The 140,673-nt window shown below is 35.7% G+C and overlaps 14 protein-coding genes and 1 long non-coding RNA gene across 17 annotated transcripts; 7 read left to right on the top strand and 8 right to left on the bottom strand.

Moving 5' to 3' along the window:
- Nucleotides 1-1,253: 1,253 nt before the first annotated feature.
- On the bottom strand, nucleotides 1,254-4,845 carry LOC145599138 (uncharacterized). Its single transcript, XM_081655548.1, has 2 exons — nucleotides 4,310-4,845; nucleotides 1,254-1,758 (listed from the first exon to the last, which is right to left on the bottom strand). The coding sequence occupies exon 1, from the start codon at nucleotides 4,836-4,838 to the stop codon at nucleotides 4,323-4,325; it is 516 nt and encodes a 171-aa protein (XP_081511674.1). The 5' UTR covers nucleotides 4,839-4,845; the 3' UTR covers nucleotides 1,254-1,758; nucleotides 4,310-4,322.
- Nucleotides 4,846-5,433: 588 nt separating this feature from the next.
- On the bottom strand, nucleotides 5,434-10,464 carry LOC145598529 (uncharacterized). The gene is made up of 6 exons (XM_081654902.1): nucleotides 10,035-10,464; nucleotides 9,407-9,549; nucleotides 8,522-8,665; nucleotides 7,704-7,889; nucleotides 6,447-6,571; nucleotides 5,434-6,057 (listed from the first exon to the last, which is right to left on the bottom strand). Exons 1-6 carry the CDS (start codon nucleotides 10,243-10,245, stop codon nucleotides 5,832-5,834), a joined length of 1,035 nt encoding a protein of 344 aa, XP_081511028.1. The 5' UTR covers nucleotides 10,246-10,464; the 3' UTR covers nucleotides 5,434-5,831.
- A 942-nt stretch (nucleotides 10,465-11,406) lies between these two features.
- Nucleotides 11,407-17,589, bottom strand: LOC145597930 (agmatine deiminase-like). 3 transcript variants are annotated; one of them, XM_081654203.1, is made up of 11 exons: nucleotides 17,482-17,589; nucleotides 16,557-16,654; nucleotides 15,927-16,040; nucleotides 15,735-15,824; nucleotides 15,528-15,612; nucleotides 15,026-15,081; nucleotides 14,849-14,927; nucleotides 14,191-14,325; nucleotides 13,312-13,544; nucleotides 12,488-12,646; nucleotides 11,407-11,708 (listed from the first exon to the last, which is right to left on the bottom strand). In XM_081654203.1, exons 2-11 carry the CDS (start codon nucleotides 16,641-16,643, stop codon nucleotides 11,622-11,624), a joined length of 1,125 nt encoding a protein of 374 aa, XP_081510329.1. In that variant the 5' UTR covers nucleotides 16,644-16,654; nucleotides 17,482-17,589; the 3' UTR covers nucleotides 11,407-11,621. The 3 variants fall into 3 exon arrangements, with proteins under 3 accessions (XP_081510329.1, XP_081510330.1, XP_081510331.1); XM_081654204.1 differs by having other exon boundaries at nucleotides 15,948-16,040; XM_081654205.1 differs by lacking the exon at nucleotides 15,927-16,040 and having other exon boundaries at nucleotides 11,410-11,708.
- Nucleotides 17,590-18,349: 760 nt separating this feature from the next.
- Nucleotides 18,350-20,984, bottom strand: LOC145598811 (H/ACA ribonucleoprotein complex subunit 2-like protein). Its single transcript, XM_081655199.1, has 4 exons — nucleotides 20,801-20,984; nucleotides 20,631-20,700; nucleotides 19,623-19,728; nucleotides 18,350-18,620 (listed from the first exon to the last, which is right to left on the bottom strand). The coding sequence occupies exons 1-4, from the start codon at nucleotides 20,928-20,930 to the stop codon at nucleotides 18,459-18,461; spliced, it is 468 nt and encodes a 155-aa protein (XP_081511325.1). The 5' UTR covers nucleotides 20,931-20,984; the 3' UTR covers nucleotides 18,350-18,458.
- Nucleotides 20,985-29,614: 8,630 nt separating this feature from the next.
- Nucleotides 29,615-32,380, top strand: LOC145598822 (uncharacterized). Its single transcript, XR_014103626.1, has 4 exons — nucleotides 29,615-29,784; nucleotides 30,329-30,445; nucleotides 31,675-31,761; nucleotides 32,045-32,380. It is a non-coding gene; the product is annotated as an uncharacterized LOC145598822 (long non-coding RNA).
- Nucleotides 32,381-33,554: 1,174 nt separating this feature from the next.
- On the bottom strand, nucleotides 33,555-34,510 carry LOC145599427 (homeobox-DDT domain protein RLT2-like). The gene is made up of 2 exons (XM_081655812.1): nucleotides 34,192-34,510; nucleotides 33,555-34,083 (listed from the first exon to the last, which is right to left on the bottom strand). The coding sequence occupies exons 1-2, from the start codon at nucleotides 34,235-34,237 to the stop codon at nucleotides 33,815-33,817; spliced, it is 315 nt and encodes a 104-aa protein (XP_081511938.1). The 5' UTR covers nucleotides 34,238-34,510; the 3' UTR covers nucleotides 33,555-33,814.
- A 3,681-nt stretch (nucleotides 34,511-38,191) lies between these two features.
- LOC145599309 (enolase 1, chloroplastic-like) lies at nucleotides 38,192-43,435 on the top strand. Its single transcript, XM_081655708.1, has 7 exons — nucleotides 38,192-38,733; nucleotides 39,810-40,117; nucleotides 40,468-40,622; nucleotides 40,718-41,035; nucleotides 42,158-42,304; nucleotides 42,388-42,438; nucleotides 43,024-43,435. The coding sequence occupies exons 1-7, from the start codon at nucleotides 38,324-38,326 to the stop codon at nucleotides 43,087-43,089; spliced, it is 1,455 nt and encodes a 484-aa protein (XP_081511834.1). The 5' UTR covers nucleotides 38,192-38,323; the 3' UTR covers nucleotides 43,090-43,435.
- A 918-nt stretch (nucleotides 43,436-44,353) lies between these two features.
- LOC145599130 (protein MIS12 homolog) lies at nucleotides 44,354-52,442 on the top strand. Its single transcript, XM_081655541.1, has 7 exons — nucleotides 44,354-44,496; nucleotides 44,587-44,644; nucleotides 45,384-45,503; nucleotides 50,278-50,373; nucleotides 50,497-50,635; nucleotides 51,876-52,013; nucleotides 52,098-52,442. The coding sequence occupies exons 1-7, from the start codon at nucleotides 44,375-44,377 to the stop codon at nucleotides 52,160-52,162; spliced, it is 738 nt and encodes a 245-aa protein (XP_081511667.1). The 5' UTR covers nucleotides 44,354-44,374; the 3' UTR covers nucleotides 52,163-52,442.
- A 2,348-nt stretch (nucleotides 52,443-54,790) lies between these two features.
- LOC145598690 (uncharacterized) lies at nucleotides 54,791-62,076 on the top strand. Its single transcript, XM_081655069.1, has 10 exons — nucleotides 54,791-54,911; nucleotides 55,020-55,076; nucleotides 55,172-55,234; nucleotides 55,314-55,382; nucleotides 55,529-55,621; nucleotides 55,709-55,813; nucleotides 55,888-55,965; nucleotides 56,747-56,875; nucleotides 61,293-61,376; nucleotides 61,483-62,076. Exons 1-10 carry the CDS (start codon nucleotides 54,804-54,806, stop codon nucleotides 61,690-61,692), a joined length of 996 nt encoding a protein of 331 aa, XP_081511195.1. The 5' UTR covers nucleotides 54,791-54,803; the 3' UTR covers nucleotides 61,693-62,076.
- Nucleotides 62,077-62,915: 839 nt separating this feature from the next.
- Nucleotides 62,916-67,209, bottom strand: LOC145597837 (protein CHAPERONE-LIKE PROTEIN OF POR1, chloroplastic-like). The gene is made up of 5 exons (XM_081654086.1): nucleotides 67,006-67,209; nucleotides 66,840-66,925; nucleotides 65,847-66,229; nucleotides 63,291-63,367; nucleotides 62,916-63,186 (listed from the first exon to the last, which is right to left on the bottom strand). Exons 1-5 carry the CDS (start codon nucleotides 67,062-67,064, stop codon nucleotides 63,036-63,038), a joined length of 756 nt encoding a protein of 251 aa, XP_081510212.1. The 5' UTR covers nucleotides 67,065-67,209; the 3' UTR covers nucleotides 62,916-63,035.
- Nucleotides 67,210-68,558: 1,349 nt separating this feature from the next.
- Nucleotides 68,559-76,078, top strand: LOC145597305 (phosphatase IMPL1, chloroplastic-like). Its single transcript, XM_081653441.1, has 10 exons — nucleotides 68,559-68,939; nucleotides 69,712-69,779; nucleotides 70,519-70,652; nucleotides 72,563-72,651; nucleotides 73,050-73,107; nucleotides 73,186-73,238; nucleotides 73,587-73,685; nucleotides 73,768-73,881; nucleotides 75,531-75,632; nucleotides 75,756-76,078. Exons 1-10 carry the CDS (start codon nucleotides 68,604-68,606, stop codon nucleotides 75,852-75,854), a joined length of 1,152 nt encoding a protein of 383 aa, XP_081509567.1. The 5' UTR covers nucleotides 68,559-68,603; the 3' UTR covers nucleotides 75,855-76,078.
- Nucleotides 76,079-76,185: 107 nt separating this feature from the next.
- On the bottom strand, nucleotides 76,186-84,974 carry LOC145597304 (putative acyl-activating enzyme 17, peroxisomal). Its single transcript, XM_081653439.1, has 14 exons — nucleotides 84,572-84,974; nucleotides 83,237-83,366; nucleotides 82,899-83,149; nucleotides 81,673-81,877; nucleotides 80,680-80,720; nucleotides 80,478-80,597; nucleotides 80,183-80,256; nucleotides 79,326-79,546; nucleotides 78,561-78,655; nucleotides 78,113-78,329; nucleotides 77,532-77,657; nucleotides 77,175-77,273; nucleotides 76,510-76,722; nucleotides 76,186-76,424 (listed from the first exon to the last, which is right to left on the bottom strand). Exons 1-14 carry the CDS (start codon nucleotides 84,823-84,825, stop codon nucleotides 76,314-76,316), a joined length of 2,157 nt encoding a protein of 718 aa, XP_081509565.1. The 5' UTR covers nucleotides 84,826-84,974; the 3' UTR covers nucleotides 76,186-76,313.
- Nucleotides 84,975-91,349: 6,375 nt separating this feature from the next.
- On the top strand, nucleotides 91,350-95,175 carry LOC145597055 (uncharacterized). The gene is made up of 3 exons (XM_081653233.1): nucleotides 91,350-91,758; nucleotides 91,847-92,687; nucleotides 92,871-95,175. The coding sequence occupies exons 1-3, from the start codon at nucleotides 91,350-91,352 to the stop codon at nucleotides 95,173-95,175; spliced, it is 3,555 nt and encodes a 1,184-aa protein (XP_081509359.1).
- Nucleotides 95,176-98,282: 3,107 nt separating this feature from the next.
- Nucleotides 98,283-100,630, top strand: LOC145597054 (replication protein A 70 kDa DNA-binding subunit B-like). The gene is made up of 10 exons (XM_081653232.1): nucleotides 98,283-98,426; nucleotides 98,511-98,772; nucleotides 98,865-98,964; nucleotides 99,050-99,180; nucleotides 99,253-99,331; nucleotides 99,462-99,573; nucleotides 99,645-99,823; nucleotides 99,905-99,968; nucleotides 100,115-100,218; nucleotides 100,588-100,630. Exons 1-10 carry the CDS (start codon nucleotides 98,283-98,285, stop codon nucleotides 100,628-100,630), a joined length of 1,218 nt encoding a protein of 405 aa, XP_081509358.1.
- Nucleotides 100,631-132,961: 32,331 nt separating this feature from the next.
- On the bottom strand, nucleotides 132,962-135,995 carry LOC145598349 (calcium sensing receptor, chloroplastic-like). Its single transcript, XM_081654693.1, has 6 exons — nucleotides 135,659-135,995; nucleotides 135,074-135,319; nucleotides 134,549-134,741; nucleotides 133,922-134,063; nucleotides 133,435-133,566; nucleotides 132,962-133,340 (listed from the first exon to the last, which is right to left on the bottom strand). Exons 1-6 carry the CDS (start codon nucleotides 135,890-135,892, stop codon nucleotides 133,097-133,099), a joined length of 1,191 nt encoding a protein of 396 aa, XP_081510819.1. The 5' UTR covers nucleotides 135,893-135,995; the 3' UTR covers nucleotides 132,962-133,096.
- Between the last annotated feature and the right edge of the window lie 4,678 nt (nucleotides 135,996-140,673).

Below are 140,673 nucleotides of genomic sequence, written 5' to 3'. Positions count from 1 at the left end.
TAGGAGTAGAGATCAATGACTTGTTAAAAATGACATGTAATTTTCTTCATAAAAACCATTATGCTAATGCATTAGAAAGGACTCTGGAAATCTTTTTAATAAGTTAAACCTACATTATTCGAGGCAAAAGCTTCAATAATTATAATCTCAAAATTGTAAACAATTGAACATGTATATGTATTAGGATTCGATAGCACTTAATTTCTCTCCATCTACTGATGAATATTATTGGATAGGAAGTTAGGAACTCCTTTACATTTTTGTTGAGCTGATGCATTACATCAACAAGAGTTTCCCTTCTCTGATTCTCATCATGGGTGAAGCTGCTATCAGTATATGATCGCCCTTAACTTCCACATCAAACACGTTAATGAAGAAAGATCATCCTTTTTAAACACTCTTTAAGGTTGAAGCTTCAGTAATGTCAGAAACTCAGAATCATAAAATGCTCGAAGTTTTCTTGAAGATACCAACAAATACAACAATCCAGTATCTCACATCATCATCCCTCTCTTCTATTTAATCCACTTCGAGCCTGACACCATATACATTCACTTCGAGCATTGGCTTAATCCATTTAGTTTGTCAAGAAGCAACGGCGAGAACATCGGCATTAAAGAGGCTGCCCCAGGCAATCAGCCTGATTGACGAAATAATGTCAATCAGTCGCTTTAGTGGGCCCCACTTGTCAAACAAATCAATTTTATATTCTTCTTTACGTTTGATGATCTGGCAAAGGTTGACGGTCGGTTTATGGACGTTAGGACAGGCGTTACTAACGTCATATACAAATTTCTTAAGAAAATAAAAAATGGAAAAATTTATTCTAGATCTTCATCTGCATATTTGTGTATTCGTTGTGCCCATTGGAGGTGATGACAGAGCGCGCACCGGAGAAGATGCGGAGTCGAAGTTTGTGGTGGTGGCGAGGATTTTCTGTTGATCGAAGGTGGTGGTTGTGGTGGTGGAAGAGGCCATTTTAGATCTGTTTTTTTTTTTTTTTGGTTTTTTTTAAAAATTTATTTAAAAGGCAAAAATAGATCGCACACCACCACAAACTTCGTCTTTTCAATATTTGTGTATTCGTTGTACCCGTTTTAGCGAGAGTATCTAGATCGCGTTAGTTAAACTCTTGACGCCATTGCTTTGCTATGTGCCCAGGTAAACATTGCAGGAAATAGATATTTGCTTTCTTGAACCATTTGGTCTGACATAATAATTCTTCAATATCAAAACACTACAACACAATATTAATCCTATCAATAATTTCCAATCCTAAACAAGTAGCAGGTACCAATAAGCAAATTGGAAGAAAACACCTTCACTCTTATTATTTTTGCCGTGCTTTTCTATTCCTCTCAATCCACCGCTTCCACTGTCCCAAAACTCAATCGAATCGCATTCCATTGCAATTGAAAAAGGTTTATGTAGTATAAATTGCTAAAGCCCTCTAAAACAACTCCAATTCTTTGCGGTTTCAATTAAGGGTTTCGAATTGGGGGAATCCCCTTCAATTCGTCGTACGAATTTATTGTTCGACTGTGACGCGGCAGACGACATTGACTGTTAGTTTGACTAAACCAGACGTTTACCAAGTCATTGCTCCGTCTTTCTTAAATTTGGTTGTGCTGACAAAATTGCCCCCAATAATAACACTGAAAGGCCGAAATTGCCCGCTGATTTGCTGAAGTTGTAAATCAGGCTGATCAACTTGAATTTCCTCGGCATTAAATCATAAGGGAATCCAATAGCTTCTTCCTGTAAAAAGGATTTATTGCCTATGAATGAGAGCTCTTTTTAGAAACAAAACTTAAAACACCATGCATACAAACAAGAGCTTAAAGCAAATAAAGTTTCAAAATGCCACCTCCGATTCTTTTAAATCTACTTAATTTGAATTTTTATGTTTTGACAGTGCGAACTTTAACAACTAATATCTTTAACAATCAATAAGTAAAAATCATAAAAAGTTGACATTTAGAAACTATAAACTGAGACATTTCTAACAACATCCTAGATGATTTTGATTTTCTCAAAAGAATCACGAACATTAGTCATAGTGAGCATGTGAATAGCACAAAAGGCCAAAATGGGTAAATGAAAAGAAAAAAGGGAGGGATTAACACTTGTGAAAAAGGTCCTCCTTCCCACCAACGAACAAGTAATACAAACATACTTCCAACACCTCATCTTATTATGTTTTAGAATGACATCATAGTGAGCTCTCAACAAAATGACAAAAATATGAGAGCGAGAGGGGGTGGTGGGACAAGTCACAACTCACAAGTGTCAGCATGATTAACGAGAGGAAATAAAATAAAGCTATTTATTTGTGTTAGATAACAAACAGCTAGGTAAACAGCCATCTCGGTTCTTATATATAATGAATGGGGTTGACTTCCACTCAGTGTTCCACTCTACATATTATCTATTAAGTCACTAGTATGTAACACTTAAAAGTTAAAACCCATAACAGAGTGCTAAACACTTCTGATAACAGCTGCAGCACGCCAGCACTAAGCATCTTCAGGCAAAATTCAAGCCACCAAAAATATTCAAGTGGTATTCTCATGAACTTCAACTATCCCTAAATCTCTTACACAGGAATTATTTGTGTCTTCCAAAGTAGTCTCCACCACTAACTCCTTCCTCTCTTTTCCTCTTCCCCAAGGACTTAAATGATCCAAAACAGATCTAGCTTATCAATTCTCACCAAGAAAAAAAGAAATACAGAATTACTCCCAAAGAACCAAATTTCTAGCGCCCACAGTGCTTGCTCATACCTATAAAATTCCCATTCCACCCATTTTCAAGTTGAATTAAAAGATTAAATTAAAGGATTGAAAATTAAAAAATGAAGAAAAATAGAAGAGGAAAAAAATTGGCACCCAAAAATGTGTTTTTTAGGTGGATGAGTTTGGAATGAGGATTTAGTGATCTGGGAGATGTTATTAATATTATTATGAGAAGAAATAAGTCCAAAGTTTGCAGCTTACTTATGATTTCCCTTTATGCAGTTGGTTGTTTATTATATATGCAGGGAAGCTATGTTGTAAATGGCCATGATATATTGATATGGTTCCTTCTTCACTACCCTGCCTTTGACGTAAAATTGATAATCTATGTATTCGATAGATGTGATCAGTAACAATATATAATAGCCTACAACGGAGATTTGGATGCTATTCTGCTAAGCTATACAAAAATCTATGATGCGCACGCTAAAAATCCATTTTACAGCAGCCCTAATTCCATTGTATCATTATACCACCAAAACTCTCCACACAAATTTAATAAATGCCTCCAACCCATAACATTCAACAAAAGCATGTTAGATGACATACCAGAAGCCCTGTTTCCTAGAAAAGTATACAACAAAGAGGTCTATAAAACAGCAACTTGCAACGGTGTTTAACATATGGCAGACTGGCTGCATTGTGATGAAATAAAAAAGAGTATTTACACTAAACACTTGACATGGATTTACAGCATTCTTAAATCGTGGAGAAGGGGATGTAGAAGTAGCCCAAGGTAGCTAAATCACCTAGACTTTGAAAGACCATTATCAAGAAAGGGGGCGAATTGGAATGAGCAAATGATGAAAAAAGATGGATCATTTCCCTCATCAATCCCAGCAATTCTAATATGGAATCAATAGCTTCACTCAAGCATAAACCTCATCATCAAAACTGATCTCATTTTCCAATCACTTCACTGATCACACTCTAGGAAACCAGAAATAAAACCACTAAGGACCCAAGTCACCCAACATCACTACTTTATTTCAGTTTTCTGTTTTATGATATGAAAGTTTGTATGACATAGGTTGTACATAAGGAGCTTGAAATTAGTCATACTTACAGTAATCATGTTTCCTTTTTCCAAATTAATACAAATGATTATCTTGTTATGTCCCTTTCTTTTTATCGTATGGTTCCTTACAATTATTCATGCTAGCCGACCCCAAATCATTTTGGGACTAAGGCTTTGTAGTGGTTGTTGCTGTACACTAATCATGTTTATTTATGGATAACGTACTAGCCCTAAATATTCATAACCACCACAGTTTTTGAACATAAATTCCTCATACCCACTTACCCAGAAATCTAAATGCACAAAACAATCAACCAAATCAACACCATCAAACTTCCCACAAAAATCCCACAATTTCAAACATTCTAAATCCACAAAATCATCATCAATTTCAACAAACTATACCAAAATTCAAATCAAAAATCAAACTTTCAACACAATATCAAACAATTGAAACTCCAACTACCAATTACAAAAAAGAGGAAAAACAAATTACCTCACCATGAAATTCATGTTTCCGAAATCTTATCCAACAAAGCCTGAGCAAGATTAGCAAACCCATCAACCTGAGAATACTTCCCAATCAAATCAACCACATTTTCCTTCTCTTTCAAATCAACCAAATCAACTAAATAATACAACCCCGCAATCGCATACTTCACCGTATTCCTCACCGGGCTCGAAAGACACTCAATCAACGCCCCAACACCGCCGCAATCACAAACAATCTTAGCATTTTGTGGGTCAGCGACGGCATTGCAGATCCCACCGACGGCAAACTCAATGAGACGTTCATTAGGCTCAGTTAAGCAGTCGATGAAAAGCTCTAAAACGTTGAGGTCTCGAAGAATGGCGTAGTTGTAAGGATCGTAGGAGAAGTTAGCGAGATTAGCGACGATTTTTTCTTTGGATTCGTTGGAAATGGTGGGGTTTTGGAATTGGGTGATGAGTTGTTGAAGGTGTTGTTGTCTTGGTGTGCCGTATTTGCCTGTTCTCTCTGCTTGCCGTTTATCGTTAGTGAACATTTTTTTGTGATTGTTTGTTTGATATGTTTCGTTCACTTGAGGTTGGTTTTAGTCTTTTAGAGGGGAGGTTTTAGATTTGGGTAAGGGTTGGGATTCGGCCGTTCGGGTTCAATTTTAAGGTTCGTGATTTATATTTAGGGTTTGTTCTGTTCACCAATCAAGAGTCAAGAGCTCACTAATACAGTAAAATTATTAGTAGTTGTACTTGAGTTTTGTAATTTATGTAAGGATACTTAATGATCCTACTGTTTAAGTTTTTCTTAGTGTTTGCGTGTAATCTGTAAAACTTGTTTAATCTTGTGCAAATTGAACCTATGTCATAATTAAATGACATTTATATCAATTGAATTTCAGGTTGCACGGGTCTTTAGTGGGGCAAGTATAGGGCGGACACATCATAAAATCCACACTTGCTCCAACACCCATGACGAGTACAATTTTTATCCCCATCCACGCCAGTCACCCCCCGCTATATCTTCAACCATCCACCTAATTGGGCAACAATTGAGGAGTTTAGTTTCTTCTCTTCTGCTCTAAATTCTGCAAAGTAACACAGGAAATTGTCCACTAGAATATATAAACAGATACTGGTACATTGTATAAAGAAGAAAACATCAATTTATCATGAGCTGAGGCAAAATTCACAGCTCTAAAATATACTAGTTTGAGTGATGTCCATTGTCCAAGCAATACCATTTATATAAACTTCAGTATACTGTAACAAACTAGTACTAATAAAACAGTACATAACGTTTACGAATGACACTGAATCTACTACACAAAAACATCTATCGCCAAAAAAATTATCTATATAAATACTAACTTATAAGTATTAGACAAAGTAACATGAGCACGATTGATAACCCTTTGTCAAACACAGAATTTACTAAACTGTAATGTGTCTAATGACCAGAATAATTGGTATAAAAAAACCTTCAAGATACACCTGTGCATACAAGTTTGAGTTTGACGGCCGCCAATAGATGTTTGGAGCTAATCAGAGTACTTGGATATCAATTTGTCAACATGAATGATGATATCATCAATGCGAGGTCGAACAGCAGCTTGAGGCTGAAGCATCCATGTCACAAACTGGTGAAGTGTATCGGGATATGGCGGCTTTGGTCCGGCTGGCCATTTAATCTGAACATTTACAATGGCCAATTGTAGGCTTCCACCAGATTCTCCCAATGCATACTCAAAGGGCGAGACACCATACCTGCAAATAGCAACATAGGTGAGGTGACAAAAAATGTTACTTTTCGTTGACCATATCATCATACAAAATCTGTATACTTGGTTCCTCAAAAATATTCAATCAGTCGGATTTCTCTCTCATTTTCCCACTTTTTATCGGGTTATTCCTAAATTGTAATTGTACAGGTACTACGTCTACTCTCTCTGAAAGAATCATAAGCGCAAAGAAATCTAGCAGAAACTTGATTCAACAGGATCAAGAAGCAAACTTTACTCCATAAAATTAACAGAAACCAGACAGAGCAAGTTGCGATATGGTAATCAAAGTGAAGATATTGATGAATGACAGAATGAGTCACATTATGATCTTCACAGAGAAGGCCAAAACTGTATGTTAAAGATGGTACTTACATTATTGCGTACAACGTGCATCCTAGTGACCATATATCAGTTCTTTCATCGATATTGCACTGACTTGGACAATCCCAAAACTCAGGAGCACGAAATGGGGCAGAACAGTGCTCAGCTGCCCATTCCTGCAAAATGTATCCCAATTTTTTTAGTACAATCAAGAACAGAATTATAAGCACAGAAAACCTAGTCCTAGATCCAAGCTGTCCAACCACATCTCAGCCCATATCATAACCATTATGAATGCAGACAACTATGCTACACAAGAATACAAGATGATGTTTATAAAACTAACTACAATGATTTCATAAATGAAATTTTTTTTTATCACCAGATCCAATCTCGAAAGGGCATTCCACCATTACTAGACATCAAAATAGTAGCAACCCTGCCTCTCATGCAACCATAATAGATTATACAACTGAGAAAACAAGTGCCCCTGATACTTTAATAAGTACAGGAAACTATGAGGTTTCATACTCACAAGGACAGTACAAGGTATACAACATTTATATAACAACTTTGTTGGGGCCCTAATAGAAGATGCAAAAGAACTAGAGGGATTAATTTCCTGAAAATTTGTTGCCACAAGGAGGTAAATCTAGTAGATAACTCCACTCTTTAAAAAGCTCTTCTCTTATGTTTCAAATGTTTGAAAACTCAATAGCTTATGCTGTTACACAACACAAAATGTCTACTCTTAATAGCCTAATTCCAGATAGCTGTATAGGTTAGCTTGGCTTCTTGCTTTAGCTTGATGCCATGATCAACTACTTTCCATTTGTAACATATCATACAAGCACCTTTAGATTGGGCTACTATGGAAACTAATATTCCCAAAAAACACTAATGCATATTTACCAGACAGCTCCAAAGGTTAATTGATTAAACGGAAACATTGACATTAGAAAGCCATTCCGCTTCAGCATAAAGCCAGGACCCAGGAGGTGCTCGAAAAATTTAATGTATAAAGTTACAACGGTCAACTTCAAAGAAATACAGACAATTGCCTCAACAAGAAGACGTAAGAGGATTTAGTGATGTAATTTAGACTTCAGTTGTACTATAAATTCAACTTTGGAAACTTAATGAAGGTTAGGTCATTAGAGCAATGATTTCCTACAGGTGATTAAAAAGCTTAAAAGTGTCACAAGAAGTCATATCAATGTTAGAACTTCAAGGGAGAAAACTAACAAGAGGTCTCATCCTACATCAGCTACTTATGAGAAATATGAACTAAATAAAAAAAGGAAGCACCTGAAGCTGCAAAGCTTCTGCACGTGACTGAATTTGCTTTCGAGCAGGACGGGCACTTCCAAAGTCCATCAATATAGCCCGAGGTGCCTGACCCTTTCTGTGTGTGATTAAAATATTCCCAGGTTTGACATCATTATGTGCATATGGAGGATCAAAATGATGCATGTGCTTCAGTCCTGCACAAAGCTGAGAAACATGTATTTCAATGGAAAATTACAAACCTATGCGCAGCGCAGCACAATATGAGTCATAAAATCTATAGTTTTTGCAAGTTAGGTAATTAGAAAATGAGGAAAAGGTAATTAGGGTTTATTAGTACAGTTCATAACTAATACTTCATTATTTCTTCCATTCTATTTTAGTTTACATGCTTCTTTTATCCCGTTTGCCAATGCAAAAGTTCAATCACAAAATCTTTAATTATCATATAAGAAAAAAAATTTAAAAATAAATAAATATTAAGACAAAAAATAATTAAGACGAATCTAACAAGACCCACATGACTGTATTTTCTTAACTATAAACCATAAAAGTAGTCAAAGTAGAGTTTGTGGATAGTGTCAAAAGCAACAACATATCAACTAAAAAAACTGTTGTATGAAGTAAGAAATCCAAAATTTCCAGCATCGATGCTCATGCTGAATTTCAAAAAAAGGGCTTTGTAATATTTAATCTGACACTTGCATCATAGTAAGAAATTTAAAAAGAACGAGAAACACGAGAACATAAAAGCCACCAGATCTCTATAGAACAGAGGTTCTTCAGGCAACTGCTATATTATGCTCAGAAAGTTGTTAGTCAATGCAATTCTACTTCACCTGACGAAATATTTGGAGGACATCCACAGTTGAAAAGAACTCCTTATTAGCTTTCATAGCAGTTGAGTTGTCCAGCAAAGTTCCATCCAAATGAACTGGGAACAACAGGTACGCTTCATGTTTCCAAGATTGTTCTTGAGTAGCCTAATCAATGCAAATAAATAATTTAAAAGACACTTTTAGATATGAATATACAGATGCACAATCCGCAAAATTGAGAGAACATTACACTGCTACAAGGTTGAAATCATGATCAGCAACTTTACTATACAGCAACCAAGGGCAAGAACAGAAAGCTGATGAAAATGCAATTGTTTGCACATTCTGAGAGGTGCTATCTTACGACCCCCTCCTATCAGTAATACTAAAGAGCACAACAACACTAGGATGACTAGCATTGAGAACTTTTGCAGTCTTTCAGGTTTGAGAAGAATCACTAATGAAAAATTTCTGGAACAGCTACCATGCATAATTGCATAGAGGAAAGATAAGACTAAAATAAACGTCCTAGAGTAATGAAAGTGGCATCCCTGAGGTATCTATATTCCAATTAGCAAAGAATTAATTTACTCACACAAAATCCATTTCTTAAACAATATAAACAAATATATTTTCTACCTATACAACAGTCCTACTAGCTCAATAGATATGATGAATTCCCCAACTCTATTCCAATTTCCAAACAAGATTAAAACAACTTCTAGGAAGTATTGAAAAATCCGTAAACTAAATTTGTAATTGATTGTGGTTTCAAAATTCTTTATTAGTTTACATACATGCATACATGCTTTCAAATTTCAACAACTTGTAATCCGGATGAACAACATATACTAGTATAAAGCTCAAGGGAGGGTAAAAGAGAAGGACCTAAAAGCAGTCGATTACCTTGACTTTGATGATAGCATGATCAAGTAGGGGAAGCAGATTGGGATGTGTAAACAAGGACGAAACACGGATCTCCTCCCTCACCAAGTCAAGCTGCTCATTGTTTTGAATCAATACTTTCTTCATAGCATAAGTCCCATCCTCTAAAACAATTCCAATTTACATCACATATCAAGGAATCAAAATCAAACAGACAAAAAAAATAATCACACTTTCAACGCAACTCATACATTGTTAACCATATTAAGATCAAAATTCCTCATAAGTCATAAACCCACAAATCAAAATTCAAAGCAATCAAAAAATCAGCAAATTACCCCCAAAATCACATAATTCATACAATATCAACCTCACACAATCCCTTAATTAAAGTCTCGGGGGTGGTATTCAAGAGATGGGTTCGAATCGAATCCCGTCTACATCATTGCCCTTATTAACTCTATTTGCAATCACACAATTGACAGTTTGACACAAACAAAATCAATCTCACCCACAATCTCCAAAACCCCATTTCAGAATAAGATCACAATACAAAATCAGTCACACCCACAATCTCCAAAACCCCATTTCAGAATAAGATCATAATTAAACATGCAAACAATTGAAAATTGAGTAGATTGAAAGAAACCTGAGAGAAAAGAAGGATCTTTAAGCTTATTAGAAAGACCCCCAGAAGCAGCAGAAGCGTCGGTAACAACTTCTTTGACCAAAAAGACATAAGCAAAGCCACCTTCACCAAGCTGCCTTACGATCTTGAATCTGTTTTCATTGATCCAAACATCTCCACCTCCATTAACAGCATCATATAGTGCATTTAACCCAGAAAATGAACATCCCATTTTTATTAATTTTTGACTCTTTGCAGTTTCAGTTGAGATCACAATTTCTCTCTCCTCTCCTAAACCTCACTCTGACAAATATATGACAATGTACAGATTGGGTTTGGAGTTAATTTCTGCAATTTTTGATCTAATTCATGGCGTATAATACGGAGTACTGATTGTTTAAATTAGTAGGAATAATTGAATATTATTATTGGAAAATGATGGTAGATGTAAAATTAAGTTCCAAGATCTACGCATAGACCATGTGTGTGAAATGGGTTAAACGATGCACGATTACTACACCCATTCTTCCTGGCTAATGAGTCCCACTAACCCGGCAAGTTAGGGGGTCAACGAATCCAGTTTCAAGTGTTGACTGAACTATCCATTTTATATTCGGGTATACTTTTCTTTTTTTTTTTGACAGGGCATTCGGGTACACTTAATTTAACACTTTGCAATTTTGAAATGAAGTTGGACATATATTGAAAGGATGGATCATTTTATTACACATCTTTCATTTTAGAATTGGTATGGAATGTCATACCGACTATAACGACATAATGGTGAACCAAGCCCTTAAATCAAATTTGGAGCAAACGTGAGGCTAGGCACCACCTAGCCTTAAACCATGATTAAAAAGAAATTTACTATATCGATGTATGTTCTTAACGACTTAGTATTAAATGCATGTAGACAACCACCTTTATCCATGCAGACATTTATCACCCATTAGTTAAGCATTGTGTGGCACCTTGACATGACACATCCTTATAGGTATCATATACCAAATGTATGATTTTGTTACACTTACAAACACCTTAATTATAATTTGAATTTTATGCCATTGAAGCGAGTTCTCTCAAAAAAATCGGAGTAGTTAACTTATACTTGTATTGACTTTGTAAGTATTAGGTCTAACCAAAGACACTTATCCGCTCTAAACACAAGTTTTATAATTTATACCAGAACATAAGCCGTAAGCAATGCTCGAAGTTTTAGCCTAGTAGTATGGGTGAACAACACAAGTTTCTCTAAATCATAACTAAAATATGAAACTATCACAACAGGTTGAAATTGAGAGCAAAGATTGAAATTGTTGGGTATTGGTTTTGGTTAAGGCTCCTTGTCATCTTAAATGTAGTGATTACAACAAAGATGCATCCTAAGGAGGTAATATCGCATGCATATTCGAGTAGTAATAGGACTAGTAAAAAAAGGTTAGTCCTAGTATTATAAATCAGCCAGATCCATCCTAAGATTATCGTCTTATACAATGGATATTGTTTGCTCGCTGTTATTAGAACGGAAACAATCTGAAGCCAAGCTGAAGAGTTAAACAAAATAACAGGTAATGGAAGGCTCTCAGCTCGTATTACTCCTGCTCAACTTTACTTCGTAGCTGGCTGCTGTTGGGTAATGCAATGTATATTACCACCTGCCAAGACAATTTCTCTTGCGCCTTCGATTTTTACTACCTGTAGAAACCCGTTGCCATAGTTAGTTTTCTTCGAAAGACAATTGCTTTAGAAGGATACATATTAGAAAGTTTATAAAAATGTTGAACACAATCCTCATGCAAAATCAGCCACTTTAGTATGTGATCATCTTTAGCAAACTCAAATGATAAATCGAAGCAGTCCTCATGCAAGGGTACACTTTTATTGGCCATTGGATCTCAGAAAGGAGAAATGAGGCAGGTAAAAGGCAAATACAGAGTACTAGAGTAGTCTATAGTCTATCGAGGAGAGAGGGAGGAAGCTATAAGTCTAGCATTTGATTGTCCCTTTGCATCTCATATAAGCTTTTGCTTCAATAACAAAGGCCTTCCGAAGATGTTAATACTTAATAGACAGGATTCTTACTGACAGAAACAGACAGTATAGGTGGAGACCATTTATAAACAGAAGCAGACAGTAAAAGATGAAGGATGCAAACACAAATTCCAATGAACTTTTAATCTATTCTTCTTCCAGAGGGTAGTGGTATCTCTAACATCCCAAGAGGATTAAAAATGTCCCATAATTTCACATAAATCTGGCTTTGTTACGGTCATATAACATACCTTGATCACAATGCATCGGACACATCAACTTAAACTCAATTAACACAATTTGAGTGGTGGCATAAGAAAATCTGAACGAACATAAAGACAGAACGGAGGAGGGAGTATGTGTGAGAAGGAAAATAAAGATGAAAAACATACAAATATTGGATAATGAAGCAAAAAAAAACATGTATTTCCGTGCATATTTACCTCGTAATCAGGAAAGGCTTTTGATAAAACACGAACAGCCTCATTGTCCCACTTCTTATCTCCAAATTGAGGAGTTATAATCCCTCCATTGGCAATGTAGAAATTTACGTAAGATGCAGCAAGTCTAGTACCAGGCTCTCTTGGTTTTGCCTCACCATCCTAACACATTAGACAAGCAAACTCAATGTAAGTACAAGAGAAGTACAATCATCAAAACTTCATATGCAGAAGTCTGCACATGTACATGAGTATACATGCTGATCCCTTTGGCTTAGCTCTCTAGTCTCTATCCACTAGGATGAAATTACGATCATGCATTCGGGCCTTGGTTGATAGTTACGAATCTTATGATCAAGAAAAACAGAAAGCAATATAATTCAACCAGCTCAACCACAGTTTATGCACAAGAACCAAGCGCACATATAAGGGGATATCATCATTTGCAGCCACTTTCCAAAGAATAAACTCATATTTATGTAGGTAGGTTCACTATAAGCAAGGGACGGTGTAATGGGATTCAAATGCCTACAAAAAAGCATTATGGAAAATCATACTACACGGTGGAACAATTAGGGAAAAAAAATCAAGTCATCCAAAACAGGAAATCATAAACGTCTTTATTGTTAAATAAAGACCAATTACATTTAACATCTGACAGAAATCCAGAGTCGCATGTTATTTTCAAGCAAACTCAGAAAAGGTGTAACTTCATAATTTTCAGCACTACACACCAAGTGTTTTCTAATCAGAATAATGAAGAGCTTAAAAGGGTGACCAAGAAACAGAGTTATGAGCTTGTCTACATACGAACCCAATCTACTCACCTGGATGATACCTGCTGATTCCTCGTCTGTCATATACAATGGACCGGGGATATGAAGCTTCAGTACTTCTAGTTTTCTACCGTTGGCATCTGTGGTATTGGAGAGAACTGACAAGGCTTCATGGGCTCGTTCATAATGTGGATCTGATTCATCATCTGTCCAGGATAATAGCACCACCCCAGGCTTCACAAAGCAGCACATATTATCTATATGACCATTAGTATCATCATCGCCTGCACCAAAAAAATGCAAGTAGTAAGATTCAGCAATTAAATACCTTCATAAGACATGAAGAAAGCCATGCAAACAGCCCTCAAGTTGAGTGTTTATCATATCAGCATACACCACCCTCACATAGTCACATGGAAGATAATAGAAAGATATCAAAAAATTAAATCTGAAGTAGCTAAATAAGTGGGTTATTGAATGATTATGGTCATGGGATATGCAAAATAAATCCATTCCTCCATTTGATAATAAAAAAGAAAATTCACCACAAGAAGCCAAGACTACTTTTTGTGACCCCTTCCCCCAACACATGAACACACACAACAAACAAGAGTATAAAAGAGAACAGCACTGAATGGTATTTCAACATGCCCAAAGATCTAGACAAGAATAGAAGAGTAAATGTGATGATAACTGAGTATAATTCTATAATGTGCACGTAAATATTCCAACTCAACTGAGATTGGAATTTTCTCATCAATAGTTAAATCACCTGCCACAACCTTTCAAAAAGTCTAGAATCTATATAACCTCAAATGACAAACGAGAACCTTACTAAATTCTGAAGACCGTGGTGGCATGAAATCCAAAAATACAGAAATAAAAATTTGTAATACTGCATCATGTAATACATCTAAGAAAATACATTACCATGTAATCCTCGTGGAAGCCAGATAATCTTCCGGACCCCGAGGTATTCCTTAAGATTATCCTCTATCTGTTCTTTGCTCATGTGAGGGTTTCTGTTTTTATTTAGGAGGCATTCCTCAGTGGTGAGGCAAGTTCCTGATAGGAAAAAGATTTAAAGAATGAAAAATATAGCACTGTGAACACATTACAAATGAAATTCCAGTTAGAAAAAAGGAATTAGGATCCCCTTGCCCCCTTCCTTTCAGCACAGATTAAATATATAAAGAAAGAAAAATATGAATTGGTGATACGTGACTCACAAGTTAAATTCTAGTTGGCAGTATCGAATAAATCTAAAACAATTGGTGATACGTGACTCACAAGTTAAATTCTAGTTGGCAGTATCGAATGAATCTAAAACAATGGTAAATGAACAAATAAAATGTAATAATACTAGAAGCAGTGACTCACAAACATTGATACATAACACACTCAATAGTCAATTGATCAATTTCCTTACCAACCACCATCCAAATACCCTAAAAGAAACACGAGGACAATACTAGAAGAGTGCCGCTAAAAGGCTTCTCCCCCCTCTAACAACTAATTTATTATTTTTTTGGTGGGTAGGTGGGGTTGGGGGGGGGGGGGGGGGGGGGGGGAGGGGGAGTGTGTTTACCTTCCCCATCAACATGGATGCTGCCGCCTTCTAGAATCATGGAATGAGGAAATCTTGGCAATTTCTCAATCTCTAAAATCTGCAAGAAATAGCAAAGATAAGGGAAGCATTTAGATGAATAATGGTGAAAATCATCAGAGATCCTGACAAAGTGACATAACTGAAATACAAACTAACCTTCCTTGAAACAAGGATGTCATGACTCCAATCCGTATAACAGCCATCATCAACTCCTATAAGATATTACAGAAAAAAACCAAACTCAGGATAACACAATGTCTAAAGTTAAAAAAAAAAATTAAAAAATTAAAAAAATAAATAAAAAAAAATTAAAAAAATCAATGATTTTACTTTTAAAATGAGCAGAATTGACTGCAAACAAACTTCAATGTATTATGTACACGGAATATATGTTAACCAGGCCGAGGGGGGGAAGGCCAACTACTTTGAAATAGCAATCCCTTCTATGCCAATTCAGACCCTAAGGATACAAACTACAAGGCCACAACTTCCAGCGCTATTAAGACAGAAAAGAACAATAGCTGAACATTACACTATCACATAAGCTGGCAAATGTAAACTTATCGCGAATTTGCATTGTGACACTAAGCTAAACTTGTATTAGAAAAAATAGAATTTAGAAGCTTATAGTGTCTGCTTAAAATTCAATAGTACTTACCTCCCCAACTGTTAAAATTCCAATCAATTCCAGCTAAACTTTTCAAGGGACCGCCTGAACTTGATACATTCTTCCTTACTACAAACTGAATCAAAATAGATGTAAACTAAATTCAATGCTTAAATATAAAAGGAATTGTAAATGAAAGAAAAGTTAAAGGCTAGATTGAAGAAGGAAAACCGTTGAAAGCAAGATGATGAAACTCACAGTAGGTCCTGAATCACGAAACCAGGAATCATTCATACTCATTTCTACAACCCTGACATTGGGAGGTAATTGACTCCTTGCATTTGTCCACTGTACAGTTCATACAGAACAGCTCTCAATGGCAATGCAAAAAAGCATCAACTATTAATTATTCGTAGTAAAGGCATAATTTGAATCAAAAGACCAGCTGACCTGAGCAGGGCTAGCACATACAGTGACTGGCTCAAATTTTGATATTGCAGTTGCTACTTTCGCAAATACGTTCTGAGCAGGGACTGCATTATCTCGCCAATTATCTGGTCGTTCCTAATAAAGCCAATATCCATAACAATTTTATCATCAATGAGCACATAAATGAACAACATGCTGGTAGTTAATTCAAAATTGAAAGATCTTCTTTTTACTAGCACAATATCAACACCACTCACCCGTAGCATTACAATAAAAACAAAGGTTTCCAATTGAAACTAAACCCGATAGTAACATCCATTTCCGACTTCACACAAAAACTGAATACATGAGCTATTCAGTAAGATTATAAATTATTCAATTCAGTACACTATAATTTATCTTCCTTTTTTTAAAATTTTTAATTTGATAACTTGAGTCTGCACCAATATACTAACTAGATGAGCTTAAACATCAAGAAGCAACAGAATATCTAACATATTATTTTCAAATAAAAACATAGCTAGTGATATAAAATGCATAGGTACGCAAATGAGATCATATACTCGGGAGCATGATGCTAACAAAAGAAAATAAAAAATTGGAAATGAAAAGTACTATAGGAATAGTAAAGAAAGCAAAGAGTTTCTTTACCGGCCATCCTAACCAACAATGGGAATGGGGCTCCCATTCAGCAGGCATCCAGTACCCATTTTCTGCCGGAGTACCTATTTCCTCCATCTTTATCTTTACTGGAAAAAAATAATAATAAAAAAATAAAATAACTTTCTTACTTTCTTATAGCAAAAGCACTTCCTTCAAAGTTGTAACACTTGCAGAAAAAGCTAGAAAAGCATGAATGGATTATTAAGAGAATAATACTACCTCCGTTAACATTTAGTTGCAACTTTGGAATATTTTATGCCTCTCAATAATACCCAAAATTGCAACTAAAAAATAACGGAGGTAGTATATACAGTTAAGCTACTAGCCCACTACTGGACATATTAAAAAAAATACGGGTACGGAGTAACAATTACAAAACACTAGTTTTGAAATAATTTTGGGTCGACTAACATAAATCGTCAAGAAAGATAAACTAAACAGGGCTTTCTCTCTTTTTCGGCAAAAAAAATTTCGCCGGGCATTAGGCAATTACATTTTTTTTTCCCTAAAATCATACTAATTCATCGGTTTTTCTCATTGATAGCTATAAAGAATTTCATATTGTCATTAGTAGCAAAATTTTTGATAAATTTTTTGAAATAACATTACTTTTATAATTATTCACTAATATAGCATTGTTTAATGCATTCTACTTTTTAAAAGAACATCTTTTCCTCACCAACCTAAGTACGGACTTCCCAAGTTACGAGCATAACTACCACCCAATTTGCTGTAATTTTAAGTGATTTCTAATTTTGGGTTTTTTCAATTAATTACTGGGTTTTTGCTGAATTTGGAACTTCGCATTATCAAAAAAAAAAAAAAAAAAAAAAACTGATTGAGAATTGGATACAACAAGAACAAATAAACAATTGATAAAGTTGACTTTGGAATTAATGAGTAAGTAACTTACAGAGTGGAGTATCTTTCTTTGAAAATTGAGAGGCGGACGCACGGAGGAGGAAGACTGCCGGATAATAGGCAGAGGATGAACAGAGTTAAAGTTAAAGCAAAATACTTGTACTAGGAAAGGATGGAATCTCTTTTAACAGAGGCACATAGCTAACCTCTGTTTTCTAAAAAAAAAAAATTGATTTAATTAAAAATCGACCTTCATCACATTTATTTTTTGAAGAATGCTTTTGAGTAATTCATGACCAACCGAATAAATCCAGCCAAATTGTATAGTTATATATACATAAAAACAAATTCAAAATTAATTGACACTACAATATGTATTTTTTAAAATTCGATTAAAAAAATAATAATAAGAGTCAAAAGTAAGCATATAAATAGTGCAAAAATTAGTGTTGTGAATTGTGGTTATTACAAACGGAAAGAGTAAACGATGTAAACAACTACCACCAATACATTAGCAACCAAATTTGACGCAATTATCACATTAAGCTACAAAAATCAGAATAAAATTTTCTCAATTAAGAAAAAACACGTGAATTGAAGATAACAAAATTACAGAAACATAAACGTTCGTTGTAAAAAGTTAGAAGCTCCTTAAATCTGAAAGTGTAGGCTGGGGTGGCCGTAGGTGGAGTCAACAATTAAAAGAATCTATCCCACGCCTCTGTAGTTAGGTGTTTTTATTTTATTTTTTTTTTTTTATTTTTTTTTTTTTTTTTTTTTGGGGTGAGCTGAATCCAATAATTAATCAGAAATGGGTTCCGTCATGTTTCATGTGTAAATAATTATATATCTCTGCCTGCTAGCTCAGGAGGAACGCACTTAAAGACGGTAACTAGCATAATCTTACCACATAAAAATGATACAGAGAGAAGTTTTGGGTCATTGATTATATTACTACATCAGAAAAGAGTACAAAAAACAATCCTAAGCATTTCTCAGATCAGCTTTCTATTCAAGCAAATGGATTTTTCAAAACATAGATGATGTCAATTCACGAATCTCTGATGAAACTTGTTCAGATTCTGACTTCAATTTTTCTTGATCTTCCTGGCATAGTTCCCCCTTTGCTGGCTTATTTAGCACCAAAACACAGCAGGTCGGTCGCTTAGTAGCCCCGGCGCTTGCAAGATCCTGGAAATAGATTACATACATTAGAAAGAACATACTTTTCCCAAACTACAATTATATGACAGAGTAGCTGCTCATTGGGGAAATCAACCAACTGATATCGCCATCCTAAGAAGATTAATTTTGAGCTTTGAACCCCAAGGAAAATCCTTATAGAGCTATATTTAGATTGGATAAACAAAAGTTTTTTTTATTTTCACTCACAAGTGTATTTTGAGAGGGGGGAGGCTTTTCTTACGCATAAAACAGAGAAATAAGACAGCTATAAGTGATATAACATAAAATAAAATCGAAAAATAGAAACATCATGTCACAAAAGAAAGCCTTGGAATATCACAATTAGGGGCATGCATACACAGCAGGGCAGCAGAGTTGGCATTTCAGGAAGCTTGAAACTGGTATGATTTTACAGAAAATACAATAGCAAAGAATGCAAAGGAATTGTTACGTGCCAAATGAGTGGAAGGGCATCAAATATCAATAATTAAGATTCACTCAGCCTCAAATCAAAACTATGCAAGATGGAAATTGACTCGTCTCACTACCACTCCTACCCAACAATTACTTAGCCCTCTGCTCTTTTGCCCCTTTCTCACTCTCTCCCCATGTTTTTCCACGGTCTTAGAAACAGTTGAAGACCCTGTTTTACAAACTCAATTTTCCAACAGAAGCCACTCAAAGCATGTACATATTGGGTGATATGAAGAAAGCAACTAGCCATGCAGCATATAATGGTGTTATTTCCTAAATGCATGGTATTTTTTTTATTAAGTACATACAGTGCAATGATGATAAATAACAAGGATTGTACTAAAGCAAACAGGAAAACCAAAAACTGGTCCAGAGGGGCAAGCCAGGCAACATACAAGTAAACAACAAAACAAAAGCAAGTGAAATAAGGGAAAGTTACTAAGTTAGACAAAGAGCATACTTATGCAACATTAAGAAAGATAACAAATAGTAAATAAAAAAAGGAGTAATAAAGAATGGTCTACTACAACTTACTTCTTTAGAAGGAACATATACGTAAGGAATTTCTGATTCTTCGCATAAGATTGGAACATGAGTGATGACATCAATTGGCGATATGTTTCCAGCAATCACACATATTCTGCATCCACCAATTAAAAAAGTTAAAACCACCATACTGAGGACTGTTCAACCCAGGGAAAGCTGAGACATTATCATTAAAATGGTGTCTATAACCAGTAAAAAACCACAAACTGCCGGCAGTAACAAGACAAGCAAGCATTCTTGAACTAGAAATCTGATAGCTTAAGTATATAATAGCTAACAAGAATTACTGTCATTTTATCATTTACACCTGTTTGGTTGGGATCACCGCATTACAAAAAGTTTATCCATCCATGAAAAGTGAGAAGACACACAATCAAATTTTTGCTTACAATTGTACAAAAACTACAGCCAGAATAAAAATTGAAAAACAAAATGGGGAAGTTTTACAATGTATTCTGACATTTAAATTCCAGAAATTTAATCAAGAGAACCGAGGGCAAATATAAACATAATAATAACCAATCCTAGCAACATTACCCAAGCAAAACCCAAATCACACTGTTTTAACCAACTTCAAATACAAAATAATTGTCACTGTAACAAAAAACAAAATTTTCAATTGATATTGTCAACACCCACCCACATGACCGCATCAAATGCGTAACCGGCTCATTTCCGATCCTTATAACATGCACAATCCACACAATGTCATCTTTCCTTTAATAAACAAATAACAGCACACAGTTGATGATTGCTAAATCCATGACAATAACAACGCAGTAACTTTATAACTTCAAACTCGATTCGAAAGCCAACATGTTGAGCTTCCACCACAGCAGTACAGCACATGAATAACAACTCAATCTATGTAAATTTATCCAAAACCTAAACCACCATATTCAAGCAAGAGCATACTAATTCCCACATAATCAATTCATTAACATCAAAATTATAAGAAATAAACTAATTAGTCATACAATTAAAGCAAAAATATACCCTTTATGACCGCGTCTGATACTCTTAACAACTTCCTTGACTCCTCTCTTCAAACATTTGTTCTCAGCAGCTGAAACCATTCAACACCAACAACAACAAAATCAAAATCAAATCTTCAAATAGTAAAAAATAAAAAATAAAAAAAAATTGGGATAAACAATGAAAAATACCTCTGCGAATAAGTTTGTAGGTGCGTTTGCAGAGCTTTTTGCCGGCAAGAGGTTTAGCAATGGGGGCGAGAGCAATGGCCTTCTTCTTCTCCTTGTGAGCCGACTTCTCAGTTTCACTGTCGCTTCCCATTTTCTCTCTCCTATCGCTCGATTGATGGTGCTGTTGCAGAGATGGCGGAAGAAAATTAGGGTTTAGGGTTTATGTGATTTAGGGGTATGAGAAGAAGGGGGTTATAGAAGGTGGAAGACAAAGGTTTTAGGAAAGGCTGGCTTTTGTTGAATTGGGCTGAGGGTCTATTCATAGGCCTAGAATTAGCCTGCTATTGTGTTATGTTTCTTAGGCCCGATCGGTAATTAGCGGGTAGCTGGTTATTAAGAGTCGGTTGCATTGATTGATTTGACTAGTACAGTAGCAGAAAAAAGTATCTGCTATTAAAATTACATGATAGTATGTTCGAGTATTTGTTTTACTGAGTGTCTAACTGTGTGTCTGTGTCCATGGGCACGTGTTAAATTACAAAATTAAGGGATTTTCTAACATGTGCCCACTTTGTTTCATTACTTGAACATGTAGAAAAAACAAATAAAGACATTGTAATTTGGGTGGAAAGGGGTGTAAGCTGTGTAACCATGGTGACTTCAAGATATGATTGTCATTTGGTGAATGATGTGAAAGTCCCATTGATTAAGGAGAGAATGTCATGTGACATGTAAATGTATTTTATAACGCTTTTAATATGTGGTATAGACATATACTCTGTAGATAATTCGTGATCTGTACACCCGGGTGTACCATGTGCATAGTACACCCGGGCAAAAACGACATCCTCTTCTTCATAAAACGCAAGCACCAAATAAGCTTAAAAAATAGCGGAAAGAACATCATGTTAGTAAATAATGAACATGCATATTCTAAAGAACATCAAGGCAAAATAAAAAAAACGCGAGATTTTCTCAGCATAAATCTTTAGTTACGGAAAAAGATGTAGTCATGATTCACATTAACTAATTAAATCTTTGCAAAATTTATCCTTTTCTAAAATTAGTTTTGCTCTCTCCAAAAGTGCAGTTTCTCATATTTTTATGCTACATAGTTCTCTAACATTTCACCCAAAAATAATTTAAGATTTCGTTTTTAAATTTCAAAATTTTAATTCATTTTCAAAATTTCAGCTTTCAAATGTTTTATTTCGTTCATATTTTTCACCAATTATATATATAGTTATAATATTCATTGTAGGTTCAATGTATATGTTTCTTGTCATGTTCTATATGTGATTTAATAATGTTCTTTATTAGAAAACATGATTTACTTTATAGTTGTTTGTAATGTACAATTAATTTTTAAAGGAAATTTTGCATATAACCACCTTTTAAATCTTGTTTTTTGCAAAAAACCACCTTTTAAAAAAAATGTTGCTAAAAACCACCAATTTTAGAAAAATTGTTGCAATTTACCACCAACTACCGGAAAAGTGAATGTTTGACCAACTGTTCCAACGTTGACCTAGTCATGTGCGTGGCACATGACCCCCCCCCCCCCCCCCCCCCCCCCCCCTTTTTCCTTCCTTTTCTCTCTTCTGATTTCTCCTTTCTCCTCCTGTACGTGGTTCTTCTTTCTTTCTCTTCTATATTCATCCTCCATGGTAGATTATTGCTGCTACTTCTTAACAATTCCAGTAAGTTTTTTTTTCCTCTTTCTCTTTCTCTTTCTCTTTCTCTTTCTCTTTCTTCTCTGTTCATCTTCTTCTTCTCTTCTCTAGTAATTGAATTCATTTAATTGAAAACGAATTCAATTTTCCCCTTAATTCTCCCCCCAAAGAATGACAATTTATCTTTCAATTTCCCTCTTTTCCTCCTTAGTTCCGATTCCCTTCCTTCCCTTGTCGAGTCACAGTCCATTTTCTCCCTCATCAAATCGCGCTCTTTGATCTGGGGTTTCTGAAGGGAAGTGTGTTATGATGGTGGGTTGTTCTTGGATGGTTCTTGCGGTTGGGTTGGTTTTATGGTTGGGTGGGTTTTGCTATGAAGGCGGGGTAAATGGGTCGTGGGCTACATGTGAGAGGGGATTGTAGGTGGTGGGTGTCTCGTGGTTGGTAGACAAATTGAAGCGGCAACAATTAACAATAATTAGGGTTTTCAGTAATAAGAATTGAAGCAGCAGCAACAACAACAATCAACAATGGAGGGAACAAAAAGAATGATAGATTAAGGAGAAGAGGGAAATCGAAAGAACAGGGAAAAAGGGGAACCATTGGAGGAGAAAGGGGAAATCGAAAGAGAAAAGGAAAGAAAAGGGGGGAGGGGGGTCAACGCCGGAAAAAGTGGTCAACATTCACTTTCCGACAGTTGGTGGTAAATTGCAACAATTTTTCTAAAATTGGTGGTTTTTAGCAACATTTTTTTTTAAAAGGTGGTTTTTTGCAAAAAACAAGATTTTAAAAGGTGGTTATATGCAAAATTTCCATTTTTAAAACTATATTCTTTCCTTATGTCCATAATTATATCATCTAATGGTTTTTGGGATTAGGTTGCCTTGATTCACAATCTACTGTAAGTTGATTATGACTTAATTCATCAACCTTCAATTAGTATTATGTGCACCATGGTGCACCTAGAAATAGGTGCACCATGACTATACTTTTGAACATTTAGTAAAAAAAATTGAACATTTTACAAAAAATGAACATTTAGTAAAAAGATTATGAACACGTCACAAAAATTGAACATAAACATGCAATTTTTATGTTCATATTTTATCAAGAAATGTTCATTTTGTATACATTAAATGTTCAATTTATATTACAAAACTATTGAATTATTACGAGTCAGTTTAAAATTTGTCTAACTCCTAATAATTTAAAATTTGCGATTGTTCAGATTTTTTCACTAATTGTTCAAAAAAAAATTTTGTTCATATTTTTTTACTAAAAGTTCAAAATTATAGGCGTGGTGCATTGCGATTGTTCATATTTTTTTAATAAATGTTCAAAATTGTGATGTTCAGATTTTAACTAAATGTTCAAAATTCTTGATTGTTCAAATTTCTTTTACTAAATGTTCAAAAGTATAGGCATGATGCATTGCAATTGTTCAGATTTTTTAACTAAATGTTCAAAATTTGCGATGTTCAGATGTTTTTACTACATGTTCAAAATTTACAATTGTTCAGATTTTTTTACTGATTGTTCAAAAGTATAGGCGTGGTGCACCTAGAAATAGGTGCACCATGGTGCATCTTAAAATTTGCCTCTAATCTAACTCCATTAGCCCAATCTTGTTCATGATTAGTTAATTGCTCATAAGGCCCATTAATGGGCCTCTTACTTAGCTTGCTTAACCTAATACTCTTGTGTGTGACCTCATAGGATCCATTATAGCGGGCTTTAGACTATTTGACTAGTCCAAAGATCGTCGCTCATAGTCTAGCAACAGATGATAACGACGGCCCAAAAGAACGAACTTATTATCTCCATAATAGTGATCCTTGATATATCTAGTAATTGCACTTATCAAAGACACAATTCCTTCAATTTTTTAGATCTCTACTTTCCATCCTTTTGCATCCCATCTCCCCTATCATACTCTCATTTCCATTTTTATTCCCACCAACCTAATACAAGTATTACACACGTCTCCATCTAAAAACTCAAAAACTACCTAACCACTCCGACCAACCAAACCAATTATCTTGTTCATCAACCAACTTCTCTCTGGTGAAAGTCGGAATAGGCATGCAAGCAAATACAAAAAATTGTGACCAATTACCCATGTTGTGAAAGATTGTAGCTTAGATAGTGGATTCCAATTTGGGCATAGCTATGATTATTAATGCATTTATAACTTGGTTGTAGAACTGTTAATGAAATTAACTGGAACGAGCATGTATGATGACTTTATATATAAAGTATAAAAATATTAGACAATGTGGTAAGAAAGAGCGGAATTTTTCTTGTGATTGCATATGTTGATTGATCCTTTCTTGCATCTTTTGATGTTGATTTCTCTCCCTTTTCTTCGATTATATTTATTTTTGATATTGTCTCTTTATTTGATTGCAGCTCTATATACCAGTATAAAAATATTTAGAACACAATTGTGCTTTGCTTATCAATTGAAAACATGGCTTCTAGGCTATTTAGTTTACAAGTGTCTCCTCTATTCTGAAGGTGTTTCAAATTATTTGTTTACCAGGTACACTAGATGCTATTGTACAATTGATTTGGTACAGGGCCGTTTCTGAGATTTTGGAGGCCCTTGGGCGACCTAATATATTGGGGCCCTAAATTTAATTTTTAGATTTTGTAATATAGAAAATCATTCTTTTTATTTTATGGCATGGACAAAAAATTTGATTATAGCTTGTGTGAAAAAATTTAACAAAAAATCAAACTACATACAATGTAAAATTAATAAATATATTATACGATCATTAGTAAAAAATACTACTCCGTTCTTAATATAGAACTTTTTAAAATTATTAATAAGGGACGATAACAATAACGCTATGTAGTCAATGTAGATTTAAATGTCTCATCTACCAAAACTAAAACAATACTATGATCAATTCACTCCAACAAATGAAATTGATCACTAATTTACTCATAATCTATTACATCATTTTTACTATTATAAAAAAAATTTGGGATGCAACTATATTACATAAAAAATGAAAAATGGAAAATGATTATGGTTGATTAAAATTAAGTTTCATTTTATAATATGAATATAATTACAAATTGATCGAATGATAGATTAAGATTTCTTTCAATTGGATAAAAGTTCAAATAGCTAGATAGTATGCTACTATGCTGTACCTTTTTTAAAATTTCAATAGGCTGTTTTGTAGATTGGGATTTTAATTAAATAATGGAGGGAAATCATGAACTTCATATCATTTTTTAAGATATTGGAAAAACAAAAATTTGTTAACAAAAATCCTATTATAAGATACTCCGTATTAAGATATTGATCAAGAACCTGACAAATATATGTTGAAGAAAAATAATTTGAAAAAGACAATTTATGGGGCTCGAACCTCGATACCCTCCAATTAAGGAGGTAAATATCAAATGTAACAAACCACTAAGCCACACTCGTTAACATGAGTAATTGCTTCCACATTTTCTATAACCACTCCATAAAGAGGCCTAATGTACTAACAGAATCGATCAGGGCCTTCTGTCCGTGGGCCCTGGGCGGCCGCCCCAGCTGCCCTGTACAAAATTTTCCCTAGACTCTAGTGTACAAATTTTTCCCTAGACTCTAGTGTATGTAGCTTTCCCTACACCCCTTTTTATACTACATCGTTTTATGAACTAGCACCTTTTGCATGTTTTTGTTTTTTCCCTTTTTTTTTATTTCCTTTCCTTCTTTACTGTGCATTCAAACAAGTATAGTATTACAAACTTCATTTGCTTCATTTTCTCTCTCCTCTTTTTCACCAATTTTATTTTCTCTCTCCTCTTTCACTGATATCATTTTCTCTCTCTTTTTTTTTTAAAATTAATTTTCAATTTTCTCTCTTTCATGGAGATCAATGTAAGTAATTCATACTTTTAATGATAGTTAGTCAGTCAATTTTGATAATGCTTTGTCTTGCGATTATAATTGTATCATTATAATGTTTTGATTTCACAATTTTTGTTGTTTTGATTTTAATTTTGATAATGCTCTGCTTTTGGTGTTGTTATCGTTGTTATTAGTTGATTAATAATCTATGTTGCATTGTTCTTCTGATTCAATTGTTATTTATTTTTGTTTGTATTTTTTTATTGTAATGTTAGTATCTGATAGTTGTTTTTTTCCAGTTTTGTGAGTTTCATATGAGTATCTATTGTTTTTTTAATCTTGCTAATCGATTATTTTTACCGATTTTGTGCGTCGTATAAAAATAATATTAGTTTAAATAATGATCACTTCTATAATAATAAATGTTCACTTCTGTAACAATAAATGTTCATTTATGTTTAATGTATCTTTTTATAAAGTAAACTACTTGTATATGTTTATTGTAGTTGTATTAGAATATATATGTTTTTTTAATTTTGCTAATCGATTATTTTTACCAATTTGTGCGTCGTATAAAAATAATCTTAGTTAAATAATGATCACTTCTGTAATAGTAAATGTTCATTTATGTTTAAATTATTTTTCTATAACGTAAACTACTTGTATATGTTTATTGTAGTTGTATTAGAATATATATGTTGTACGTGTGAATTTCAATTATTTTCATTGTTTTGTAAACACTCATATACATTTTAAGTGAATATATTTTAATATTTGCTCTGTCATAATAATGTTCAATTATGTAATATAAATGTTACTCATATATTTATTCGTGATTATGGAATTATATGTTGTACATGTGACTTTTAATGATTATCACTATTCTGTAGTTTCAAAAATAATGTTCACTTATGTAACGATTGATGATCATTTTTATTTTTACATATGGTAATCTAACTATAATTGACCAAATGCATCATTATAATTGAACATTCTTGCTAATGTATTTGTCTATTTATTATATGTTACATTATTGCAGTGGGAAAAAGAGGATATTATTATTTTTGAAGAAGCAAGTAAGTCTGAATTGGTGGGGAAACAATTTAAATCTGCTGAAGATGTTTTTGAAATGTGTTCAAATTCCAATTATGTGATCAAGCCAATCAATGATAAAGTTGCTTCTAGTTCTCAAAAGATTAAGTGCTCAAATTCCTCTCATTAGCTTCCAAAAATATACAAATTCCTATAAGTGCTCAAAGTGACTCCTAATATTTTATAAGAATACCTTTAACCTTTTGTTATGAAGTACTATTCTTCTTTATCTCAAAAAAAAAAAAAAAAAAAAAAAAAAAAAAAAAGGGAGAGAGAGAGAGAGAGGTACTATTTTCCTTATTGAAATATTAATTTTTTTTATTCATCTATAAGTGAATATTTTAGTATTTGAAACTGATTATTTAGTTTCTGTAAGTGATCATTAAGTTTTTGTAAAAACTCATGATTTATCTTCAATAGCATTAGTTGAGCAGTGTATTGCATCCTCAACCTTCCGATTTAGCCAACCTGTTAATGAAAACAATTGTTATTAAACTAAATATTAAGTGCTATATAATTGAACATTATGTGCTACAAAATTGAACACTAAATAATATAACTTGTTTATTAGATTTTGCTCAAAACGTTAGCTTTAAAGGCACAAATCTAGATTTCTAACTTATTGTTCTCTTGTTGCCCAGTTTTTGAAGAAATTTTAAAGTTGATTGATGGTTTATATATACTTCTTTTATGTTATGATAAGAATGTATAAGTATAACTAAGCGTTATATTCATCAACATTTAGTTATCTATATTTGAACATACTTTTTTATTATGTATGAATATGTGTCTTGACTCTTGAGTTTGTTCCAAAAAAAAAGTGTGCCTTGAGTTGTAGGTATATCATCTCCTTTTCACTTAAAATGGTATAAAAATTACAATCCGGCTTTGTTTGTTATGAACTTTTATAAATGTTCATATATGTATGTTGAAATGCTCATTATATTTAAAAATAATGAACATATTAATAAATGTAAAAGCATAAATATAAACTAATAAATACACATTTAAATGTATGTGTTGGACTACAATAAGACATTTTTGTTCATGGACTTTTTATTGCATTTTTGTTTTTTTTTTGGCATTTTTTTGCATTTTTTTTTATTTTTTCTAATATACTGTAGAGGTGGTTTATCATATCATTGTTTTTACATTATATATTATTAATTAATAATTTTTTAAAAGAAATATTTGTAAATTTAAAAAGTTTGAGTAAATATATACTTACATTTGTGAAGAATAGTTGTTTTTCTTCTATGAAATAGATTTCTCTGAACTGAAATTAAAGCACAATCACAAGCAAATTCTCAAAAAAATTAGGATTTGTATTTATAAATTTATTTTTTTGCTATAAACATGAACATCAATATTTACTCTTTTGATTTCCGCTTTTTTTTGGTGAACTTTGCTTCAGTTGTTTGATTTCTTTAGTTTCTAATGTCTGCCATTAATTGTTGAAGTTTTAGAGCTTAAGATGAGAGAGAAAATGGAGAGGGGAAATGAAGAGAGATTGAGAGGAAATGTCAGTTTTTGTTTTTTTTTTTTTTTTTTTTTTTGTGGGGTAGGAGAGATTATTGACAGCTTTTTAAATTACATAGTGGGGTGTATTATGGGGAGTAGTGATACGCTGGGTTTTGTAGGGGGTGTAGGGATAACTCCCTACCATAGGGTCTAGCCATAAATAATTAGCTGCCCTGGGTCAATTACGGGCCTAATCTGGTATTAAGTATTATTGGGATCCTATAAATGAATGAGCACAAAAATAGTGCAAGAAGATCTTGTCAAGGCTTTTAAGGCTCTATCATATAGGAGCTACAAAATCAGACTCAATGCATTAAGATGGTTCGACCGGCAAATTGATAGTGCGTGCACTAGTAGAAAAATACAAAAAGGCACCGCTCAATGGCCACCGGTTTTCGAAAACCGGTGGCTTAAAAAATGGGCGGGATTATATATATTTAAATTGCCACCGGTTCAAACCGAACCGGTGGCATAAATGGTAAAGGCCACCGGTTTTGAACCGGTGGTTTTGCTAAAAAAAAAAACGCGCCTCATCGGCTCATCTCTATTAGCTCAGCTATTCTTCTCTCTTCTCGTACTCTCTCCTTTCTATTCTCTCTCTTCTCGATTTCTCCGTCTCTTCTCTCTGCTCAAACCCTCCTTTCCCTCTCTTCACTTGCCTCCTCTTGCTCCATCTACCGCCGCCCCATCTACCGCCGCTCCACTCTTTCTTTCTTTCACTCCTCTCTTTGCAACACTACTAGGTAATTGAGTATTTGAGGGTGACGGCGGTGGTGAATGTTGTCGCAACCATTGTAATTGACGGTCTATTTATTCACTAGTGCCGGATCTTTGCAGATGTGGTGGAATTCTTCACGAAGGTATGTTGTTATTCGATTTGTAATCTAGGGTTTCCGATTTTTATCAATTTAAGGGTATATTGTTGCCTTTAAATACAATAACTGAATCCTACAATATGTTAATTGAGCGAGATATTCGAAATTATATACATGCATGTGTTGGTGAGTTTATTTTTTCCTTTTATTTTAGTTGTTTAGTCGTTTATTGCAGAAAGTTGAGGATGATAATTGGATTACTAAAGCCGTGGGATGAAACTTTTAATTTTTTTTTACTGCAGATTTTATCATGTCTTGTATGTTTATAAATGGAATTTATTTGCAAGTTCCTGAGTCAATTTTTCTTGTTTAACTTGTCCTTCGTGCATTGTGAACTCTAGCTTTAGAACATACTTCGTATAATATTAAGTAGTTCATTTCATTGTGATTAAGGCAAAAGTTCCTGAAATTGTACATACAATGGCTTTGTTTCTGTTTAGCAGTTCTTGTTCTTTTTTATTATGCATCAAGTCATTAACTATGGATTATAAATGTATACCTTTTCATGAAAAATACTTTATTTTGATAGTTATGCAATTACAAAGGAAATCATAAACTACGCCAAACTGGTGGAAAGGTTCAACATATAACCGAAGAAGAGAGTTGGGAAGAAAAAATAGCAGAGGCAAGGCGAAATGATAAAATTGTAAGTTAATTACTTTTCGTCCTTCTTTTAATTTTTAAATCATCCTTGGAAAGCAATAAAAAAGTTTGCTCACTAGACTTGCTGCTATCTATCTTCTACAAATTTGGCGCTGTTGGATAACCTTTTCCAATTCGCACTCAAACATTTTGTAGCAGTCTCTTCCTTGAGCTCTTCACATTACTCTTAACTACACTACTCTTGGCTTTACTTAATGTGGTCTTACTGCTTTATTTACCTTTGTGGAACCTGTCACTTTCTATTTCAGTTATGTCACTAGCCGATTGAGTGAAAGAAGCGGGATGACATATAGTTATGTAACTTATGTTCACCTTATGATATGAGTACGAGCATCTTACAAAGAGAAAACTCTTCTGAACTTTTCTTTGTATTGAGTTCCTAAGAAGTGTGGTATATATATGTGTGTTACTCACTATTATTGCCATCAATGTGAGAAGTTGAATAACATAAGATGAATGCGACTCTTGCCTAGCCTTCAGTAGTTTAAATTTGTTGATAAGTTGTTTCTCTTCCTCACTTATCTAGTAAATATACATAACTTAATACACCCTTAATTTCCTTTTTCTACAGGTTGTGGTTAAATTTTCTGCAACTTGGTGCAAGAACTGTAAAAAGATAGCATCAACCTATCGCGATCTAGCTGACAAGTATCCTTCTTTAGTTTATCTCTCTGTAGATGTTGATGAGATGACTGTAAGTGTGCCTTTTATCTTATTTTCTTGAATTTTAAAGATTTACTATAAAAATTAACCCTCTTACTGCTGCCCTGCCAAGGCTACTGCTGCAGCTGGCCTCGCAAGCTAGGTTGCAGCTACTGTTACCTTGCCGAGCCTGCTGCTGCAGCTGGCCTGGCAAGGTTGCAGCTACTGCAGCCCTGCTGAGGCTGTTGCAGCTGCTGGCCTCGAAAGGTTGCAGCTGCTGCTGCCCTGCCAAGGCTGCTGTTGCAGCATCCCTAGAAAGGCGGCAACTGCTACTACTCTGCCGAGGCTGCTTGTTTTGCTTGATTGTTAATCTATAACCTTTGAGGAAGGCGAAGTAATGATAGGAGGAGGGGAGGTGGGTTTTAGGAGAGGAGAGAATTAGCTTTAGGCTTTTATAGCCTCTTGTATGACCATTATTTTCCTCCTATATTCTTTTTCTTCTATACTAATCATTTAATTTTTTATAATCATATGGCTTCATGTTTGATTGGAACTTTTGGTATGCTGCAGGTTCTCTTGTTGGATGAGGTTACTGTCGATCTTGATGTAGTTGCCAGGATGGATTTGCTTGAATTTTTAAAGGAAGAGTGTGATCAGGTATGAGATACTGTCTTTTGCTACCCATGATATTCTACTAGTGCTGGGCAAGTTGCATTTTTTATTTTTTTTTTAAATTCGATCATTCTCTGGCAACTTGTAGAGGGGAGCTACAATCGTTTTTATAATTTTCTTTTAAGTGACAATGCTACATTGATGTATTGTTCATGTGATCTATGGTTTGTTTCGTTTGTATAATATTGTATAATATTAAGTTGGAAGTCCGCCGCCCCCCCTGACGTGACTCTGTAATAAGGCATAATTTACTTGAATTATTTCACAGGATTTTGAATTCACATCTAGGGGAACTTTCAAGGAGAGTGTGGCTTGATACAGAGAGCTTTCCATCAGTGCCTCACAAGGCGGCAGAAGCTGCAGCTGCTGCTGCTACATGCTTCTATGCTGCTGCTGCTGCTGCTGCATGCTTCTATGCTCCTAATGCTGCTGCTATGCTCTACGCCACTGCTGTTCTACTCTCGCTGCTGCTAATCTGCTTCTGTGTTGCTGTGCTGCTACTGTGCAGCCACTTTGTTTGTAACCTTGTATTTTATTTTATTTTTTTGGACAAAAATTGTAATATTACATCATTTTTTTATAAAAATATGTAAGTTTATGTATATGTTAGTGTTTATATATCAATTTAAGTGAAAAAAATGCAAAAAAAAAAAAAAAAATTTTATTTTTTTTGGCCATTATTGGCACCGGTTTTGCACAGGAACCGGTGCCAATAAACCTGACCAAAAATAGCGCCAAGGGTTATTGCCACCGGTTAACCGGTGGCAATACTAGTTTTTGCCACCGGTTTTGAACCGGTGGCCTTTGCTTCAGTTTATTGCCACCCCCCAAATGACCACCGGTTCAAAACCGCTGGCATAGGGGGTTTTGAACCGGTGGCCAAATAATATTTTCGCCTAGTGGTGTGAAATATGAAAGACTATGAAACTTTTTCTTTTCCATTCCAAATATCACAATAATTAGATATTTAAAAAGCAGGGGAAAGAAAATTACAAATATTGATGTACATAGCTTATTTTATTTGAATAAGAGAGAAAGTGCTACTTCGTATATGTCAAGTTTTTGTAGTCATTCACACATTATAGGAGGAATGCATCTTGTCGCATAGTTCAAATATGCATTTGTTGCATATAGGAGGGCAAAAATAGAAAAGTGCATTCAGAATGGTTCTTTTTATATTCAGTGGTACATTTTTGTTCTATTATACTGTACATGTATATTGTACGAGTACCATTTATGTTTTAGTAGTACTATTACATCTCACAGTAATATAGTTTTTTGATGTTCATTTACATATTTGTACTATTAGCATAATATTTACACCACTACAACATTTAATGATACTATTTATCTATAAAAAGGTACTTTATACTCCCACTACAACTTTATTACTACGTTGTCATCCTATATGCAATGTTTGTATATAAGATCTATGCACTAGACCTTAACCTTTATAGGAGGAAGTTAACACTTAGGGCCTGTTCACATTTACAAAATTGAGCTGAACTGAACTGAACTGAACTAAACTGATTGGAGCTGAACTGAACTGATTGGAACTGAATTGAGCTGAAATGAATATTTTATGTGAGAGGGAAATTAAGAGCTGAACTGAACTGAACTGATTGGAACTGAACTAAACTAATTAGAGCTGAACTAAACTGAACTGATTAAAGCTGAACTAAACTGAACTGAAATTAAGTAAATGTAAACAGGCCCTTAGCACTAGCCATTTGCTGATAGATGATAACAAAGCAAATAAAGTTTGAACCTAAAAAAAAAAAATGAAAATTTGAGATACTTCCATAGCATACGGTACAACTTAAAATAACTTCCTATTGACCCGCTCATAATATACTTAATTTTTATTCTTATCAAAGATCAATAGCTTTCTATTGAATAAACACTGTCACAATGCAAAACAATAACACTCTTATAAATAAATTCACCTTTTATTACTAATTACGTTAATAACAAAAAAATTAACATAAATTAGATTCACTCGGTCGGTTAAGGGTTACTCAACAAGAAGTAACTCAAGTCATAACCTTGACCAAGTAACTTGAGACCCAGACCCATGTTCATTACCCAGCTCAGAACCCAACATCTCATCTTTGGGACCCACAGGAGCAGGTAGGATTGCCTGAGGAACAACAGCAGGAGGGTTAACCGTGGCAGTAGCAGCAGCAGCGGATTGCGGTTTCCTGTCCTTTAACCTCCTATGACAGAACCACATCTGCAATTTCCGATCAGTTAAACCTAATTGAACAGAAAGCTCTGCCCTCAATGCTTCTGATGGGTATGTCGCAACTGCAGCAACAAAAATAAATAAATAAATAAATAAAACAATCAATCAAACAATGAATATTATCAGAAACACTTCAACATTAACAAAATTGCAAGCAACAAAGAACAAACCCTGATAGGTTTTCTCAAGAACTTCAATTTGAGAAAGCGCATTCATCTTCCTCAACACAAAAACCCTAGAAATCGACGAAAACCGAACTAAAATTAACAAATCACAAAATCAACAACAACCCAGATGAGCAATTACCCCTAATCGAATTGGGTATATGAGAATCAACGCAAAGAACAAAACTTGAATGAAAATCGGAAGTTAGGTATTTTGACAACGAATAAAAAAAGAGGTAGAAAGATAGAAAGAAAGAAAGAGAGATAAAATTGCATTAATAATTTTCCAAAAAAAAAAAAACAGAAATCAGAACAATAATGATAGCAACCAAGTAGAAATATTAGAAGAATTAAAGCAACAAAGTATTAGTAGTAGTATTCTTCAATGTACTCCGTAGTTATTTGTTTCTCTTATTCCTCCAAAAAAAAAAAAAAAAAAAAAAAAAAAATTTGTTTCTCTTAGAAAATAATTAATAATAAGAATAATAATAAAAAAAAATGTAAATGGGGTTGGTTAGAGAGAAGTAATAAAATAGTTGTGGACTCTTACCTAAAAAAGTAGTGTTGCAATTATTATGAAACAATTTATAGTAAGGGTTACCTAAGTTATTTTGTTAGGGGTTACCCGAGTTATTTAGTCAGGGGTTACCCAAATTATTTAGTTAGGGGTTACTTGAGTTACTCGGTCAGAGATTACTTGAGGGATTGAGACAAGGGTTACTCGAAGGATTCACTTGTCAAGTGTTACTTGAGGGGTTTTGAGGGGTTTTGACAGGGTTACTCGTGGGGTTTACTTGGTCAAGGGTTACTTGAGGGTTTACTTAGTCAGGATTACTTGAGGGTTACTCAATCAGGGGATACTTGAGGGGGAGGGGTTACTCGAGGGGTTCAGTCATGGATTACTCGATTAGGGGTTACTCGAGTTACTCAATCAAGTGTTACTTGGGTCGTAGGGGTTACTCAAGGTTTACTCGGTCATGGGTTACTCGAGCAACTAGATTAGGGGTTACTCGAGTTACTCGGTAAGGGGTTATTTAAGAAGTTCAGTTAGGGGTTACTCGAGTAATTCGGTCGGGGTTACTTAAGGAGTTTAGTCAGGGGTTACTCAGTGAGTGGTTACTTAAGGATTCAGTCAGATGTTACTTGAGGCCTTGAGGGGTTACTAATTTCGGGGTTACTCGAGAGGTTATCAAATCCCTTTTAATTACCTATCCATAAAACTCAAAAGCTAACCAATTATAATGTTGACCCATCTTCTTTTGGGCTTTCCTATCCTAACATTTCAAATTAGGATCAATCTTATTCTTGTGCTCTTACGTACTCCAAAAAATGTCATCATGGTCTACATATCCACAACAAGATATTTAACACAAACAAGAAATAAGTCAAACATCTCTTCCAATCCAAGCAATGCTATTAGCTTTACTAATTTTCTATACTCCATGTGTAATTACTTATTAATTTCAAGTATGACATGCAAACCAAATACATGATAAGCACTAGCAATTGCTAATTAAGTCAGTTTATCTTAGTCAAAAACTTAATTCATAATAATAACATTCCACACATATTTACTTATGACTTAATTAATATCTAATATTTAAAGTTACTTAAACTATATATATAAATATATATTTTTTTTTGTTTGAGGCAAAGGAAAGGGAACCTTTCATTAAGTAGTGGACAAATTGTCCATTAGTACATACGATGTTACATCACTAGAATAATGATTAATCCAAACTTGCTCATCACCGAAAGGCACCAAGTTTGCTAAATGGTGCGCTACAAAGTTCCCACTTCGCTTTACATGAGACCAAAGAACGGAAGAGAAAAAAAGAACAAACTTCTAAAACATCTTCTAAAATAGAATTTAAATCAGAAAGAAAAATGGTGGGCTTAGAGAGGTGAGAGATGATGTTCATGCAATCAGACTCAAGGATGATATCCTTATACCCATACTTACGTGCAAGGCGAGCTGTGAAGAGGATGGCTTTACCTTCAGCTCTCAGGGGGCCATCTACACTTTGTCCTCCTAGTGCCAGCAAAGAGAACCTCGCCCTTGTGGTTTCGAGCAACCGTCCCATTACCAACCCATCCTTCAACACATAGGGATGCATCACAATTAATCTTGATGGTACCTTCAGGGGGGGCACACCAGGTAGTAGGGCTCTTCTTTTTTGCAACAACCTTCGATCCATAAACGCGTGCGGTATACTGATCATAATCTGAAGCCAGTTGCTGCATTCTTGTTATCACTATGTTATGAGGAGTCTTCTTGCCATTGAAGACTTTCTCATTCCTTCTTGCCCATAAGCCAGAGAAGAGCAACCTCTCTTTGTTGTATCTTCACATCCTTTGCACACCACAACTCGAATTGATCTTTGAAGTCCGATAAAGTGCCAAGCCCGACCAGTTTCTCACACTTTGCCTCCACCCACAAGTCTTTGACAGCTTCGCAATTGAAGAGAGCATGCTGCATTGTTTCGGCTTCCTTTCTACACCAGGAACACATATCATCTTCAGTCATATATGTCTGTATTTTAGCAGAGCATGCACTGGGAGGGAGTTGGTACATAATCTCCACAGCAGGTGACGAACCTTAGGTGTGGTTTCCAGCTTCCACAAATTAACCCAGGATTTATGAAACAGGTCCAGGTTGCACTTCTTCCCAATCATGTATGCTGTCTTTACTGAGTAATGCCCATCGTTTGTGAAGGCCCAAGTCAGTTGATCTTGTGGCAGACGAGAGCTTTTGAACAAGTATCACTATGGAAGATTATTTTATCAAGAATATAAAAAGATTACTTACATAATCCTTCTCTATATTCAATGACACTAATCATGATAGGTAAATCAAGTCAAAACATATATAATGATTTTCATGCAACACATAATATTTGTAACAATATTCTTCTTATAAGAGACTAAATCATACAATTAAGTCAATAATTCTTAATCAAAATTATACATTCAAATTAAAATAATAAAAATAATGAAAGCCTACATACCACAAGAAAAATATTAAATAAAAGACAAGTCACAAATCAAACATCTATTCCAATCCAAGTAATGCTATTAACTTTACTACTTTTCTATACTTTATATCAACATAAGTGTCAATACTTATCAATTGTGTGTAATATAAATAATTAATAACGTTTATATATTTCAATATGAAATAATTATATTTTACACATTTATTCCAATAACTTATATTTCATACAAGAATGAATTCATGCACAAACTTACAAAAACTAAACCAAATAGCAAAATAATAATGGCTAATCCAAATATATTTATTTAGCTCTTCACTAATGGCATTCTAATTTGGTTAACGAGACGGTGCGCGCACGTGCAAAAAGAACTAGTTTATCAAAAAGATCAATGGGGCTCCCTCATTCAAAAAGATTAAGGGTGTGTTCTATTAACCTGATTTTCACCTATTTGAACATATATTATCTTATATGAGCTTACTTGAACTTATCAAAACTTATAAGACCTTGTTAAAACTTATTTTAGTTGTAATTTGTACTTGGTAACCCTTATTAGAACTTAATTTTCTTAAACTAAATTTATCTAAACTTGTTACACTCGAAATAAGTGTAAATAAGGTGAACAGAACAAACCCTAACTCATTGAACCAAACTATTTTCATTTTTTTAAAAAGCTTGACCACTTTGTATTTTAGGCCCTAGCTTCGTGGCGTGTCCAAAATCCATTACTAAAACAGTTAGACCGAGTCAATTTTTGCTACCTCTAAGGGCCGGTTCTATTCAGCTTAATTCAAGTCCAGTTCGGTTAAGCTCCAATTAGTTCGGTTCCTAATTTCCTTCTATCATAAACAATTCATATAAGTTCAACTCCAATCAGTTCAATTGTGTTGTTTTCATTAAATCGGAACAAGCCTTAAGGCTCTACGAGTACCATCCATGCATCCATCCCTTTTCATTTCCCATTTCCACCAACCCAATATTACAAACGTCCCCCCTCAAAAAAAAAACTACCTAACCACTCTTTTACACTCTTACCAACTCACCAAACCAAGCATCTTCTTCATCATTCATCAACCACCTTCTCTCCTCTCCGACGAACATCCCAAAGCCAACAACCCACTCTCTCTCTCTTTCTCTCTCTAAAAATGTCAATCTCTCTCCTCCCAAAACCCTTCCTCTCCACCCCTCTCCCTTCCTCCACCACCACCACAACCACCATCTCCCGCCCTTCACTCTCCTTCTCCGTCAAAGCCTCCGCCGCATCAACCACCGCCACTCCGTCGCCGGCGAAGCTCACCAAAGCTCACTCCATTGACTCCGTTAAAGCGCGTCAGATCATCGACAGTCGCGGTAATCCCACCGTCGAAGTCGACCTCTTCACCGGCGATGGCCGTCTCTACCGCTCTGCTGTTCCGAGTGGTGCCTCTACTGGGATCTATGAAGCTCTTGAGCTTCGTGATGGTGATAAATCTGTGTATGGTGGTAAAGGTGTTCTTCATGCTGTCAATAATATTAATCAGATTTTGGCGTCGAAGCTTGTTGGTGTTGATGTTAGGTGAAATCTTCTTTCTCTATCTTTTCATTTTTTGATCCAATACTCGAAGATGATAATCGTATAATTTGTTGAATAGCAAAAGTATGTTGTTATTTGTATGATTGATGGTGATTTATGGTATGGTTGACTGAGTTGATGTTGACTGTTGAAATGTCACTGTTTATGATCGTATTTGATTGTGTTCATGAAAAATTGTATTGTGTTAGACTTGGACCGCTTGATATTGAAATTGATAGCCCGTTAGCACTTTTACGGCTGGTTTGGTAGACAGTAATAACTAATATATGGCTGTGATGGACTGATGGTAATAAAATCAAAACGGAAAAATTGAATAGGAGAGCATAATATACAGTATTGCTAAGTATACGGTAATAACTGAGGTCATGTTGAGTTGAAAGGTCACTGTTGATGAAAAATTGCATGGTGTTAGAGCGATTGATAATGAAACTGATACGGAGTAGCTTGTAATCAGTTCTTTAACGGCCCGTTTGGTAAGAGGTAATGGTAATAAAATAAAAAATGGTAACAAAAAAATGGATAGGAGAGAGTAATAAGAACAAATATATATTGTTAAGTACTTTTGTGGCCTGTTTGGTAGGCGGTAATGAATCTAGTGATGATGGATTTATAGGGTAATTAGTGTTTTATGCCAATGTCCATGTTATTACTGAACACAAGTAGTTTTTATTGAAATTATTAACAACAAGTAGATTTTATTGAAATTATTAATAACATTGGCACATTGCATTAGTATATTGCGAATTAGTTTATCAAATGTGATGGTGGTAGTGGTACCTAGAATATGTTAATGAATATGATTTGTCATACTGGATTCAAGTTTATGTTATGCGGAAATAATTACAAGGGAAAGGGGAGGGAATTGTAGAAGTGCTAGTAGTTTATCCGGCTCTTTGTATGAGATTTGAGTGAATGCTCCTAATATTAAGAAGATTTGAGAAGTGTAATTGTCTCTACGAAAGATGTTTCCATCTCATTTTTTTGGCGAGGTTCAACAATGTTACTTTGTATTTGTATTGATAGAAACTATAATTCATTACTGCCCTTCACTCTGCTAGGGATCAGGCTAATGTTGACGCCCTCATGTTGGAGATTGATGGAACTCAAAACAAGTCAAAATTAGGAGCTAATGCCATACTGGGTGTATCCCTGAGTGTTTGTAGAGCTGGTGCTGGGGCAAAGAATATGCCCTTGTACAAGCATATACAGGAAATATCAGGAACCAAGGAGCTTGTTATGCCTGTTCCGGCATTCAATGTGATAAATGGAGGAAGCCATGCCGGCAATAATTTGGCCATGCAAGAATTTATGATATTACCACTTGGCGCATCATCATTTACAGAAGCACTTCGTATGGGAAGTGAAGGTCAGCAATTTTGCCCTTGTTCAACATTGAACTTCAAATTTTAAATTTAAGTACTATTTTAGTGGATAATCATTTTACAGAGTAACTCCCACAATCAAACATTGGGTTTGGTGCCTGATAATTGATAATGATATACTACTTGATTGTTTAGGCACTATGTTTTACGCCTCTATTGGCTGCTTGATGTCATCATCACCCTTTTATAGATCTATTGTGTCCGGCTGATTTCACTTGGCTTATTCATGTCAGCCTGATGCCTGTTTTGTTTCTGAGGTTTCTATTGTGAAAATAATAATTACTTTAAGACACTGGTTGGCAACAGTTTAACTTAAAAAACATTTCTATTGCAGTGTATCATATACTGAAGGGGATTATCAAAGCGAAGTATGGACAAGATGCTTGTAATGTAGGAGATGAAGGTGGTTTTGCACCAAATGTTCAAGATAACCGTGAGGGACTGATCTTACTTATGGAAGCAATTGAAAAGGCTGGTTACACTGGCAAAGTAAGAGGGCATTTTCTAGTGCTAGTCTTTAAGCTCTTTTTTATACACTACTTCTTTTTGGGAGGTTTACTTATGAGTGAACTGTGATTATGCAGATCAAAATCGGGATGGATGTTGCAGCTTCTGAGTTTTACACCAAGGATGGGAAATATGATTTGGATTTCAAGAAACAGCCAAATGATGGATCTCATGTGCATACAGCTCAAGGTCTTTGTGACCTCTACAAAGAATTTGTCAGAGATTTTCCTATTGTTTCTATTGAAGATCCATTTGACCAAGATGACTGGAATTCATGGGCTTCTCTACAATCTTCAGTAGACATCCAACTGGTTGGAGATGATTTGCTGGTGACTAATCCAACGAGAATAGCTGAAGGGATTAAGAAAAAGGCTTGCAATGCTCTGCTGTTAAAGGTAACCTTCTATTTTCCTTATATACTATCTTTCTAGTCTGCCGGGAAAGGGTGTCATGAAAAAGTTCATGACACGTCAATCAATCAAATTTCATTATGAACATCTAGGAATGTAAAAGGATCCTTTTGAATGGTAAATGGTTGACTATAAAGTAGCTGGTGGTTGTGATCAACCCATTGTATTTTGACAACAATGCTCATTTCCTTGGCAATAAGTTGAGTGAGCTAGTTATATGGAAAGTTTAACAAATAATAGTCATGGGAATGTTATACTCCCTTCAACCCAATTAAGTTTGCCTACTTGTAGTTTGAGGAAATGTTGTTGCTTATCAGACATTATCTTAATAAAAAGGTAGATGTGATGGGAGATAGAGGGATAGTATCTTATTCAAAGTAGAGGAGATGAGAGGTAAGTGTTGGGTCTAGGCCAAGGGTAGAGGAGAGAAGTAATAAAATAATAGTGGATCTTTGCGAAAAAAAAAGGACAGATGAAAAAAGGAAAATAGGCAAACTAGAATGTAACGGAGGGAGTAAAATTAAACTCTTGCCAAATTATGTTCAAACATGAAGAATTTGAATGATCCACCCCCCTCTTCCCCCCTCCCCCAATTTTGGTTGCATCCATAAGTATGGAGATGAGAGCAGAACAATGGCAAAAATTATTTTGCATCTTGTGCGAACTTGTGAGTATGGTTAAGGGTAGATTATGGAGGGATATTAAATATTATCAGTAGTTATGTGAAAAACAGTTAGCTACAAAAGGCCTTTATTCAAACAGTAAAACAAACATTATATCTTTCAGTATTTCCATCAACCGTGACATGCAAAGGATGATAATTATGCGATTATTATGTTGATAAGCATTGTCCTTGACCCATCCGTGCGTTTGTTTAGTACATGCTCCCAAACTCATTAGATATTAAGGTTTCTTTTAATAAATTTTTATAAATTAATTAATTAATTTATTTTAAAACTTTCTATTTAACAACAATTGGAGGATATCAAGATAAAAAAAAAACTTGTCAAAAAAAAAAAAAAAAAAGATAAAAAAAAAAACATGGACACTTTCAGGCTACCTTTTACAAGTAAATGCTCCTAATGATCATATTTATGTGAATTTCAGGTTAATCAAATTGGTACTGTAACTGAATCCATTCAAGCTGCCTTGGACTCAAAAGCTGCTGGATGGGGTGTCATGGTCAGCCACCGCAGTGGTGAGACTGAGGACAATTTTATTGCAGATCTTTCTGTTGGCTTGGCTAGTGGACAGGTAATAGCTCTTTCACCTGCAGCACTTTAACGATTTCCCCTGTTATAAAGTTAGATATTAATTCTTTGCATTATGCTTTTCAGATCAAGACAGGTGCTCCTTGCCGCAGTGAGAGGTTAGCCAAATACAACCAGGTACTACCTCATTCTGTTGGGACCCCTGCTTTTCTTCTTCTGTTTTTCTGTATGGTTGACATAATAACCAATTAACCACCCGGTTTTATGAAATGACTATTGTTATTTGTTACCAAGGTTTTCCCATGTGTCTTTCACTCATTCTGGGTTATGTTTGGCTTAAAGGAAACCATTTTATTAAGGGTACAATTTCCCTTTTGTCTGTTTGGTTTGTAAAAGTAGTAACATTAAATTCTTTGGTTGAATTTATTTTTCACGAGGGTGGAAAAGTTTTTCTTTATTAATGTAAGATTGTAAGAAATGCCACAGTTTCTTTTCTATCCCTCACTACACCTCCCCTTTTCTCGGCTCCATTTTCCTTTTCCCTTTTTCTTTTTCTCGATATTTTGGTGAGCTAGTGAACAAAGGAAACTGTAGTTTGAAATCTGAAATCTTCAAAATGTTTTCCCTTTGCCCCAAATTTACGTTAGCTCAGCGATTTAGTACAACACCTTGTACCTTCAAAATGTTATTAGTATGCTAGCTTAATGTGTGAGAGTTTTAAATTTCACTATTGTTTGTTGATTGTAATGCATTTGTATGCAGCTTCTGCGCATTGAAGAGGAGCTTGGAAATGTACGTTATGCTGGTGAAGCTTTTAGGTCACCATAGAAATGGAGATTTTCCCCCAAGAATTCTTTATTGAATAACCAGGTGTTCAACATGCTTTAGCAAGAAGCTGCAGATTGAAGAACCCAATTGTATACTCCGTATTAAGGATGTAAACTGCAAAGTTGAGAGCGGGCAAGTCAAGTATCATAAGATAGAGCTTACGATCTACAGTGTTTTTATCGGTTACCGTGCTTCATGGTTACTCTCTACCACTGTAATATTTCCACTTTGGTAGAGTTTGATTTCAGTTGTGGAGACATTTATCCTATTGCATACAATTTTGTCTCACAAGAGAGCATTGTTGCTGAGTATTGCATGCACTGTTATTGGCAAGATGGAATTTATAATGCATCCTGGTTGATAAATTTCTAGATCTCTGAGTCAGACGATTTCATTTTATGGTTGCTAATTTAATCCCTCACCCGAATTAAGGAGAAGCTATCGAAAAACTTAAAACCTTGCATGAGTTGCATCCTAGAAAATACTACGTACTTCGTATGATTTTGATAAAAGACCTATAAACTAATTCGATTTGATGTAGAGTTGAGATTAATAAAAGATTAAAATGATGAGCTACAATTTTCTTTGATCTGGCTCTCAATACTTAGATGAATGTCATGAATCTACCTAGTGACACCAATCATGAAAGGAGTACATACATTCATAAGATGTTAATTTATAATTTGGTTCTAATCTACTACTCCATATCTAGTTTCTTTAAAAAAATTACATCTAATTTGAAATGAAAGAGGCAAATAGGTGTCAATTACATTTGACCCAATCCGATTCGAAACCATCTTAGCGCCATGTAAGATTATAAATAAGAGATTATCAATTTCTTTAAGAATTAATTAATTCAAATGCCACGCAAGCAAAATTAGCGAATGATATTTTTAAATTTAAATTAATTAAATATAATATATTATCTTTTGATATTACAAATTTTAGCGTATGAATACAAATAAAAAATATTTTTTAAATGTTTCAAAAAAAAAATATTTTGTAAAAAATTCAATCAAACCGTGCATTGCACGGGCATTCTCTAGTATATGATATTATGATTCATGTTTTGACTCGTATGGACACAATAATTTAGTACTTTATATGATCCAACTTAAAAAAAATTGATTCGACCCGATCTCACCGAGATTCAACATAAAAAATTGACTCCACCCAATCTCACCGAAGCCAATCCAACGCTCAAATTGTCACCTCTAGTAGTGACATTGGCGGGAAAAACATGAATATGCAAAGTAGAACACTGACTCAAATACAGGTAGTATCAATGGAAGGTAGCGAAAGCGAGGCGATTTTCGAGTCATTCAATCTTAAACCTCAGCTCTTCATCAACGAATCCCTAAATGTTGTCGATGAATTAGTTGATGGCGCTTTTCACCACTTTCATTCGTACCTCTTTCTCTCTCCTCCTAACCCTAATTTCGACGCAGTTTTTCTAAATTTTCTCGCTTTTTAACTCGTTTTTTTTTTTTTTTTCAGGGAAGCATCGAAATTATTGAAGACTGATGGCACTGACAGAGCTGAAGATCTTCAAAAGGTACTCCCAATTTGCAATGTTTTCCCACTATTTTTGTCGTATTTTTCTGAAATTTTATACATATTTGCATAAATTTATGCCAATTTTTACTATAATTCAGTATTCTGGAAAATATAGTTTGTTTGGGAGTTAGTTGTGCAAGTAATTTGTAATTGTATATGGGGAATTTTATTTTTATTTTTGTGGTGGGAGAATTTAGGTTTGGGTTAGGGGTAAACAATTCGAGTTTCGATGATGTGGATGGATTGATTGGGTGAAGATTGAGCAATTAGATGTGAATTGGGTTGTAATGAACAATGGCTGAATCGGGTTCGATTATCTGAACTGATTACCTTCTTGTTGTGTCGTTTTAAATACGGTGGGACGTTTTGGGTACTGAGGTATGATGGTATAAATATGGAATGGAACTTATCTCATCATTTGGAAATAATTCTGAATGCATTTCCGGGATGTTCACTAGAATGCTGAAATTAAACTTCTCTTGGTTAACTTTGTGGACTACAAAATAATTTCTAGGGTAATTTAGGAAATGAGATGAGTTACCATCCATTCTTAATGTCGTATTTGCTCAATTTTGCCTCTCATACTGATTGCTGAGACCATGGTAGATGGACACAAAAGTTGTCTTGAAGGGTTTCTTTGCTGACTCTTTGCTTCTCGTGTATTTCATGTGTATTTTTCATACATTCTTTAGTCGTGGGTTGCAATTTTGTTTATTTTTATTTCTTTGAAATCACAGGGTATTGATTATATTCAAAATACAATTCAAGCATCTTTGGACAAGAGGCTTGTTATGTGGGAGCAATACTGCCTTCGCCATTGTTTTACTGTTCCTACTGGGTTTTCATTACCTTCTGGGGTAGGTTTCTTACTCAGAATTCTTTTTATTGATGTTTTTAGTTTTACTATACGGTTTTATGGATTCTTACCTCTTTTTCGTGTTTGATGCTAAAAGTATGTATTTGTTGTGGGTTAATTTATATTTAATATTGCCAATTACTATCTTTCTTGTGTGACATGAATAATTATCAAACCATCGTTCTTTGGAGAACCAATGCATTTGAAAATCGTGTTATCTACTCGCCTTCACTTGCCAATAACCTTTAAATTGTGAAATGAAATGGTTTTTAAGTAAGCCCATACTACATAGAGTGAAGAAGAGATACAAGAATATTTGCCCATGTGATGAGGAAAGAGATAAAAAAGACACCACTTACACAGACACACACACACCCCCCCCCCCCCCAAAAAAAAAAAAAAAAAAAAAACGTATTTCAAAAATCAAAACAGAACAAACAAGAAGTGTTAATGAAATTGCAAACTGAGCAAGTTTTGATTATAACGGTACCACTTACACCCTTTGTACCACTAATAATGTCACCTTTTCTTATTTCTTGTAATATATCTTCCTCTCATAAAATAAATCATTTGCATAATTGTCTAGGATAAGGGCATAAGAGACTGTGTTTCTAATATTGTTACCAATGTAAAGTCATTGTAGGCTCTTATCTAGTCTGAAGTATGCACATAATGTGACGATAGTGTTTTTTCTCACATTGCCTTAGCGTTTGAATATAAGGGTCTGTATCATCTTAGATGATTTTTAGAGTATAGAGACACATCTAGACCAACGGATGAACTTTGTGTTGTGACTGAAATTCTTTAGGTGCATCTTGGCACGTGGTGCTAATTTAGTAGTGTGAGATCTTTAGTCTCAAAAAGTCAAAACTCCAAAGCATCACCCTAGAAGCAATTGCCTTATCCTCCTGTTAGCATTCTGAGAGGCACAAACCATTATCCCAAACACTAAGGTCTCTATGTTTTTGCTCTATTAGGTTAGCCTTTTGTCACATCCTATATGCCCCCTTGCACAATTTTTGTAAATATACTAAGTATAGAGTTGTGCAGATCTAAATGCATTTACTTTTTTCCTTGGCGTTCTAAAAGTGCACAAATTGGACAGAAGTTGAAGTAAAGATTTAGGAATAACAAGGGCTTACTCATGTGAATAAATTTGGTTTTAAGAGCCATTGCGTATTGGTTGCTGCTTATTGTCTAGGAAGTTTAGATCATATTAGGAAGTTGAATCATACTTTTTCTCTAAAAGCGCCGAGGTTGAGAAATGTAGGCTCTCTTTAATTGTTTTGGTAGTAGTGAAGACTATAGAGAAGTTTATTTTGATTGCAGGATGTAATAAATCCTGTCTACCAGCGGGACACAATTGTGCTTATACACTTCTTATTTATTATTAACTTTATCAAAGGCAGTATAGTTGGAGGTAGTGTATAAAAAGGCTTGTCTGAGGTGCAAGGCAACCTGGGGTATGTGCCTTTTTTTGGTTCAAGCGAGGCTTTTTTTGATGAGGCACACCAAATCGTACATTAGTTTCCAGATTTTGCACCTCTCTTCAATAAGACGGCAAGGCGCACATAAAACACAAGGAAATCCTATACATTTGTTGGAGGGTGCTCGATAGTCAGTAGCAGGGTAAGGTCAAAAGCTGTTAAAAGGAAATAATTATGTCGTACAGCAGCAATATTGCTAGTGATGTGGGTAGTTGCTTCTGTCATACAGCAGTAATAGTCAGTACAATGAAACATGATGGAATTCAGATAATAATGCAAATATGAAGAAATAAAATTCAAGCAAAATAAGGGTAGTTGCTTTTTGATAAACTAGGAGGAATCCTTATAACACTAATGAATTTTATTAGAATTTGGGTAGATAATGGGACTACTCTTTGTATTATGGTCATTCTCATACAGGGTCCATCTGGTTGATTTGTCTAAAATTGAAGTCATGGTAGATGTGCCGGTAGTCTGACCAACATATCCTTTGTTTTATTAGGAATCTTTTCTACTAATGCCTTATTGTTTTACCCTACTTTATGTATATGACAGAGTTAAACAGAGAGGAGCGTGTGTATTCTGTCCAACCCCCTTGAGTTTTGAGTAAGCACTATAGCAAAATTTTGCTGTTTGATTGTACTTTGTTAAAAGTGCTCCAGTGCTACCCTTTAGTTTCTGTTATGTAGTTTAGCTGTTTGGATGACTTTTTATTTCATGTCATGAACAAGTAAACAACATAATTTATTCAAATTTGAAGGATATTTGAGGGATGAGGCATGGCCGCATGGCTGGATATTTTGGGGGTGTGGTTACTTGTCTTAATTTCTCTCCTTTTGATCATTCACCTAGTTTTCTTAGCTCACGTATTAGTCTTAAGCAACTTCCTATGACTCTTATCTTATGCATCGGGATTTTTTAATATAGGCTCTTCTAGGTTTAGGGTACGGAAGTGTGAATTATCCAATGACAGGCCATATTTGATTGAAGTTCATATCCAAGAAATTGGGTGATATTATGATTATTCTTCTTTATTCCACAAATCTTTCCGTTTACGTTATCAATTTTAATATTAGCAGGGTGTTTGGATAGAAAATAAAGAAAGGAAAGGGAGTGAAGAGGAAGAAATTTAATTCCATTGTTTGAATAATGGAGAAGAGGAGAGATGAGGAGGGGAATCTTATAACAATACTCGAACTTGGTGCAACCAATTACAAAGAATAGATAAAAAAGAAGCGAAGAAAATGAGGGTAGGAGAGAGAAAGTAAAGAGTGGTGGACAAAGAAGTAGGGGGAAGGAGGTGCGAGAGATTAATGAGAGTGGGACAGAGAAGCAAGGGAAAGAGGGGAGGGGGAAGTCGGAGAACATATTACATATGTTCTGGATTGTTACCATTTTCTGAATCTTCTCAATTTTTGAGATACTAATTTCTTAAATACTTAAGGAAACAATATCCTTCTATTCCCCTCCCCTACTTTTCCCTCACCCTCATAAAGAACCAACCAAACAACCAGAAATCCCTCCCTCCTGTTCCCTTATCTTCTCTCCAAATCTTTCAATCCAAACACATTGTAAGCGTGATATAGACAAGCTTTAAGATTTTCAAACTATATTAAGGACTATTTGGTTCGGACAATCCACAATCCAACATAAGATGTGGTTTATTATTAAGAATCGAGGAAGTACTACTTAAAATAAGATTCATCATTTGGCTTAAAAGAGAAATTGGATGAGATTTTGGACTTGTTATAGCTAGTATTTTATCCAAAGCTTTGTTATGAACTAACCTTCACAGATGGCTTTAGATTGACCTCGATAGGAATCAGTTGTGACATACTAGGAAAGGTTACCGATGGGAACAACAATCTATCCTTGACAATGTAGGGTTCAAGGCTTCAAGCACATTAGTACTGTATACAGGCTCAAGCTTTTAGTAGAAAACAATAGTGAATTGTGATTATACTAACAAAATACCAAAGGTTAAGAAAAATGTATTGGTAAATGGTCTTGATGTTCTATTATTTTCTTCTTCTTGATGGTTAGCAGCAGGATTTAGGGCATGTTAATGGTTTTTGGTTGAAATAAGGAGAATTCACAGTTCTTGCATAATGCCATAATGCTTACAATAATTGTCAGTGGCCTCAACAAGATGATTTTCTTTGGGATCAGGTGATTTTCCTAGCTCTACTTTTGGGCTTGACTGCTTGAGCTTCACATTTTTCTTGGGGATTTTGTGGATGCTTCTGTTTTTGAGAAATATGATGACACTTGGGAACTTTGTTATGAATAAATGTTAAAAGATTTCTGGTGGTTGCTTACCCATTTTAAGCTGCACTTCATTGTAAGTTGCTGGTGTATTTTATACCATAGAAAAAGAGGGTTTCCATTTTCCGAAGGACTGGGACCTCAGTGAACTACTGTCTTAGCTTTGTTGACAGCTGTCTCTTATACTGAATGATGGTTACCCTTTCCAGTATTGTGGGTGTTTTACTAATTGTGTATTGGGCATCTGATGTCATCTGATGGCTTATATTGAGAACCCAAGACCTGAGCGCATCCAGGCCCTTAACGTCTGAAGTTGCTAACTTCTTTTCATCTTTCACTATGGATATAGGCAGTAAGTCCGCATTAGTCATAAAATGACTAAAGCTATCGACTTGACTACTATGAGTATGAACCAGAGGCTACCTATTAAGCTCAGGGTGAGTTTGCAGTTGGAGCATTAAAACGTTAAATGGTCAAAATTGGACACAATTCTTTTTTTTTTTTTTTTTACTGTTGTAGTGTTGTCCACTAGGAGTGACATTACAGTGGAGTTCAATTTATGACTTCTTGTTGGAATGGGTGTTTAGGCACTATGCTATTATTTTGTGATCATCTCTACAATGAAAATAATTGCATAATGCCATTAATTCACGTATTTTGATGCCTAGATGCAATATTGCCAATCAATTGGAGATGTAGTTAAAGCACTGCTTCAGCCAATAGCTTACCATTTTTGCAATAAAGCTTTGTAGGATGATGCCTATACCATTCAGTGAAGAGTGTGTTTTATATAATATGACGTGTGCTACTAAATTTTTTGTATCTTTGCACACTACTTTCTCAGAATCATAGTTGAACAATGATATTGATCAATTATTTATGGATGCTATCAAATAGTGTGGTTGATTCTAGCAAGTTAGCTACCGTGTTGAGGCAGATCTTGGAAGTGTTTAGTCCAATTTATTTCTACTGCTTTTGATGTGATTGTCTTCTTCTAGAATGTTTACTGATATTACTCTTCAGGATGAAGCTTCTGGTGATGATCTAATGGACCAAGATGATCCTAATGATGAGCAGGTAGAAGCACAACTTGATAATTTAAGGAATAAGCTTGCAGAGGTAAGTAAATGTTCTACAAATTGTTATACAGGAAAGCCTTTCATGGCCTGATATTTGTATATCTACTCTGTATGCATTGATGTCCTAGTCTTATGTTTCTTTTATTTCAATATGTGATCCAAGGCTGGAAAAGAGTGCTCTGAGTTGAAACAAGAATTGCGAGAATTAGAAAGAAAATCTACCATGAGCAACCAGTATATCTCATCTGTGAATGAAGCACTACAGTTGTATGAGAAAAGTTCTGCACATGATATGTTCCAAGGTAATGACCAAGCGTCTAGCTTTCAGGTCATTATGCATGTATTGATAATCTTAAATTGAAGATGGACTCCTTTTCTTCTGTTTGACTGGAAATGTAGAGGTTGTTGTTCTGCTGTGTTCAGATGGTGGATGATGTGCAAAAAAATTGTTAGGCGGCTACAAATTGCCGAATTGGTCATACTTTGTTAGGCTGGACTTAAATGTTGATTTCTTGATAGTTGAGAAGGGGCAAGGGTGGCATTTGCTCTACAAAGCAATAGAATAGTTTCATCAACAGAGAAAAAAAAGGGCGGGGTGTGGGGGGGGGGGGTGTTGACAGGTGAAACAAGATAGAGCATTTTTTTAAGCTAGAATTAAAAAGATATTGAAACTAATTACTAGTTGTATCAGAGAAAAAGGTATTTTTTCTATGAAAGTACAAGAAATAAAGCCATTCATGTTGGACAACTGAAATTAGATATAGGAAAAGAATTTAAACAAACCATTCGATCCCATGGCACCGATCCATTAGTCTTATTACGAAAGATACGGTCATTATGCTTGAAGCAAAGCACTTTTGATGGTTTGTCCTATCAAAATCAGTATGGAATACATTTTATTTGTATATTACGACCCCACAAAGAACTAGAACATGTCCACTTTTCCAGACGAGCTAAAACATGGTCTGTCTTGATCATATTTTCCAGTGTTTATTGTGACCTATTGACGCTTTAATACTCTAATTGACTACAATTGTTGTGCTTTTGTTATGGGAGTGGTCTTCTAGTGGTGACTTGCGACTTTGCGAGCCTTCTGACTCCGAACTGCTGTATTATATTGCTGAATATTGAGACTGGTATTTTAAAGATTGTTTTAGTTGGCCAGAAATAATAGTCATGTCGGTTTTCAGATTCTACGTGAGGTCATTAATGAACTTGGGAGTCATCATGTTGAGACTGATAAATTTTCCATGTTCTTTAGTAACGCTCCAATTTCTTTTAGGGAGAGGTTTTGCTTTTGTGGGTAACTATCCTCCTGTATATTCTTGTTTAGGGACCTCCTTGATGACGCCTTTATTAACCTAGCTCAGATAACATTTTATGTTATATTAGAAGTCCAAACTCTGTATCTGGTCTGTCTAAAGTCTATAAATACTATACAATAAAAGGCTCAGACAATGAAACTGAACACTGCTCTTTCTCCATGTCTCTTTTCTCTTGCCAAGTAGAATGAAATATAAGAGAATAATTACTTTTCTGCAGATCTGATGAACGTTGCATCTGAACTCCGCCACAAAATGGAGCAGCTAAAGAGCAAAGAGATGAAAGAGATTGAGCGCAGTAGGAAAGAGAGGGCAAATGATGCAAATGGAGATATTCCCGAACTCAGATACAGCAAGGGTACATTTACTTTACTTTTATAAATGAGAAATTGCAATTTTTCAGTTCTATATTGCCAAAGTGGATAATTCATCTCTATTGCAGGTCTTTCCAAGTTGGGGTTGGATGATCTTCAGGAGTTCATGACCAAGATGAACTCGATGACGTAGGCTATTCTTTGTTGTTCTCCATGCCCCCTTTCCCCCCTCTTACTCTGAAATTACCAGGTGAAGTGATGTTTTAAATTTGTAATATCTGTACATATGTGAAGATTAAGTTGTAGTAGCAGTTGTTTACACTTGTTAAAATTAATACATCACAAACTTTATGGTGTATATTACTAGATAAGGGATGAGATCCAAAATTCTAATAGAGATTATAGCTTAGTTATTGTATTTGTATAACCTAATCTGCAGTGTGAGAACTTAGATGGCGACAAATTTCGTGCAACTGATGTGCTTTCTTGGTTCTGATAGTCTGTTTCTGGAATCTTAGAAACATCTTTAGCTGATCATGGGAAGTTTTTGCAGTAGTTAAATTGCACAGCTTGCATTGCACAATGCACGTATATATTGCCTATGATAGTATGTGTGTGACTGTTATTTGATAAGCCATGTCCTCTGGTCTTATAAGTTGGAATAGGCCTTAAAACACAGGGTCTAATGCTAGTTCCTTACGTAGTAATTCCCAACATCATGTGGGTTTACCCCTAAGAATGCAACCTACTGGGAGGCTCCGAAGACAGGGCCGGCCTCATCGGATTCTGACTGCAATGCATGGAGCAACGACAAGGACAAGTTGTGCTACGATTGCAAGTCTTGCAAGGCAGGTGTACTAGCCAATCTTAGGGAGGAGTGGCGCCATTTCTTGATCTTCAATATCACAATCTTTATCATTCTCTTTGTCATTTATATGGTTGGTTGCTGCGCAATCCGTAATAGTTATAATCGTTCTTCCAACAAGCACACTTAGTTTGGTTTAGCATCACGTTTGTTCATGTTGTGTTTTTAGCATAGTTTTTTTAGCTTAATTAAGTTCTTAGACTAGTATTTTCTTTTCTTATATTTTATAGGTTGGAATGTTGGATTATTGCGTTAATTAATCAGTTTGTGTCTTAGATTGTTAATTAAGTTAGTTTTATCTATGATTTGGAATATGATTTATTTGGTGGATTTATTTAATTTAGGTCATAGTTTGTGCTATTACTGCTATTCTAGTCTATTGTTAAATTTCTACTAGTAGCAATATTCTTTTACCTTCCAAGATATGGTTTTGTCCAAACACATTCGAGCATGCTCGGTAAGGAACTAGTAGCAATATTAATTTGCTCATTCCCATATAAATTTTAAGAGTAAACAAACTAAGCAACCGTTAATTCATATATGGAAAGTTAGTATTTCCTCTATTTTATTTAAGTAATCCAATTTGATTTTTTCACTAACATTAATTTGACTAATGTTAAAATTTTATGCGAAGTACTCCATATAAGATCAAACGTAGTCATATTAGTACTTGTTATTAGAATTATTAAAAATATTACATAGTATTGGTCTAAACTTCACTTTGAAAATGTGTCAATTTAAAATAGAACACTTAAAAAAAATTGATTGTTCTTTGGGACCTTCCCCTCGGCCTCGTTTGGTACAAAAAAAAAAGAGGCTGTTATTTACACCCGGATGCATGATGCACCCTGAATACCGGATGTATATAAAATTTTCTAATTACAAACTATATTTTTATTTTTTGACTCAAGTGTTTAACACCACCGAATCTCCGATAAATTCAAAAAAAACAACCCCACGCTAATCACCGCCGCCGTCTCCTGTCTTCCGACTGCGCACCTCATGTCAGCACTGCACCATTGTTTTCTTTGTCACACTTCTCTCTTCAATTGATTACTGTTCAATCCGGAGTCATTAAACTGAAATTAACAACCAAATTCAAACCCATTGCTAATTAGAGTGTAAATTTTGAGGTTAGCTCATTTCGAAATTTGCCTTGCTCTTCACTTGTAATTTTGAATGTTATTTTCTATTGAATTTGTTTCAGTTCAATTGCTAATTAAAGGCATGTTTATACTTCTCTCATTACAATTGCTGCTGTCTTTAGTTACTTAATTTAGGTGTTGTGGACTGATTTTGCCAACTAATTTAGGTGTTGTTATCTATGATTAATCTTTAGGGGTTTTGCATGAAATGATTCAAATCATGTTTGAGAATGAAATTAACTCTTTTTTGTCAACTATGAAAATTAGAATATACTCGTATGGTTTAGTGGGTTTAATTTTAATTTTCATTACCCAAATTCGAAGTGTAAATGAACATTTTGCAATTATGATTGATTCGGTGTTATAACAGAAATTGTGATTGAAACAGCATGCAGGACAAATGGCTAACAAGATGAAAGTATTTGCAATATGGTATTTCAATGTCTTTTTTTTTTTTATAAAAAAAAAAACTGGTTTGAATGCAAAGGCGTACGAAGCCTCAATTTTATCTACTACTTTTCAAAGTTGATGACAAAATCACGTGTTGATCGTTGTTACTTTAAGCTTTATAGTATGGCTTAGGTTACCATTATAATTGTTCTGTCGTAACTCGTAACTATGAGGAGGCTTTCTATACTTAGCTTAAGAGCCGTTGTTTTTAGTTTAGTCTTTACAGTTCAGGAATCCTTTCCCACTTAAATTCTTTGGTGCATAGTATTCGTGACCTTCTTTGTGATTGTGAAGTATGACATTACGTGTTTCCGTGTTTATGTTGATATTAGCAACTTGTTATATCACAAGTGATACGTATTTTCAGGTAACCAATGGATGAGAATAAAAGGGAGGAGCTTAGTGGTTTACTCACTATACTCCCTCCAGTGGAGTTTTGTTGTGTTTATGGCTCAACTCTTCATCCAAATAATCATGATCAGGTTCGCTTAGATGCTATCTGAATTATAATGATATCTGCAAGTAAAGATATGTTTCATTGCTATTGTATGATGACTAACTTTTATTTATCCTCTTGTCTTAATGCCTAGTCTCGGATGATTGATTACATTCTTGGTGTCCGAGATCCTGTTGAATGGCACTTGCAGGTAGGCTTAATGCATGCTTTTCTCGGTAGATTATCTGGTAAATGATTGTGCTTGAGTGCCAAATTCTGAAATCATTACCATCTTTTGGGATGAAGAACTTGAAGATGAATAGGAATCATTATGCCTCATGGATGGCGAACCTTGGTGGTGCGAAACTGGTGCTTCCTTTAACTTTATCCATCTATCACAAAATTCGCTTTCTACGGTGGACTAAAATTGCTAAATATGCTTGATCAGGTTACTGGGGTGGCAGACAAAATTGGTGTAGGGGTGCATTTCAACCCTTTTGTTTCTTGGAATAACAAGGTATTGGACTTACTGGTCAGCTGTTGTAAATGGCTAAGTTAATTTTGGAGTGTTAGCTTTATAACAAGTGAACATGAGAAATGGTGTTTCCATATAGCACGGGTTTCTTAGTGACTCATACATATGTCTTCTTTTAACAATGGCAGACATTTAAGTATGGTGTAGTCAGAATGCATGACTTGGTTGAAGACATACTGAACTGGGAAACATTTTACTTGAGTGGTCGTCTGCAGAAGCCTGTATGTTTATAAATGTGCAGTTTTCATATGTTGTGTGTACTTTCCTCCATTATAAAATTGAAATGGAAGAGTGTTCTTCATTTACAGGTCCATGTTCTTGTAGATAGCTTGGATGTTGAGAATCTAAACTCTTTTAATTTAAGAGCTGCAACCTCAGCTGCTTTACTTCTTCTACCTTCAAAGTTCACTCAGGTATGATATTGTGGAATCTGGTTCTGCTTCCCAGTACTTGTGTATGAATGTATTCTTATTTTGAATTGATGCAGGAGGACCTTTACGCAAAAATCTGCAGTCTTTCTTACAACGGTGATTTGCGCATGCTTTTTGCAGAGGACAGGCATAAGGTTTGCCCAATGCTTTGCTCTTTTCATGAACATAACTCTATGCATCAATTTTATTCCACGGTTTCAGTTAATTGGGTGATACAAATCTCCAGTATATTTGTTCTTGATGCGTGTGTTAAAGCTGGTAGCAAATTGGATATTATCTAAACGTAATTCTTTCTGATCTTGTTTTGGCGGTTTATCTTTGTTACATATTTTCATAGAGTAAATTACTTCTTTATGTTCAATCTTGTTTTGTTACTTTGGTAGCAATTCTGGTTCTATATTTATCCCTTATATTCTGTATTGAAAATATTAATTAATAAACTCTTTACGTATTTATTGGAAGACTAAATTATTTGAGCTTTCTTGAAGATTTGTTAAAATGAAAATTTTCTTGTGAACGTCTGAAATTTGTAAAATATCTTTTTTCTTACATTTTAATGGAATTTTGTATACCATTAAATGACATTGTTGGTATAGTTTCAATGTGATTAATTTGAACAGTTGTTGGCTGAAAACAGTTTATCTACGGGGTACCTGGTTTCTGTGTAATTAGTTGGCAAAAGCTCATGGGCAAACAACATGGATTTATTGTTGTACTCTTTTCTTTTAAAATCATACATATCTACCTCTAAGTATTTTTGTTAATACTTACCTTGTCATTAGCCTTAACTTCTTGATAGTGTGTGCCTCCTAGTACCATGTTATAAATTTATAATTAGTTCCTCTTTTATTAGTTCAGAACAATTATTCTTATTTCCTCATCCACATTTTGTTTTCATCTCTCCATTTGCTGCAGGTGAGAAAGATTGTGCAAGGACAGTTTGATTTGTTCAGTGGAATTTATAAGCCAGTTTTGGAAGAATTTGCTACCAAAGACTTGTTAAAGTTTTCATCATCTGGTGCTCAACAGAATAATGTCACTCAGGTACAGTAAACCTGCCAAAATTTTCAACTAAAACAATCTTCCTTTTATCTGTAATACGGAAAACATGTGAATGTTGTTATTACAATATTAGTGCGCTGCTACCTTAATGAACATGTATAGATTTCTGGTCAGCATATGGAAAATTCTTTTGGTCACGTCTATGGTAACAGAATGCTGAACTTGACAAACTGATTAATGATACAGAGAGAGGGGAGAGGGGAGGCAATGTCAAGAGATTGGTGTGGCCTCTAACCTTGTGGAAACAATTTTTAGTTCTTGGTGTAGTAGTGTCCTAGTGAAGAGCAGTGAGGATGCTATTGGGAATGTAGATATATAGATCCCCAAATTACCCAAAACTATACTAAAAGTAGGAAAGTTGGATATATGTATATAGAGGATAAGATAAAAGGAAACTCATCTATGTTGGTTTGGGCATGTAAGGCATTGACCCCAGAGGATGCACCAATAAAAAAGGTGGAAGATATCAAAAGCCCAAGGGAGGTGACAGGCGAAAGTCGTATCACCTTATCAAAAATCATTCCCAAGTCCACTAATTATGCAGATAGGGAAGAAGGGTCGAACCAGAGGGAAACAAGTCAATTTATTCCTAATTAATTAAGAGTAATCTAAATTATTAAGTAACTAAAATTGTTGTTATTTAAAGGAATTATACTATGAAGAATAAAAGTAGGGAAAAATAAAAGTAGGAGGAAATCAATGAATAAAAGACCTAGGGCATAGGTTCACCAATAAATAATACTCCGGGGTAAAACATAACAATCAATCATCAATACATCAATTAATCAGATCATAAAGGGCTTTTGCTACGTATTACAATCACAGAGTTAATTTACCGGTATTAAATCTCATCTCTCGAATCTCGACTTAACCATTTATAAATTAGTTCGCCTATTGAAACTAAGCCTAAACATCAATTCTCATCTTTCGAATCTCGAATCAATATTGCTAAACTCATACAATTAAACCAGGCATAATCTAATTGCAGAGCATTAAATCAATCAATAAGAAATTAATCAATCATTGACCATCAACAATAATAAATTAACTCTTCATATTATTTATGGATCCCCACAAACCCTAGAAAGAAAACTACTCACACATATTAAATCTATACTAAACAAAGCAAATAAACAAGTCATGATGGAATAAAGAAATTAAATTACTGAAAATAATAGAGAAGAAATCGTTACCAAAGTTAACGAAAATAATGAGTTGAATCAAGAACAAAGTGTAAAGTTGTATAGGGAGAAAATAAGAGAGAAAACTAAGTAGAGAGAGAAAGTCTAAGAGAAGAGATAAATTGTACCAAAAACACTAAAACGTACTTATACAAAGCTCCTAACAAATCCTAATTAGAAACTAAGTAAATCGTCGAAAACGTCCTCTCCGAAACACGCGCCCGATCGGGCTCGCCTTTTTCCTCGCCTCCTGCTTCTGGGAAGCCGCCCGATCGGGCCAACCCGATCGAGCCAATGGTTGCCCGATCGGGCCCAACTTTGCTTGGACTTCGATTTGGGCTTCACTTCTTAGCCCACTCCGGATTTCCTCTTTGGGGCTTGAATACTCGGTGTCCAATGCCTCGGTATTTCATATGTCGAGCCCTTAATCACCGGTTTGATGACTCTAACCGGCCTTGGGCTACGAAAAGTGGTCGTGCTCCTCCAATGCTCGTAGTTGCTCCATAAAATCCCTGGAAAATGCTCCCAATGTGCAATTCCCTACAAAACTCAACCAAAACTACAAAAACACTAGAAAACACAAATTAGTAATAAAAGTGGCTCTAAAAAGCCAAGAACACTACCAATTATGACGGGACTGGGGTAAAATACTATATAAAATAGACATATCAGGAGGCCAAACCGCCAAACATGACTTGGATAGAGGGATTTGAGAACAACTTAAAGAAAGTGGGTTTGCAATAGCATGTAGCACTAGGTAGAAGTGAACGAAAGAAGAGGATCTTCGTGGATGACCACCAGAAATAGATTTTGGCTCATGCAGCTGACCCCATCCTTTTGGGAATAGGCTTTAATTTTATTGTTGGTGTAGAACTTGTCTATGACACCTAAAGTATTATTGACGAGCTACTGAGCAAGCATAGTGGAGGTTCTCCAATTGCTATTTTCCAAATAAATTACTATTTTGTTCTCACATTTCACTGAGGGGGTCTAGTGTTTCAATGTGATTGCAGCAATTAAGTTAACCTGAAGATCAACATTCTGCGGTTATTTTCTTCTTTTAGTACTCCAGAAAATGAATTTTCTGATGGACTGATGATTGAAACCCTTTATGAAGACTGTATTAGCCTTCTGGTTGCTTCATTGTACAATTAGAGTGAATAAATTGTGAGTCAATTTATTTTTAATCTGTAACTGACAAGGAGGAGAAGCACCTTTCTGATAATTTTTTACAAAACTTTAATAACATTACTGAGTGCACTAAATTTTAGGGTTTCTGGATAACGCTAATTCTTCTCCTTCAATTTGCCTGCCATTTCTAATCTGCCTATGGGAAATTTTAGTCTTTTTCTATCAAGGCTATTGACGTATTGGTAATAAAAAAATTAGGTCTAGCAAGCATTAACTATAGTTACTGATATACAAATCGGTATGTGTAGGATTAGATTTCTGTTATTTTAGTATATTAGTTACAATTGTTTTTGAATTCAACGCACTTATAACTTAACCTGCTCATCTAAAGGGAATATTACTGCAGTTTTTTGCTCATGGTTCAAGATTTTGCACCTTTCTGAGAATTTTAGTTGTCATGCAAGGATGTACTCTCTTCATTCCACAATGTTTTAGCACAAGTCAGATCAAGATTACAAGTAGGGAAACATTGCAGGATGGAGGGAGGTTACGGACAAATTAATGTGGTCACTGCATGGGAATCTCATTATGCATGTTAAAATAGGATACTACATTGGCCACTAGGTGAAAGTGATGTTGAGTATTGAAGGGTTTCCTTTTACAATCCCAGGTTTAGACCTAACAAAAATTGACTTGACCCTAAAAACTGATAAAAAGCCGTTTGGAAATGTAGGGTCTTGAAACCTGAACTTACCCAACTCAAAACAGACCTGACTGTTGACAGTTCTACCCAGGTTAGTCTCCAAGGTTTTGCATGTAATAATCTTGGTAGCATTGTTGATATATTTTGGGAGAAAATATTAATAGGGCATATGTTTGAATTTGTTCCAAATTTATTTTTTAGTTTAAAAACCTGCTTAAAAACAAGCCTTCATATTGAGAAATGGCAATTCCTGAGAAAATATTTATAGGGCATATGTTCAAATTTGTACCAAATTTTATTTTGTTTTGGAGCAAGCCTTCAAGTCTAGGTGTCAGTTGTTCTTCTAAATTATGAAATGGGTTGCTTTTATGCAGTCATACTTTCTGAAAGAGATAAACTTGCAGTACCCTTTGGAGGCTAATGATAACTGATGCTACTCTGATAAAAGATTTCGAGCTTTATGCCAGTGGTCAGTAGCATTCTTATTCTACTTATCAGTGATTTCTTATTGCTTGAGAAAGTAGCCGGGTTCATGTAGCCGACCCCACTTATGGGATTAAGGCTTTGATTGATTGATTGATTGATTTGAGAAAGTAGCCAAATGTTGGCATGATCAAATGATTCAAATCACAGATGATTAGTGTAAGTGACGGATAGTAGATAAGCAGAAAAACAGTTATAGTCCTATAGATAACAATTGTTTTCAGCTAATAGTATTAATCCTGTATCAGTGAAAAGACAACAATTGCTTTCAGCTAAAAGTATTAATCCTGTATCAGTGATTAATTGTACGCAAGTAATATCAAGCCTCATCATATTCATCAAGCTTCTTAGTCCATGAGATGGCCCTGTCTTTGTTTTCTCTCGGAGCTTCTAATTTGGGTTGACATTGTTGAAATTATGGTTGCTTCTTTTAAATAAGTCTGTGATTTTTTGCATGACATTGACTGTCCATCAGTCATTTAGCCAACGACCTGGTGCATGTTTCCAAGGGATTCACTTAAACATTCTGATTTGCTTGCTTTCCCTTCTGATGCATTTTCTTTTGCTAATCTTTTTCAAACATATAGGAAAATTATTACTTTTCTGGTCTAGGACAGTGTTTCAGCACTACTGGTGGTATCAGATCTTTTTCTTTCTTCTTTGGGGAGGAGGAGAAGAGGTGCTTGAAGGTTAATAGAGGAATTCTTAATGTTTTTTTATAAAATAAATAAAAAAAATCTCTGTACTCTGTTGTTGTTGTTGTTGTTGTTTGATGGTTCATGGTTGATATCCCATACTAGCAATGACTTTAAGGGGAGAAACCATGTGGACACTCTGCTTTATTTGTGATGGCCAAGTATACTAAATAGTTCTGTTTTTAATTGGCTGTTCTGAATCTCAGGATTGTGGTTTACCTGCAGTTCAGTCCCTTGTCTCTCGTCTTCCTAAAGCAGTGAGATACAATATGAGCGTGAATCTCGGGAAATCTGGTCAGAAGCCAATGATTAATTATTTGTTGGTTCATGCAATTAACATATATTTGCAACAGAGCCTTTTTTTTTTTTTTTTCTCCATCTTCCATATATTTGCTTTCTCTTCATATATCCACAGGTCGAGATGCTTATGAAGCTGTAATAAAATCCAGAGCCGAGGCAGCAAATTGCCTGGAAAAGATTATAAGACGCAAAGTCATGGTTTCCAGCGTCCGGCAGGCTGTTGCTGGTGTTTTGACAGTAGGTGCTGTCAGAGCTACTAGGTATCTTTCAAGTAAGATGAACAAGGCTTGGAAGTCCTGGCTTTAAGATTGATCAACTACTGTAATGTAATCTGACCATTTTGGCTTCTACGAATTTGTGGCTGGCAACATACGGAAAGTTGTCTTCAACACTACTGAACCAGCACTCTTCACAAGTCAAATTGGAGCTGATTGGAACTATACAATCATGGTACTTGCCTTGATGGGATCTTTGAGAAACTAAGATAATGTGCATAGGTTAAGATTATAGAGAAACATGTCCATCTTTGATAGAAAATAGGAAATTTTGCTATACAATATCTAGAAGGCTTAACACTGTTTGTAGCAGTTTTTAACTGATTAAAATATAGCTTCATTCATTGGCTCTATACATCGCTTCAATTGTAAGGTAAGTCTATTTTTGTTGATTATTGGTGACTGGATGCTTCACTTTTTAACCCATTTGATGATAGTTTTACATAACACTTTATGTAGAATAATGTTTATTGTTTTTCATGATTATTTTAACTAATCAAATGAGGTGCAAAAATTTGAAGGGTCAGAACATAAATTAGGTCTATATATTACTCTTTCTTGAAAATTCTGATGATGCTGATAAAGAAGATGATGCAAGCGAACATGATGAGTATGACAACAGTGACGAGGACGACAGTATCTCTGAAGAGCTATCAAACTCTCATTGAGTTGGAGTATCTCTTTTGGTCTATAACTTTGTACTTATTTTTGGTAAGATCCTGGTAACTACAATTAACATGTATTCTTATGTGACGGTTTTAAGTGTTTTAATTACCTTCATCCCCAAATTCCTCAAAAAAAATTACCTTCATCCCCAAATTCTAAGATTATTAGAGACCAACTGTCAGATGTATCCTGCATACATTTCAGTCTTGAAAGTATGAAATCATTTCTGAAAATAATGGCATACCATACTTCAATTGGTTAATATCTGCACACCTGATAATTGAGTTAGCATAATATTCTTTACAATGAGAATTCAGGAAAAATTAAGAGAGCTATATGGTTGAATGTCCAGTTTTATACCACCTACTGATAACTCACAATTGTACTTGTCGAGTTATCGCAGTTTTACAGGAGATAAGAAGCAATTGAATATAAAACATTAAGACGGGGTTTTAGATATGACAGAACTATCCTTTGCATGATTGCAACCACCCAGCCACCTCACCTCATTACCCCTACACCATGCTCATCATAAGAAATCACAGCTTGATTGCACTGATATGAAAAGTTTAAATAAACAAGACAGAATTGGGCTACAAATTCTAGATTGATAGACCTGTAACTTGTCAAACAAATGAATAGCACCTATTTATGAAACATGACCTTACATCAGCTCTCGTGAAAATTCGAGGAACATACTAATTTGTTTTACTTAAGAAAGGTACAACCAAGGAACAAAGAAAGAAACACTGGTAAAGAAGTAAGGAGTTCTAGAGACCAAGTCGGTGGTAATATAGCTGCTGGTACCATCGGACCCACACAAGAACCACAAATCCAACCAGCCACAAGGGATCCAAATCTGTCAGAAAGAAGAATAGAGGGTCACCAAAAGAAAAGGCGGTTAAAAATTTACATAAATTGGCTTCACACTAGCATGAGCAGTTGCAAATTTGATCAACTTACCCAATAATAGCAGACCTCCCTAAGCTCTTTGTCTTGTCATTTAGAAAGTATATGCAAGCTCCGAGAGAGATAGCCACCTGCATCATCAAGTTTTAATTGTTTAGACAAAAGCAATACTTCGTTCTTCATAGTTATAGATTTATAGAAATAATGCTAAACTATCTAGTAATAGTAGAGATGGATATGTGGTGAAACTGCAAAATAATTTAAACTTCTACTAGGCATCATCAAGAAATCCTTCTAGAACTAAAATACAGACATTAGCAGTTTAAATTTACACATTGTAAAAATGATCAACAGATGCTCCCACAGGATACAGCTCCTCTTTCTCCCCTTCCCTGGGTCAAAACAGCCCCTCTCCCTAAAAATCTTAAGCTACTGAGCAATAATCAAGTTCAACACTGCTGCTATTAAAAAGACTTTACATCTAAGAATATGTGCCAAATGCCCAAATGTTGACAACTATTACTCTATTAGCTTATTCAAAAAAATAAATAAATAAATAAAATTTAAAACAAAAAAAAAGAAAAAAGAAAGAAAGATGAGGATATGTTACACAGGATTCATGAATTGATACGAGAGCTCCAAACAGGTTATTTTGAAGAGTGGTTTAGATTATTTGAGTCACTGGTGGAGTGGTGGCTAAAAAGGGAGCATAACAAGGCCGTTAAACTTCACTAGCAGGAACTAGAGTTGATAAAATAGTGTGGAAATAATCCAAATCCTGTATTCCTCAAGGGGAGAGTCAAAAGCCTCTTAGCTAAGTGAGCTGTGAAATCTTAGGAAAAATTGGATAGCAAAAAGTTTGAGATGGAAAAACAAAAGGCATGAACCGCATGATTCACGAGCATAAATTTCGATTTCAAGATCATTTTAAATAAGTCCTCCATATAGATGAGAAGGCTGTAACAGAGTAAACTGGTGAGAAAATTTCACTCCAACCAGTGGGGTATCTAGAAATTACACATGTTAACCATCTATGACAACAAATGGTACTCCTCTACAAGTTGCAACTATCGCTTTCGACAAACAAAGGCACAAAGCTATCACTAATTCACTATACTTTGTGAGTCTTACTAATTGCATTACAGCCCAAATTAATAGAGATTTCAACAGGTTTAGAGCCGAAGGTCTACGTACCGGTCATGCCAGGACATGATAAAACATCTCAAACTTCTGATACATATGGTAGTTTACTAAGGAAATTGCCCATTTCGTTATTTCCTTCAACCTCCATCCTTGCCTAAAGGGATCATATATAGATATTGCTAACTTGCTAAGAGTGAAAAAGTATAGAGGTTTCAGGATAAGATCGTCAAATGGCAAAACTGTTACACATTATAGTTACCCAATACCTTTATCAATGCCTTTGAGGCTTTGATAAAAAATTGCACTGTCTCCTCACTTCAAAAACCGTTAACTTACAAAATTTCTAGGGGATAGTGGGCTATGGTAACAAGTCTAAAAGCATATCTGAAAGACAGATTATCACTGGTTAAGTGTGTACATCATTCTAGAAATATAAACAGAGCATTGAGCAGTTCAGACGAAAAAAACAAATGCAGATCATCAACTGAGTTGCTGTAACAAACAAAGTAGCAAGAAATTTACGAATCAAGAGCTAACACAAATTTTTTTGATTGTGTCACTTTGAGATACAAGAGCTGAAGGGCACAAGGGCGTAAATTAGGTGAGTGTGTTATTACCAGACTGAATTCAAGTATTTTAACTAATTTGATTTGAATGAGCACAGTTTTCTCGATTAATTTTTGGATTTTACATGGATGGCTTTTAATCTGATTGTTGTTTCAATTTTAAGTCCATTAATTTTGCTTGATCCTTGTTTACTCTAGGTCAAAACATCAAAGCTAGGGTTCAGCATCTTCTGGTTTTTAGATCCCTCTTTTTCTAATCCTTGTGCAAAATCAATGGATGAAATACATCACTTGATGAAATGTTGTCTGCTATGAGATAATCATATTAATTTATTGCAAAGAGCTACACATTACAGTAAGTTAGCACCTATTTCTCTTTTGAGTTGTACAAAGTACATCCTAATCCTAACATCTAAAGGACTCCTTATCTTCAGGCCATTATATATATTCTTCAATCTTCCATTTCACCTACCATTGAGTATGCAATGAACCCTCTCCTCAACAGAACCGGAAAGAAAAGGAACAAAAGGGCCGCTACTCCTTAAAAGAAGTTTATCTATACCAAATAGCATGACAATCACATACTGACATCAGAGCTTTCACAAAGGCCTCATCCACATAACTTAAAGTCTTGAACCAAAGCCCCATATAAAATATTATCAAATTAGATTGATGAGATTATATCAATTTCATAAGCCGGTTAATTCCTACAACTAGAACAGATTTTGATTGCCGGATAGACATTCCACCAAAAATCCTTCTCATTGCTATCCCACCCAGAACAAACCAATTTCCTACAATCTGACTCTTCCAGACCAATGAAATTCCAGATCAAACAAGGTCCCAGGGTACAATAAAGAAAAGAAGTCACAAAAATAATAGAAACAGATGCATGACATACCTGAAAAGCTGGTCCACCTTCAGCAGAATTCATTATACTCCAGCCAGCCATGAATGCAAATAAAAACAATCTTCTAAGAATAATGACAGTTGGGGGAAGCTCAACAAAATTGAGCAAACTCTTCACCCAAGGAGGAGACTCCTCAACTTTCTTCTTCAACCTTGTCTTCAAGTTGATCTTTGTTTTCTTTCTCTCCCAAAAGCTTCTCATAAGAAGCTTCTCAAAGGCAGCCTCTATAGACTCCACACTTCTCTCATCTCCAGCATATTGCTGTGTAAGAAAATTGCGAGAGCTCCAGATTTCATCCTCAGCAGCATATGGACTTATGCCAAGGCGCTTGTAAGGATCCCAGACATTCAGCCTTGGAAACTTTGGGGTATTTCCTATAATTAATAAAAGAAATTACATTAACAGTCACTGCAACACATGCTATGATACAAAGTACACAACGAAACACGCCTTTTCCACAAACGCCTAATTCCATACGACACAACCATCAACTCACCAAAACTAGAGTAACATATATGTCTATTTTATGGCATCATTTGATATCAAATAATGTATTCACTCTTCCTAAGATAAAATGGCTACCATAAACTCAACTCTTCTATTTCATCTTTCGGCTTGTTCTAAATACAGGCATGAACTTCCATCTCATGATACTAGGTTAAAACCACTAATTTCAAAACCCAAAACTTGGAGTATCAAACCAACTAATACCACACATGACACACCCAAAACCCAAAACCCAAAAAAATCAAGATTTCACAAAAGCATATCAACAAACAATCTGTTCTCACTAAAAACAATTATCGAATTCAATCTCCAACTCTTATAGTTTTCTTTCCCTTGAAGCATTATCAATTCCACAAGTAACCCACAATTCCTTTCACACTCAATTACGCTTCAAATCAATAATCATACCCCAATAAAGAAAATCAACAAAATTCACCAAAAATTAATAAAATTCAAATTTCAATGTAGAATTAGTACCTCCATAAGGCGTATCAACGGCACATTTAGGCAACCTTAAATTCATTCCATGCGTCGCTAAATTCCTTGTATTCTGGTGCAAAGAACTGCACAAAAAATCACACAAAAAACGTCAGTAATAATATTAAGGCAAAGAATTGAAAATCGTAAAGGATAAGAGAATTACAGTCTGTGGCCGAGGAAAGGAGTGGACAAATTAGGGTTAGCAAGCAAAGCAGCAACCATGTTTGAATTGAAAAATGGAAGTTGCTGAGAAGATGAAGGTGGGTCAGAAAAACACCATGGAAGAGGCTGCTCAGAGCTGATAGCTGATGAGAGAGAAAGCGTTTTGGTTGGTTGGGTTGGAGAAGAGAGAAAAAAAGAAAATGGATTGTGTAATCTTTGAGTATATATATAAACTTGTACTACGAGTAGTATTTTCTTGTAATCTCTTGGACTTATGGAATACGGAGTACACTGTAGCGGTTATGTAACGGGTTAGTGGAATTGTCACCAAATGAATGGTTTTGCTTGGTGGAGTTGGTGGGAAACTCACCTTATAACTTTGAGCCTCGCCAACTACAAAATGCTTGGAAGTAGGGGGTTCCCTTAACTCCCCCTCTACACTCAAGCGATGATCTGCGGAGCTGGACTGATTAAACTTGTGAGAGGTGCTCGCTCAGTAGGGTCCTTCATCATACATTCTAAAAAAATATTCGTCTACATTTCTACAACTGTTGTGCAAGTTATTTGGTACAACACTGACAGTTTGTAGTTTCTACCACTTGAAAGTGCAAAACAATTTTAATTTTCAAATATAAATTCCAAAAGACCTTATTTTTCCTTTTTGTGAGAAGACCGTTGTAGCACTTGGTAGTTGGTACAACAATTGTACCACAATGGTAAGCTACATCACATTTCATAGCTACATCCGTTATAAATTGTGGAGTATATAAACTTGTATTTTCTCGTAATCTCTTGGACTTACAAAGTAGCGGTTGTGGGGCGGGTACTAGATTAGTCTTTCAATTTTCAATCTGAGAGCCATCACGAAAAAAAAAAAATCACTTACTGTACAAGTCATGTGGTACAACACCCTTCATTTCTACCACTTAAAAGTGCAAATTGAATTTTATTTTTAGAATTAATTCAAAAAACCCTCTTATTTTTCTCTTTTTTGAGAGGATCATTGTATTACTTGGTAAACAGTTGTAGCAGATATTTTCACAATAGTAATCTATGTCACATTTCAAAGCTACATCTGTTTCAAATTATAACCTTTTTAGGCTTTTTTTGTGGAAAGCAAGATGAAATGGGGTTGAGGAGATGAACAATTATCGTTATTGGATTTGATAATCGATAACTAGTAACTCAAAAAAATGTCATCTATAAGACCATGAATCAAACTATTAAGATAGCAAATTATCAAGTTGGGTACTCAAATTAATATTAAATTGAACTTTTTTTTTTTTTCAAAGAATGGTTGAACCCACTCTAGATCCGCCCCTAATTCAAATGTGAACTACTAAAGGTAAAAAATTAAACAACACAAATGGTGAATATATAGTAACCAAACAGTGAAAAAGAAAACTTTGAGTCTTTGACTACCTAATAATTAGTGAAAATTGGTAAATTTTGGTTTCGATTTTAAGCTTGACTCAAGTATTGATCAATGATCATAATGATAATACAGTATTACTACTTTCAAAATGAATGGCCAACAAAGAGATGTTACATTGATATACAAAACCCAGGCATTCTTGCGTGACTTCATCATCCAAAAAGATGGGGAAGTGCTTAATCTCATCTTCTGCAACCCCCTTAAAATTTTATCAACTACCTTCTTCAATTCGAACTTTCAATCACAAAACCCATCATTCTTTTGCATTGTCTGGTTTTTTCCTGAGAAATTCGAAATCTTTAAAACATGGGATTTTTGGCAAGGAAATTTCATTGAAGCCAATACAATCATCTTCTTCATGTTCATCAAGAGTATCACTTAATACCAGTGCTGTTTTGTCTGGGACCCAATACCCTAAAGTGGGTGCTCAATCAATTGGTCCAATTCCTGCTAATCAACTTCTTGGGGTTGTTGAAAAAGCTGCCAAAACTGGCGCTGAGGTTCTTATTCTAAACCCAGAATTTAACTTCTTTTGAATTTCTGTTTATTTATGTTGCTTGATGAGTTGATGTTTGTTGCAAATTGTGAGCTATTAGCTTTGAACATTTTGTGGTTTGCTCATTTACTCTTACAGAATATCCAGGTTGAAATTTTCCTATGTGCAGTTTCTGTGCTTGTTAGTTAGTCCCTCCGTCACTAAATAATAGGACACATTTCATTCGAGTCGTCTTTTTTAATGAATTACTGTTCTCTACTGATTAATACTAGTACCTTGTAGGTTGCATTTGATTAGGAGCTGAATTTAAGCAGGGTGCATTAGAATGAGTAGATGAGGTTTATGTGTTTGAGTGGGGAAGTCCTCAAAACAAACACCTTAATTCTAATAATCCCCATTGTACAAGTGCCTTGTATTTTAATTAATCAGCACTTTACTGAAGTTTGTGGTTGTTTGAGAGACTTCTGTAACTTATGAGAGCTAGAACTCGTGTGTGTTGTGGAATTGTACCGCGCCTTGAGTATTGGTATTGGTAATGGTGCTCTTTATCTATCACAAGGAAATCAAATTCAAGTTTTGTGTAAACTAAGCAAAATATCCAATATTTTGTTTCTTCACTTGGTTGCGCTTACACTTTTCTGCATTACTGAATTATCAAGCCTTCCTTTATAGCTTTTTTTGGTGTATATAGCTCTCAAGCTGCTAATGACCTTGGTAGCAGGTAGCCTTTAGTTCTCAACTTATTAGGGTATATGTTTTTTTTTTTAATCTTTCAGGTAGTCATGGAAGCCGTTAACAAGCTGCGGAAAATTTCCTATAAAGGACTTACTGACCTGGTGACTGAGTAATGTATCCCTAATTCTTCTTTGATGATCTGTATTTGCTACTCACTGTATTCATCATCCATTCTTTTCATGTGTAACTAACTTTGTAAAAATCTGTCAACTAATGGAGACCTTACAGATTTAGGGTTTGATACCAGAAACTTGTCGCCAATGTATGCATGCTATGTGCTGCTGGTATTCAGGAGGAGCTTGCTTGAATGCTATGTAGACTGGGTATAGACTATAGACTAAAGGGAAATATAGTCATTAACTGACGTAGAAATTTCTTGGAACCAAGAGAAGATTGGCTTTCACTTGTAAAATACAAGTAGATTATTTTATATTTTGAATTAATTTTCCCTGTTTGTTTGGGAGTATTTGATCATCTTCTCACTCCACTTTTTACCTGGCCCCATTAATAGTATCTTGTCCTGTCCGTGAAAGTCTTTGTGCATGATTTGCTTGATTAAATGGCGTCTGTCTATATATTGACTAATCATACCTCTCCTTCTTCTACACCTTCATGTGCACTAGTTTCTTTGACAAATATTCAATTTTGTTCAGCTTAATTCCGTCAAGTTTTAATTTGGAAGAACGTGCCCTAGAGAGATGTTTTCTGGAGTTTAATCAATCTTCGTGTTTATGTAGTCTTGAATACGTGCTCATTTAAATTCTGAATCTTCTTGGCACTCCATTATTTTACTTTATTTTTGTAATTTGAAGGACTGGAAATTTATCATCATATGGTTTTCTGTACAGAACAGACAAAATGAGTGAGGCTGCTATTTTGGAAGTTGTGAAGGAAAACTTCAATGATCACCTAATTCTTGGTGAAGAGGGAGGAATTATTGGAGATACTTCTTCCGATTACCTATGGTGCATTGATCCTCTAGGTTCTTTCTCCCTTTGCAATTTATGTTCATGTCCTGTGTTGTATACTCTGCTGTCCTTTGCGCGCTTGGTCTTAGAGTTCCCTGTTAGATACATAGAAACTTGTGTTATTTTATTTTAACCAGGGTGTTCAGAACTTCAAATTACTGCTACTTGTCAAAGTAGTCTGTTTATGCTTGCTATTCTAGATGCCAAAAGAATTTCTATCATATTATTCCTTCCCTCCTTTAATTTTCCATTCTCTCCTCTCTACATTAAACCCTGCCATACACTTCAACTTTACTTTTTTGTTTTTGTTCAATGGGTTTTTATTTATTTATTTATTTTTTAAATGTTAAAAGGTTATTATCTGACAAACCATCTTTGTCTCATAAGTTCTTTAACGACATTACAGGCATCTAGTCACTATTGTACCTTTTATTATTCCAGTTATTGTACAAGTAATATTAAAATATCATAAAACACACACCAATAGGGTGTATCCATGTACAAAAGGAGGGAAAAAAAAAAAAAGAAAAAAAAAACCTCACATGTTTCTAGTAGAAGTATGATTATTGAAAGTTCATGTAATCTGTTATAAGGTGTCAAGTTTGCATTAAAAATTGTAGATGGCCTGTTGAGGCAATTTCCCTTGATTTTGGTGGCTGAAGATGCAACACATTGGTTGAGGTTCATATAAGTTGCTTTTGATAGACCAATATTAGAGTTGTGATTATTTGATGGCTATTAGGATTTAAAGGTTTTTGTTAAAATACGGAGTCAGATGTTTTCATTAAGCCTTATTTAGTTTCTTTTTGTTTTTCCTTTCAGTTTCCTATTTGCTTCAGCTTTTCTGTTAATGTACTTGGAATGGTACAGCCCGTACAGGAATGTAGCATGTTACTTAGATTTTGTTTAACACTCTTGTAACTAGCCAAGGTGTAAGATGTATCCTTAGTACCATGTTCTAGATAAGAGTGTTGAGAAGAGGGATTGGGATGAGCAAATTGGGTGGCTGTTTCGAGAACTTTGGTGCCTGTCACTTGTTATTGTGAAAATGCTTGGGATTTACATATCCAAAGGCCATTATGTGATAACGAAATTTAAGGAGCTTTCTTCCTTTGTGGATGTTTCAATTGGCAGTAGTGACGGATTCTAGGGTGTGGATGGGTGACATGGTCTATAACTTGTAGATAGTTTCCTGCTTTTTCTGTAGCAAACTCTATTTGGAAGGTGAGGGTTCCTCTTTTGTGTGGATTTTGGCGCTGGTTAGGATAATGACTAATGATGTGCCTCAAAAGTGAAGGCAGACTTTAATTAGATATTTGTATGTTTTGTTGAGCTGCCAATGAGTCTTGTACACATATATTTTTACACTGTGACGTGGAAGCTATTTCTAGAGGAGCCCAAGGAGGTTGTTTCCTTTGCATGCAGAATCTTGGGTTGTTTTTTATTTTGTGCTAGTTGAGGTTGAATTCGTTGAGCAAAATTTGGGCTCTGGGCCCTGTGAAGTTGCACACCCTAGTGGGTAAGGGTCGACTCTGTAAGGTTCCACCCTCATGGCAATAGGAGGGATAGCCCACAAATCTTTTTATGTAGTCATCTTCCTATCATTCTTCTGATGTGGGACAATTGTTCTCCACAGACACATGGGAAATTTTAAAACACCTTTAGTGTAATGGTACCTTGGATAATTATTTGGTCCAATGCAACTCATGAGTCATGCTAGGCTTGCCTCTTACATGTGTATCTGCCTTGTTTTCTATTCACTTGTTTGATCGTGTAAAGGGTTATTTGTCTGTGTGTCTGCCTCTGAGTCTTGATGAAACATGCAGTTTTTAGTCTACTTTATAGTTGGCGTTTCTGAATTTAAGCAGTGTCCACAGCTCCCCCTATTATTTTGTTACTCATGTAAATTCAATCTCATCTGCAGATGGAACCACAAATTTTGCTCATGGTTATCCTAGCTTTGCAGTTTCTGTGGGTGTTTTGTTCCGAGGGAAACCAGCAGCTGCTGCTGTGGTTAGTAAATTATTTTTTAATATTGCTTTTAAATAATTAGATTTTGATTGGCTTATGCATATAGTTATGGAAGTGTTTTTGGTGGGAAGGGGGATTTTAATTAAAACCGTAGATTGCAAGTGTTTCATATCAGATTTTGTTATTGGAGATGGGGATTGCCTGATGATTAGGTACTCTTTTTAAGAATAAGATAAGCAATCAACGTAAAATTTTCATTGGATTTAGGGTTCTTAACTCTGGATCTCTGGCTCCTTCTCTTTTATCAGCTTTTTATCTTGAATTTCAAAATAGAAAAGAAAGTGTCATTCATCAACCTGTATGGTAGAAATTGACCTGGTTAGAAAGAATAGTCTAATGTTTTCTTTGGCATTTAATAAGTATTTGTTTCTATTTTGCAGGTTGAATTTGTTGGTGGAGCTTTTTGTTGGAATACTCGCACATTTACAGCTACTGCTGGTCAGAAGTCTTACTGAATGGATTTCTTACAGCTCCCTTCTTTTTACATAATTACCACATCTATAATTTATCTGTTAGGTGGGGGAGCATTTTGCAATGGCCAACAAATTCAAGTTAGTGCAACCGATCTGGTAGGTGGTGATTCATAGTTGGATTTCTGTTAGTATAGATATACTCGTCAACTGGAGTGTATAATTTGGAAAGTCATTAAAGTACATAAATCATTTAGCTGAATTAACTTGTTTAGGGATTAGATGCAAAAGGCTGAAGTGTTAATGTCCTTTTTCCTGCTGTAGTCCTAGGCTTAAGTATTGAAGCTGTATGCAGAATAGTTCACAACTCTGTATCATCTGTCTAGATGCATTCATCTCTTTATGCCTATTAATTGAGACTATAGTTGAGATTCTTTCGGCATCTTCAAGTCTTATAAATCTCCTTTAAAACTCTGAAATGAGTTTGCAACGTTTGCATTTGTGTAGGTGGAGCGATCTCTTCTTGTAACTGGATTTGGCTATGAACATGATGATGCATGGACTACAAACATTAATTTATTCAAGGAATTTACAGATGTTAGTCGGGTATGTGACTTGTTTGTTATTGTGATGACGGACTATCCTCTTTGCTATGAACTATGACTAAGGTTTCCTCTTTAATGGGTAGGGTGTGAGGAGGCTTGGTGCTGCAGCAGTGGACATGTGCCATGTAGCTATAGGAATTGCTGATGCATATTGGGAGTACCGCTTAAAGCCATGGGATATGGCTGCTGGTGTTTTGGTAATACAGCTCTACTTCTTTATCATCTTTCATTTGCTCAGAAGCTTGCATCTAAGATAACAATAATGTATTGGTGGGACTATGATTCCTTTTTTTTTTTTTTTTTTTTTTTTTTGTATTATGATTAAAAAGATATTAAACCTTATCTTGGTATGAACTATGATGCCTGAATTTTTCGAGATCCTTTCTTTTTTAATCATTGATGATGCTTAAGACTTAAACTGCCTGATGGTGCCATGATAAAGGAACTCAGTTATCCAAAAGTTTTAAAAAATGGAAAAGATTTAGATTGCAGATGCACTGTAAGCTTACCAAGCAGGAATAAATTAGCAAAACTATATCCATATGTTTTCAAATTGACATCTTTTCAAAACAAGATCGATTTCCATGATCTTGTTCAGAGGAATGGTGAAAGCAGCTTAATAAAGATCTTGTTATTAATCCTAGTTCAGGCACTGTTGTGCTTTGCCGATACTATGACTATCTTATCCCACTTCATAGTTACTAGTGGGTATATTGACTCATATATTCAAATTAAGTTCTGTATGATGTTCAAACTGGTTTTTAATATTCCATTCTTCTGGCCATTAAATTTACCTTAGCATTACAGATCTAATTGCTTTCTCACTTATGTTAGATGACAGCATAAATGTGGGCCTGACGTGTTTACTATTATGTAAAATACAAGCTTTATAGAGTGTTATTTGATGCTTATTTTGAAATTCTTCCTGTCCAAATAGGTATCTCAAAACTTTAGGATGTTTAGTCACTCTTAAATTGCCGATAACGAGCTTGTCAAGTGTTTATTCCAAGGTTTTTCCATGTACATTTTCCAGTAACTAGTAGAACTTTTGGCTGAGCTCTTTTTGAGTAGAATAATAATGTGCTACATGGACCTCTAACCCCACCCCACCCCGACCCCTCTTAAGCAGGGTCTTCAATAATCATTTCATACGTGATGTATTGGGGAGCTGCAGTTTCCCAGTTAGTAATTTTTATCTTCCTGTACCAAATGGATGTGAAGCTGGGTTATTCTGGCTTGTTTTATTTGCCTTCTCATATGATGATTTTCCCTGTTTCCTCTGTAAGATCAGGTTCCTGAAGCTCAAAAAACTTCATTGTAGTTGTATTCTTTTTATTATCAAGTTTGCATTAATACTTGAAATTCTAACAAAATCCCTAGCTTGAGTGTGGATAAGGAGAGGAGATCGGTTGATAGGGTAGATGATTGTCAAGGTAACTGGTAAGTAATAAAATGACTTTAGTAAAAGAAAAACAGTTTAAAAGGAATTTGCCAAAACTATATAGTATACAATTTGGAGATTGATCTGTCTGCTCAAACCCTTGCATGTGTATTCATGCATTTGTGCAATTATGTCTATATTTTAAGTCAAATCACGGTGAATGTGGCGTCAAGTTGTTTTTGTAATCCTATAGAATGATATTATTGTGTTATCGTGTCCTCCAGTTACATGTATTTTGAATTGCCTTAAATTAGATTGCTTAGACATCTTGTTTATGCCTTGTTTCTGACTTGATTTTTCATGGCATGTCTATTCTTGTGAAGAAAGCAAGTATGCTTATAAACAAAGTTGGGATTTTCTTGAATGGAGAAGTCTATTTCATCTTACAGTTATCTTTCTATGCAGATTGTTGAGGAAGCTGGTGGTGCTGTTACACGCATGGACGGGGGGAAATTTTGCGTTTATGATAGATCTGTTATTGTTTCCAATGGCTTGCTACATTCAAAGGTTGGTTATTAAGCATAACAGAAGTATGCCTCAAGTATTAAATAGATTTCTATTTTTCTGAGACAGTGTATACCCTTAGTTGAGGTGCACGTATTGATTAGTTGGATTTTTGTGCAAGTGCAGCTTTTGGAGAGGATCGGCCCAGCAACAGAGACTCTAAAGGAGAAAGGCATTGACTTCTCTTGGTGGTTTAAGCCTGAGAATTACAGCACAGATCTTTGATCATCTGCATACTTGTATTTTGGTTTTCCCTTCTCATGAAAGCATACAAAAATTTGATGTACCTTTTGTTCTGTTGTACTAGGTTATAGGTTTGCCAATCCTTGTGTTTCGATATTTTAAGCTGATATCGTTCTTAAACTAAGATATTGGACACATACCGATCCGAGAAATTATATTGAGTTTTCCGTTTTGTAAAACAGCACTTTAAAGTTCAGGCTTGCTAATTTTCCTTTTTTTTTTTAATCATTCTTGGTCAATAAGAGTTGGAACAATTTATTTGGAGATCCCAAACTGTACTCTTAGGAAATTGCGGTTCATGTACAACTCTGATAAAAGTGAACAGATTATTCCTGCATTGAGTGGCAAATAAATCTTTACACTGTCTTGGTAGTGTTTTACAGTACAAATCCATATAATTTTTGTGTATGAACTATAAATGTACATATTGTAATTCACAAATCACAACTTGGAAGCTGTGGCAGGCTGTGTGAATTGCTGCCGTAGTACCCTTCTCATTACCTTGTTGGTTGCTGTCCTAGGAAGAGAGGGTAGAGAAACAACCTGAGAGACCTGCAAATTTCGAAAATTGTCACGGAAAAACGAAATTATGTAGCCATAAGAGGGAAAAAGCCAAGAGGTCAGGAAGAAGGTTCACCCTAAACAAAGGATTCAGCTGTTTCTGGAGTGCGGAATTGAAAGATATCTTCAGCTGGTTCAAGTCGGGTGTGGATTTACTAGCATCTTTGAAAACAACAGCAATTACCAGCTGCTCAGGTCCTCCTTCCTGAGGTGGGACACCGACAGCAGCTGTCTCAAGGATGCTGCTATCGACCCCATTGCAGATACGCTCGATCTCGATGGAACTTACCTGATGTAACATTAGATGAGCTAAGGAATTTCTCATGGTAAGAATTTACAAGTTAGATAATTCATTTCCACGTGTTCATCGCAGCGTATAATCATAAGCATGCTGGGGCAAATTTAATGTTATGAATTTAACTCCCTTCAGGTCAAGGTCATGATAATTCATAAATTTTGATGCAGCTGACCAAAGCTGTCATGTAAATTGTAGGATCTACCTCCATCTTCTTTTGCAACATCCATCAATGTTCAATCCACAGATTTATGTAAAAGCAAAAATCAAGAATGTTGTTCCAACTCCCAGTCCCAGCATAATGAATATGGCACCTAAGACAGTATTTTCTTAAACCTCCCAACAATATCTTCCAACTAAGCATGCACATTCCAATTTATTTACCAGTAAGAAAATTTTGCTAACTAAAGAAATTTCAGAAATCTCAAGGGTAAAAGTATCCAAACCTTGATACCACCTAGGTTCATAGTATCATCAGCACGTCCATGAGCTCGATAATACCCAGTAGAAGTACGCTCAAATACATCTCCATGTCTCCGCAAAAACTGAGTGAGAAAAAAAAAACACAATGTCAAAATATGCAATGAAAGATTGGAAGATAAGAGTCCAAATCTTAATTAAGGAAATGTGAAGAATATCTTCCTTTTATCTCTTGGATTTTGACTTGGTGGAGACCATTTTGATTTTCATTTAACCATAGAGCTAAAGAATAGATTTTGTGTTTCAAACAGTTAAGGGAATGAAATTAGTGGGAGTAATAAGGGTGCCAGCCAAATTTGAAGTTATCAAAGAGATGATTCTACCTTTCCTTTCCATGTTGGCATTCCTTTGAAGTAGACTTTGTAATGGTCACCGTTAAGGAGTGTATGTGAAGCTCCAAACATTAAAGGACCAAGAGCCAATTCTCCAAAGCCTGGTGTGTTTTGTGGCTGCAGATAAAAATTGAAAAGGAAAACTTATTCATATAAAGTCCCACTCAGGCAAAAATTTCCCATGCTATTTCATGAACTCGGTAATGCAGCAAGTGAATACTAATATATCACAGGATTAATGAAGCCAGAATGAATGTGAGATATCAGTATGGTAAACAGATCAAAACCAACCAATACTATGTCAAAAAACAATATATAATGCAATCCATCTATTGCTGGCAGTCCCTGGCACTTTCTAAATATTTGCTTGGACATACATAGAAAATCACGAGCATTCATTTATGACGAAGTGTTTTTTTTAATTTTTATTGGAAAAATAAGTATATTTATATTTTATATACATCAACATACAACAAATTGCAAGGTCTTGAAATGAATAAAAGATGAGAGAGGGGGGGGGGGGGGGGTGGGGAGAAATAGTGCTGTAGAGATGCAAAGTTAACTGAGCTTACAATGGGAGTTCCATTTTTGTCAAGCAAAAAGAGGCTGCAGCCCATAGCTGGTGTGCTAAAAGCAGCTAATACTTGAGGCTGCAATAACGATCCAGTTATAAACCCACCCCCAATCTCTGTACCACCACAATACTCTATCACAGGCTTATAACATGCTCTTCCCATAAGCCACAAATATTCATCTACACTTGAAGCCTCCCCAGTAGAGCCAAAGCATCTAGAAGGAACAAAAAAGTCAAAACAGATTATCAACTAAGAATCAGACCTTAGGCTGACTATACATTATACTTATTTTGGTAAAACATGGTATAAACATCCACAGTAAGAAATAGTATATGTATCAAACTTTGGAAAAAAGGATATGAAAGTGCACAGAAATCAATTGAAAAGTACAAATGATTTTAGAAACATAGTTACAGAAACTAACATCATACAGTAGGTAACTTACCGGATGGCTGACCAATCATATCCAGCAGTACAATTTGTACTTCTCCAAGCCCGGACGATACTTGGAACAACTCCAAGCATTGTTACATTAGCATCCTGTGGAGAAACTATATTCTTAAGTCTACTAGCAACTAGGAAGAACACACTTCAATGTGAATGTAAAAGTTTGAGAAAGGAAATTTGACAAAATAAAACAACCCTTGGGTCATGGAAGCTCCTTCAGTGACTACCTTTGGCCCATTTCTATCCTTTCATTTGCAAGTGACAGGGAGATTAAGATAAGTTATTAAATGTAAAATTACAAAAAATATTATAGTGCAGAGCAAAAGGGAAATGGAGAGCAAATGTTACTGAAACTTGGGGAAACAATTGAATAGATGGAAGAAATAAGAATATATTCTAGGACACCCTAAAATAGATATTAAGATAAATATGGAAAAGAGGGAGTACATAATCCATATACCAATTAGTAATTGTGTATATATCATAATTTAGAGGATCGTAATATTTTCCGAAATCGTGTACATCACTAGTTACATATTTGTATCATCAGTAAACATGGACCAAATGAAACATAAACGAATCCAAAGCAATATGATAGCTGCAGTAGTGATAGAAACTAATTATTTTTAATTTGGATCCTGTCAATTTTTATTTAATTTAGTTAGAAATTGAAATGAAAAGCTGATGCAAAAGAGGAACCAACATCATAGGCATACAGAACATGCAGACTTATATATCAAGATTATCAACACCAAGCTTTTACCTGTACAAACTTTGAAAATCCAGAACTGAGAGGAGATCCGTTGTACAAAGCAATGGAAGCATTATTTAGCAGAGATGCATAAACTAGCCAAGGACCCATCATCCAACCAAGATTAGTAGGCCAAGCAACGACATCACCTTTACGAATATCCATATGACACCAAGCGTCTGCAGCTGCCTTGAGAGGAGTTGCAAGGGTCCAAGGTATAGCCTTTGGTTCACCTGCAAGAGAAAGGAACCCAGTGAATTATATATAGGTACACACATTCTTGTCTTTCTTGTTGATCAACCATTTCAACATGCTTTCCAAGGATAATGAGCAAGACAGTAAGGAAAGTGACAATAAGCAATATTTGAGAAACTAGTAAGCTCAACAATGTTGGCAAAGCTCAATGAGAAAGGTTTGCTATTTGTTGATCTTTCACTTGAATCAATTCATAAATTTTGAGCAACTAGTTAACCATTCCAATCAATCATCCATTTCTTCAAACATAATTGAGCTCAGATAGACTTGAAAAAAATTGGCTTTGTATAGTTCAGATTTCATAACAGGGCATAAGTCCTGAACTTCAAAATAAAGAATAATAAATTTCACTGATATTCCACACAAGCCATAGAGGCTAAGAACTTTAATCCTGACTCCTGAGGAAACTTTGCTAATAGAAATTTTCTTTCTGTAACAAAGTCAAACTTTCTTATTGTAGAAAAACTTCAAGCACTAGTTCAGGCTGAATAGTTGAATTTATAGCAAGAAATCCACAATCTTGTAACATCAAACTTGAACAGATGCATAGATGCAGATTGCAGAAAACAAGCTTGCTCACCAATAAAACACAGAAGTCATTTCCTATTGAGTACCTGTCGTTCCAGATGAGAAAAGAATGTTTGTGAATGCTTCAACGGGTTGCTCTACAGCTTTATACTTCTCAGCCCTGCATATCAGTGTTTCGGTTCTATGAAGCTCATATATCAGGCTCTTAAGGGAACATGTTTAGTTGAAAATATTGAGGGTTACAACAATAGCTCGAACACCCCCCTCCCCCCAAAACACACACACACAAATAGTACTCCCACTTGCCACTGCAACAGTAGGAAAGGAAGGACAGATGTTGGGAGGAGAACATATAAAGATGAGGAAGTTCAAGGAACATACTTCTTTACACCTTCTCGGAAGAAATGCCAAGACATGTCACCACTGCGTAAGCTTATGCTAAAATGGGATCCTCTTGTAGGAATAACTATTGCCATCGGTGATTGAGCATCAATAACTCTCCTGCAGAAATAAATTATGTGATGACAAAACAAAGTAAAATTATAAAGAGAAATTACTTTCCAAAACCTATTGGAAATCACACCTATAGAGGGGTATGCTTTTACCACCACGGACAATGATATCCTGAAAAATTTTGAGGAGAAAACTCAGTGATAGCCATTATCAAAATAACAGGCCAAAAAAAAACCAACGATTTTTTTAGATGAATTCTGAAATTGAATTATTAAGTTAATAACAGGTCATATCATATCTATCTAAGTAGTAATGTCAAGTAGTATACAGAAAGATCTTCATCATGGGTACATATTAAGTACCAAACAAACAGAAGACGGGTGTATGATTATCTCAACAATCAAAATATGAGGCACAGCATAGGGCAAGAATATGATAGTTCTGAAACTAGCAGCTTTAGTGTCTTAACACGTTGCTTGAATGATATTATTTGTCATGATATCTCATTTTTAACAAAATAATAAACAGAGTAAATCAATTAGTATTTCCACTTCCCAAAATCCTAATTAATCATTTTACAGTAAGTCATAAGACAATTACAATCAAAGCTTCATAAATTTGTGAAAGAATAAGTCAACTATGATAGATTAGCTGAAATCAAGAGAAAATATACTGTGATAGATTTTTAACATTAATTCCAACCAACAGAACTTCAATATACAATGAAGGGGATATCAAATTAAATATCTCTGTTCTACTTCCTTTTCTTTTTCCAAAATTTCAAATTCCTTTTCCTTTTAAATGAACACCGGCATCACTCTATCTCTTCTTGTCTTTCACTTCAATTTTTACATGGTGTGGGTGCCCAGTGCAAAGAAATTCACTGCCAATCTCTTCGCTTTGTCTTTTTTGTTCTTCTTTCAGGTTAGGACATAAGAGTGATAGTAATTAGGTGCTCATTTAATAGGATGATAAAATCTAATCCATTATGATCTTTTAAAAGCAAATTTCCTTTGAAGGAAGGCTTCAATGACATAATATATACAATAGTCTAGAAGAATCAAGCAGTACGAGGTAGGAGTTTGAGATTTTCATGCCCTTCAGAACTGGGGGGCAGAAATACCTGTGTAAATATGGCTTTTGCTTTTGCTATTCTTAGCCTTGTTGCTATTTCACTTGGTGCAAAACTATCAGCAATGGAGACAACAATATTGCCTGTAAGAACAATGGCGAGATAGATAATCACAGAATCAACATTCATTGGCATATCTATAGCTATTGCTGATCCTCGAGGAAGACCCAATGCATCAAGTGCATGTGCAACCAACCTGCAGATTCAGGAGTAAAAAAAACTTTCAGATGTCGAAAAAATGGGAACAGAATTAGATAATATTACAAACAAAAGTAATAGAAGAAGACACTATCTACTCCAGAGCATTTAATTTTTGAAAATGTCATAAAATTAACAGCCATCTTCTGAAAACTTTTTTTATTCCTGAGAACTACAATCAGCTAAGAATGATGGAATGTCCACCTTTGTGCACCAATCATCTCATTACCAATTTCAAAGCTATGAGCTCAAACAGACCATTACACTAAGATGGGTTAGATGACTGTTTACTGCAAGCGTTTATTATTGTCTAGGTTAGAAGATTATCTAATACAAGTGTTTGTGGATGTCTACTTGCTCCAGAAAGCAATGTGCTTCAACAAACGACTGCAAGAGGCTTTTAGAGGTCATGAATGTACCAACACCACAGAGGTCATCACAATTCAAAGTAGCATATGCATCGCGTATCCCGGACTACCATTCCTTCTAAAATATCAAAATTTAAAATTCGATTACTTAATGTTGTTATGGAAGTAATGATCCACAGAAGCAAGTAGCAGTGATGTTAGCAGATAGATCTCACAACAATCCCTCCCCTCCAGTACAAGTGTACATCAAATTGAACAAATCCTGATGATAAATTGATTTCAGGATTAGCAACAAATGTAGAATATTTAATGTTTCAGATGAGAATAGAAGTGTTTTTATTATTCTGATGGCAGCAATACATCAACATCAAATAAACATCTATAGACATAACTAAAAATTAGGTATACATTTTTCTTTGTATTACATTCTTTCTTGCATTAGTTATCTTTCTTTTTTGCATAGGAGCACATAGACCCAAAAAATGAAACTAATATAAATTCTATTCATGATAGTACCCCAAGCCTCAGGACTCAGGGCATATTCTTTTCCAAATCTTCATAAACTATCAAACGCAATTATACCAAACTTTTCTTAAGTTAGTGAGAATAGCAAGTACTTCGTACATAAGAGCGTAAAACAAGGCAACATACCACACCTCTCTGCGCAGCTCCTGAAGTGTCATTTTCTTTACAGGCATATTGTCCTCTCCTTCATCACGCCACAAAACAGCAATGCTATCTAAATTCCTCTTAGCATTTAAACTCAAACAAATTTCTGCTGGATTTAAATAGCATCCTGGAAGCCATTGGCCACCAGGATAAGATGAGTTATCATTTAAAATACAGAGAGGCGGTTTGGTAAATGATATACCCATCTCTTCCAGTATACATTTCCAGTAAACCTGAGAAATAAATGGTTGTGATATAATTATAAAGAAGAAGTTTGCTTCAATTACATGGAAATTCAGAAATCTTCTGTGATAACATACCTCAGGGTTAGAGACAGAAAGTTCCTGGAGCTCAGAAAAGCTCGACATGGGATCCTCATATTTTGAACCTAATAATTCTTTTCCTCGTCTTTCCAGAAGCTGGCCAATATTTGTCAGTCTTACACTTTCCCTATAAAAAAATGCAACAAGGCTTGAGCATTAATTTGGGTTTCACAGATAAAATCAAAGAGCTACAAGATCTGTCTAATTATTTATAAATACACATAGCAATATATACTGCTAGAGCTGAAATAAGGAGCTTGCAGAATCTCATTGCCTTAAATAAGTACACACTACCAGTTTACAGTCAATATCTTGTCATATGCCCAAACTGTTCTGAGTAAAGTAAAATTGTGTAACTGATCAGGCAGGCATCATCATCACAACTCAACCCTGGCATAATAGAAAGGTCGAGGTAACCTCTTACTTTCTATCGATTGAAACTCAAATGTGGCCGCTGGTTTCAGGTAAAAGTTTCAGAAATGCTTCCTAGCTATATGCTCTGTACTTTTTGGTAGGATTACTAGGATATCACTAACGTTGAATCTTTGATGCCCATTATGCAGGGGTGAATGGTAATGAGTAAATATTTAGTTGTGTATGACAAGTCTCGTGTCAATGTCAACAGTAATGCAACTCCTTTCCCTTGGTAGTGCAGCCTAATGTAAGAAATACGTGGGAATGGAAAAGCATTACCATAGACACTGACATGAAACGTCCTTACAAAAGTACATATCAATAATCAATAGTACTCAACTCACTGCCTAAACTGGAATTATTAAATTGGTACTAGGAGATTCACCTGGAAACATAATTAAACTTATCAATACTAAATAGTCAATACTATTGATCACAGATAGCTTTCTGTTGATATAACCAAAAATATCCTCAAAGACAGAAAGTGGCACCAATCTTACTCTTGCACATTTTAAAGTGAAAGAGACCCAAGAAATAAATTTTTTGTAATCAATCAACAAAACCTCCATTATACACCCAATTTAGGTACGAGTCAACTTATTTCGGATTGATGATTCGGGTAAAGACCCTTTTGCCCATCTTGAAAAACACGCGTAACATTCTAACCAACTAAACTGGTTGACATCTCCCCGTCTATATTTCATAATCATTGGTTGATTACTCATACCAAACATCACAATACAGCACTAACAGAAATTTAGTTCATCAATCATACCAAACATCACTAACAGAAATTAAATTAAAATAGAATTTAAAATGAGCTAAAATGAGAGCTTTGAACATTCAACAAATAAAATGAGTAAAACCCAATTAAATTTCAAAATGAATAAAATAGAGAAGAAGGATTAGGTAGCTCACAAGTGGGGCAACCAAGCAGGAGGGTCAGAACCGTAATTTTTGTAGCACCCATAATACAACATCTGATGAAATGAAAAGGGTAGTTGAGGATTCAGGATTTGAGTAGTGATATTCTGCCATGTTTGTGGGGTTGAAGCTCCAAAATCAGAGATAATCTGAGTAAGTTTTTGGTGAATTTGTTGAGCAATTTTAGAGGGTATGCCATGAAATTCAATGTCAGAAATTGTGATAAGATCAAGGGTTTTGTACGACATTTTCTCTTGAATTGATTTGGTGATTGATCAATAAGAATTCACAAGTGTTTTTGGCGGGGTGTTTACAGTGGTAGGTGATGATCATCAAGTTTAATACGCATTTAATTTATGGATAGTGATGATGAGTTTATGAGTTGTCGAGTTGATGTGTTTGAGAGAGGCGAGAGAATTTTGATAATTTTATTCTTCTTGTACAGTTGTACTCATTCTCGTACTTAAATCAATTAATGGAAATATAATCATAATCAATAATACTAAAACAGACACAAACAATAACACGTGTCATTTCTTGGTGCTGTTTATTCCCTCCAAAATATTATTTTTTTGTTAAATTCTTTCCAAAAATATTTACTTTTTATATAATTGTGATTTATTTTCTAAAAAAAAATTCATATATTTTTTCCCTAAAAAAAAAAAAATCATATTTTTTCAATATCTTTTATGGTATAAAATATTATATTATATTTACTTTTTGATTCGGGCTCAATTCTGGATATAAATAATATTCAAACTTTTTTTTATCCTTACCCTATAAAAGCACCAACACTCAAAAAAATGGGTTTCCTTATGAACAGTGTGCTGTCCAATTTGCCCCTATATTTGTACTACCATTTCCTTATCTACAGTGCTGTGACTGATTTACCCTCGAAAAAATGCATGTGCAAGCACCTGCCAACTCACTGGCCACGTGTAGGGGTGGGTATAACGTGTCGGCATCATCTTTGCTTGATTCTGGACAGTTACCGTTGCTGATAATTGATTCAATTGAGCTTTGTTTGATTTTTGGACACTTGTCGTTGCTAATCAATGATTCCATTCGAGCTTACTTGCGATTTGCATGAATCTAAGGCTCAATTAGAGCTTAGTTTGATTTCTGGACACTTACCGTTGCTGATTGGTGATTCAATTAGAACTTGCTTGCGATTTGCATGAATTGTAAGGTTAATTCCTCGATTTAATTTATTTGTTTGCTTAGCTGATTACTTTTTGCCTATGGTTATTTCTTTGTTTAACTATTGATTAATGTACTGTTGTGGGATTTGCAGCAGTTCATCTATTGTGAAAATGGATTTGGGAGGACTTCATTGTTTGATCCTTTTAATGGTGAGCTTCTTGGTTATCCATTGATCTATTGCTTTGCATGATGTGTGAGAGGGTTTAAAAGAGATTAGGCTATTGTTTGGTTTGCTCAAGTGTTGGGAAGTGCGGTTAATATTTTAGTTGTGAGAGGATTAATTTGCTGTTTGGCTTTTCAAATCAAAATTAAATCATTTAAATTTGTGGTTGCAGCTATTGTTCAAGTGTTGGGAGGTGGGATTAAGGTATGTTAAAAAAATACCTTTCTATTTTTTGAAAATCAAAATTAAATCATTTAAATTTGTGGTTGCAGCTGTTGTTCAAGTGTTGGGAGGTGGGATTAAGGTATGTAAAAAAAATACCTTTCTATTTTTTGAAAAAAACAGATTGTTCATTTTTCCTTTTTGTGAACTACATTAGATTTTATATATTTAGTTTGGGGTGTCATGATTACTTTATTTGATTTTTGCTAAGGCCTTTCACACAATTTTTGCTTTTACAGCTGTTTCTTTTATGCTGGCTGCAGCTCTGGCTTTTACCCAGTGGTTTTAGGATGGTGAACTTTATTAGTCATCGGTCTAACAGTTTCATACCAATGGGTAAATGCTTTCCTCTTCTAAACCAATACTGATACAAGGCTCATCTAATTACCAGCTATGTATGGCTTAGTTTGTTTGCATTTGTTTGTCTTCTACTGCTTTGTGTTAGCATAAATTAAGGATAGAAGCCAGTTCATCTGGTCTCCCTCATCTTCATTTTGCAGCAAACACAAAAAAAAAAATAAACAAAAAAAACACACACACCATAGCATACTCCCATGGAGGAGGTTACATTAGAGGTAATCATGGAATTGGATAGAGGCTTCTTTACTGTAGTAATGACATTACATCTCAGGAAAACTAATCTTTGATATCACTGACCATGAACACAGAACATACATGAACTTGCTTGAAGGATTTCTTCAGAATCATGACATTTTTAGTCACTGACCATGAACACAAAACATATATGCACTTGCTTGAAGGATTTCTTCAGAATCATGACTTTTTTAAACTTGACAAATTGATTACATTGTTTGGATTTACTTGGCATGGTTAAATTGGTAGCCATTATTAAAATTAATTGGCTTCTGTGCACACAATATTTCCCCAGCTAGGTTGCTTAACAAACTTCGTGTGATTTATTGAACAGCAGTTAGTTTAAGTATAGTCCATATATTAGTTATGAAGTAAAGATTTAGTGCATTTGTGTTGGTAAAGGATGGCTAATTAGCCTGGCATTTTTGTGTGTGGGCTGTTTTTTTTATTCTTCTTTCGTAAAGTGAGTGTGGAATCTGGAATTTGTAACATGGGCTACCTTAGGCTATGGTTTACATGTTTATATTGTTGATGATAAATCATGCAATTGTGATTGTAAAAGGGATCAGTTTTTGGTGAAGATATTGGTTGCTAATTTTGTTTTTTGCTATTTCTGTAGCAGAGTTATGAGCTTGCAATGGGTGGAGGTGCAGGTTCTGCTGTAAGTACTCTATTATTTACAGTTATGTTGATTTGCTTTGTTTTTTTTGGAAAGGGGGTTTGGAGAATTGTATTGCATTGCTGTTTTTGTTCAAGTGTTGGTTTGGATGGTTTTGGTTAGTATGTGATGACTTTGTTGTGTTATCTATATCATCTGTTACATGCTTTGGTGGGTTTGTTTGTTTTTGTTTTTGTTGCCTTATCAAAGGGCCAGCTATATTGATTTGCTGTTTTGTGTATTATGTGTGGCTTGGCTTGGTAAGTTGCTTGTATTAGTTGGTATGTGGAGAGTCCTTTGTTGTTTTGAATGGGGTATGTTTTGCATGCTTTAGTAACCATCTGTGTTGTTCATTTGTGATATAATTGCATTAGCTATTTAGCTGGTTTTATTGTGTGCGCTTGATTTAGATTACCCTCTGTCTGTGTCTTCCATTTTGTGATGTAACCAGCCTTGTTCAGGGTAACATGTTGCGTGCTTTGGTAGTCAGCTTTGTTGTTCTTCTGTGATGTAATTGCAAGAACTATTTAGCTTGTTTTTATGTTTGCTATGCATTTAGCCTTGCCTCTGCCTCTGTCTTACAACAACACATGTTTCACTACCTTACACCTGTAGCTCAAGTGATAAGATGTCCCTGCACCAGTGTTAGCTGCAACAACATGTTTCTTATGTTATGGTATGCACACAGGTGGGTGGATCTGCCACTCGAGAAGTGCCTATTTCTTTTTCCTGCCTGCTCCAGCAAGTTGTGGAGTATCTGAAAATCCCCCAGCCAGCTTACTACCTGGTTGATGCAAGGAAGAATGCTGTGAAGCTTGTCGTGGAGACTGACCCAGGCTTGGGTTTCTATGTTTACGAGGGTGGCCCAGCTAAAACAGTAGGAGAATCGCGTGAAATAGCTGCTGAAAAAGGCGTTCGTTCACTCCGGATGGAGTACAACATTCAGGTTGAGGATTTGACTTCTAAGAAAATTAAGAGGCTCGAACGCTGTGAATTTCTCTACCAGATGAAACGCATTGAGCTCGAGTCAATGGAAAGGGGGGCAGGGAAGGTACCAGTCAAGTGGCCAGATGTGCCAAACCACAAGCGTTGCAAGAAATATGTGTGCATTGATTACATGGATGTTCTGCGCACTCTAACTGTGGAGACTAAAGCACGTGTTTCGGCTGTGAACACTTTCAAGCTAGGACCAGAAAAGTTCATTTCATGGCTTACGATTTATGCTCCTACAATTGCTACTGGAATGGAGTGTGTTTTTAGTACTGCTCGTGCTGATTGCAAGGCTACCAAACAAGAGGCTGCTAGGAGGGCTGTAGATTTCCTGCGCATTGCATTCAATCTTGACATATTGATTTGAACTATGGCAATGGGGTTTATGCTGGTATTAAGTGTTCCTTGGCTAGGGAAAGTTACTTAGTGGCTAAAGAACGTGTATTGGGGATTCAAGGTGCTCTGCACTTAGCTCCTTTTTTAGGTGAAGATGGCTGCATAACACCTAAGTCTGCTGTGCACAAGATTCCAACACCTGCTCTTCCTCCACCTCCACCTCGCAAACCAAAAGCTAGGCCATCTTTTGGGGACCGCTTCACTCATGAACCATTTGCAGTTCCTCCTGAGTTGGACACCTTGTTTAAGCGGAGGAAGTTTGATTAGGCATCAGACTGAAGCTGCATAAGACCTTGTTTTGCTAGCTTACATGTTTTGTTTGTCTGTTCCTGTAGGGCCTTAGATATGGCATATTAGCTTAGTGTGCTTCTTGTATTCCAGCTTATTTTGTGCTGCTTTATGTGTTAGTTTTATTGTCAAGACATGGTGGATGTTTCCCCAAAATTTAATGTACTTCAGCCTTTTGAGCTTTGATTAATGAAGTCTAATTTTCTTGCCATTGATCGTATTTTATGGAAATTCTTGTTCTATTGTTAAGTATGCACAGCATGGTTAAGCATTAGATTTTTTCAATTTGATCAGAGTTCAAATTTCTCTTTACAGGTTATATAGCTGCAGATGCATTGTAACACTGTTCCATTTTTCAAAAGCCTCTGCAACGCCTATTTGCAACTTCTTGCTCAGTTTATATTCTCACTATGCGTACATCCGGGTTCCTTTGCATGTTTCATTTGTCTTTCGTGCTGTTATAAGCAGCTTATAAATTAACTATTACTATTAGGCTGCAATCATTGTGTTTGGTTTTTTTGAAATAAGTATGTTTCTTGGTATCCAGATCGTGCTTTGGGAAAAAAAAAACCCTTGCAAAAAACTCGGGTTAGCAAACGTTTACAGATGATACAAGCTATGTCTCAGACCCCTGCTCCTATGAGGTGTTAGCTTGTTTTCCTTATCGCATGCTAAATAGATATTTTAGTTGCTCTGAATTTTTAGGTCTTTCCTTGTTTTTAGCAAGATTTTCCAATTGTTCAATGTAGGGATTTGGACGAAACAAGTTCTGCCACACATCAGCAGCAAGAGGCTGGACAGATTGAGCCTGAAGTTGCTTATGTAGGGCATTCTACCAACATAGTGGCTGGAAATTCAGCTGCCCAGTTTAACAGTAAGCAAAGTTGTTTATGTTTGCTATTTGCAGTATTTGGCAGAATTAGCTGAGTGAGGTTAGAGACTGAGCTAGGTAAAACAACTACGCTGCCTGCCTGTGTTTAGATAACATTAAGGTAAAGTTCATTGTAGCTAAGATTATTTAGCTCTGCATTTGAATAGCAAATTTTTCGTTTTGCAGGCCCAAACCTTTTGGCTGCTGATTCAACTGTAGCTAACATAGCACAGGCTGTGAGGACAGATATTAGCAGCGCTCCTTCAGATCGGTTCATGTTGTATAGGCAACTTCCTGAGAGTTCAAGGTCTAGCAAACGTAAGCGAGCATTATCAGCTACGGAACAAGAACCTGTGTCAGTGAGGTGCTTTACTTTTGCTTACCACAAGAACACACGACTAGCTATATTTCTGTATTTCTACTGATGCTGGTGTTATGCTGTTTTTTCGTTTGCTATACAGAGAAATAGGTGGAACAAGTACCCAGGGCAACAAAAAAACTCAGGGAACAAAACAAACACAAGCAAAAAACAACAGCAAGGCTTCGTTAAAGCAAACTTTGTTTTTTACAGCTCCTTTGCCCATTTGAAAGCAGGTTAAAGGTCAGGTTTATTTGTTACTGAAATAGTCAGCTCATTGCATACAGAAAACTGACTCAGTTATATGAGACAGATTAAGTGAATATTATATGATGCCTAATTACATTAGACCAACTTAACCACTAAATGTTTAGTGTTTCTGTAACTTAACATGTCATTTTCATATCACAGAGAAAAATACTGCAGCTTCTCAAAAAAAAGGAGTCAAGCAAGCCACGGTTAAAAAGCCCAGTAAGTTTTCCTATGCATATTTTTACTGAGTTATTTGCTTATTTTCTGCAATGTACTATGCTGATCAATTGGCTTGCCATGCTTGGTTGAATATCAGAACCTCCAGCAGCTGTTGTTGGCTTGGCATTGCCTGCAGCACCTTTGAAACTGAAATCCCCTTCCATTTGCCCACATTGCAGTGCCAAAAAATTTGAACATGAATCACTTCATTTCTGCTGTGGAAATGGATCTGTTAAACTAGCCACTAATGAATACCCTCCTGCAGTGTATAGACTTTTAACATCTGATGAGGAAGATGCATTGCATTTCAGATAATACATTCGATTATATAACAACTTATTTGCATTTAGCTCATTAGGTGGTAGATATGATGGCAGCATACACAAAGGAATATATGTTTTTAAATTGCATGGACAAATTTATCATAACTTGCCTGATTTAATCCCTGATGAACTAGGCCCTAGATATTTACAACTCTATTTTTATGATGGCCAATTTGAGTCAGCTGCTAGAGTAGATTGCTTTAAACAAGTAAGACAAGATATTATAGACATACTTATGGAAGTATCTGCTCAAAATCCTTACGCTCGCTTTTTCAGATCATTAAAAGACCTTGACATTCAAGAAGATACACAAATTACTATCAATAAAAACACTGTTTTAGACCAGCGGGTTTATAATGCACCCACAACAGATGAAGTAGCTGCGATTTGGCCTGAAAACAGTTCATCAAGCGAGTCCAATGGCCCATACATCACAGTCAGAGGAAAGGCAACAGATTCTCATCGCATATACCATAATTATGGATGCTATGATCCCTTGCAGTATCCACTCCTATTCCCACATGGTGATTGTGGCTGGGGTCAGGGTCTTGCCAAAGACAGCGGTTTAGGAGAGCAGCAAACAGACCCCATTACATCTTCAGCAGTGCATACAGAGGAAGATGCCCTTGCACAGGAAGCTAACCGTGCGTTTCATCTGCCTGAAATTTTATTGCAGAGTGTCTTTTTCATTTTGTGTTGTTGTTCACACACATCATGCTTCTTTAAATGCAGGTTTAGCGGATGCAGGTGGTGCTTCAACTCGGCATATTTCTGCCCGTGAGTACTATGCTTACAAATTGCAATGCCGCCCAAACAATATGCTCCTGCGTGCAGGCCGATGTTTGCAGCAATATATAGTTGACATGTATGTGAAGATTGAGAATACACGCTTAGACTACTTTCGCCACAATCAGCAAACAATCAGAGCTGATTTGTATCAGGGGATTTTGGATTCCATTGAAAGTGGTGAAACAAATCCCACAAATGTCGGACGGCGAGTTATTCTGCCCCCAACCTTTATTGGTGGTCCGCGAGACATGAAGCGGCGTTACCTGAATGCCATGGCTTTGGTTCAGCGCTTTGGCAAGCCTGATTTGTTTCTCACCATCACTTGTAATGCAAACTGGTCAGAGATCAAAGCAGAACTAGCTCCTGGAGAAGCAGCTCAGAACCGTCCGGAACTTGTTGCCCGTATATTTCGATCAAAATTAATCTGTTTGAAAAAACAAATCATGAAGAAAGAAATTTTCGGGAAAGTGGCTGCTATGATATATGTCATTGAATTTCAAAAAAGAGGTCTTCCATATGCACATTTCCTTATTATCTTGAAACCTGATTACAAACTGAAAACACCTTCTGATTTTGATCGATTTGTATCTGCTGAGTTACCACCCCACAGCTCCCTAGATCTTCGGAAAATAATAGTGCGCCATATGATGCATGGCCCCTGTGGAGAAGCAAACCCTAAATGTCCATGTATGGTTGCGAAAGATGATAGCTCTGCCTCATGCAAATATGGCTACCCAAAACAATTCTTAGAAGAAACAACAAACCATAATGATGGATATCCAGTGTACTAGAGACGAGATACAGGAGAAAGTGTACGAATTCGAGGTTCAAACCTTGATAATCGCTGGGTTATTCCATACAACCCATACCTTTCCGCGTTGTTTGACTGTCACCTCAATGTAGAAGTTTGCTCATCTATTCAAGCTGTTAAGTACTTATACAAATATGTTTACAAAGGGCATGACAGAGTATCTTTTAATGTTGTTGGTGAAGAAACTCAAGCCGTAGATGAAATTCAACGGTTTCAGTCTGGACGATGGGTTTCACCATGTGAGGCAGCTTGGAGGATTTTTGGCTTTGACTTATTTGAGATGCACCCCCCTGTACAGCACCTTGCAGTGCATTTGGAAAACATGCAAACAGTTCAGTTAAGAAGTCATGAGCAGCTTGATTCTGTGGTGTTGAATGAACGAAGATCGAGAACTCAACTAACAGAATTCTTCAAAGCAAACGCATCATCTCCTCGAGGTACAGGATATCTCTATAGTGAATTCATTGAACATTACAGGTGGGATGCCACTGCTAAGGCATGGTTTCAGAGACAGAACAAGAAACTGGTCATAGGTCGGCTGGCATGTGTTACACCTGCAGAAGGAGAGCGTTTCTATTTGCGGCTGCTTCTTGGCAATATACGCAGCCCTAAATCGTTTTCTGACCTCCGGACTGTGAATGGAGTCCTATGTGCCACTTTCCATGAAGCAGCTATTAAAAGAGGGCTCTTTGAAGAAGACAATGTTGTTTATGCGTGTTTGTCTGAAGCTGCAGAAATTCATATGCCAGGAGCCTTACGTCGGCTATTTGCAGCTGTGTTGGTCTTCTGCGCTGCGAGCAACCCACGTACACTATGGCAACACTTCTATAATGATTTATCTGATGACTTTAGGTATACCTTTCCACAAAATGAAAGGCAAGTTTTACTGCTGACAGTACAGTTAGTTGAGAAACACTTAGAGTCAATGGGCAAGTCATTGGCTCATTTTCAGCTTGAACATCTACAAGAAGAAATGCCAGAAGAACTACAGAGGACAAAGGATATTATTGATGCTTTGGATGCACCTATTCCTCAAGAATCAATTGATTGTAGAGATCAGCTAAATTCAGCTCAACAAATTGCCTTTGACAAAATTATTTCTCATGTTCAAGCAGAAAAGCCTGGTTGTTTCTTTGTTGATGGCCCTGGAGGGACTGGAAAGACCTTTCTGTACAATGCTCTGTATGCAGAAGTGCGCTTGGCAGGGAAAATTGTGCTTCCAACGACAACATCAGGAATAGCTGCAGCAAATATACCTTCTGGCAGGACAGTACACTCACGGTTTAAAATTCCACTTGATTCAGAAACATCACTCGCTTGTGATGTTCCTAAACAAGGCAGCTTAGCTGCTTTGATTAAAGAGACAGCATTGATTATCTGGGATGAAGCTTCAATGGCAAGAAAAGAGAACATTGAATCTGTTGAGCTCCTGCTCCGCGATGTTTGTGATCCAGATCAGCCATTTGGTGGAAAAGTTGTAGTCTTTGGTGGAGATTTCAGGCAAGTTTTACCAGTTGTTCCTCACAAGACTCAAAGAGAAGCTGTTGCAACAAGCCTGGTTACTTCACATATTTGGCCCTGGTTACAAAAGCTACATCTTACTGAAAACATTAGAGCCAAAGCAGATCCCCCATATGCATCTTTTTTGCTGGGTTTGGGAAATGGCGAGCTTCAGGCAACTGAGAATGCTTTTGTGAAGGTTCCTCCTCACATTGTCAATTATTATCAAAAAGACGAGGAACCTATTGATTATCTAGCTGCTGCTACTTTCCCTGAATTGCAACATCCTGCCTTTACACCAGATATTTTCACAGAAAGAGCAATCCTAACCCCATTAAATGATGTAGTAGACTCAATCAACAATTTCCTGATTGACAAGTTCCCAGGAGAAGCAGTTGTTTATAAAAGTTTTGATAGCATTCTAGATGATAATTGTGCTACCTACCCAACAGAGTTCTTGAACCAGCTTGCCCCAGGTGGTATGACACCACACGAGTTGGTCCTAAAAGTTAACAGTCCAGTAATCTTGCTGAGGAATATTGATCCGGTTGATGGCCTGTGCAATGGCACACGTCTCATATGCAAGTATTTCAGAAGAAATGTTATTGTTTGTTCAATAGCAATTGGTCATCGTAAAGGAGAGCTTGTATTCATCCATCGTGTCAACCTCCGGCCTCCATCATCAGCAAAATATCCGATTCAGTTTGAGCGTATACAATTTCCTCTGAAGCTCAGTTTTGCAATGACTATCAACAAATCTCAAGGGCAAACACTAAGCCAAGTTATGATTTATCTCCCACAGCCATGTTTCTCACATGGTCAATTGTATGTTGCATTGTCAAGGGCTAAGAAATCGGAGAAAGTGACTGTGATCACCCCCCAGCCTGCTGAAGTTCACAACACACCAATTCTGAAAAACATCGTGGCTTATGATGTCTTGCGACTATCTGGCATAACATGATATGATATGATGCAGGTATTCTGGGATTGCTTCTATACTTATTCATAAAAAAAAACAACTTTTTCTTTTTACTAATTTAATTTTGCTATCCTATTATGCAGGTTTGATGTTGTAGATCTTTAGAGTATCATTTGGGTGTGTAAAGCTTTTTTTAAAAATATTTATTTCACAGTCATTATTGATATATAAATATGCAATGTTATTGAAATGCCTTGCAGTGTGTTAAAACCACTATTGTTCTGTTAGTTTACATGCTTCTATTCAAATTGCAGCAACACTATTGGACACGGTTACTTGCTAGGAACATACTTTACATGTACATTTCTGTTTTCTGTTGCAATAATTGATTCACAAACATGGTTTTACTAAGCAAAAAAATGATATTCAATGCACATCTATTGTATAATGCTCAGCACCAAAAAAACATGCTACCAAGAGTTAAAAAGTAATTTGGATATAATTATTATTAAACTAGATGTTGAGCTAATGTAGTAAATAATGAACTAAAATTTTCTATGAAATTACAAATACTAGGGAGGAAAAAACAGCAAGATCAAATACTGTCTTATTTCAATATTTTTTTTATAGTAGGCCTAGGCTAGCTACTACAACCTCATTTGTTGAAAAACCCTTTTTTCCCCCCTTATTACATTGTTGTATATAGTGCCCCTTCATTCTATCACCCTCAAGACAGTAAAGAAACATGCTTTTAACTTAAGTAACAGAATAACCTTATTAACTGGTGGGCAATACATTGATTCAAGTCATGAATACTTTTAGTGCAGCCCTTTCTTAGTCTTTCAAACAGGTCACCCTCAGGCTTTTAAAAAAAGCTTTTTCCCTAGATAACTATAATTATAACAACACTTCTTTTTCTGCTACACCCATCAAGCATCACAATAACAACAGATAATCCTTAAATCCTAGGTTTATATGTGGCCCACAATGATGATTTCCAAAAAGAAACTTCTCCTACTTTAAATTCACATAACATCTTTCTTTTTATAGCTAAATTAGATCAGTGACTGATTGTTCTATTATCTACTTGCACATGTAACCTTAGTTTATTTCACTACAAACAGCCTATTAACCACTAGACACAACTATGTTTCAGTGCTTATGCTTTTATTACTTATAATATCACTTCTGATTTTGCTTGTATGATTATTACTCTGCAGATTTCCTTGGGAGAAATTACTTACTACATCTTTTTATTCGATAGACAATAATCTGTATCAGGACATTATAATAACCACTAAATTATAAAGGCCATATAGCTTTAACTTATCAATAGGCTTTTTGCTATTTAAGATTCTTATATTTCAAGAGAGCATTTACTCTCCTTCTATTCTCTGCTGCTTTGCTCTGCTGTTCCCGTCTACCCCCAAATTCTGCCTGCCATTCCAGTTGAAGAAGGTAAGCACTTTAATGATGCTTTGCTGAACTTAACATCTGCCTATGCATTAACTTCTTTTCTTCTCATTTATTTACCTGTATGCAATAAAACTATCTGAATTGCTTTTCATGTGGCCTTTTGTTAATTTGAATTGCATATGCACACTTGTTTTAATTAGCTATTTATTTGTGCTTGCTTTGCATTCAGACAACCTATGTAGCTATTTTACATGCGGTTCTTTACACAGGAAAACCTCATCCTTTGAAATTTACTATCATCTTGCCAGTAGTTAGGCCACATGTACACAGTTATTTTGTATTATGCCTTATATTGTTGCCTATATAGAAAATTCTTATCTTTTTAAGCTTATTATCATCTCACCAGTTACTAGGCCACATGTACAGTAGTTATTTTGACTTATGCCCTTATATTTGTTACCCATGAGTTGAAAGGACCATGTTCAGTATAATATATGACAAAAAAACATGTCTGTAAAAAAATTGGTCCATGGACATAAAATTATAAAGGGACTTTGGTAGAATCTGTGGTTGGCCTACTATTATTAACTATATTGGTAAGAAATACATCTAAAACTTTATAAAAACTTTACTCTTGACTAAGGGCTGCTGAGAAAGTTGTTTAAAGAAATAACATCAGCTAATTATATGACATGCTGTATATTATGATATAAATCAGCTCAAACTACCTATACTATGAACAAAAAGTAAAGTAACCATATTAAAGAAATTCAAGCTTTGATTTAAAGCAAACAAGGCTACTTAGAACATTCCGCAACCATACACTGAGCACAACTTGCTAATCAACAACATAGTACACATAACTAGAAGAAAAATATTGTTCATTACTAAAGCAACAACATAAGCCTCTGACTACTTAGAAACACAACTAGATTTAGACTGCAAATGCCTTGCAATGACTTCAGATACTCTTTAAAAACAACCACCATAGGAAGCATCACTTTCAGGAGAATATGAAGGGCTGGAGTGGTGATGGAGGTCTTCCAACTTAAGCATAGGCTGGGGATTGTAATTACTGGTCCCCTCCTTTGGTGTCTGGTTTTTTGGGCTAGGCTGCTTATCTTCAGGCTCAAAACAGAGAGCAGATACCACAGCTTCTAAATCTTCCACTTTTTTCTCTAAGGCAGTGAGGCGCGTCTCCATTACTTCATAGTTAGTTTGTTTGGGAAACTCATATCCACTGCTAGGATTCACCTTATCTTTACCCTTGCTTCCCATTACTCTCACCTTAAACTGAAAAAAAAAGACTAGAGAAATGTGAATGTAAAATACAGAAATGGTTTGTGAAAATATTGAAGCCTGACCATCCTTTTATATATGCCTGGGTAACACTCCTTTGTCTAAGGGATATAACCATGCAATAATTAGACTTCTTTAAAAGTCATACAAAACTTGCTATGTGATTAGCATTGTATAGCACTGAACTTAATTTGTAATTACAAGTCACTTCATTGAAGAGTCCTTTTTATATTTTATTATATTGAATTATAAATGCATGTATGCATAGAATTATGCCAAGGTTGTTTATAATATCATAAAATAATAATATTATGCTTTTCTATTTATATAATATTATAATATTATACAGGTCAGTTATAGCATAGACTTATGCCAATTTGTTGTAATCAAGTTTAAGCACGAATAACTAAACAAATTGTCTTTGTATACTATAGATGAAACCCGACTACACACCTTTGAACAAGCTGTCACCTGTAAGCAAAGCATACAAAGTGCGTGTGACAGTGAAAGAAAAGTCTCCTATCCGAACTCCTCCAAACAAGAAAAAATTTCAGAAGCTGGTTTTTGAAGATGAAGAGGTGCAACCTTACCACTCTTCATTATTTCATAGTTATTGAATGCTTACAAATCCTATACATGACTTTTACATTTACATGATACAGGGTAACAACATGAAAGCTACTTTGTTTGGAGCTGAATGTGACCACTTTCAGAAAGTCTTTGAACACAAGAAGAAGTATGAGATAGCTAATGCTCCAGTGCGAACAATCAACCCGAAATTTAGTTCATACCCAGGAGAATGTGAACTTACTTTCGGCGGAATGACCAAAATTCAACCTATTGATCGAACAGAGGGACCTGTTTTACCTGAATACATCTCCATAGCTGATGTACCAAAGACAAGTGGACCATCAGACCGGTTTGGTATCATCTAAACCTTATCTAATCTACACATAATAATTAAAAACACATCTACCTCTTGTCAATAATGTGCCTATCCATCGCTTAACTGACAGATTTGCTTGGAGTAGTAGTCCACATGGAAGACCCCCGACAAGTGGAATACAAGTCAGGTAGAGTAGCTGATGTACGTGATATCAGCATAGTCGATGAAAGGTTGCTACTACCCTTTTAAGGCTCCCAAATGTTACCTGCATTATTATCAAAACCTGCACTCACTGACTTACATTTTGTTTTGCAGCACTGGTTCTCGCCCAATGATCATCTCTGCATGGGGACAATTGGCCCTTTCTGACTGTGAGAAGCTCAAAGACTGGGCAACCACTTTCTTAGTTGTTAGCTTAACTTCACTGAAACCTGCTACCCACAGAGGTATAATTTGTTCACCCTTGATCATTGTTTACATCATGTGAAAATCAAGTGTCCTTATGCAACTTTTCACAGGTTTCTCATTGCAATCAAGCATGTCCACAACAATTGACCCAGCCCCCAATGGTGAAAAAGCTGAAGCTTTGCGAGCTTGGTAATCCAACAACTTTTAATAGCTAAAGACCATTTACACTAATACACATTCACACTTTATTGTACCTAATTCAAGCTTAGTCTAACTCCTATGCTTAATCAGCTATGTCTTCCTTTGTGTATATTGCTAGGGCTCATGCACATCCAGACATAATTAGTGATTACATGTCAAGGCAACTCGAATTCATGACTATTGGTGCTGAACCAATTCCAACCACAGTTGACAACATCAATGGCAAAACTGTGAGTGCACACACACACACAAATCCTTTTACTAGCTATCTGGTTTTATATACTAACACAGCTTCATTCAGGTTGACAATACTATCCAGGAAGAAATATACACACTAACAGTCACAATTCCAGATGCACAACTAGACAATATTATTGCTTATATTGGCTGCGATAATTGTGGCAAGCGTTGTGGCGTTGCTGCAAATGTGGCCTTCTTTTGCCCACATTGCCCTGACAAAAAATGCACCTCCACTGAGAGGTTCGTTCTGCATTCTTATGTTGCACAACTAACTAACCAAGCCGTGATGTCACTTACCATGATTTCATACCACAAATGCAGGGTCAACTTTAGCTTTGATGCTGAAGATGACACTGGAACATGTCGCCTCACTGCCTTTGGCCAAGTATGTGAGCAGATATTCAAGCTCACAACACTTGAAATTTTTGAAAAAAAGATAAAGGTTCTCACCCACACCTATCATAACCCTACATAAAATTATGCCATGAAGCTAGCTATCCTGGGTATAACAACACTTGTTTTTGATTTCAGGATGACTGGAAAGATTTTGATCGTGTTGCTGCAGCTCTGAAATCCACACCAACGCACATAATCCTCCACCCATCCCAAGCACTGAACAGGGCAGGGGTGCTGCGGTGGGTGGTCCAATCAGTTTCTCATTCCTCTTGAACACTTGTTCTGCCAATCTGCAGCTTCAAATCAGAACACATCATCCACGATAGCTTTGGCTTATCATTTTGGATGTGTTCTTATTTGAGGCATCCTTGATTATCCTTGCTCATATTTGCTACTCAAGCAATTTAACAAGCATTGTCTCTTTAACTCTGAAGTTATATCTTCTTTTGATAATGTTGGTCATATAGAGCAGCTTAAATCTGCTTTGAATTAGGCTTACAAACAATGCCTTTTTTGCTTGCTCAATCCATTGAATGGATTAAACAATTGTCTGTAATTCAAAGTTAATGCCTTTTTCATGGAACACTTTGTTCTTTAGATTATTGCAGGAATACAATATCTGCTTATGGTTTAGCCTTGCTTATTGTGTGAATTTTGCTGGTTTCTTTATCACAAAAATGATTATTATGATTATCATTTAAATTTCTTTATTTGTGCATATATTAGACACCTATCCTCAATTAGTCAGCCATTTAGATTATTAAGTCACTAAATGCATCAATATCCTCTCTATGACTGTCACTAAATGCATATTAGGAAGAAGGTAACAACTGCTTCCAGAATCTATGTATCTCATACCCTGTAAACAAAATCACTACAATCTGAAAATACAGTAGCCAACAATTCAAAGCAATACATTTATTTAACATTAAGCAACATACATCATCACAAAATATCCTTCCACCATTCATGATTACTGCTTATTTACAGAAAAAATAAGAAAAAAAAAGGCATGTCAGTTGCCTATAATTGCTTAATACATCAATCAATAAAACCTCTAATAGATCAATCAGATCTTGGCAAAGTTGGTCATGGTTTGTTAATTACCAACTTCTTGCCCCTCATTCTGCACCCCAACCTCAGCATTCCCTTCCTCTGTATTCTTTTCTTCACCTCCACCTTGATTCACCTCCTCCATCTCTGCATCACCACCAGCAAGTCTTCCTCCAACCCCACCAACATCCCTTTCATTGCCACCTCCAACATTCCGACCCACATGATATGTCTATTTTATATAGTATTTTACCCCCGTCCCTTGGTCATAATTAGAAGTGTTTTTGGCTCTTTAGAGCCACTTTTATTACTAATATGTGTTTTCTAGTGTTTTCGTAGTTTTGGTTGAGTTTTGTAGGGAATTGCACCTTTGGAGCATTTTCTCGGGATTTTATGGAGCAACTACGAGCATTGGAGGAGCACGACCATCTTTCATAGCCCAAGATCGGTTAGAGTAATCAAGCCGGTGAATAAGGGCTCGACTTGTGTGAAGACGAGGCATTTGGACCGAATGATTTAAGCCCCAAAGAGGATATTTGGTTTGGGCCAAGTTACGAGCCCAAACGAGGAGTCCAAGCGGCCCAAAGGTGTCCGCCCGATGGTCCGCCCGATGGTCCGCCCGATGGTCCGCCCGATAGCGCGCCCGATCGGGCAAAGAAGACTTATATCGCAGCAGCCCTTCGTCCGATCAAAAAAGCGCGCCCGATCGGGCGGTGCCTCGCCCGATCGGGCGCGTGTTTCTGGAGGACGTTTTAAGCGTCGTTTAATTTGTTTTAACTTAGGATTTTCTAGCTTAGTATAAATACGCTTTTGTTAAGCGAATTTTGGGGGGAATTCTTTTCTCCCTTCCCTTACTCTCTTTTTTCTCTCTCTAACTTTTCTCTTTCTCTCTTCTCTTAAACTCTTAGTATTATTTTCTCTCTCTACAACTCTTGTTCCTTTTAACTTTGGTAACGATTTCTTCTCTTTTAATCTCAGTTATTTATTTTATTTCTTTACTCTATCATGACTACTTTTATTGCTTCGTTTAGTTTAGATTTAATTATGTCCGAGTAGTTTAATTCTAGGGTTTATGGGGATCCATAATTAATATGAAGGGATAATTTGTTATTATTGATTATTGATATTGCATGATAATTTCTTATTGAATTGTTTTAATTCTTTACAATTAGATTATGAATCGAGCAGATGTAATTTGATTGTAAAAGTATAGCAATATTGAATTGATGAATCGTTCAGATGTTAATTTGATATTAAAGGCTATTTTCAATAGGAACTTAGATCTAGTAAATTGCGAGAGCCTGTTAGATCTATGTTGGTTAATAAATTGCGAGAGCCTGTTAATCACGTTATTGTGCAATGTTAATTATTGATTGTTATGTTTTATCCCGGAATATTAATTATTGGTGAACCTGTGACCCTAGACCTTCTTATTATTAATTTTCTCCCTAAACTTAATCTTCATAGTATAATTTCATATTAAACACAACAAATTGGTTACCTTAATAATTTAGATTATATTAATTAATTAGGAGTAGAAAGACCAGTTTCCCTGTGGATTCGACCCTACTTCCCTATCTACTTTAGTTAGAGGACTTAGGTATTACTTTTGATTAGGGGATACGACTTTACCCTGTCAAAATTTTGGCGCCGTTGCCGGGGAAACAGTTTTATTTTTATTTCTAGTTGTTATTAAAGTCTAGATTATTATTTTTTTTTATCTTTTATTTTTATTTTTATTTTTATTTTTATGAGTTGAAAATACCCATGCTTACGTCACTACAAGAATTATATGATTTTTATGCAGCACCTGACTACTGTTGTTGTCAACGTCTTTGTCATGAAAATCCTGAATGCCCTTATAGTGAGTTTTTCGTGCGTGCTCCTGATGATTTTAGAGTCTTTCCATTAACATATGATCATATTCGGAAACGATTAGTTGCTAATGAATGTTATTGGAAGGCTCTTGATGAAAAAGTCTATGGACACTATAATAATACGAATGTTATTGAGGTTGAAGAACCCGTTATAGACTTGGTGGTTGAAAATTCACTGGTTGACGAATTAGTGATTGAAAAATCATTAGTTGTAGAAACGGTGGTTGAAAATTCCTTTGTTGATGATGAGGTTATTTGTGAGGGTAAAATATTCAAATCATTATTAGATGATAAAGACAATGACTACCTCCATGTTCGTTCTGTTAATTCTAAATTTTTAACGGAGGAAGTAGAAGGTTGTGGTGTATTTTCATCTCTTTCTTTTGATTTTAACTTCTACCTTGAGTTCTCTTTATGTGCTCCTAACCTTTTCTTTGTAGGGATTAATGTGCTTGCTATTAAGCCCTATGTAGTGCCTAATGAAATCTTTGCAGGAGCGTTTGATAAGTTACTCAAGGCGTTGAATTCTTCCGATTGAGAGAAGGAGTATGGTCGAGCAGGACCTTGATAAACTAGCGCTTTGCGGGAGGCAACCCGTATTTTGTTGCTTTTTATTTATTTAGTTTTTTTTTTTTTAGTCTTTTATTTTTGTGTATTTTCTTTTTGTTTTGTTATGGAGAGGTAAGGAGAGTGTATCTTATGCTTGTGGGAGTACCTTTTTGTGCAGGTTTTGATCAAGAGAGCGAAAAAGAAGAAGACGAACTAGTACAAAAGATATTTGGGCAGAGAGTAACAGCGATCAGCCCGTCAAATCAGCAGCACGGGCTCGATCGGGCAGAGCTCGCCCGATCGGGCGCGCGTACGTGTCAGCAAAATTCGTCAATTTCAACAGGCCATAACTTTTGCGTTTCTTATCCGATTTTGGCGTGTGACCTATAATTGGAAAGATCTTCAAGTCTACTTTCCAATGAAATTGGAATCACTGCATTATGATTTATAGATCAAAAGTTATGATCAGAATAGTGCACCTGACTCAAATTTAGACTTTTTCCCACTAACACTTTGTTTCATTCTTGCCCAATTTTGTTCTAAAGAGATGCATTGCAATCCTCGAGGCTTTGGTGACATTGATGTGGTGATGATGATGAGTAGTCACCTTGACTACTAGCTTCCCTTTAAGACAATGAGGACATTGTCTAATTTAGCTTGGGGGAGGTTCTCATGTACGCATGGTATATCTTTCACCCTCTCTCTTTTTATTTATTTATTTTTCTTTTGACGTGCTTAGTATAGATTTTATTGTTTTCTTAAGTTAGTTTCGTTCCAATGAATTATGAATCATGCTTCCCTGTGCCCCTTGATGAAAATTTTTCGAATTTGTTTTGATTCTTGGTTTTTGATGATTAATATTGTGGATTTGTTGATCATGATTTGAAGTTTAATTGCTTGAATTCCTAAACATGCGTCAATTTTGTCTAACTACTTGTGAATATAGTGCTTGACTAGTTGATTTGGTTAGGAATGTGTAATTAGTTCCTGGTATGTCAATGAATTTGAGTATTGGTTTGCAACTATGAGTAGTGTTTCATAACTCAATATTATGCACATGTGGAGGACAAAGGCATTTGTTCTTTTAGGTGGCCTTCAGATTTATTTAGATACATTTGTTCCCTTCTTGCTACCCACGTTGCTGCCTTGACTTTTTATTGTTTATTAGCCATATTACAAGCCTTATTTGCCCCATTGGTTACTAGTCCCAAGCTTGGCTTGGGGGAGCTATTAGTGAGTGAGGTGAGGGAGTTTGTAGTGTGCACATTATTTGCACAATTTGGGTGGGTTTTGAGAAGTAAATTGTTCTTGTTCATATTTTTGTTTTGATGAGTTCAAAAGTTGTATATTCTTGGAAAAAAAGTATGATGAAAAAGAAAAAAAAAGAGAAGTTCAAAAAAAAAAATAGTGAGAAAAAAAAAAAAAAAAGAAAGTGAACTTCCAAAGAAAAAAAAAGAAAAAAAAGAGCAAAAAGAAAAATAAGAAAAATAAGATTGATGTTCAAATTGTCTAAGTGAAGGTTTATCGAAAAGAAAGAAAAAATTTGAGTTTCATTGTAAATATTTGAGTTTTGAGTTCAAAGTTTGTTTTTCACTCTAGTTCATTATTATCATATTTTTATGAGTGAATATTATAAGAGTTGGGATTGTTTATATTGTTTGGAGTATATTTGGTGGATTGTTATTGGAGTTGGTTATGTTGGAGATGATTATGACTATTATTTTTGGTCATGGGTTTATTAGGTTTTGGCTCCCTTAATGCATAGCTTTTTCTCTCACATATCCCCAAATTTATCCTACCCTTTACCCTAGCCTTACATTACAAGCTTTAAAGACCTTCCGACCTTGTGCATAGAGTTGTGTAAATGTGAAAGTGTTGTTTATCAATGCAAGTTATGACTTGACATATTCTGAGTCGACTATTAGGTTGAGTGTATGTCTTTTTAAACACACGAGTGTTGTGAGTTTGGGAGGGCATTGTTCACATAAAGGGGTTGGGATGGAGAGCGATCGAGTACATCTTTTACTCGCCACATAAATGAGAGTTGAGTGTGTGAGCACTAGTCTTGAATTTTATATGCTCATTTGGTTTGCTCTACTTGACAGTTGTTGGGGAGGAAGAGTAATTGGATGAATGAGATTGATTGATATTGAAGCATGTTCATTAGATTTTCCTTGAATCGTTTGTGCTTGATTTGATTATTGGGGTGAGGCATGTTTTATATGTTCATTGATGAGCTCTTTGCTTAGGGACAAGCAAAGGTTTGGCTTTGGGGAGTTTGATATGTCTATTTTATATAGTATTTTACCCCCGTCCCTTGGTCATAATTAGTAGTGTTTTTGGCTCTTTAGAGCCACTTTTATTACTAGTATGTGTTTTCTAGTGTTTTCGTAGTTTTGGTTGAGTTTTGTAGGGAATTGCACCTTTGGAGCATTTTCTCGGGATTTTATGGAGCAACTACGAGCATTGGAGGAGCACGACCATCTTTCATAGCCCAAGATCGGTTAGAGTAATCAAGCCGGTGAATAAGGGCTCGACTTGTGTGAAGACGAGGCATTTGGACCGAATGATTTAAGCCCCAAAGAGGATATTTGGTTTGGGCCAAGTTACGAGCCCAAACGAGGAGTCCAAGCGGCCCAAAGGTGTCCGCCCGATGGTCCGCCCGATGGTCCGCCCGATAGCGCGCCCGATCGGGCAAAGAAGACTTATATCGCAGCAGCCCTTCGTCCGATCAAAAAAGCGCGCCCGATCGGGCGGTGCCTCGCCCGATCGGGCGCGTGTTTCTGGAGGACGTTTTAAGCGTCGTTTAATTTGTTTTAACTTAGGATTTTCTAGCTTAGTATAAATACGCTTTTGTTAAGCGAATTTTGGGGGGAATTCTTTTCTCCCTTCCCTTACTCTCTCTTTTCTCTCTCTAACTTTTCTCTTTCTCTCTTCTCTTAAACTCTTAGTGTTATTTTCTCTCTCTACAACTCTTGTTCCTTTTAACTTTGGTAACGATTTCTTCTCTTTTAATCTCAGTTATTTATTTTATTTCTTTACTCTATCATGACTACTTTTATTGCTTCGTTTAGTTTAGATTTAATTATGTCCGAGTAGTTTAATTCTAGGGTTTATGGGGATCCATAATTAATATGAAGGGATAATTTGTTATTATTGATTATTGATATTGCATGATAATTTCTTATTGAATTGTTTTAATTCTTTACAATTAGATTATGAATCGAGCAGATGTAATTTGATTGTAAAAGTATAGCAATATTGAATTGATGAATCGTTCAGATGTTAATTTGATATTAAAGGCTATTTTCAATAGGAACTTAGATCTAGTAAATTGCGAGAGCCTGTTAGATCTATGTTGGTTAATAAATTGCGAGAGCCTGTTAATCACGTTATTGTGCAATGTTAATTATTGATTGTTATGTTTTATCCCGGAATATTAATTATTGGTGAACCTGTGACCCTAGACCTTCTTATTATTAATTTTCTCCCTAAACTTAATCTTCATAGTATAATTTCATATTAAACACAACAAATTGGTTACCTTAATAATTTAGATTATATTAATTAATTAGGAGTAGAAAGACCAGTTTCCCTGTGGATTCGACCCTACTTCCCTATCTACTTTAGTTAGAGGACTTAGGTATTACTTTTGATTAGGGGATACGACTTTACCCTGTCACCACACCGCTGGCCCTGTCTTCTTCAACATCAGCAGGTTCTACATACCCAACATAACGCCCAATTCCTCCCATCCTTGCATAAAACCTTCTACGCCCTTCACTTAACCTCCAAAAAAACCCAGACATTCGTTGAACACGAACCCTCTGAACCTCATCAGACAGAATTCTTGCTTCTTCAAGCTTATTTCTATACACTGCCCTTAAACTTGCCAATTCTTCTCTCTTGACTCTTTCCTGTTCTGCAATTGCCTCCATTTCTGCGTACAGCACATCAAGGCGCGCTTCAGCATCCCGCAACTCCATCCCGTCTGCCATTGTTGCTTAGACAAAGTTTGAAAATAAAAAGTATGCGTTTTTTTAGATTGCAATTGTAACAGAAATTGTAATAGATAGAAAAATAATTTGCTAATCCCCTACACCCAGTGCTTGAGATTTCAGAGAGAAAGAAAAATAAAAAAGAAAGGGAAGATGAAAAAACTGTTGTAAAAACCAAATGAGTTTAAAACAAATTTTTGTTAAAAAACATATCACAAAAAATGCCATTTACTTTTAAAAATAGTTTTAAGAATTTCCTCAAAAAAAAAAAACAAAAACAAATTTAATACCTTTAAGAAAAAAGGTGCATGTCCTTTTGATTTTTAATTTTTATCATAATTTTACAATGCCTTTTAAAGAAGCATATTATTATATATTAACATTTTCACACTAATAAATAATAATTATCAATTCTTGTCAAAAAAAACTAATAATTATCAATAAATAATATTGTTTTGTTTTTTTTACAAAAAAAATAAAAAAAATCAATTTTCATAAATGCTTATATTTAAGTTCACTGTACTTTGCAATGTTGATTAACTTAAATTTTGCCCACAAAATGAAAACTAATACATTTCTTAAATTGTAATTAACAAAAATAAGTTCTTTATGAATAGTGTTCTGACCAAATTGCCCCTGTATTTGTGCTTGCAATTCCTTATCTACAATGTGGTGACTAATTTGCCCTTAAATAATTCCATGTGCATCATTCACATGTCATTGATTGAGCGCATAGGTGGGCTCTCTGCTCCATACCTTTCAGCCTCTCTCCTTCCTCAACTATCCTCTGCTTGCCGTAACCGGGGTGCTTTCCATCTCCTCAACTATCCTCAACTATTTACCTTTTACTTCTTACTCAACCAAATTAAAACCCATGTTTTTTTGACACATACTTCTTAACCAAACAAAACAAAAAATAACCCAACTTATCAAATCACCGCAATCATATTGTAAGTCAATGAAAAGCCCAAATTACAGCTATAACTCAATTAGTATGAAATATGTTACAAAACTACAAATTTTTACAAATAATAAAACACGCGGTAGAATGGTTGACTAATTACAAACAACTTTACAAAGCTAATTAGGACAATTGGCCTATCAAGATGACAACCCTATCAAGATTCACTTTTTACAAAACTTGTTTTCTTCCCATAGTGAAAATGAACATACTTTACGACTTCTTATGTTCTTTTTCACCCAACGCATTGTGACTTTTGCATTATTTATCCCTCCTCCTTTGACAATCTTTGAAGATAATATTGTAGAAAAAATATATCCATGTACACCTTTTTTAAAATATCTCACTAAGAAATTTCACAGTATGCTATTTTTACAAGTTTAAGCTTATAAAGAATTTTAGCTTAAATGTAAGTTTTTAATAAACAATTATTATAAATTTAATGAATACTACCAAAAAATTAGATCGTATTTAACATCATTTGTTTTGCAATAAAAGGTTTTACCAATGTTTACTTACGCTAACCGTTACTAAGACCAAGCCATTTGTCAGATTTAAAAGCACTTTTACAGTTTTTTGTGAGACGGGTCTTAAATTTGATAAAGTTTCACAATTATTTTACCTTTAGAACTTTCCTATATTCCTAAATCACACATGACATGGTAAAAATGAACGCACTTTACGACTTCTTATGTTCTTTTTCACTTACACGTTGTGGCTTTCGCATTATTCATTATGACATAGTTAAAAAAAAATATCTCATGAGCCAATTTTGTAGTATGTTACTTTTACAAGTTTTAATTTATATAGAATTTTAGCTTAACTATAAGTTTTAAAACAAGCACTTGTTATGGATTAAATGAATATTAGTAAATAAATACATCGTATTCTAACAACGCCTGTTTTACGATAAAAGGGTTTGCCGATATTTATTTTACACTCACCGTTACTAATTTCTAACCATTCGACAAATAAAAATGCAATTTTTCAATTCATGTTAGACGGTTGTTAAAATTAATAGCTCAACACACTTATACAATTCAAATCCCGATTTACACGTGTTAATAAATGTTGTACGTATAAGGAAATTTATAAAACGACTATTTTCAACTTTAAGATAGTTTTAGAGCAAGTACACTAAAGTTGTACTATGTAAATCTATATTCTTTTAATTACATGTTGGAATAATTGTAGAAACTGCTATTTGATTGGTCAATTGAAACGTCTGGGTTGCGTGGTCCATATATTTTGCTCTGCTTCTCTTGTCTGCTTACATCTTCTTCTCCTCTTTCTTTTTCCTGCAACAACCCTCATTCTATATCTCTGCAACAATGGCCAGCACTGACAGCACAACTACTTCTGGGAAGGTCTTTGCACCGCCGATATGGAGACCTAATGAGTCAAGATCAAAAACAGAGAATGTGGCAAGCTTTCGTGCATATGTGTCGGAGATGACGGAGAAGATGAACAACCATCTACAATTTCTACAACAAGGAATTCCAAAAGTAGGGCAAAACAAAAACGAAAAAGGTGAGTCGAGCAAGAAAAGGAAAAGAGAAATTGAGAAAAATGGTTGTGGAGATTGGCCTGTCATAATTGTTGAATCAGAAAGTAATGACATTGAAAGGCATCCAAATGAGGGAGGTGAAGCACAAGGGCATGAGGAGGATGCTCAAGAGAAAAAAGGCACCGAAGAAGATGGAAGGGTAAACAAAAGCGAGTCAGAAGAGAAAGCTGAAGATACTGAGGAAGAAGAGAAGACCGAGGAAAGTGAGACTGGTACAAATTCTGCAAGTGATGTGAATTCTGAGTCTGAAACTCAGAATGAAGAAAATGTTGCTATAGAATCTGATGATCCCTTGGAGTCAGAGAGCAACCAATATGATACTGATGATGATGATGATGATACTGGAGCAGATTCTGGGAATTATTAGCAAGCAAATCAAGAAACAAGTGAAGACTCTTCAATGTTTGCCATGAAAATTCCTGATTAAAAATTGTCTCAGAAAATTAGACACCATTGTTGTTTTTTGTTTGTTAATGGTGTGGTGTTTTTTGGACAAATTTTAGAAGTGGTAGCAGATTTAGACTTTGTTAGGAGTTTTTTATGTAGGTGATAGTTTATGATTGTTCTATCAATGGTTAGTGTTTGTAAATATGCTAAGTATGTATCTAGGATCCTGACAAATGTGTAAGCAAAATTATCTAATCAATATGAAAGCACGGTATATTTGCAAAATTTCAGAATGCCATAATAGAGTATAATATACAAATCGTAGATGGAATACACAATCAAGAGTTACCAGTCAATGGAATTCAGCAGTGTAATGCAAAGTCAATGGAGAAAGCATACTTGATCATATCTAACCAAACTATCAACAAGTAGAAAGGCATATTTGATCCCATTAGGAAACATACAAACTTTATTACCTTGAAATTGAAAATACTCTATTACCTTAGAACTGAAAATGGAATATATTTTTAGGGACATCATAACATAGTGATAGACAACTCTCTATTGGAAAGTAGGTGGTTATGTACTTAAGCATATGATCTTCCTATTTATACATACCGTGTCATGCAGCTCAGAATTTTCTCCTCTCAAAACTGAATCTTGCAGAAAGTCATTGATAAGCTTCTCAGTTCAATTCCCCAAGGGTAATTTGAAGGCACGTCTTCTGATCCAAACCTTTCAATCCCTACATTCAATTTTCCATCTCCTGCAGGATCTTGGTTATTCATGTCTGATATCTTCTTTCCAATTTGTATAATGCTTCCCATAGAATCTCAAGCTGAGCCTTAAATGGCAGTCATACTGTTTTGCACAAATGCAGGGAGTAGAACTTGCCCAATTGATAAACCAGGAGCTACTTCATATTTCATCATCGTTTTGCTCACTACCTGACTGTACTTCTTACCAACAGGATCTCAGTAACTTGATGTGTTTAGGCAACCCTTGCGAGGCTGAAATATGCCCAAACAAAGAATTTACTGGTCTGGTGCATAAATGCTCTCTTTCCGACTAGACTGGCTTAGTGTTAGGCCATGATTGTTTTCATGAAAACCTAATGTAGTCCAAGAAGTCATGCACAGTTCTTCCTGCTACATTTTCCCTCTTTGATAGTTTGATTCTTGGATGTCTTTGGTCTATTAATCTCAATACTTAAAACATGCAACTATGAACCCATGTCCTGTCTTCTCGGCTCAGAGTATATTCTCCATGCCTATGCTCCAATTTATGCACTTTCAGCCAAAGTTGTCAGAAGCTTGTAGTCTCCAATTTATGCTCCAATTTATGCACATTGATATAATACTTAGCTTGTAGTCTTGTATACAAACAACCAGAACCAGTAGAAGCCTGTCAAGCATTGGAGTTCCTTAATTGCTCTGATTACTAATTACTATTTTGGGATCAGCTAGAAGGAATAGAGGTGCAACATATCCTGTCAAGCATTGGAGTTCCTTAATTGCTCTGATTATTGGATAACATACAAGAAGTATTTTTTGATCACATGCCTAATAGAATAAGTATCACAGTTCCATTATAAAGACATCAAAATACAATTTTCATTATAAAAAAACAATACAGCCAAGCTGCTACCTAATTGCGACATATACTACCCAACTAGACCATTCAATACAGCACATACACTTCAAAACAAGCCTCCATTTCATGAACCTAGACAGCTTAGTTATTACACCCAACTTCTAACAGAAACTACTAATGCTGCAACATATTAGCACAGTGTGCTTGCTTAGTCTCCTCCATCAAAAAGTCTACCTATCTCATTAGCCCTGGCCACCACCAATGCCCCTTGACAGCTTCACCTTCTTCATCTTTCTCAGCTAACATATCATCTTGCCTATCATTAGTTACAATAACATTTTCAGCACCTTCAATTCTGTGCATTTGTGCTCTGCTTAATTGCACAATAGGCAGACACTTATTGTCAGAGCTTGTGCTGCTCTTCATGACCCTCTTCCCTGTGCCAGAATTCCTCAGCTCCGAAATCTCATTTGATAATTTATTCAGCTTTCTTTTTAGCTTGCCTATTCTTTTCTCAGCATGAACTCGAACAGCCCGTGCATCAGATAGTTTGCCTTTTAGCTTAGCTTCCCTAAGCTGTAAGCCAACAAGCCTAGCTTGGACATCGCGGTCTTCAGCAACTAGATCATTGCCATTTCTCCTCATGTTCAATGTAAGCTAATGCCAGCTTCTGAAGTTTAATAGTTATGGCAGCAAAGCAAATACACTAACAATTGAAAAATAAACAAGACTAAGAAACCTATAATTTATAAAAAAAGGAATGACAAGGGATAAAAACCTCCTCACTTATATAATGAATAGACTTTTCCTTATTCAGGTTCAAGACTCACTCCTTTGCTCACATGCAAACTAAAACAGCAATGATGCAATATAAAATCTAGCATGCAATTAATCATCAACAATGCAAAAACCAGAGAATAATACCATTGCCAAAAGGATATTATTATGCCACTATAATTTAATCTTGATTCATGCAACATTTCACTATTTATAGTAATATTACCTTTTTATTCAAAGAATGAGCTCAAAACTTATTAAATACATCAGATTTCTATTGCACAAAATTTTTGCTGGAGTTTGTCCTAAAAACATAACTAAGTAACCTAACACTGCCACAAAGGTGGTATACTTTTATTCTAAAAAGATTGATTAGTTTTCTATCTGTGAGTCTTCCTCTAAGAGTGGAATTGTTATATTTGACATCATTGTCCAATTGAAGTGCATTCTTAAACCTGGAATAATATAAAGCATAAGACACATAAATCTAGAATTCTAAGATAACAATGATGATTGTTTCACTGAAATCAGGATACTTTAAGAATTTTTTATTTAGATAAGCCTAATTTTTGCCTTGTGTTCATTAAACACTATTGTGAGCAAGCAAATTAATATAAAGTAATGCAAGATAAGGATGACCCTTGCTCATAAAATAGTATTACTCCCCTCTACATTCTAATGTCAACATGAATATTAAACACCTGAACCCACACCTAACTCAAGCAGCCCACAAAAATACCCCACACATATGCAACTAAATCTTTCAAATCATGCCTGCAAAGATCAAACTCTTATCTATTCACAAATATTGTAAGTGTTACAATATTGCATATATGACACACACTCAAAATACTGACATACATGGTTTGTACTTAGAAACCTAAATACATAGTATACATGGTTCAAAGATCTGCCTCTAAAAAACCAACACCAAAACCAACTCAATGGAGATTAGGGAAGCCATTAAAAACTAATCAAAATAAACAGAAATATATACATCCAATCACAAGAAAAATCAGAACAGAAAGAATTCGAGCACAAACAATCAGCTCCTTACTGCGCACAAACAATTAAAGGAATTCAGGCAAGTGCAAAGAACCATCAAAGTTACACATGTAAAACTGCCCAACTAATTCTAATCATTTTATTAATCAACCACAAACAATCATTGCTTCATTGTCTATATACTTAGATTTAACTATTCTCACTGAATTCAAAACTAAAAAGAGAAACACAAGCAACCATATACTTGCTTGTATCATAAATTACCACCTCTAATAAATAACCTCATAACAATCACTACATTTAGCATGAATCATTCAATCTCACACACAATGTTAACAATAAAAAATTAATAAAAATTCCATGAATATCTCAAAAGGTAATGCTAACAAAAACCATTGCTTTCATTGATTGATAAATTAAGCTTAATACATCCTTATAATCTAGATAGACAATGTACTTCTAATGAAAGATGGTGTTTTTCTAATACATAATATTTAAAAGATACCCCTAACCCAACCCCCCCCCCCCTTTAAAAAAAAACTTCAATCTAAATCAGAATCAAACCAATAAGCTTCATCATCATTTTCAAACATCTCATTGTCCTCCTCCAAAGAATTGTCCTGCTCCTCGACATCTTGTTCATCGTCTTCTTGTTCCTCCTCTGGCTGCCTTTCCTGCTGCTGCTGTAGTCCCTGCTCTGCTGCACCAGCACCCTCAGCATGAACAGCCGGTTCTTCTTCTCCTGCTTCAGCGAACGCACCAAGTGTTACATCAATTACATACTTCACTATCCCTTCATCCTCGCTTATATCCATATCATCCTTCCCTCCTTCAACCCTAACACCAAAAGCCGACTTACCACCACTGAATTCCCCCCTGTATTTAGAAGGCTCACCTTGAACCCCTACATATCTTATTGTAGGGAATATTTCAAGCATTATGATAACCCCAAACTTGAACCCCACTGTGATCATACACTAAAGTACGGTGGCGTTCCAAAGGGAAAGACAAAGAGCAAAAAGAGTCGCCAACAAGTTTTAAGGAACTTGTACCCAAAAGACAATCCAAAAGGACCATCAACTACTCCATAAGGTCTTGAACCAAATAGGGTCCGGGGATGAGGGTACGAATCCAATCTACAAAAGAAAGGACCCGCCCTATAAAATAGGCCTCTACTTTGTTCTGCTCGTATTCATGCGCGCTTTTCGAATAACATACAAACATTATGTTAATCCTACCCTATTTATCTATGTTGGTTGAATATTAATGCACTAATAAGACTATTATTGGCGATCACTTGAATTAAAATCACATTAACCTAAACCAAATTATTAATTGTCTTATTAAGCGTGATTTCAAGTACAAATTCCCTTTAAACCTGCATAAAAGGCGTGATCAAGCAATAACAATAATATATAGATCAAGCAACATAATAATAAACAATGAATAATAATGATGATAGCATGATAAGGCATAATAAAGCTTAAAAGAATAGCAAGATCCTAGGCATGATACTAACAATATTAATGACGACTCCTAGCATGTCACTAAACAATAAAGATCAAAGCTTTAACCCTAACATGGTACTAACATGCTAACACGATACTAGAAAGCATAAAATAACATCCTAACATGATACTAGAAATTAAACACATCCTAACATGATACTAGGAATTATAAAACAACAATAAGCATGCAATCTACATTGTGAAAGAAATAGAGAGTAAGCTAATCTACTTACTTTGAAGCCTCGTACCTCTTTCTAATAACAAAATACACAAGTTAGTAAACTTCAATGAAAATCAATAAAGAACAATTAAAGAATTAAATTGAAATCAAGTTGAATAAAGTTTTGACTAGTTTTGGACCAAACCCTCAGAAAATATCAAACCTTGCACGTCTAGGGAGAAGGCAACTTCGAACTTGGCTAGATGACTCTAAGTCTAATGTATGTGGAATATTGTATATAAAAACTAGCTTAGAAAAAGAGAGAAAGAAAGCATAAATTGCTCAAGAGAGAAAAGAGAGAAAGGAATGAGAATTGATGATGATTGATGATTCTGAAAACAGGAGTTCGGACGCTATTTATAATGAAAATAATCCGGAAAATCACGGAATTTGATAAGGAATAAAACTCCACGCTGTCGCCAGGAATTAACTCTGTCGCGAGGCCTATGCTGATTTTCTACTGGGCTTACGGCGCTCCTGTCGTCACAAGGCCCTGTCTGGAGAGGTTGCCCTTTCCAGTTTCTGGAGGGTCGTAGAGGTATATCTCTTTTTCGTTATTCAGATTTTAACTCTAGATTTTAGGAACATAATTTTTACTGATTTTTGCTTTTGTATAGATTTGGTTCTACGAGTACTTCCCCTCCCTTGCGCCTGCGAGGCCTTCTCCTCGCGTGCTCCCCATTGCTGCTAGTTGGGGAGGCCGCAGAGGTCCGCCGGATGTGTTACGCCTTCGAGAGATGATCCTCACGGTGGGTTTTTCTTTTAATTCTTACTTTCTCTTTTATCACCTTTAGCATTAGTATCTTACTTAGTGATGTTTCAGGAGCCTAGCCCGGTATATCCACCTTGGGCTGCTTTCCCTATCCCTGCGCTGGCGGCGCAGTATACAGCTGAGCGTCGCTACTTTCTGGGGACATATGACGCGGTGGTCTACCTAGGGGAGAGGGTGGCCATCCAGCACTCCTCAGATGCCTTCGTTGTTCCTGCTCCCCCACCTCGGCATATGTTCCACGATGCCTTACAGCGGGATCGTGCTGGTGGTCCTTCGCGGGGTACTCCCTGGAGGTCCCATATTCTTCTTGAGCAGAGCTATGAGGAGGACTTGCTACCGTTGCTGGCGCCGGCTCCTGTCCCTTCAGAGGAGGCAGCGGTATGCTTTTATTTGTTTAGTTTTATTTGCCTTAGGTAGCCCCCAAGTATCTTTCTAACTTTTACTTTTAGCAGGCTGGTCCTAGGGAGTTCATTCCTCCGAGGATGTCTATACGCTACCAGGGTACGTATGGACCGATCGAGGAGCTCATTCCGCCCGCTCCAGAGGGAGAGCAGTTTGTGGAGCGGTCTATTCCTCGTCACCAGACTCGAGTAAGTAGTTTGGCTATTTTATACCATTCTCATAGTGGCTTTATATTCGTTATTGACTTTGATTATTTTGGCAGTTCTCTCGTGAGGTGGTGACGGCTATGGCCAGGTGCATCGACGCCTTTCGCAGCCAGCTTGTGAGGTTGCGGAACCGTGCTACCTGTCGTAGCAACGACGCTGAAGAGGTATTATTTTACTTTTACTGCTTTTGGCTTTATTTTCGTTGCATTTGCTAACTTGGATTTACTTTTGCAGGGGCAGCCTATTCCTTCTCCACGCACTCGATCGAGGCCCGAGCCTAGGAGGGAGACTATTAGGTCTGACTCGAGGCATCGCCGGACTACTTCTAGTGGCCGAGGTGGTCGTTCTGAGGCCGCCACTGTAGAGGATTCAGCGTCATCACCTGAGGACGTTCCGACCGGGCCGACCGTTCGAGGTGGGATGGGTGGTGGGACATACGAGTTTGGCTCGTCGTCGCAGCAGCCTTTGCAGCCCCAGCCTCTCTCCGTCGGGTTTCAGGGTGAGGTTAGGTGGCCTGGTCCTGAGCTGCAATTTGCGCCGCCTGGTGGTCCAGGGGACGATGATGGACATACTCCGCGGAGTAGGGCATTTTTCGATACATTTGGCATTCCTCGCGACTTGCGACCTCCAACACCATAGTTGTATCTGTATTCGTTTTCATGCTTGACATTTGTAGGACTTTGCCTAGTGTATTTATGTGACTCATGTAGCAGACACTTGTATATATGCATTTTATTTTATTATTGGACATTTTATTTATTTAGTGTGTTATTTTATAATGCATGCATTGTGTATGAAAGTGTGTGAGAAAGCGTAATTTTTGCGCAAAATTTTTCCGTCATTTTTAATATTAATGGAGGGTACCGACTCTCTCCCCCAAAAAAAGAAAAAAGAAAATGAGGGCAAGCTTAAAATTAATTAAGCTTTATTATAATAATAATAATAATAACAATAATAATAAAAATAATAATAATGATAATAATAATAATAATAATAATAATGTTAATAATAATAATATTGATAATAATAATATTGAGGTTATGCGAAAAGGAATAGAACAGTAAGTCAAGTCAAATTCGAAATCAGATACGTAAAAACACGGTTTCCTACGCGCAATAGGTGACACTATTAAGGAAAGTACTGGCGCCGCGTAAACCATTCTGTCGCCACGCGACAGGCTCTGTCGCCACGCGACAGGCTCTGTCGCCACGCGACAGGCTCTGTCGCCATGCGACAGCCTCTGTCGCCACGCGACAATTTTGTCGCCTGGCGACAGACGCGCTTTCCTGTTTCCTACAGGAATTGAAGTCTGTCGTGCGAAAAAGTTATAAATAGCCCCCGAATCATCCGTTTACTGCATAATTCGATCAGCTTATCAAATAGTTAATTAACTAGTAATCATGTCTCTAGCTAAGAGAACCTTTTGTGGGTACATGGATGAATGGTGTCGTCACTTAACTGCCAAAGATAAAAAAGCATTAGATCTTTCTCATATGGGGGGTATGTTTGGAGTCAAGGGGATGATTCTTGATATTGGTTTTATATATTCTGCCATAGGTTATTGGAACATTGATACTCATTGCTTTAGATTTTTTCATGATGAAATATGTCCTTTACCGGAAGAATTTGGAGCCATCATAGGTTATTATTCCACAGACCTTGCGGTAATGCCTAGAGTCAATGAATATTACTATAAGGATTTCGAGCACTTCTTTGATTTGAGGGGGACGGCTTTAAAACACATAGTGCATGGGAATATAGTTAATTTGACAGAATTTGCACATTATTTTTATGATAATCCCAATCCCGATTTCCGTATCTATAAAAGAAGGGCTTTCCTTTATTGTTTATTTAATCAATTGCTCTTAGTGAGTGGTAAAGACAATGAAGGGCAATCAATAATTATATATGTTATAGAACAAGTTGAATCTGGGAGAAATCCAATGCCATTAATTGTTGGAGAGACTATGCTATGGTTAGATGCACTGAGAAAGAATCCAAAAGCACCTTTTAGAGGTTCTCCAATTTTATTACAGGTATAAAATAATATTATTATTAATTATCAAGAACTAAAGCATAATATTTTTACACTGTAATATTAATTTAAACATATATTTTGCAGATATGGCTCATGGAGAGATTGAAGCTTATTAATCCCCCTGATGATATTCATACATATGTTCCAAATTGCATAATCCGCCGAAAGAAGCGATTCTTGAAAATCGGTCGCCGTGAGTGGAGCAAGGTGTTCGCTGCTGGTGACTTTACCATAAACTGGGTTGTTCCTTGGTGGAAGATCAAGGCGATGATTGGTTGTAGTAACCAAGCGTATTGTCGTCTCCCGAGCTTGTCAAGACTAACCTTTTATTTCCCTTGTAGAGTCATGAGACAATATGGTCTTGCACAAACCATCCCTACAGGAGATCTTCGCCGTCCTTATGAATTTCCTGTGTCACAAGAGATTGAGCGTTTTGATGGATACTGGAGTGGTAGGCCCTTATGGGAGGTGATTACCCATAAGGAACCACCTTGCTTATCAAATAAAGTGAAGCAGTGGCTTGATGGAAGATTTCAAAAGCCTCAAGTTACAATTGAAAAGACCAATGTGAAGGACCGTCTAGGTGACAAGAAGGTTCCTGCTAAAGAGCGCCTAGGGGAAAGAATTGAATTCAAGACTCCTATTATGCCTAGAAAGAAAAGTGCCAAGAAAAATCAAGAAAAAAGGAAAGTCGACTCTACTAAGAAGGAAGCTTGGATAGAGAAGAAACATGGGGTCCTAGCGGAAGGAGAAACTATCCATACTAAAATAGAGTGTAGATCTTCTAACGGTTATCTCCTAGCAAAAGTTATGGATCAAGAGGAAGAGAATGAAGAGACAAATTGGAAAAGAATGAAGAAGGAGAAAAAAGATTAGATCATTGCTTTTCTTTTGATTTATTAGACAAAGTTAATTTGTTTTAGTTAATTTTTCAGCTTTTATTTTATCAATAATGTACTTTCTTTATTAATTAATAAAATTTCAGCTTTTATTTTAATTAACATTCAATTAGAGCAATGAAAACAATTACAACATTTATTTTTCGGAGAATTAATTCGAGTACGAGAGTCGAAAAAATTTCCAGAATACGTGAAACTTGGCCAGACACTTGCAGAAGATTGTCGTTGCTATCTGATGCACTGTCGCTGACGATTTAGCTCTGTCGCCTGGCGACAAAATTGTCGTCTGGCGACAGAGTCTGTTTCCTGGCGCCAGTCTTGAAACTTTGCGGACGTGCATTTTTTACTTCGGGGATACAGAATTTGAAGGAATTAAAGCGGCCGCACCCTATATGGGTTGCCTACGTATCCTTTATTTAAGGAATCAGGCCAAACGTAGCTCTCTTGAGTGTTTCACTCAAGTATTTATGGGTAGTATTTCTTAAGTTGGTCAAGGTTTGTCATGTTTGAAAATTCATTGCCATCCATATCAATTAATTTAGCTGCACCACCTGACAGGATTGTTTTGACAATATATGGTCCAGACCAATTAGGCCTGAATTTGCCTCTTGGATCTAAAACATTTTTCCTTAATGCTTTTAATACCAAGTCTCCAACCTTGATATTTCTAGTCTTGACCTTTTTGTTGAAATGCCTAGCCATGCGGTTTTGATAGCATTGGGTATGATGTAGAGCTTCTAGTCGTTTTTCATCGAGTAGGATTAGCTCTTCATATCGTGCTCTAGTCCACTCAACTTCATCGAGTTTACTTTCTAACGCAATGCGTAAAGAAGGTATTTCTAATTCTACAGGTTGTACGGCATCCATCCCGTATACTAAATTGAATGGCGTATTTCCTGTTGATGTTCGGATTGACGTGCGATAACCCCACAGTGCGAAGTGGAGTTTGTCAGGCCAATCTTTATAATTTTCAGTCATTTTCTCAATGATTGTTTTCAGATTCTTATTAGCGGCCTCAACTGCTCCATTTGCTTGAGGTCTATACGGGGAAGAATGGTGATGTTAAATACCATACTTTTGTAGCAATTCTTCGCATTCTGCTTGAAAGTGAATTCCATTGTCACTTATCATTTCATGTGGGACTCCGTATCGACAAATTATGTTTCTTTCGATAAAGAGTACTACATGTTTGGCGGTGAGTTTAGCATATGATTGTGCTTCCACCCACTTTGTGAAGTAATCTATTGCAACCAGGATGTATTCGTGACCTCCTGTTCCTGGGGGTGTAATCTTTCCAATTATGTCTATTCCCCACGTAGAGAAAGGCCATGGTGAAGTGTAGGTGTAGAGAAGAGATGGTGGGATATGTTGCAAATTTGCGTAAATTTGACACTTTGGGCATCTCTTTACATATTGATGACAATCTTTATTCATGGTAGTCCAGTAATATCCTTCTCGCATTATCTTTTGGACTAGCATTTTGCCGTTGACATGCGTTCCGCATATACCCTCATGGATTACTCTCATAGCCCTTTGAGCATCTTTTTTACCTACACATAACAGAGCTCGTCCCTTAGGTACCCTTTTGTGTAGTTCATTTCCTATGAGTACAAACTGGGAAGCTAAGAGTCTTAATGCTCTTTTCGCTCTTTTGTCAGCATGAGGAGGATATTCTCCTTTGGTGACATAATTCAATATATCTACGAACCATGGTTCCTCCTCTGGTTCTTCTTCTTGAATTACTTCATCATCCTCTATGGCTTGGATGTATGCTGGTTTATGCCTTTTCTCTATGGTTAAAGGCATTTGCTCAATTTCTTTAGGTATTCTAACCATTGAGGCTAACCTTGCCAAGGCGTCAGCGAATTGGTTTTCCTCTCTAGGTAGGTAAGTGTATTCTACCTTTTCCAATTGATCGGTGAGAGTTTCCAAATATGTTTGGTAAGGAGCTAAACTTTCACTTCTAACCTTCCATCTTTTGGAGATTTGATTAATGATTAGGGATGAATCTCCAAATATCCGGAGTTTCTTTACGCCCAGGGCTAGAGCGGTTTCGAGGCCTACCACGCATGCTTCATATTCAGCTGCGTTGTTGGTGATGTCGAAATCTAATTTGATGGATATAGGGACATGTTCTTCCTTAGGTGATACTAATAAGACTCCTACGCCGCACCCCTTTTGGTTTGAGGCTCCATCAAAATATAGAGTCCATGTGTCATCCTCTGTCATCATTAAGTTTTCGTCCGGGAATTCATTCTCTTCTAAGGGTGTTGAATCTTCTATTGGGAAATCTGCTAGAAAATCCGAGACCACTGATCCTTTAATTGCTTTTTGAGGCATAAATCTTATGTCGAATTGAGCCAAATTTACTATCCATCTTGAGATTCGTCCATTAAGTGTAGATCTTTCGAATAGGTATTTTAAGGGATCCATTCGTGAGACTACATAGACGGTATGCACGAGCATGTAATGTCTTAATTTAGTTGTGGCCCACACCAATGCGAGGCACAGCTTTTCCAACGGTGTGTAGCGTGTTTCATACTCGAGCATTTTCTTACTTAGGTAGTAAATAGAATTTTCTTTGCTTTCTACCTCTTGTGCGAGCATAGCCCCCATTGTTTCCTTTGTGACGGTTAAGTATAGTCTTAAGGGTATTCCGGGGAGTGCTGGGGCTAATACAGGAGGATTCGCGAGATAGGATTTGATCTTCTCAAAAGCTTTTTGACATTCGTCGTCCCATATAATTGGTACATTTTTCTTAAGTTTTTTGAATATTGGTTCGCATATCGTGGTTAATTTGGATATGAACCTACTTATGTATTGCAACCGGCCAATAAATCCTCGAATTTGCTTTTCGGTTTTGGGCGGTGGCATAGACATGATTGCTTTAATTTTTGTGGGATCTATCTCTATTCCTCTAGAACTTATGACATAACCCAAAAGTTTCCCTGAGGTAACCCCAAAAGCACATTTAGAGGGGTTTAACCTCATGTTGTATTTTCTTAATCTTTCAAAGAATTTCTTTAAAGCTATTGGGTGTCCTTGGCGGTCTTTTGATTTTACAATCATGTCATCCACATAGACCTCCACTTCTTTATGCATCATATCATGGAGTAGGGCAGTTGCTGCTCGCTGGTAAGTGGCACCCGCGTTTTTTAACCCGAATGGCATTACCGTATAGCAATAAGTACCCCAAGGTGTTATGAATGTTGTTTTCTCCATATCTTCTTCGGCCATGAGGATTTGATTGTATCCTGCATATCCATCCATAAATGAGAGAAGTGCATGGTTTGCTGTGTTATCTACCAAAATATCGATGTGTGACAAAGGGAAGTCGTCCTTTGGGCTTGCCTTGTTTAAATCTCGATAGTCGACACACATTCGAACTCTACCATCTTTTTTCGGAACCGGGACTACATTGGCGACCCATTCGGGGTATTTGGATACCCGGATAAAACCTGCAGTTATTTGTTTTTGTACTTCTTCTTTTATTTTAAGGGCTACGTCGGGTTTCATTCGACGTAACTTTTGTTTTACAGGTTTCATTCCTGGAATTAATGGTATAGTGTGCTGAGCTATTTCTCTATTAATGCCTGGCATATCTTCGTATGACCAAGCAAATACATCGATAAATTCTTTAAGTAGATTTATTAAATCGGTTCTTTCTTCTTTGTTTAACGTTAGTCCGATTTTAACTTCTCTTTTAATGGTTGGATCTTTTGAGATATCAACCGTTTCTGTATCCTCAATTACTGGTGTCTTATTTTCAAGTGTTTCCATTGCTTTAATAATTTCTTTGTCATTTTCATCATTAGTTAAGCAATGTTCGTCATCTTTAGATAAAGAAAAACAAGAGGAATAAGGGGAAGAAGACATATTATTAAACTCGGAAATCATTACATCGAATAAGGAAATATCCGTCGGGACTTGATTGCTAACTATCCTAGGAGTAGGAAAAGAAGATGAGGATGCTACAGCTAAAGACTTAGAAGACTCGATAGGGGGAGACTCTAACTCAGATTCTGACTCAGACGACTCTTCGAATATTGGTCCTTGTCCTGTAGTTATTGAAACCTTCTTTCCACTTGTAGTAACTATCTTCACTGTCTTACGCCATCCACGCTCTTGATCTTCTATGGGAGTGATAAGTTTGGAGGGATCGAAATTTTCACTTTGGAGGACTGCCTGGATAAGTGACGAATTATCTTCCACATATTTTGATTCGTTCTTTTCCCTTCCAAAGAGGAGTCCCATGACATTAAAGTCGAAACAAGGAGGTGCCTTTTCCTTATATGTTGGAGCTGGGATCTCGTCTAGGAAACAACAATCCAGAAAGATTTCGAATCCAGGCTGCCTTATACCATTCACAACAAAAGGTTCGGGAAATTCATGACAAGGGTAATCCTCTCCTTCTCTTATAAATTGCCCATTTAAAGTAAGAGGATATTGATCCATGGGTATTTCCCTTTTTTGTATGCGGGCATTTCTTCGTGCTTTTAATTTTTCCTGGCTCGTTTAAGGTCTTCACGAGTTGGTTCGAAACCAAGTCCGAAAGTATCCAATTTAGGAAGGCCAGGTAAACCCATGTGTTTAGCTACTCCTTTCTTCTTTCCTAGAGTCATTCCGGGAAAGTGTCCTTGTTTTCTTAGGATAGCATTTGTTATCATGTTCGAGTGGAGGTCATAATGAAGAGGGGTCCTTTCATCTTCCTCTATTAAGGAGACCTCTTCGCTAAAGCCCCACAAATCTTCGTCGTTTTCATCGTGTTCCACATTAATTAGTGGATTTTCTACTGTTTTGATCCTCATAGATGAAGCATCGATGGTGATTGGAATGCCTCCAACTATAGCCTTTACTTGTTGATGGAGAGACGACGGGACGGCCTTTAGATCATGAAGCCAAGGACGTCCTAATAGTAGGTTGAAAGAAGCTTTGATATCTACTACTTGAAATGTAGTGGCATGTTCAATTGCGCCTGCTGTTACATTCATAGTGATTGTCCCTAATGCTTGACGACGTGAATTATCATAGGCTCTTATCCCTTGGGTTGACGGGGATAAATCCTCATCTCTTATTCCCAACATTCTTGCAGTTCTAAGTGGGCATACGTTAATTGCTGAACCGTTATCAACAAGAGTCATAGGGACATTCATTCTTTTGCATATGACTGTGAGGTTTAGAGCTTTATTATGTTTGTCACCTTCCGGGGGTAGATCTTTATCCGAAAAAGTGACTAAATTAATTGGACTTGGGAGATCACTCGTGAGGAAGTTTGCAAGTCCCTCAGGAGTGGTGTCCGAATCTATGCCTACCTTAGCCAGTGCATCCATAACTGCTATTCTATGTTCTCGAGATGTGGCTAAAAGTTTCCATACATTCATTTCTACTTTAGGCATGGGAATTTGCTGGATAGAAGGTATAGGTTGCGTTGAAATGGGAGGTTGTATTCTCCCGGACCTAGTGAGGACATCTATGGGTGAATCCTCCTCATCCCAAATGTCACTTACTGGGTATATTGTTGATAGAGGAGTTTCTTCAATGTCTTTAAGGTAAACATCCTCATCGTCACTGTCCCATACTCCATTTATCATGGCATCTTGTGGAAGTTGAACTAACTTTTTCTCATCAATCAAATGTTGAACCAAGTCCTTAAACTTGAAGCATTGCTCTATTGTATGTACTCCTGATTGATGATATGCACAATAATATTTGTCTATCCTTTTCAGCGATTCAAATGGTCTTGGCTCGAGAGGTTGGATTTTTCCATTTTCGAAGAGCATTTTGAATATGTTTGTGTATGACGTCCCAATTGGAGTATATTTCCTATTGTTCTTTTTGGGAGTGTCAATTACTTGGAAAGAAAATGGTTTCTTTTGCTTAAGTGGAGGTTTATTTTTAAGCAACTCATTTTTCTCTTTTATAGCTTCGAAGGTTTGTGAAATTAATTCTTTCAATTCTGAAAGTATTAACGTTAATGCCAATACTTCTTGCTTAGTCGCGGTTCCTGACTGGAGAATTCGAGAGCATCTTCGAAGATTTCTTCTTCAATGGTCTCGATAGGCTCTATGAGACTAGATGGATCCTCTTGGTTTTCTTCGTCGGAAATAGCCAAAGAATCCGATAGCGGTGCAGTATTGATACTTGGCTTCTTACTTGCAGGAGGTAATGGGAGCTTGTTACTATCAATCAAATCTTGAATGGCTTCCTTTAATCTCCAACAATTTTCTGTAGGATGACCTCTACCTTGGTGATATTTGCAATGTGCATTTGGGTTCCAGCTAGCCGTTCTCCTTTCGACAGGTGGATCTCCAAATGGTCCAATAGGAGTTATAAGACCTTTTGCATGTAAACGATCAAACGCGGTGTCATAACTCATACCAATAGGAGTATAATTCTTCCTAAATGGTTTATTTTGTCCTTGATTATTATTCATTGCTAATACTTCATTAAGAGGAAAAGTACTAACATTATTTGAGTGGGTAGATTTGGATGAAGAAGGATTGTCGTTCTTCTTATTTTTCCAGCCACTACTTGAGTTGTTACTAGCAATTTTCTGTTTAGTGAGGTCATCCTCAATGTTAATTCCAATATCATATACTGCTTTGAAAGTATTTAGGTTGCTTTGGTATTTGAGATGCTTGGAATATTTTTCTTGGAGGTTCTTAATGAACATCCTAACGGATTCCTTTTCACTAGGCACTTCAACCATTTTTGCAGTGGTTTCCCTCCATTTATTGAAGAAGGAGGTGAAACCCTCGTTTTCTTTTTGTTTCAGCATTTCTAATTCTCTGTGATCGGTTTCAACTTGTATATTGCATTTATACCTTTCAATGAAAGCGCTCACAATAGATTCCCAACTAGAGGTCTTTTCTTTATCAAGTGAAAAGTACCACTGTTGACATACAGCTTCTAAGGATAATGAAAATACAGAATGAAAAGCTTTTCTATCTATCCCCTTAATACTCATTACAGTTTCAAAAGCTCTTAAATGAAAATAGGGATTATCCATAGCCTTGAATTTAGGGATGTCATTGGGATTGAACTTTTGTGGAAGAAGATCCTTATCCACCGAGACCCCTTGGGAGCTAATCTCTTGAAATCTGAAATCGTTGGACAACTTGCCCAAGCTTTCCTGGATTAGGTCCATTTGTTTTTGTTTTTCCAGGTTACTTATTTGCAGCGTGTTTTGCAACATCTCAGCCAAGTTGGCTACCTGTCCCTTGACTTCATTAAGTTCTTCTTGACTAGCCATTGCCTTCTTAGCTTTCCTTTTCCTACCGATTGGTTTGTCGAAAAGTAAAACTTGAACAAAGGTGTTGTCTTTGATTAAACGCCCTTCCTTTCTTGACCACGCGCTGTAATTTAAACCATACTTGTTTTAATATTTGACTCTAATTGACTTGACTTTATGTTTAAAAGATTAAAAGAAGAAATAAAAAAAATGGGGTATATATTGTATATATTTTAAGGGAAGTTAAAAAATGGAGGATTAATATCCGACTTACCCCCCTCAAAAAAAAAATGACGGAAAATACGCATTCAAGACTCTCTAGACATGGTTATAATGTGACAAACATGTTATGTGTGTGCTTTATGTGTATGTGAGTGACATGCTTTGACTACTAGTGTGTGACCATGGGACTTTTAAATGCCTAAACTCAATTAAAGACTTGAACATGATTTGAGATATTAACAAACTGATTAATCCGATTAGTAGACTGTTAATTAGACTCGCCGTGGTGACTCAAGTAAGAAAACTGGACTGTCGCTAAAACAACAGAACTGTCGCCACCGTTTAGAGCCTGTCGCCAGACGACAAAATTGTCGCCAGGCGACAGACACTAAACTGCAGCGCCACAGTCCAAATTCCTGCGCCATTGCTGGAACATTAATCTGGACTGTTTCCAGTAATTTTACTCTAAATGGACATGCCTAAAGTCGTACTAAGTCGAATTGATTAAATTATTAGCCTTTAATTAATTCAAGATTAATTAATTGGTTGATTAGACAAAGTCCTTTTAGTCATTAGTCAATTTATTAGTCTTTAACACAAGTCAAACAAACGGTTAACACACATATAATATATACAAACAAAGGCACAAGTAGTTCACATAGTCACAACATGATGAGTTTGCAACCTAACCATGGCTCTAGTTCTCTAAAGTTCGAGGATATGGGTTAAGTCAAAAAGGTCCATGGTTAAGAATCCATATGCATTGCACACAAGCCTACCGGGAGGGTTGGAGCGAATGGACAAGATTCCGCGAGTTCGTGATGAAATCGAACTCGACGCCACGGTTTGGTGGATTCACAAAACTTACACGTCCCCAAATCTGAACTTTGCACAAGATAGTGGAATATTCCATTGGGCAGGCGAAGCAGGAACCCCCAGAGGGTTATATCCATATGTAGAACACATATGGGTTCAGAAAAGTGAGAAAATGACTCAATCAATAAGCAAAATCAAGCCAACAACACTAGAAATGGTCAAAGCAAGAAGACAGACTCCTGGCTCGGTATTGGAAGAACTTGGCGCCAGACTACAGGGACTGTCGCCGCAAAAAAGCTCCTGTCGCCAAGCGACAGAACTGTCGCCAGGCGACAGAAACTTTTTATGGGCGACAAGCCCTGTTTTCTAGACGCTAGTTCCTACATGCCTTGGCAAGTTTCTGTGTTCTTCGAATTTTCCAAATTTCGTATTATCTTTTCGATTCTAGTCATGAAAGATATTTCCCAAATTTCCTACGTGTAAAATTCCTATGGATTGACTCATGAGGTACTCCCATGAGGACCTTTTAATGCATATGACAATAATGTTAATCAAATCACGCACATGAAATACTTAGAATTTTTTGAGTCTCGTCCGCTCATTCTAAATAATTGCCAAAATTAAATAAATTTCAGGAATATAAATAGAAATCCTCCCCAGTGGAGTCGCCAAAAAACTGTAGGGAATATTTCAAGCATTATGATAACCCCAAACTTGAACCCCACTGTGATCATACACTAAAGTACGGTGGCGTTCCAAAGGGAAAGACAAAGAGCAAAAAGAGTCGCCAACAAGTTTTAAGGAACTTGTACCCAAAAGACAATCCAAAAGGACCATCAACTACTCCATAAGGTCTTGAACCAAATAGGGTCCGGGGATGAGGGTACGAATCCAATCTACAAAAGAAAGGACCCGGCCTATAAAATAGGCCTCTACTTTGTTCTGCTCGTATTCATGCGCGCTTTTCGAATAACATACAAACATTATGTTAATCCTACCCTATTTATCTATGTTGGTTGAATATTAATGCACTAATAAGACTATTATTGGCGATCACTTGAATTAAAATCACATTAACCTAAACCAAATTATTAATTGTCTTATTAAGCGTGATTTCAAGTACAAATTCCCTTTAAACCTGCATAAAAGGCGTGATCAAGCAATAACAATAATATATAGATCAAGCAACATAATAATAAACAATGAATAATAATGATGATAGCATGATAAGGCATAATAAAGCTTAAAAGAATAGCAAGATCCTAGGCATGATACTAACAATATTAATGACGACTCCTAGCATGTCACTAAACAATAAAGATCAAAGCTTTAACCCTAACATGGTACTAACATGCTAACATGATACTAGAAAGCATAAAATAACATCCTAACATGATACTAGAAATTAAACACATCCTAACATGATACTAGGAATTATAAAACAACAATAAGCATGCAATCTACATTGTGAAAGAAATAGAGAGTAAGCTAATCTACTTACTTTGAAGCCTCGTACCTCTTTCTAATAACAAAATACACAAGTTAGTAAACTTCAATGAAAATCAATAAAGAACAATTAAAGAATTAAATTGAAATCAAGCTGAATAAAGTTTTGACTAGTTTTGGACCAAACCCTCAGAAAATATCAAACCTTGCACGTCTAGGGCGAAGGCAACTTCGAACTTGGCTAGATGACTCTAAGTCTAATGTATGTGGAATATTGTATATAAAAACTAGCTTAGAAAAAGAGAGAAAGAAAGCATAAATTGCTCAAGAGAGAAAAGAGAGAAAGGAATGAGAATTGATGATGATTGATGATTCTCAAAACAGGAGTTCGGACGCTATTTATGATGAAAATAATCCGGAAAATCACGGAATTTGATAAGGAATAAAACTCCACGCTGTCGCCAGGAATTAACTCTGTCGCGACGCGACAATGTCTGTCGCGAGGCGACAGGGTCTGTCGCGCTGCGACAGCCTGTATTAGCGCGTTTTTCTTCACGCGGAATCCGATCTTTAATCAACTTGATCTACGGAATCCGTACAGAAGATAAAATACATATTTTTAAGATAATAAAATAATATTTTATTCCAAATAAAAACCTTTAAAAGATAATTAATTATTAAACCTATCAATATTAGAATTAAAAAGAACTTTCTAGAAACTTCTAGAAAACTATAATTAATCCTAATAATTTTAGGAATAATAATTAATATTGGGCCCTCCTCTAGATCATTGGGCCGTATTAAAATAAAGCACCGGGCCCAGTTTAGTATTTTGGCCATAACTTCCTCAATATTCATCGGAATTGGGCTTATAATATATCATTGGAAAGGTCTCTTCGAGCCCCATCCAACTACACCATTATTGGACCCTTATCATGGACCAAAATAAACTGAAATGGACGTTTTCATAAAATAAAGTCATTTTCAAAAACAGAGAGAAAAGAAATTAATTAAAACTAAACCACAACATTTGTCTTCGAATCACTTTCACCTAATTCGATAATAACACAACGCGCAAGGCATTCATCACTGGGTTTGGTTTTGGGGAGACACAAATGGGTGTCTACACTTATCATCCTCACTGGCTCTTCATCCTCATCGTCATCACTATCTACCTTAATTGGAAATTCATAATTGCTTCCAAGTTTGAATTCGTTACCTTTGCTCCCGGGTTTCAACTCCTTACCCTTGCTCTTTCTGTGTGCAACTTCAGCACACTTGGCTAACTGGGCATCGCAATCTTTCATTTCCTCCGTCAATTCATCCAATTTCTTTGTAGCCTCGCTGCGCACTTCTGCAATTGCCACAAATTGCCCACGCAAATTGGCTTTCCGCTTCTCTAAAAAGTTACGGTACTGATCGTTAAAGATAGTAGCATCATCTTCATTGCCAGCCATAGTGTTGGTTAATTTTCAACTGAAAGAAGCAAAAAAATTTCGACAGGGAAACAAAATAGTATCTAGCCTTTACAAAGACCAAAACAAAGAAGATAAAAGAAAAAAGGAAAGAGTTTTGGAAAGCGTGAAAATGTGTGATGAATGATGATCAGTTCTCCTTTTTATTATACTACAAATCGTTACTTATAAAACTCACGTCTTTTCGTTTCTCAATCATATCATGCAAAAAAATTGGACTATCACAACAACGTACCTATCCGACCAAATACTTTGTTAAAGGCATACCTATAAATTTATCACCAAAAAATATATGTTTATAACATATAGTTTATATAACTAAAAAAATGGAAAAAAACAAAATGATAACACCAAATTGACTAGAATTAGATAACAACAAATTTGGCATAGGTCTCGTAGCTTTCCGTATTTTAGTCTACACCTGATTCAAAAACTGAAATTGAATAAAATAACAATGATTTAATACTCCTTACCCTATAAAAGCACGAAGACACTAAAAAATGAACTCCTTATGAACAGTGTTCCGACTAAATTGCCCCTGTATTTGCTCTTGGAATTCCTTATCTACAGCGGTGTTCCTGATTTACCCTCAAAAAATTCAATGCGTTTGTTGCTTTTTTCACTTTTTATGATCTTATTACAGAACTCTTTATTCTCTCTCCTCTGTTCCACCATTCATCTCTCCTCTCTCCTCTGTTAGACTACTCTTAGCATTCTTTCATTCGCTCACATAGTCACATCTATATCCTCTTTCACTCAAAAACCTCCATTCTAAATCCCTCTTATTCGCCGGAAAATGGCGGCAGCAGCACCAGACAATGTGTTGGAGAGATCAGATTTTCGACCTGTTGCTGCCTCTAGAATCAAATTGGAACCCTTTGCTGCCTCTAGGGTACCATTTGTATTGTCTTAAACCCATTCTTGTTGCGGTTCCTAAAGGTACAGAAATTGCCTAAAATAACAATGATTTATATATCAAAGTCCATTCAACCAAATCACCTTTTCACTTCACACAAAGCATCATTATTATTACTTATTTAAAACAACACTACAGATTTCTAATCTAAACTCAACACATATTCGAAAAACTAACACGTAAAAGCCCCAAATTATCTCATTATATACAAGAAAAACATGCGACGCTTCACACTAGCATCGCGCGCGTAGCGCGCGCGGGTCCACCTAGTTTCATTTAAAAATAAGAGGTTTTTTTTTTTTTTTTTTTGTAGATTTTGAATTAGTTGGTAGATTTTGAATAAACAATATAATTTGTTATAGATTTTTGTAAAAACGTGCTTGGCACGGGACTTAATCTAGTTCTCTATTAAAATTATACTCCATGTATATAATATGTACTACCTCCGTTAAATGTTATGTGCAACTTGGAATATTTTATATCTCACAAATAAAAAAACTATAAAATTAAAATTCAGATACATATTCAGTTTGACATTAGATACAATATAATTAAGGATTTTGTATGACATCTTCTCTTGTCAAGAAAATAAATTAAGTTTAACCATAGATTAAAGGTCTGTTCACATTTACTGAACTAAGCTGAGCTGAACTGAACTAGTTGGAGCTGAACTGAACTGAGCTGAAATTAATATTTTATGAGAGAAGGAAATTGGGAGCTGAACTGAACAGAACTGATTGGAACTGAGATGAACTGAAATGAAATTAAGTAAATGTAAACAGGTCCTAAGTTTAACTAAATTACAATTATGTATTTGGTCAAAAATTTTATTATCCAAGAATAGAAAGATTATATGACAACTTTTAGTTAAGAAATGCATTGACTTTGTAAACCAGCTTGAATTGCACTATCTTCTTAATAGCACCGAGAAAGACTCGGCATAACTTTTCTATATAGTTGCTCTTTTCCTAGACTTGGATTGAGACACTTCTGTACGAGATTATATAATGCTGAAAATTTTTCATCTCTACAAACATCTAACGTCCCATACATGCACAGCGTGATCAATTGCACACACAACACATCAAATGCTATAGCTTAAGTTGATGTATCACAAAATCGGCCCTGCACTTTCAAGAATCAGAGGCTTTTTACATAGGACTCAAAATCGAAATACAAAAACTAACACCGTTTTTGCATCACTCTGGAAGCAATTTTCTACCAATTTGAACAGTAGAGCTTGTAGTGCCAAAACGTCCTGTGCCACCAGGGATAATACGCGATGGTGAAAATATCTGGCCCAAAGACAGATTGTATGACTCAGTACCCAAGCGGCTTTGCAACCAACCTCTGCCTCCAGAGAAACCATCTGCCATGATCCAACTGTTTCTGAATCCCAAACCTGTCAAAGTCCTTGCAACTATTTTTGCAGAGTCTGAGTACCTGTTTTACATAATATGATTAAACATCAATTTCAGCCGGTTACTGACAAAGTAGACAAGAAGATACTATTACAGTAATGATCTGTAAGGCTTACGAGTCCATTATAACGATGTTGGTGCTCTTAGATAGACGCTTGAGATATGATATCTTCAAAGCAACTATCTCAGCTTCCACCTTCTTTGAGTTTCTCACAAGACTTCTCAACTTGTTTGGTAATTCTTCAAGCCTATATAAAGTCAAAAGGACATGTCAGAATAAGACAATTTCCCAACACATTAGAACTTATATTTACTCATGTAACTCATCACTTCTTCAGTATAATTGGACATAAGAATTTAATTACAGCATTTTGCTTTCATATTAAGGCAGAAGCATAACATGATACAGCAAATAGTTTTTCCTACAACAAAGCCTTAGTTCCCAAATGATTTGGGGTCGGCTAACATGAATCGCCATAAGGAACCATCCGAAATGGAAAAAGAACATAGCAAACTAGCATTACAATGGCCCTATTTCATACAAACAAATTGATCATCTCGGTATCAGAAGTGAAATTTAGGTGACAGAAAAATGGTACTTACGGAATTGCAATCATCCGACTTTTAGCACTTGGAGGAAGCTGGGGAATGCCAGCCTTGTTCTTGTCCTTCTCAGATCTTATATCAATCAAGTAATAGTTCTGAGAGCACATCATGTCCAAGGTTTGAGCAGGAGTAAGTCCACCTGAATTGTGACAGTGTATTGATCAGCAGTAGAAACTCATGCTGATTTCAAAATAGATAGAAAAGAAAAGAAAAGGAAAAAGCTACAAGTATAAAAGTTGGCAGTCTAGAACACAAAAAAGGAAGAAAATGCAAACAAGGATACACGGCCATGCAAAAAAGTTTGAAAGATATAATGGATACAGTTCAGCTGGAAGCCTGGAACAGATGATATCATACAGGCGTGCATAAACAGAAACCTTAAAAAATTGGCTTATGTCCTTACAGACTTGCAAGACAAATAGACAATGCATTTTCAAACATGACTACATCTCCCAATTTTGCTAACACCACGAAGTAGAAATATTTCTCTCTTGCTTTTAATTCTTGATTCTTCAAATAGAGTTCAGGAGTTCAAGCAAAAATTTCTGGCACTCACCCAAAGTAGCAGAATGTACTAGTACAGTTTAAGTATGCTAAGAGATCTTGTTTAGAAACATTGTTTACCTTTGTATCCACGAAAGTTATATGAGATAATAGACCAGACACGAGGAAGGAGGAGGTATGCAAGAAACAACGCGGCACCACCTTCTAATAATAGAGCAGGGTCTGAGTTTGAGATGGTCTCAACTGTCGACGATGCAATGGGCTTTGCATCTTCTATCACTCTTGTTGTCTGTTCCGCAGCACTTGTTACAGTCTGTGTCATTACAAAAGCAATATGTTATTTTGGATCAATTGTTACTCCAAAATTGGTATGGACACTTCATACTTCATAATTTCATATTATTTGGAATTGGACAAGTAATCGTGTTCATCATGAGTAAGCAAGTCTAAATAACATAGATTAGTTTCTTGTTCATAAAACCACACTCATCATACTTTACATTTACTTGACAAAACAATTATATTGATAAACTAAATCCCCATGTTGCAATCATATTATCTATTCTTAAGCAGATATTGTAGGTCTACGAAGTGGTATAATCATCCAAACAATTCAAATCAACAAAACAGAAGAATATTCGAAACCTTAGCAGCAGAAGACATGGTTTCAGAACTGATGCCAGAACTCTGCATTGCTTCCTGAGCTTTCTTTGACGCCTCAGTAATCAATGGAGAAGCAGCTTTCAATGCCTCTTGTCCTGCTTGCTGCACAACCGGCGCGGCTGCATCAATGCCAGGCTTCAAAGCATCAGCCACAACCTGGAAAACTTTCTGTGCAGAATCCAGAACATTCGAACCCACTTCCTGAACTTGATCAATTGTTTGCTCCACCTAAAAAATTATTCACCAAAATACACAAATTCTTTTGAGATTTCCAAAATTAGCAACTGGGTATCACTCACATTCAAATTTCAGCAATTAGGTCAATCAAATTACACATTATACCATGTGGGTTTTAATCAAATTCCACCAAAACACAATTTTATCTTCAAATTAACCAAATTAACAAATGGGTATCAATCAAATTGAACAATTCTCAAATGGGTTTCAATCAAATTAAAAAATGAGCAAATGGGTCAATCAAATTTCCACATGTATCAATCAAATTCCACAATTAATTCCACTGAATTCCCTAAAAAAAAGAGAGTAAAATTGGGTAAAGATTCATACTTGAGTAAGAGAAGTGACTAATTGTTCTTTGGGGAGGGCAACAGCTTTAGCTTCAAAGGGAGTAGTAAAAAGAGTCAAAAGAGACAGAGAAGTTGAGGTAGGAAAGATGAGATTTTGAGCATGTTTTAGTTGAATTTTTGAATTTTGTTTAGAAATTAGGGTTTTTTGGGAAGAAGAAGATGGAGAAATTGTAGGTTTAGTTGAAGCTGAAGCTCTAATGGCCATCATCTCCATTGCCAACTCTCAACTCTCAACTCTCACAGTGAAGAAGAGAGAGAAAAGGGTTGGAACTTGGAAGTGTAAAATGTTGGTGATTTGAGATATGAATCATATTTCTCTGATGAAATTTGAATGGCTCAAAATTTAAAAAGTAGTTTAGGCATTGGTTGATATGCTGCCACGTGGCAGGGAGGATTTTATGGTTAGATATATATATATATATATATTTTTTTTTTTTTTTTTTTTTTTTTTTTGAGAGGGTTTGGAACTTGGAATTTTGTGTCCAGTGGTCTCTAGTTTTGTTAAGGGAACCCAACTTGGGTGTTGGATTTAATCATACTACAAGACTACAAAGTTCTATTTTGTCCAAACTCTAAATCATGTCATTTGCATTGTGGCCGTTGAAACTTTGATCCCCAAATAATATTAGGAGCATATACTAGTACATACGGAGTATAATTATACTACTTCATATACTGTACAAAGAGAGTGGACAAAACTTATATTAGCAGTGAATAATTTTGCGGAGAAAATACAAGTTGATATCCAATATCAACATAACTTGTTGATATCAAGGGTTTTTTTGGTAAATTCTTAAGCAAACATTCCCTTTCTCTCTCCTCTGTCTGGTACCACCATTGGCACCAGAGTCTGACTACCGCACCACCACTAACACCGTCACACGACCATCCGACCACCGTACAACCACTTTCACCACCAATCGACCACTGCTCAACCAATAGTACCACTAGACGACCATCACACCTTCGCGAGCACCACCCTTTCCCTAAGGGGTTAGTATGGGCCCACTTTACATATGTCCTACTAAGGTGTCTTTTGTTTGACCGACCAGTATAGACTCGTGATTGGGTGGTCGGCAAGGCCATGGGAGGGGGAGGAGAGAGAAGGAATAGTGGCCATGAGAGGGGTGGAGAGACAAAATAGAGTGACCATAGGAGGGGATGGTTGGCAAGGCCATGGGAGGGGGGGGAGAGAGGAAAGTGCTTTTATTTTTCAAAATGCCACTATATTTAGAGCACTCTCACTCATGGGCATTTTTTTTGCCCATGAGGAAATTTTAATGAAAACAATGAAATTTTGGCTTCCCACTCATGAGCATTAGAAAAAATGCCCATGGGGAAATCTTCAAATGCCCATAGCAATGGCAAAAACTAATTGCTACAGTAGTGTGGGCCATGGTACCAAATCAGCAAAAAAATAAAAGAAAAAAAAAATAAATAATGTGATGATAGTAATATTTTAGGAGAGAGAAAAAATAAGAGAGAGAATGGTGTGGGTTTTTTCTTAGCCCATGAGTGTGTGAGAAGTTGTAGAAAAAAAATGCCCATAAGAAAAAGTGGAAAAGAGGAGTGAGAAAGTGGGTAGAGAGATAATGACATTTTTTTTATTTGCCCATGAATGAGAGTGGTCTAACAAGAAATGTTAATTTAGATATTAATGGGGACTAGCTCCAATTTTGTGTCAATCATATTGTGAATTTATCCCACAAACATATACTATGTACATAATTTTTTTTTTTTTTTTTTCAGAATCCAAATTTACAAAAGCTCTTACAGTGGCATAAAGGCAAGGAAAAAAATCTTTACAAACAATTTTTTTTTTATTGACAAGCTTTACGCACATTGGCCCTGTTTGGTAGTAAGCTTATTGGGGGTATATTAGCTTATTTAACTAACTTTAGCTGATTGACTAGTCAAATAAGCTAATACAAGTGTTTGGTAGTAAACTTATTGAAAGAACTTATTCCACTAAATAAGCTCTTTTTGAAAAAGCTCATTTTAGGAGCTTTTTCAATTAGCTTATTCATTAATTATTGTGAAATGACACTAATAACCTCATTTAATTTAAAATTTTATCTAAACTACCTACACCACAATTAAATTATTGGTCATTTCACATACTCAATCACCTTTAAGCTATCAGCTATTTACCAAACACTTTTATATAAATCAGTTAATACAATAAGTTAGTCAAATCAGTTAATAAAATCAAATAGGTAAAATCAGCTAACTCAATCAGCTTCAGCTTTCAGCTTTCTCCCAAACAGGGCCATTAAATACTTGGAAGTTGGAACAATGAACTTTGTCTAACTAACTAAGTAAATTAGACATTTAGATTTTCCTTCTAGATTAATACACGGTAGATTATAAAGAATCATTTGTTCTCTTCTAATACAATTTTCATTTTAGTTTGTGTAATTACTTTACTCATTTGAATTGATTTGAAATTATATAGATGAACTTTTTAAAATTTATTCTTTCATCTGAACCCACCTACGAACCTCAAATGTAGGCCTCATTTGTATGAAATTGTCTACTTGTGTGTGACTTATTGAGGTGCGTAAATAATTAAAAGCACTTATTACGTATTCTTATAACTTCCTTAAACTTAATTATTTTATTTGAAATAAATCATAATACTAAGGTTTTTTTTTTTTTTTTTTTTTTTTTTTTTTTTTTTTTTTTTGAAACCCATAAATTATATTAAGTTGAATGAAACAAACCCTTAGATTGGTTTGGGTAGTCAAAATCAACTACTTCTGTGATCATGTTCATTATCTTAAATTAAGTGAATGTGTTTGGAAACCCAATTACATTTATTAAAGATAAAACAATTTAAAGAAAGATAACAAAACCTACAACATGTAAAATGCTATGGAATTTTTATAATAAAGTTTTTTTAATATTGAAAATAGGGGCTAAATTAAGATAAGACCCTTTTCTCCAACTCATTCATTTAGTTATTTTGCAAATATGTTAATTACTAGGTGCAAGCTACCCTTTATTCCTTCTTTAAAAAAAAAAACAAAAAAAAAAAAAAAAAGATGAAAGAGGTTAGTGAGAGTGATGATGCGAACTGACAATATTAAGCCACATAGAAAAATATTTTAACTCGCAAACGCTCCATAATCTTTATAACTTCCCTTACCAAAAATCAAAGTTATGTAAAACAATACTTCATAACATCACTGAAGTTGCAACTTGCAACACATATATCCAAAAGCAAAGTTATCTAAAACAAACAATTACACCTAAATGTTAGGTCTTTAATTCAATAAGGTATGTTCTCTTCATCTTAATTTCAGTCCAGCTCAGTTCCTAATTTCCTTCTCTCATAAATAATTCAATTCAGTTCAGTAAATAAAAACGAGTCCTACATTTGCATAACTCTTCCAATCATTTCGTTACCCAAATCTAGCATATAAGGGTTGGTTTAAATAGAACTCAAAATTACACAAAGCCAAAAAAATACACCAAATATAAGAGGTACAAGGGGTAATTTGGTAAATTCAGAAGGTACCCTAAAAAGGTAAGGCACCTGCCCTTATAATCCACCTCAGCTCCTTCCTCGGCAAAGAGCATCTTTTTTTTCTTTATTTTTCGTGTAATTTTTTTATTTTTAAAGATTAGCAGAAAAAGAAATGACGCACTTTCCACCTTCAAGAATCAAGATTCATTCTTTGGTTATTCTAATTTCCCTCCTATATATATTCATAATCAAGATAAGACTCTTTCCTCAATTCATTCACTTAGTTGTATTTAGCATTATAAATTTATAATTATTGACGTTATTATTTTTATAAGCCTTGATCTATTAAATTTTATATAGCTTAATCTTCTACAATAATTTGTTGCATTTTATTGGTTTAATCCCTTATCATGTTTATTAATTTTGATTATGAGATCTGGGTTTATGAAGATGATTTTTGTTGATCATTTAAATTTGTATTGGGTTTAACTTTTATTAATTTTTTTTTTTTTTACTTGTTTAATTTTTGAAAATCTGTGATAAAATTGAGTTAAGGGCACTGGAGGCAGCGGTTCATCGATCTGTTCCTGAACTGGGTATTCTTTTACATTCATTGCAGCAATCGATCGATAAACCTCTGCATCCAGCGCTTTATAACTGTTTTAATTAATCTTAGATAGCATTATTTTGGTGGGTTTTTGCTTAATTAGGAATTTAATTCTGTATTTCAGTCAAAATCATTTATGTTATGATGTTGTGAATAGTACAGTTTTATCAAATGATGATCATATTAATTTTGATTAGTTGATAATATTTTGTTAGTAATTAGTATTGGTTGTTTAAGGATCATTTGGTATGGTTGTCTAGAATTATTGGATTTGGTTTTAATTTGTTGATGTCTTGATTTTGGAGTAGCCTAGACAATAAAAATTACTTGTATGGATCCAATCGTTTCGTTTCCGGGTATTGGTAGGTTTAGATGTATGTGTTCATAGTCCTTACCTTGAATCAGTTGATGCCTGTAAAGAGGTATGTGAGAGACCATTGTAGTAAAACTGTACAAGTAGCTATGATATATATGATTGAGGAGGTGCGGCCGTGTGGGCAGGAAGGCTGATATGTAATCGAGATTTAATATGAAGTATATGCTTATATGTTATCATGTTTGGAGCTTGTAAAGGCTTTCTTTTCATGGTTTTCCTGCTACTTGGTGGCTGGTCTAGGCAATGTATGGTATGGACCTGTACAATTGGTTGTCTTGGTTCTATCTTGTATGATTTTGATCTGTTTTTGTGTACATAGTTGAGCCATTGTCCTTGATGATATTTGTCAATTTCATTTAGCTTACCCTACAAAATTTATGCCATTAACATATATGAAGTACTATATAGTTGATCAAACAATGAGCATAACAAATTGACAAATTAGGGCTACAATCAGGAATCTCTTCAGTAGAAAACATCTAGCTTTTCGTGAATTGGCCCAGGTCTGATTTTGGTGGACATGCTAGGCTATGAGGCTATCTG

This window comes from Chenopodium album, chromosome 20 (assembly GCF_948465745.1).
Source record: "Chenopodium album chromosome 20, dcCheAlbu1.1, whole genome shotgun sequence".
Classification (NCBI taxonomy): Eukaryota; Viridiplantae; Streptophyta; class Magnoliopsida; order Caryophyllales; family Amaranthaceae; genus Chenopodium; species Chenopodium album.
This window is presented reverse-complemented; position numbering and strand designations above follow the sequence as displayed.

What these genes read in the sequence shown, in the direction of transcription:
- LOC145597305 (XM_081653441.1), top strand. Translation starts at nt 68,604, where the DNA reads ATGGGGAAGTGCTTAATCTCATCTTCTGCAACCCCCTTAAAATTTTAT. An exon ending in CTTACTGACCTGGTGACTGA is followed by an intron (nt 69,780 to 70,518) that starts GTAATGTATCCC and finishes TTTTCTGTACAG; the next exon opens with AACAGACAAAATGAGTGAGG. An exon ending in ATGGTGCATTGATCCTCTAG is followed by an intron (nt 70,653 to 72,562) that starts GTTCTTTCTCCC and finishes TCTCATCTGCAG; the next exon opens with ATGGAACCACAAATTTTGCT.
- LOC145598529 (XM_081654902.1), bottom strand. Translation starts at nt 10,245, where the DNA reads ATGGGATGTTCATTTTCTGGGTTAAATGCACTATATGATGCTGTTAAT. An exon ending in TCCTCCAAATATTTCGTCAG is followed by an intron (nt 7,890 to 8,521) that starts GTGAAGTAGAAT and finishes CATGTTTCTCAG; the next exon opens with CTTTGTGCAGGACTGAAGCA. An exon ending in CAGAAGCTTTGCAGCTTCAG is followed by an intron (nt 6,572 to 7,703) that starts GTGCTTCCTTTT and finishes TACATTTTGCAG; the next exon opens with GAATGGGCAGCTGAGCACTG.
- LOC145598811 (XM_081655199.1), bottom strand. Translation starts at nt 20,930, where the DNA reads ATGGGAAGCGACAGTGAAACTGAGAAGTCGGCTCACAAGGAGAAGAAG. An exon ending in ATCAGACGCGGTCATAAAGG is followed by an intron (nt 19,729 to 20,630) that starts GTATATTTTTGC and finishes TGGTGGATGCAG; the next exon opens with AATATGTGTGATTGCTGGAA. An exon ending in TATATGTTCCTTCTAAAGAA is followed by an intron (nt 18,621 to 19,622) that starts GTAAGTTGTAGT and finishes ATCTATTTCCAG; the next exon opens with GATCTTGCAAGCGCCGGGGC.
- LOC145597054 (XM_081653232.1), top strand. Translation starts at nt 98,283, where the DNA reads ATGAAACCCGACTACACACCTTTGAACAAGCTGTCACCTGTAAGCAAA. An exon ending in ATCAGCATAGTCGATGAAAG is followed by an intron (nt 98,965 to 99,049) that starts GTTGCTACTACC and finishes TTTGTTTTGCAG; the next exon opens with CACTGGTTCTCGCCCAATGA. An exon ending in ACAACATCAATGGCAAAACT is followed by an intron (nt 99,574 to 99,644) that starts GTGAGTGCACAC and finishes AGCTTCATTCAG; the next exon opens with GTTGACAATACTATCCAGGA.
- LOC145597304 (XM_081653439.1), bottom strand. Translation starts at nt 84,825, where the DNA reads ATGTCGTACAAAACCCTTGATCTTATCACAATTTCTGACATTGAATTT. An exon ending in TATGATTGGTCAGCCATCCG is followed by an intron (nt 78,330 to 78,560) that starts GTAAGTTACCTA and finishes TGTTCCTTCTAG; the next exon opens with ATGCTTTGGCTCTACTGGGG. An exon ending in AGCTGAATCCTTTGTTTAGG is followed by an intron (nt 76,425 to 76,509) that starts GTGAACCTTCTT and finishes CGAAATTTGCAG; the next exon opens with GTCTCTCAGGTTGTTTCTCT.
- LOC145599138 (XM_081655548.1), bottom strand. Translation starts at nt 4,838, where the DNA reads ATGTTCACTAACGATAAACGGCAAGCAGAGAGAACAGGCAAATACGGC.
- LOC145599309 (XM_081655708.1), top strand. Translation starts at nt 38,324, where the DNA reads ATGTCAATCTCTCTCCTCCCAAAACCCTTCCTCTCCACCCCTCTCCCT. An exon ending in CTTGTTGGTGTTGATGTTAG is followed by an intron (nt 38,734 to 39,809) that starts GTGAAATCTTCT and finishes TCACTCTGCTAG; the next exon opens with GGATCAGGCTAATGTTGACG. An exon ending in ACTTCGTATGGGAAGTGAAG is followed by an intron (nt 40,118 to 40,467) that starts GTCAGCAATTTT and finishes TTTCTATTGCAG; the next exon opens with TGTATCATATACTGAAGGGG.
- LOC145598690 (XM_081655069.1), top strand. Translation starts at nt 54,804, where the DNA reads ATGGATGAGAATAAAAGGGAGGAGCTTAGTGGTTTACTCACTATACTC. An exon ending in ATCCAAATAATCATGATCAG is followed by an intron (nt 54,912 to 55,019) that starts GTTCGCTTAGAT and finishes CTTAATGCCTAG; the next exon opens with TCTCGGATGATTGATTACAT. An exon ending in TACCTTCAAAGTTCACTCAG is followed by an intron (nt 55,814 to 55,887) that starts GTATGATATTGT and finishes GAATTGATGCAG; the next exon opens with GAGGACCTTTACGCAAAAAT.
- LOC145599130 (XM_081655541.1), top strand. Translation starts at nt 44,375, where the DNA reads ATGGAAGGTAGCGAAAGCGAGGCGATTTTCGAGTCATTCAATCTTAAA. An exon ending in GCTTTTCACCACTTTCATTC is followed by an intron (nt 44,497 to 44,586) that starts GTACCTCTTTCT and finishes TTTTTTTTTCAG; the next exon opens with GGAAGCATCGAAATTATTGA. An exon ending in CGAACTCAGATACAGCAAGG is followed by an intron (nt 52,014 to 52,097) that starts GTACATTTACTT and finishes TCTCTATTGCAG; the next exon opens with GTCTTTCCAAGTTGGGGTTG.
- LOC145597055 (XM_081653233.1), top strand. Translation starts at nt 91,350, where the DNA reads ATGGAAGTATCTGCTCAAAATCCTTACGCTCGCTTTTTCAGATCATTA. An exon ending in CCTTGCACAGGAAGCTAACC is followed by an intron (nt 91,759 to 91,846) that starts GTGCGTTTCATC and finishes CTTTAAATGCAG; the next exon opens with GTTTAGCGGATGCAGGTGGT. An exon ending in CATAATGATGGATATCCAGT is followed by an intron (nt 92,688 to 92,870) that starts GTACTAGAGACG and finishes AGGGCATGACAG; the next exon opens with AGTATCTTTTAATGTTGTTG.
- LOC145598349 (XM_081654693.1), bottom strand. Translation starts at nt 135,892, where the DNA reads ATGGAGATGATGGCCATTAGAGCTTCAGCTTCAACTAAACCTACAATT. An exon ending in TAGTCACTTCTCTTACTCAA is followed by an intron (nt 135,320 to 135,658) that starts GTATGAATCTTT and finishes ATAATTTTTTAG; the next exon opens with GTGGAGCAAACAATTGATCA. An exon ending in CCATGTCTTCTGCTGCTAAG is followed by an intron (nt 134,742 to 135,073) that starts GTTTCGAATATT and finishes GTAATGACACAG; the next exon opens with ACTGTAACAAGTGCTGCGGA.
- LOC145597930 (XM_081654203.1), bottom strand. Translation starts at nt 16,643, where the DNA reads ATGGAGGAAATAGGTACTCCGGCAGAAAATGGGTACTGGATGCCTGCT. An exon ending in TTCGTGATTCAGGACCTACT is followed by an intron (nt 15,613 to 15,734) that starts GTGAGTTTCATC and finishes ATTTTGATTCAG; the next exon opens with TTTGTAGTAAGGAAGAATGT. An exon ending in ACATCCTTGTTTCAAGGAAG is followed by an intron (nt 14,928 to 15,025) that starts GTTAGTTTGTAT and finishes TATTTCTTGCAG; the next exon opens with ATTTTAGAGATTGAGAAATT.
- LOC145597837 (XM_081654086.1), bottom strand. Translation starts at nt 67,064, where the DNA reads ATGGTTGCTGCTTTGCTTGCTAACCCTAATTTGTCCACTCCTTTCCTC. An exon ending in CCTTTCCTCGGCCACAGACT is followed by an intron (nt 66,926 to 67,005) that starts GTAATTCTCTTA and finishes TTTTTTGTGCAG; the next exon opens with TTCTTTGCACCAGAATACAA. An exon ending in GGGAGGTCTGCTATTATTGG is followed by an intron (nt 63,187 to 63,290) that starts GTAAGTTGATCA and finishes TCTTTCTGACAG; the next exon opens with ATTTGGATCCCTTGTGGCTG.
- LOC145599427 (XM_081655812.1), bottom strand. Translation starts at nt 34,237, where the DNA reads ATGAATGCGCTTTCTCAAATTGAAGTTCTTGAGAAAACCTATCAGG. An exon ending in TCTTGAGAAAACCTATCAGG is followed by an intron (nt 34,084 to 34,191) that starts GTTTGTTCTTTG and finishes TTGTTGCTGCAG; the next exon opens with TTGCGACATACCCATCAGAA.